General features: G+C 39.2%; 7 protein-coding genes across 10 annotated transcripts; 6 read left to right on the forward strand and 1 right to left on the reverse strand.

Moving 5' to 3' along the window:
• Positions 1–1,104: 1,104 nt before the first annotated feature.
• LOC113029295 (apolipoprotein D-like) lies at positions 1,105–12,339 on the forward strand. Its single transcript, XM_026180099.1, has 5 exons — positions 1,105–1,205; positions 10,437–10,678; positions 10,770–10,900; positions 11,097–11,182; positions 11,774–12,339. Exons 2-5 carry the CDS (start codon positions 10,568–10,570, stop codon positions 12,004–12,006), a joined length of 561 nt encoding a protein of 186 aa, XP_026035884.1. The 5' UTR covers positions 1,105–1,205; positions 10,437–10,567; the 3' UTR covers positions 12,007–12,339.
• Positions 12,340–19,967: 7,628 nt separating this feature from the next.
• Positions 19,968–30,962, forward strand: LOC113029296 (apolipoprotein D-like). Of its 3 annotated transcripts, XM_026180100.1 has the most exons (7): positions 20,066–20,089; positions 22,439–22,487; positions 26,738–26,798; positions 27,442–27,557; positions 27,662–27,798; positions 30,075–30,160; positions 30,285–30,962. In XM_026180100.1, the coding sequence occupies exons 4-7, from the start codon at positions 27,447–27,449 to the stop codon at positions 30,509–30,511; spliced, it is 561 nt and encodes a 186-aa protein (XP_026035885.1). In that variant the 5' UTR covers positions 20,066–20,089; positions 22,439–22,487; positions 26,738–26,798; positions 27,442–27,446; the 3' UTR covers positions 30,512–30,962. The 3 variants fall into 3 exon arrangements, with proteins under 3 accessions (XP_026035887.1, XP_026035885.1, XP_026035886.1); XM_026180102.1 differs by lacking the exon at positions 22,439–22,487 and having other exon boundaries at positions 19,968–20,089; XM_026180101.1 differs by lacking the exons at positions 20,066–20,089; positions 22,439–22,487 and adding an exon at positions 25,645–25,882.
• A 304-nt stretch (positions 30,963–31,266) lies between these two features.
• Positions 31,267–35,022, forward strand: LOC113029297 (apolipoprotein D-like). Its single transcript, XM_026180103.1, has 5 exons — positions 31,267–31,570; positions 31,772–31,887; positions 32,507–32,628; positions 33,807–33,892; positions 34,667–35,022. The coding sequence occupies exons 2-5, from the start codon at positions 31,777–31,779 to the stop codon at positions 34,894–34,896; spliced, it is 549 nt and encodes a 182-aa protein (XP_026035888.1). The 5' UTR covers positions 31,267–31,570; positions 31,772–31,776; the 3' UTR covers positions 34,897–35,022.
• A 1,717-nt stretch (positions 35,023–36,739) lies between these two features.
• Positions 36,740–43,584, forward strand: otos (otospiralin). Its single transcript, XM_026179977.1, has 4 exons — positions 36,740–38,221; positions 38,375–38,441; positions 38,892–38,915; positions 43,166–43,584. Exons 2-4 carry the CDS (start codon positions 38,384–38,386, stop codon positions 43,351–43,353), a joined length of 270 nt encoding a protein of 89 aa, XP_026035762.1. The 5' UTR covers positions 36,740–38,221; positions 38,375–38,383; the 3' UTR covers positions 43,354–43,584.
• Positions 43,585–43,993: 409 nt separating this feature from the next.
• Positions 43,994–51,209, forward strand: cops9 (COP9 signalosome subunit 9). The gene is made up of 3 exons (XM_026180823.1): positions 43,994–44,198; positions 45,445–45,517; positions 51,121–51,209. The coding sequence occupies exons 1-3, from the start codon at positions 44,136–44,138 to the stop codon at positions 51,156–51,158; spliced, it is 174 nt and encodes a 57-aa protein (XP_026036608.1). The 5' UTR covers positions 43,994–44,135; the 3' UTR covers positions 51,159–51,209.
• A 2,221-nt stretch (positions 51,210–53,430) lies between these two features.
• and1 (actinodin1) lies at positions 53,431–61,755 on the forward strand. 2 transcript variants are annotated; one of them, XM_026180814.1, is made up of 8 exons: positions 53,431–54,024; positions 54,103–54,248; positions 54,714–54,788; positions 57,359–57,403; positions 57,765–57,910; positions 59,235–59,624; positions 60,046–60,252; positions 60,331–61,755. In XM_026180814.1, exons 3-8 carry the CDS (start codon positions 54,716–54,718, stop codon positions 61,303–61,305), a joined length of 1,836 nt encoding a protein of 611 aa, XP_026036599.1. In that variant the 5' UTR covers positions 53,431–54,024; positions 54,103–54,248; positions 54,714–54,715; the 3' UTR covers positions 61,306–61,755. The 2 variants fall into 2 exon arrangements, with proteins under 2 accessions (XP_026036599.1, XP_026036598.1); XM_026180813.1 differs by lacking the exon at positions 53,431–54,024 and having other exon boundaries at positions 54,036–54,248; positions 54,708–54,788.
• A 38,873-nt stretch (positions 61,756–100,628) lies between these two features.
• tmtopsb (teleost multiple tissue opsin b) lies at positions 100,629–143,887 on the reverse strand. Its single transcript, XM_026180818.1, has 4 exons — positions 143,246–143,887; positions 129,550–129,878; positions 114,510–114,743; positions 100,629–101,731 (listed from the first exon to the last, which is right to left on the reverse strand). Exons 1-4 carry the CDS (start codon positions 143,625–143,627, stop codon positions 101,435–101,437), a joined length of 1,242 nt encoding a protein of 413 aa, XP_026036603.1. The 5' UTR covers positions 143,628–143,887; the 3' UTR covers positions 100,629–101,434.
• Positions 143,888–144,179: the final 292 nt, after the last annotated feature.

Genomic DNA, 144,179 nt, shown 5'->3' on the forward strand with positions numbered 1-144,179 from the left:
GAATATCAAGATTGCGAAAAGAACATCACCCCGTCTGGGTGTATATGCAGTTGAATTGTTTGCCATACTGCTGGCTCTAGAATGGGTGGAGGACAGCAGGGTCTCAAAAGTACTGATATGCAGTGATTCATTTTCCACATTATTAAGTATTGAACAGGGTTACACAACTACCCATCAGCAAATTCTGTATGACATTCTTTTTGCTCATCATAGACTGTCTGACCAAGATAAACATGTAGTAATAATGTGGACTCCGGCTCATGTGGGTATCTTGGGTAATGAAAGCGCAGATAGGTTGGCAAAAGCAGCTGTTAAGAGTCGACATAGATGTACAGTTACCATTGTCAAAATCTGAAGGGAAAAGTGTAGTTTGGGCAGAAAGTCGGAACTTATGGCAAATGGCATGGGATAATGAAACAAAAAGGAGACATTTATATAGGGTGCAAAACACAATAGAAGCTAAGAGGAGTAGCGGATTGCAGAGACGTGAGGAGGTTGTTATCAGTCGAATACGAACGGGCCACTGCTTTTTAAATGGTACTCTTTTTCAGATAGGGAAACATCCGACTGGGTTGTGTGATGGGTGCACTGATATGGAGACAGTTGAGCATGTACTCCTTAGTTGTAGGAAGTATGTAAGTCACAGGAGGGTGATGTGGGGTGAAATGAGTGGTGGAAGGGAACTTAACTTATTAACCACTTGTTCAAATGTAAGTCATGGTGAACGGAAAGTGGTGGCTTTTCGTTTTTTGAGAAGTACTGGTCTCATCAAGAGGATCTGAGGATTCAGGAGTGACGGACGGTTAACAGCCAGGAGATGGCAGTAATGCAACAGTTTTGGATGCAAGCTTCTTCTTCTACATTTTAATGGCGGTTGGCAAACAACTTTTAGGTGCATTTACCACCACCTTCTGGAAAGGAGTGTGGGTCAGAACGGTTTTGTAATCTACAGTCTCGGATAGGCTACGTTCACACTGTCATACCATGATCGGATATGGGTCGCATAGGGTCCAAAAAATCGGATTTGATGCGCTTTCGCCTGCAGTGTGAACGTAGCCATACACACCCGTCTTGGATGCAAGCTGCCGTTAAACTTGACTGAAGAAGTGCAGGGGTGTGGGGCATGTCTCATGGGTGTGGTAGATGATAAATGTGGTTGCACTCACCTGTTCACGGCACCTGATGTTGATGAGCAGAAAGGCAGGGTGAGCATGAAGCAAAACTTTCTGTTGCCCGCAGCTTGAATGATTTTGATGTATTTTCACTGGAACTTGATGGTTTATGTATATTTGTGCACTAATTGATGCCATAGGCCAAATTGTAAGTTGGCATTTTAATTGGTGCAGTTATTGGTGAGTTGCAGTTATTTGTTTGTGCAATCTGTGCATTTGTTTAATAGTTAATCCCATGTGCTGATTTATATATTGGACAGTTGCATGTGGAATAAAAGGAGCAAATGGTACAGAAGTGTATTTTATGCCTTTATTGTTGCGCGTCATCTGTGTCCTCATGTTTAGCCTGCCCCGGTTGGAGGAGCCGCAACAAATTGTCAACAGAAAGTGTTTTTAGGTTTTATTAGATTGTTTATATACCGGGCGATCGTGGCTCAAGAGTTGGGAGTTCGCCTTGTAATCGGAAGGTTGCCGGTTCGAGCCCCGGCTTGGACAGTCTCGGTCGTTGTGTCCTTGGGCAAGACACTTCACCCGTTGCCTACTGGTGGTGGTCAGAGGGCCCGGTGGCGCCAGTGTCCGACAGCCTCGCCTCTGTCAGTGTGCCCCAGGGTGGCTGTGACTACAATGTATATGTGTGAATGTGTGTGTGGATGACTGGATATGTAAAGCGCTTTGGGGTCCATAGGGACTAGTAAAGCGCTATATAAATACAGGCCATTTACCATATATAGATGAGTTTTATTGATGATAGTTTGCTGTTGCCTTTGTCCACGCAGCTTTTAGATTAAGCCTTTGGCTACACAAAATAGATTTCTGTCAGGAGTCATATTCCCCTGTTAGGTTTTAGCAGTACAGCTGCACAAGGCGTTGTACTGATTTGCTTTCTAGTTATTGTGCATCAGGCGGCTGAAGCCATTGGCTTGGGAGTACCGCCGCAGTTTGTGTTTAAGACAGTTTGTCTTCCTCACAGCTGACGGTATGGAGGTACATAAATACCCACCGCTAGTATGTACGGAAGACTAGGTTGAGTGAGTTAGGTTTAATAGGCAGAGGGGGATATTTCTCCTGTTAATTGTGTGTGTCCAAGGTTTATTGAAGGGAATGTCATCAAGTTGATGTGTTGGAATGAGGCTGTGTGGCATAGGTGCAGTTCAGCGTTTGGATTTTGTAATGTTGTGAAAAAAATGGAGACACACCAATTAATACAATGTGGTGATGTGGATGGAAAAAAAGATAGCCGAAACCGACTGCTAAGGCTTTGGAGAATCAGATTGAAAGACTTCAAACAGAACATCCCACTAAGATTAATAAAATTAAAAAGGTCATAAAGGTTATTAAAGAATTAAAGCAATCTGAAGATAATGTTTCCACTGTTCAGGCTCAGAGAATTTGTCTGTGTTGCTTAATGAGGCAACTCGTCTGCATGAAACCTTGCTTCCTTTGCTTCCTCAATAAGAGCAAGAAAAACAAACTGCTTGGTTTAGAAGTGTGCGAGCACATAATACTGAGTTTATGGAAGAGATAAAGAAATGGCTTCATGATGCAAAGGGAAACCTGCAGAGTAGAAATCAGGTGTCTGAGCTTGATTTGCCACATTTAAATCCACCTGGTGTTGAGTCTTCTGATGTATTACCTGCTGGAAATGGTTCTGGTGTTTCTAGGCACGCCGGGAATGTTGGTAAAGGTGCTGCGATAGATGATGTTAATCAAAGTGATAGCATCTCTAATGTTGCAAGCAGAAGTTGTAGGAAAAGTAAATCATCACTCAGTGGCTCAATGGTTTCATCTGCCTTGTCAGCACTCATAATGGCAGAAGCTGACATGGCTGCCCTTCTTGTTCGACAGAGGTTGTTGAAAGAAAAGCATGCTTTGGAAGAACAAATACAGCTTAAGAAAAGAAAGGAGCTGCTTGACTTAGAAACTGAAATAGCAGCCTCAGCAGCAAAGGTGAATGTTTTAAAAGCTTCTGAAATGTCCCGAGTCTCAAGTGCTGTTAATGGTAAATCTGATGGAATGAATTCGTATTTAGAACGAGAGCAGGGGCGTTTAGGCATTTTAAATCCTAATGCTCCGACGTTCAATACTGTGTTACCAGAGCGACCATATCAGGGTGTTGATGAAAGTGATCATAAAGCACATGTATTGGATGTGAGGCCCAAGGTTAAGAATATTTCTCAGCCTAAGGTCGTTTTGTTGGAACAGTCAGAGGCGAAGTTATATCAAGTATTTCCAGGTGCAGTTTCAACTACTCAGATGATGTCGCAGTCTCACGCACAATCAAAACCTCTTACACATACAATGCAAGTTGGTGAGGGTCATGATCATCTAGTCAGTTTTGAAGAAACAAAATGAAATTACAAGTTTATTGGCTGAGCAGCAGTCTCTGTTTTTGCTACCAAGGTGTGACATTCAGTTATTTGATGGTGATCCTTTGCAATATCAAACATTTATGAGAGCTTTTGAGCACATGGTGGAGAGTCAAGCTCACAGTGCTAAGGATTGTTTATATGTTCTCGAGCAATATACTAGAGGCCATCCAAGAGAAATGGTCAGAAGCTGTCAGTATATCCCTGCTGAGTATGGATATGCTAAAGCTAAATCTTTGCTCCAGGAGAACTTTGGCAATTTGCTGAAAATTGCTGCTGCCTACATTGAAAGGGTCAGTAAATGGCCACCTATAAAATCTGATGATGTGAAGGCTTTGCAGGAATATGGGTTTTTATTAAGGCAATGTTGTAATGCAATGGGAGACGTTGAGTCCTTGCATGAGTTGGATGTCTCTGCTAATATGCAAGCAGGTATAAAAAAAGTTACCTTATAAGCTCAGGGATAAGTGGAGGAATGTTGTCTGCGATCTGCAGGAGAGGTTTCAACGTAAAGTGTTTTTTTGCGATGTTGAGTTTGTCGAAAGGCAAGTTAAGATCACAAGTGACCCATTGTTTGGAGACAGGGCCGTTGCTAGCCATTTGGGTGCCCTAAGCACAAATGCTTTATGGTGCCCCCCCCCCCCCCCCCCCCCCCGCCACTGAAAAAAGAAAAAAAAAAATTAATACTTTTGAATTTCTCAGTGGAATTTGTTTAATTAAATAACAACAAACATGACAGTTAAACAAATAAATAAGGTTAAAGGAGGTTAAAAATACTGTTACAAATAAATACTGAAACAAAAATTGAACATTGGAACAAGAACAAAGAGCCTGGCAATAATGTGTAATTTTTTTATAAAAAAAATAATATATATAATATAATAGTATTATTATTAATATATTTACAAATAGTTTCACAATAGAATTTAAATAAGAAACTTAAATAAGAAAAATAAGAATTTGAACACAAAAGCCACATTCCTTAAGTAACTATGTTAAACATTTTTACAATTCGTTGTCAGAGTATGCCCTAGACTCTAGGGCATACTCTGACAACCAGAAAATGCAGGCGTGGTGTGCCTCTCTAGGGCCTAGAGAGGCACACGCCTGCATTTTCTGGTTGCAAAATCAGCTATAAGGTCATCATATGATAGCTTCTGAGCCACGTCACCATTGATGCTGATAACAGCCAGACCACTTAAACGTTCCTGCCCCATTGATGAACGCAGGTACATTTTAATGAGTTTGAGCTTTGAAAAGCTTCACTCAGCAGAGGCAACTGTGACAGGCAGGGTCAGTGCAATACGCAGAGCAATCCACAGATTGGGATATACCTCTTGAAGCTGATTGTCATGTAAAAATGACAGCATTTCCAAAGCAGACGTCTGTGGTGGCAGCTGAGGAAGGTTGATGATTTCCTGCATCATCTCAGGTCCATCAATGTCAGCTACTCCCTTATCTGTCAGTGTCTTCTGTACTTCAGTGCAGTGTTTTTTTTAAATCCTCCTTGGACATCCCATTCACTTTGCTGAAATCAAGCAGCACTCCATATTTCTCCTTCACTTGATTCATGGTCTCAAACCTCTCCTGTAGGGAGATTAAAGCAGAGTCCACAACACAATTGAAAAATGTGACCTCAAGCTTTTTAAGGGCATCATGGAGGGGCTCATCAACAGCTTCATATGCAAACTGCCTTTTTGTGCTCCTGAGCCTTTTCTCCTTCAACTGTGGTTCTATGTTCAGGGCCTCACAGAGTTCTTTGGCAGCTGACACAGCCTCATCAAACCCAGACTGTCTGTATTTAGAGAGGTTACTTTTGGCAGTGTCAATGAGCCTGACAGCAACATCGAGCTGCATGGAGCTGGACTGTAGTAACTTGTTCACCTGGTTTGTGATTGTAAGAAGTTCACACCACACGATGGAGCAAATCAAAAATCGAAATGAGGCTACTTCCTCAGCAAGCACTTGAGCCTCCACCTTTGCGACTGCATCACTTACAGCTTCTCTGGCCTCCAGGAGAGCATCCCTCACTACTTTTGTCTGACTCCGGACAGCAGTTACACTTTGAAGCCTGCTTTCCCATCTAACGTCACTCCAAGATTTAAGTGTCAATTTCACATGTTTTGTTAAAATGGCCCATCGCTGGGTGGCACTGGAAAAGAAATTGAACAACTTCTGCAAATACCCAAAGTAGCCAGTTGCATCTGGAGAGGACTTGGCAGCATCAGCTATGACCAGATTCATCGTGTGAGCTCCACAAGGCACAAACAATGCTCTCGGGTTTAATTGTAGCAGTCTGGCCTGAACACCTTGCTTCTTCCCCTTCATGTTGGCCCCATTGTCATAGGCCTGTCCTCGACAGTTTTCAAATGGAATGCCAAGCTCCTTCAACTTGTCAAGGACAACATTGGACAGGTTAAGGCCAGTTGTTTGCTCCACATTTATATAGCCAAGAAAGTATTCTTTAATATCTGGTTGTGCTTGGAAACAAACAATGCGTACTATGACTGACATCTGTTCAGTGTGACTCACATCTGGAGTACAGTCAAGAATGATGGAGAAGTATTTTGCCAACTGGATTTGCTTCACAATGGCGCGGAATGTTTCTGAAGAGATAATCTGAATTAGTTCGTTCTGTGTCTCAGGGCTGAGGTAATGTGTGTGGGAACCTTCATCTTTTATGTTGGCCAAGTGATTTGCCATTACAAGGTCATATGTTGCCATAAGCTCTACTTCCTTCAAGAAGTTGCCATTGTCCGGCTCATAAAGACAGTCAGAAGAGCCCCTAAAAGACAAATTTCTGGAAGCCAGTGAGAGAGTTATTGAGAGTAATCGTTTGAGAATCTCTCGCCACTTTTTCCTTTCTGCCTCTAGTAAGGTCAACTCCTGTTGATCTATTGCCATGCTTTTCTTTAGCCGTGTGTCCAGTTCTCTCCACTTAAGCATGCACTGTATGTGGTCTTGGCTACACTCATGACCCCTCAAACGGATGTTGATGTTCGACCAGTCACTGAAGCCCTCTGTACTCAGCTTTATATCCTTCACACTGAAAAGCTTACATGCAAAGCAGAACACAGCATTGTTCTGCGGTGAGTACACTAACCAGCTCCGGTGAACCTTTTCTCCATTGGGAAGAATTTTGAACTTAAGGCTAGTGTGAAATGCTCTTCCATCAGGCCCCTTTGGAAAATTAAAATCAGAGCTGACATTAAAAGGACCTCTCCGCACAATTTCAACACGATCAGCATCTACAATGTGAGCTGGCCAAAGAGCAGGATCGGTTGAAGGGGGCACACATGTCTCCACAGTGTCACTTTCTGATAGTCTCTCAGTGACAGGACTCTCAGTGGTACTTGTGTATGGAACTGTACCTGAACTGGTGGTTGATGGTTCTTGTTCTTCTTGGCTAGGGATTGTTGCAGGGTCTACAATGGCTGGTGGTTGATGTCCAGGGATGGCACTACTACTGGATGGTTCATCCTGTCCTTGAGATCCTCCTTGAACATATTTAAGCATTGACCCTGCATACAAGAGAAAATATTCAGGGATTTTACAGAAATACAATTTTGAATCTACAGTAGGCCTACGAAAGATTGCATTATAAGACTAATAAATTAAGTAAGTCACTGGTACATTTAAAAATTACTAACTATATTTTACATGTATAGATTTTCATAATGGCAAATGGCAATATAAACATGCTGTACATAATTTGATATAAATGCGCAAGTAGGAAATCTATATTACTGGAAGATATAGGTTTCATATTACAGTTTCACCAACAGATGTCGCCCTTGATCTATGAACCTAAAGAAAGACGAGAACTATTTATGTGTTCAGACGTCAATGGCATAAATAAGATATGCGTCTTTATAGATATCCTGAAATGCAGCAACATACAAAGTAATCTTGTCTAATCTGATAATAATACTTGACTGCATCACTGACCTATCCCAAAGTTAAGGTTAATCAGTAGCATGCATGACGTTAGCCAGCTAGCAACCTGAGGAGGGAAATGCTAGTCTCACGAATCACGATAACGTTAGCAATCGTGAGTCACGATTGCTAACGTTATCTGAAAACCGTCAATTGAGTGACCATGATGAGTTGCTTTTAGTAGTCCATTCTATATTCATATCCACAACGTAAACAAACTACCCAACATCAATCATTTGCAACATTTGTTAACACAGTATGAACACTGCTAACAGGAGCTATCACAGAGTTGACGGACATGAGCGTGCAAGCAAGGGCTACAATAATGAACTTTTTTTATTATTATTATTTAAACATTGCCTTACCGGCAAGCGACGCCTGAGTTTCATCACGCTTCCTCTTCTTCTTTCTTTTCTCCGCTCCTGACTCCTGTTGCCGTTTCGAGGCCATGTTCAAACAGGTGTTTACCAATTATAGAACAGACCACTGGGAGTGGGGGGGCACCAGGAGGAGACTGGAGACAGGGCACAAAGCAGATTCACCCCTTTTCTCGGGAAAATTGTTTTATGTTGCTTTTGTATTGTTTAACCATATTAATGCATATGATATTTATAGTATTAATATGGTTTACTTTTTTTTTTTTTTTTTTTTTTTACGACCCTGATTTTTTTGGTGCCCTACCGGCCATTTGGTGCCCTACGCAGTGTGCGTTATGTGCGTTTGCGGAGCTACGGCACTGTTTGGAGATATACAGGATCCTCTGACAGCCATCAGAAAAGAGGCTAGGAATGGTAAGTCTCAGTTTTACCCTAAGGCTAAGCGGAGTAGTTTTGCTACTACTGTGGCCAAGGTGGAAGATTGAGCCAGTATTGAGGCGAGAGAGTGGTTCAGTTGTGACCAAGGTTTGCTTGTTTTGTGGAGCAGGGCATATGTTGGATTTGTGTCCTTCATTTGAAAGAAAGTTACACTGTGAAAGATTATATTTTTTGAAAGAGAATGGTGTGTGTTTTAGTTGTCTGCGCATTGGGCACAGAAGCAGGGACTGCAGGAAACGTCTCTTGTGTGAAGTCTGTAATCAGAAACACCCCACACACTTACATATCCACTCCAAGCAGAGGGAAAGTGTTTCAGTGCAAACTAAAGGAGAGGGAGAACCACCAGATGAAGGACCTTCGTGTGCTGTGCAAAGCAGTGGTGTTACTGGGGCCAGTGAACAAAACGGTGCTCTCTCCATAATACCAGTTAGAGTGAAGTCCAAGAAAGGCAATCAGTCACTGATAACCTATGCTTTTCTAGATCCTGGGAGCTCAGCTTCATTTTGTACTGAAGGGCTCATGAATAGGCTGAAACTTTCAGGAAGGAAAACTGGCATTCTGTTGCAGACAATGAGTCAGGAGAAAATGGTCAGTAGTTACGTTGTTTCAGATTTGGAAGTAACTGGTTTGGATTTGGATCACTACTGTGACTTGCCTGACTTATTTACACAGAAAAACATGCCTGTTCATCAATGTAATATTCCCCGACAGAAAGATCTTGACAGATGGCCACATTTGCGCCATATTAAGATACTGGAGATAAATTCCGGGGTAGACCTGTTGATCGGGACCAATGTGCCCAAGGCTTTAGAGCCATGGGATGTTGTTAGAAGTCAGGATGGGGGTCCCTATGCAGTAAAAACTATGCTGGGTTGGACGGTGAATGGTCCTGTCAGAGAAGATTGTAAGACTGACATTTTTGATGAGAGTGTCAATAGGATTTCCGTGTCAAGACTGGATGAACTGTGGGAACGTCAAATGAAGGCTGATTTTCCAGAATGTATTCAGGATGAGCAGTTTGCTTTGTCTAGAGAAGATCAGCAGTTTATGAAGTCAGTGATGGATTCTGTTAAGTTGGTTGATGGTCATTACACCATTGGTTTACCTTTTAGGTGCAATCAGGTAAAAATGGATGATTCCTGGTTGTCAGGGCCAAAGTTTCTTGCTCAACCAGAAATTAATTGGCCAGTGAACCTTGATTTTTGGAAAGATCTCTTCAAATGATCCAGAGATTAAAATGGCCGTTTTAGTTAATGCTGTTGATGCAAATGAATACAAAGATGGTGCGATGAAGTTAATTATTTTTCTTCGTGGACTCGTCTGAAAAAGATGGTTGCATGGATTCTTAGATTCAAAGATTTGCTGCAGGAACTTAGTAAAAAGAGGAAACGGCTGAAAGAGAGCTTTGCGTCTAGCGTGACTAAAGAAAATCTTGAGGAAAATCTTAAAAGAGAGTTGCAAACTGTCAAGGACCATGCTGCTAAAGGATTTCTCTCGGTAAAAGAACTTAACAAGGCAGAGAATGCAGTTCTTTGTTTTTGTCAAAGGAGGAGATATTCAGATGAGATCAGTAGGTTGCAGAGGGGTGAAAAAGGTGAAGAAGAGTAGTGAGCTCTATAGGCTTAATCCTAAACTTGAGAATGGTGTGTTGAGAGTGGGAGGTAGGCTTAGTAGAGCAGCTACCAATTCAGTTTTTCTTTCCTTCTAACCTGAAATTCCGATTTAAATATTTTGAGCTTTGTTATTTACATAATGCTGAACATAAGGAGAACCTTGAAAGGTTTCGTGTGAAACCAGAAGAACAGGTGTAGCATTGTGTGATTTTTCTGCAAAGATTGAAAGCCCACACAGAGAGATGAAGAGATTCCTAACATTGCACATTACCTTCAAGTCATTACTTAAACAACTACAGGCATAAAAACATTATTCAGCAACTCGCATCATAAAATAAGTCTGAGAATAATGTGGGGTGTTTTGTAACCCTTACACTATACACAAGCAACAAGGGTTTGTCATTTCTCTTAAAAAAAAAAAAAAAAAAGTGATTCCCCTTATTTCATGTCAGAATCGAGGATGTTGTGTTTTGTCTGAAAACTTGTTGAGTGACTTTTTTTTTTTTTTTTTTTGTTTCATTGGTGTGCCACAAGGGTTGCCTAATCAGTACTGACGTGCACATGAGCCCCACCTTGTTAATAACAAAGTGGACACAAACGATGAGCTTTAGGCACACCCGTGCAGCATAACGTCAAGTAATCTTCCCCGATCTCCTGAAGGAAGCATGTCTCCTGTCTACTTTCTCCTCCTGCTGGTCCCTGTGATCTCGGCTCAGACTTTTCACTGGGGTCCCTGCCCTACTCCAAAGGTGCAATCTGACTTCATCCTTGAACCGGTGAGCACAAATAGCATAATATTTTTGGTTTACTGTCTATGTATACTCGGTATATAAAGAGTTTGAACTAATGGCTTGTCTTTGTTTACAGTACCTGGGAGAGTGGTACGAGATTGAGAAGCTGCCTGCTTACTTTGCAATAGGAGAGTGCATCCGGGCAAACTATTCTATGAGGGAAGATGGGACTGTGCGAGTACTGACCTCTCAGGTGTTAAACGTACGGTAAGTGATGAAGGATTGGGCCATATGCTGATTCAGCAGGGCAAAATTTATCTTTAACTTATTCTGTCTGTCTGCCGGTGTGGCAGATTAGATCAGGAGACTCGTACCACTGTGTTGTCTGTGTGGTAGACTTAAAATTCTGGGAAATAATTAGTCTTTTAATATATAATGTTGTGCACATGTTTGTATGTCTCAGGAATGGCGGTAGGTGGGTTGTAGAGGGGACAGCCAAAGTCATGGAACCAAAAGAACCAGCCAAGCTTGGAGTCCAGTTCACATCTTGTAAGTACCCATCTTATCAACTTCTTTTATAACAGTGTTTTTCTTTATCTGTTTTTGCTTTTCTTTTTTTCGCTTGCCTTTTATTCTCATAAGGATGATCAGGCTCTTAAAAGTTGTATGGCATGTCTGTATTGGCTTAATTTTTCTTTTGGAAATTGTTGCTTGGTTTAGGCTATAACAAGCTTACTTTTGCACTTTTTAGGACAAGGTGTTGAATAAATAATCTAACACTGCTCGTATGTTAGCATGCTAACAGTAGTATTTACGTTAAAAAACCGTGACACCAAACACGTGATCACTATTCTTACTGTAGCCTAATGAATGCCCAAATCATCATCATGTAGATTATACTGCCACTTATATAAGTAAAAATTTGACATGAAATCTTTCTGAAAATGTTGTCATGTAATCAAAGTATTATAGTCTATGCTGCCCAAAGAGAGGAGCAAATATGGCTACATAGAAATGTACAATATGTATTGAAGAAATCTCTCTCTTTACAGCCTGTCAACTTTAAATGGAAAATTGTATTGTTTTGTTCATTTTTGTCTGAGTATCTTTGATTTTTTTTTTTTTTTTTTTGGTTTCCAGTTCTTCCCTACTCTCCATACTGGGTTGTGTCGACTGACTACACCACCTATTCTGTAGTGTACTCCTGCACAGACATCTTTAAGAGATTCCATTTCAACTACGCCTGGATTTTCTCACGGTCGCCCACCTTGCCCTGCGTAATTGTGGCTTATGCTAAAAAGCTGCTGAATGAAGAAGGAATCAACACTTCCAAGATGACCTACACAGATCATAACTGTGAATTGTGTAACTGAGGTCTAATACAGATGTTCATTAGAGTTTTCCTTCCTGAATATTTTATATAAACTACTCAGTTTACCTGTATTACTCTGTGGCCTTTTAATCCTTTGAATTCTTTAGGGCCAGAGAATTTTGTCACAATTTTAGTACATTTTTCACTTAAATGATAAGTTACATCTAAAATATTCATTTGGTACTATATCAGCATGTTAAGGTATTCATTTAAGATATTATTTGATTAACAGAACAATGTTTATTTACTTACAATAATCAGTGAAACAAGCTACTTTTGGTAATTAAAAAACTATAAAGCTTCTGTATAAATTAAAGTTACATCCATTATTCAATTGTTTCATCTCTTTTCATTCTTCTGCTGAACATTTTTATAACTGATCGTTGTAATTGGTTGCTAGGGGTTCACTGACCGGTCTCTAGGCCGACAAAGACAAAAAAAAAACAACAAACTAAGAAAAAGCAAAAAATGCAAAAACAAAAGCCTGACGAATACTATCTGATTATTTGGAGGTGAAAAGCCAACAAGGTTAGATGGTATTTAATGTGGAAGATGACAGAAGTGTTAGACAAACTTATAGTCACTAATATTTAGAACACTCATTTGTTCCAAAGTTTGCAAATTTAAAATAATCAATTAAAATGTAGGTTTTCACTGAATGTCTCTGGTTCATAGAAGAAGAAAAATGTATGCTTGTTAGATAAGGAATGTATTTGTTTCATGTTGTTATGCATGTAGGACTGTGAGAAATAACAATTCAAAACTATAATGTGGAGCAAACTGAAAGGTTGTCATTGACTGACAGTGCAAGTTCTCTACCAGCAATAACACCAATGCATAACCAAAACATGCTGGTATTTACTGTTATGTTAAAGGTGTTAGAATCACAATATTATAAATATCACACCGTGTGTGTGTGTGTGTGTGTGTGTGTGTGTGTGTGTGTGTTTTTTTTCGCAATGCTCGTACTTTGTGATTACTCACCTGATCCACTGACTTTATCTTCTGATCATGTGAAGAGTTAGCAGTGGGAGACTTTGTACACAGTCTGTAGGCTGCTCACCCAATCAGAAAATGGGCATAGTAGAGCCTTATCTAGAGCCAGTCAACAGCCAGTCATCCTCGTGTTTTTCAAGATATTTATATGAATCTAATCAAACCAGATAATGATTAAGAAGCAGAAACACATGGGATCTGGATAAATTAAATATTTTATTGCTTGTCATAGTTAGTGTTTTCATAATTTGGGCACGTCAGCTGCTATGTAGGAGCTCATACACTCGGTGCCTACCAGCGTCAGACCACCATATGACATCGGTGAACAGTTTAGGCAAGAAAACTTTAATAGCGTCAAAGGGAAATACACCAAACTGCAATCTTAAAAGTTTGATGTTATTTATTTAAATATGTTATAAAACACGTACAAGTACTTTCGGAATATCAACAGGTGTTTCATGTAATTGAATGATTCCTAATTGTTCTTTTTTTTAGTTTTTTCTTTTTTTTTAAATTGTTACAGTATAGAATAGTGATTGTGAATCCACAAGATCTGGTGTGGCAACATGTGGTATGCAAAACACCCAAAAGGAAACAGACCTGAACAAAGGAAAGATTTCTGACATTTTTACTGGAATCTAAGTTCACGAAAACAAGACCCACATAACTACAATGTGTCATAACTATTACATCTTAATAGGGAACAAGTGAAGCAAAAATGTTGCAAATCAACATTCATAACTTTGTAATATAACTTCTGGTCCCTGTGATCTCAGCTCAGACACATTAATGGAGTCCCTTTCCTACTACTTCACAGTTGAATTAATAGTACTCTATTTGTGTTTCTCAGGAGTGATGATACGTGGTCCATAAAAGGTATAGCCAAAGTTGTGGATCCCAGCAAAACTTGAGTCAACTTCTCACCTTGTATGTAGTTTTCTTATCACCCCTCTTTACAGCTGTAAATATACTGCTTTTGGCACCTTTTCATTTCTTCTTGCTAATTGTCCTTTTTTTGGTCATTATTACTCTTTTTGTTTTTCTTCTTCGTTTCCTGAGGATAATTAGGCTCTTAAGATCATTACAAACTGATGAAAAGACAAAACAACGAAAACAATATTTTGCCTCACTTATAGGACCTTTGTTTACCTTGTAACCATTCAATAAGCTTTTCTGAACTCATCTTGATTGAAGGCACACACAACAATAACAACATCAGTTAACATGTAATGCAGTAGTTTGTAATGTTTGTAATGTCACTGATATTAAGGGGCTCTGTCACAACTAGTGTTGGGAAGGTTACTTTTAAAATGTATTCCATTACAGAATACAGAATACATGCCCCAAAATGTATTCTGTAACGTATTCCGTTACGTTACTCAATGACAGTAACGTATTCTGAATACTTTGGATTACTTAATATATTATCATGCTTTTTACAACTACGTGAATGTACTATTGCTGTGTGATTTATTACTATTACTGAAGGTCCGCGACTCCAAACTGTAGTAAAGGGACCTCTGACTAATACGGCGGGGTCCCTGTCGGCTTGTAGCCGAAAAATAGCTTTACTTTGTTGTGTGGGTCAACTTTTCTTGTGAGAGACAGAGAGAGGCGTTGAAAGGCTGCTCCAACGGAACTTAGTTTTTGGAGGAAAACACGAACACTGTGTACAGTCGAGTCTTAATAGCTTACTTACAACTGGGCTCGTCAGGCACTCTTCTTGGCTGAAGTGGTTATTATTATATTTACATGCTTCCAGCTCCCGTTTTTCCTCGATGACAACTCGTACCTTTCCACTCCCCTTTTTCTCGCTCCTCGCGCTCACAGACCCATAACGTGTATGGCAGTCCATTCTCCCTGCAACACGGACTACACTGCCCATGATGCTACATTCTTTAGAGATATGCTTGTAGCATTCTGCCTGTTAGCTTAGCACAACAACAACGAAAAGGCGCTCTCTCACCCAGGAAACACAGTCTCAGAGAGAGAGAGAGAGAGAGAGCGTCGCCCTGTAACCATGGCAACCGTAACGCTGCCGCCTGGAACAACAGAACGTAGCTGTCAAAGAAAACCCAAACAGTCCTGACAGTCCTGATCTAGAGATCAACAAAAGTCACACCCTTTGGCTGCACCTAGAAATTCTTTTTATGAAAAGTTTTAAACAGAATCAGTGAGAACTAGTTCTGTTGTTTAGGGCTGAACAGCCCAGTTAGTAGACATTTGAGGTTGTGCTGAAAAGAATTACACAAAGAATTACACCGTTTCTACTGTTGAACTGTAAAAACTGTGCCATGAACAAAACTTGTGGTTGTACAGTGACTGAATTTCCAATAACAAGGGGCCCGATAACCCAAACTTCCAAAACACGTTTCACAAAAACAAAAATTCTTTCTTTTAGTAGATTTCCATGCACCCTTGAGCATCCTCAAGAGGCTCAAGAGCTGGTTTAGTGTTCTGCAATCAAGACGAATCAGAATTTTTAAGGAATATGAGGAGAATTGGCCACAGAGATGGGCACATTTTAGTATATTAGCGTATAAGTATATGTTCATGACATTGTCCCTGCCTTTTTTTACACCTTAAATGAAATATGAGAAACTAATGATAGTGAAAGATGTCACCACAGTTTTCACTTATTTGATCAATATTTCAATAAATGATTAAGATACTTAAATTTTGGGAAGGAGCTGATAAACTATAAAATATATTGTTGTAAAACATCACCATATACTTTGAGTTCCATCAGCATCTAAAAATAAATCATCCTGACAGTGTTACTGTGCAGTGATGTAGATATGGAAAATTTCCAAGTTCCTTTTGGAAATTCTTTTAGACATTGTCGTTGTGTTAAAAGATATTGACAAAGGGAGAGCTGTTAAGGTGATAAATGATTGCTAGCAGGCTCTATTTGACTAGGTAAAGCTCTAATGTATTTACTACCTTACCATAAGTCAATCACTGGTATCCTGCTCTCTCATTTGTAGGCGACTAAATTGCTGATCTGAGGAAAGTTGCCTTGCCTCTGCTCACTTTGTGTTGTAAATAATATTTCCGTCTGTAATCACTACCGAATGTCACTGATTTCGACTCACTGGGAATCGTTTCCTTTGTGGATGAAGCTTTAGTTGTTTAGTCAATATAAAGATGAAGCAACCGACATTAGAAAAGTCTTCAGTTAAGACATGAACTATTTTCTGAACATGAAAATGTCTGCTGTAATAATTTATTTCATATTGTAATCTTATCTCCTGCTAAAAAAGGCTCAGGTGATGCAAGTTCTCTTATTCTAAGGTGAGGACAATATCTTAGGAAATTTTTCTAATAATTAAAAAAACCCGATAGAAAGGTTTTGTTTGTGTTCAGTTTATCATTTTTCTTTAAAAAAACAAAAAGGCGATCAATTTATTCTGCAGTAGATATTGCCTTTTTAATCCTCAGTTTTATTTTGTAAAGCTGGCTCATGATCAATCAAATTTGTACAGCATGCTTCTCTTGATTGATCAGTGTGTGTGATATCCAGTAAGTAAATATTGACTGTGTACCTAAACACAGATGTAAAAAAAAAAAGTGGGTATACTGAAGCTATAATAAGCTCTAGGTGCAGCTCTTACACAACATAACTTTTGTAATCGAACAAAGAAAGCATGCTGTGATCTCAGTTCAACTTTGAAGGTGCAGCCCGGATCAAAACCTGTATGAACACAAATTAAAAAAACAAATTAAACAAAGCTGTTGTAAAGGCTCACCTTTCAGCATATTCACTTCACCAGATGCACCTTGTTTTTTTTCCTCGCCTTTGATTGGGTGTGGTGCTTGGCCTTAATTGCACTCACCTGTCACTCGTTATAGAAGGACTGCACTCACCTACCTCTCACTCTTTTCTCACTCCCACATGGGGCGGCAGCTGAGGTTCATGTATTGTTTCGAGTTACTTAAATCATACTTTATGTCCTTTTTAGAGATAGCAGTCCGTGTGTGTCTTTCCTTCCTTTACCCATTATTCAATAAAACGACAAAACCTGTAAATGATTGACTGCTTATTCTCATTCTAATCGGATGAGCCCATGATGATGACTACTTAAACCCTGAACCTTCCTTCCTCCAAAACATGGTCCTCCGAGCCGGAGTAGCGTTAGCGTCATGTAGATTTGAGACGTTCCGGTCGTGAAAGGCGACCTCCTGCCCACCTGCAGCAGTATGACGTTCAGTATCCTGGAAGTAGAAGTGCTAGATGTGATACAGAGAGTCAAACAGAATGCCAGCATAGTGACACAGACACACATGGGCTACAGGATCCTGACGGGGAGTCAGGAAGTCTACCAGAGACATCCCCTGCTCCTTTACCCACCAATCAAGATGAGGTGATGAGGGAACTCCTGATGACAATGAGGGAGATTAGGCAATTCATGATTCAGTTATCTCCTCCCCATTCTCGCAGTTCCTCCAGATCTTCAATTCACACTGTCTCATCTGATGAAAGCAAATCCTCTGTATGCGGTTTATAAGCCATTCCCCAAACACATCAGCAACATGAGGAGTTCCCAGTGATTGATCCAGCAACATGTCAATCACACTCTCAGCCCCCACAGGTTAGCCGTCACTCTGGTGCAGTTCTGGCTGCTAGCCCTCCTGTCCCTAATTCAACAATATTAGATGCTGCAGTTCCTTCAAGTGGTTTGCCTAGACCAGTTTTTCCTACACCAGATGAGACTCCTTTTAATTTACTGGTCACACCACTGCAAGGTCCGCACCAGATTTCCTGTGTTCAACCTGCTGTTCATCTAGATGAAGACCCCGCTCAACCTCTTGTTTGAATTCCAGAACCAAGGCAGCACCCTCCTGTAAAGCAGCAACCAGCTACATCTGATGGTTTGCATGCACAAAAACCTTCGGTACCCATTACTGCTAGTTCTAGTCACCCTGTTAGCACTAGAACACATGTGTATAAGCTTGAGGGTCCGTCTTTCCCAGACCTTACCAGAGAAGATGAAATCCAGTATAGGCTGTTACGAATGGCCCTTACTAACCTGCTTGGCCCTCATGAGACGGAGCACTTTAAATATCATGTCCTTCTCGATCATCTGAAAGTAGACCAAGCTAAACGGTTAGCTATTTCCTTTTCCTATGCTCCTGACCCATACACTCAAGCCATCAAAGCTCTTGATGAGCGTTATGGGCAACCAAGACAGCTAGCATTGAAAGAGCTACGGAATATACTGGAGCTTCCTCCTATCACAGCAGGTGATGGTCGGACTCTGGATAACTTTGCTCTTCGTGTGCAAGCTTTAGTTGGTTTGCTTAGCACTATGGGTGATCATGGACAGACAGAACTAAATTGTGGCTCCCATGTCGATCGCCTACTTGAAAAGTTGCCCGCAGAGCATTCCAGTCGCCTCAAACGGCACATTTACAGGGAACAAGGAGATATGATGTATGACTTACCTTTGTTCTCATCCTGGTTGCAAATGGAATGCAAGTGTCAACCAAGAAAGGACAGTCCTGTTTCATCCTTTAACCAGCCACGACCTGCCCATAAGTACACCTCTCTACTCACAACAATGTTACATGGTTCAAATGCATCCGATCCTGTACACGCAGCACAACCCATCATAATGACTAAGGCAAGATGTGCATATTGCTGCTCACCTGAACACCACATTAGCAAGTGCCCTGAGTTCATTAACAAGACAAAGGAGGAGAAAATAAACTGGATAAAGAGAAACAAACAGTGTTGGCGTTGTGCTAGAACTCATCAGGCTGCGAAGTGTGATCTGAGGAAAGCATGTGCCACCTGCATGGAAAGACATTTACAGATCCTATGTGAGGGGAATCAGACCTAGAACTGAAGTTAATCCTGTAGTGAGGACACTGTACTTTGATAAACCTAGTGACTGTCCTAGTGTACTATTAAAAGTTGTGAAAGTGCTCCTGCGTAATGGCAAAAGAACCCTGGAAATATATGCAATACTTGATGATGGCTCCCAATGTACCATGCTTCTGACATCAGCAGCTCAGCATCTCCACCTAACTGGGAAAGCTGAAAAATTATCACTCAGAACTGTCCATCAAGAACTTGAAACTATTCAAGGTTCTTCTTTAAGTTTCCAGATTTCTCCCATCGCACATCCAGAGAAAACTTACACAATGCCTTCGCTACAAGTCACTTAACACTTTCAGACCACACCTACCCCGTATCATCTCTCCAACGGAGATACAAGCATCTCCAAGGTATTCCATTACCCTTTATTAACAAAACAGTTCCACTACTGCTCTGATCATACCCACCTTATTACGCCTATTGCAACAGTTAGACATGGACCATTTGGATCTCCTGCAGCAGTCAAAACCCGCTTAGGATGGACACTCCAAGGTCCAATCATAGACTTCCAACACCAGAGCAGTTCCACGCATGCCCAATGTTTGTTCACATCTTCCAGTTCAGGTTCAGGAGAACCGTTCCAGCACATCCTTGTGTCCGCTGATGACTCTGAATTCATTCAGCCACCTCATACCTACGTCGTCACCGGCAGTGCCAATATCACCAGTTCCACCGCCTGTGGCTGCCATTCCGCCAGTGGTCAGGGCGCTGCCTGCTCCTGCATCACCTGGTCCTGCCTCTGCCAATCCCCGTACATTGCCCCCAGCACCTGCAAAACTGCCTGAAGGTCTGCAGTTCTGGGCCTGCTGCTGCATCCCACGCGGTTGGCATTTAGACCTGCTTTGCTGCCACCGCTGGCTACATGGTCGGCCCCCTGAACTGTCTGGCCTGCATTGTCGACCTCTAGGTCGACCCCCTGAACCTATATTAGACCTGTAGCATGTCTGATTCCTCTGTCCCCGCTTTGTGAAAAAGAGCATCTCTAATCCTTTGAACATATTTCTCAGTAGAAATATGGGGGCGGCTGTTGTAAAGGCTCACCTTTCAGCATATTCACTTCACCACCAGATGCACCTTGTTTCTTTTCCTCACCTTTGATTGGGTGTGGTGCTTGGCCTTAATTGCACTCACCTGTCACTCGTTATATAAGGACTGCACTCACCTACCCCTCACTCTTTCCTCACTCCCACATGAGGTGGCAGCTGAGGTGAGTATCTCTTTGAGTCTCCTGAGTTCATGTATCATTTCGAGTTACTTAAATCATACTTTATGTCCTTTTTAGAGATAGCAGTCCATGTGTCTTTCCTTCATTTACCCATTATTCAATAAAACGACAAAACCTGTAAATGATTGATAGGGATGGGTATCGAAACCCGGTTCTTGTTGAGAACCGGTTCCCACTGTTTCAATTCCTTGGAATTGTTTGCCATTTTTGCAAACGATTCCCTTATCGATTCCAGTCGCCCCGAATGACGTCACCACGTTGAGGAGCGTCATTTACCTGGCAGGAAACATGGTACCTAAGCGGCTCAAACGCTCAAAAGTTTGGTTATACTTTACGAGAACGGATGACAACAGGGCAACTTGCAAAGTAGATATTTCATTTAAGGGAGGAAACACTACGGATATGCAAAAAACACACGATGACCTTGAATGAATGTCATGTTTTTAATTCTGCTCCGGACTCGTGAATCTCAACCCAGCAGCAGCGGTAACGTTTGCACGTCCTCTCCCGTTAATGCGGCAGGTAAATAACCAACAACAGTGCATATTATGTTAGCGCCATCTGCCTTATTACAAAACCTGCCATTACTGTGCATTTAGGTGACCATGATGAGAGAGACAGACAGAGTCTGGCTGGCTCAGATGCTGGCAGTTCTCGCTGCAGTCTACCGGTAGCGTCTCCTTTCAGGCCAGGATAGACGAATGTCACGAGCAGTGACTAAGTTTGTGGTAAAAGGCTTGAACCCATTTGCCACAGCAGATGCCCCCGATTTTTGGTAAGTGAATGTGTTTAATTGTAGGCAGGGACATTACTGGATCTTCTTGTGTAATTGCTGCTGAATAATTTATGTTACACTTTGTTATTGTTACAGAAGAATATTTATTTTATTATTTTACATTTACAATTTTTCTTTTCCTGGGGACCCTGTGACACCCCATTGAAGAGCCGTAGGCTCTGGATCTCTTAAGATCTCACTGTTGGGTTTGTAAGGCCATGTTACTCCTAAATTTCTATCTTGTTCAAAGAGAAGATATAAAACAAAGTTCTAAGCTAATCGAACTTAGTGTTCTCCTTTTTAAAAAAAAAAAGAATCGATAAAGAATCGAATCGTTAAACAGAATCGAAAATGGAATCAGAATCGTGAAAATCTTATCAATACCCATCCCTAATGATTGACTGCTTATTCTCATTCTAATCGGATGAGCCCATGATGATGACTACTTAAACCCTGAACCTTCCTTCCTCCAAAACAAAAGCTTTAAAAAAAACCCTCATAAATGAATTGTCGTTGTGTATAGTACCTGGGTAGGTTTGATGAGTGTGAAAAGGTGAATAGGTGGACGAAAGAGGGCTAAGGTTATGGACCACACAAGAACCAGGGAAACGTGGAGTCAGCTTCTCATATTGCAAACATTTTTTTAATCATCCCCATATGTTTGTCATCTTTTTCAACATACTTTTCATGTTATTGTTCTCCTTGGTTGCTATTTTGTTAAGCATAATTATGCACTTGAAATGATCATAAACTACCTACTACAGACACTTATGCCTGTAGAATAACAATAACATCATGTGATTAATGACACAGCAGCATCAGTTTGATGACATTCTGTCTGTCGCTGTCAAAATGCATTTTGGTCTTTTAGATTTTTAGCCTTAATACAGTTTAAATTAGATGAGACACATAAAAGTTCATAAAGCTATAATGAGGAGGAAACTGACTAAAGAGATTTTCTCTTTAGTCAGTTGATAATCTCTCCCACTGGAATAGCATCTTTATTTTTTCTTTTCAGTTTTCTTTTTTTTTTTCTAGTTCTTTCCTACTATCCATACTTGTCTACTGACTACAGCAGCAGTAGTAATACGATGGCACTATTCCAATATGGCGGCCAACCAAACCCGTTTGACAACCTGTTTGACCGGTCTCAGCTTGCAGTGATGGAAGCATTTTATTTTAAAAACGGCACAAAATGTCAATTTCTTCTGAATGGGCAATTTCAGCCTTTTCACAAGCGTTTCGTTTAATCATACCACTAGTTTTAGTTTAACTAGTTTTTTACGCATCTACTGGGGTTTCTTTCACGGGTTGATGCGACCATTTTATTTAAAAATCGGGATTTCGGGATGTTGAACTAGATGGAGACAGAGCCAGCTAGTTTTGTTTTGGTTTTTTTTAACACAAAATGTTTTTTGTTTTGTTTTTGTTTTTTTAAAATAAATGTTGATGTTGTAGCGATTTGGCACATAAGTAAAATTGAAGCACACAATCCCGTCGCACAACATCAACATTTATTTATATACAAAATAAAAATGCTTTTTTCTTTTTTACAGAAAAGAATTGTAACTTCACAATTCAACACCATTTACGTGGGTTCATAGGGTAAGTCCTCATCTTTAACCCATAGTGATTTGGGTAATTTCTCAGGGCCTTGGAAGGGTGGCCATATCAGGATACATGTTTGAAAAAGGATACATGCTTTTAAAAACGTGGTAAAATGCAGGTTACATGTTTTAAAAAAGAAAAATCTGGATGCATGTTTGAAAAAATAAGCAGGGTAGCTGTTTGAAAGATACGGTACAATACGTTTTTTGTTTTTTGGAAAGAATCAGTGTTTCAGAGAAAACATTAGCAGCCTCCTTTGTAACACTCTGTGACCAACCGTAGCTGCCCGATTTTCACCTCGTCCAACCCCACCAGATTGTGGTATGCCTCGGCGATGGCGTCAAAGACTTTCCTTACCGATGTCAGTTCGTGCAAGAGAGTCTCCTCACCCCTCGTTTCATTCCTTCCATTCAACGTCTGCTGATTGCCCACAACATCAAAATGGACGACGTCAAAGTCCGCACGGTGGCGTGACAACTTGTGTATTAGACACCCTCACTCCAAAAGCATATATCTATATAATTGGAATCTCCAAGAACATCATCCTAAAACGGCATTCGGGGGGTTGTTACAGTAAAATAATTTTTTTTTAAAAGCAGTAAAATTTTCATCTGAAAATGTTGAATTTTAGTAAAAACAATGCTTTGTAGCTTGATACTGTCATTACAGACAAAGTGGACGTTTAAAAGTCTTTTGTATTAAGCGTTTGAAATGCAATATGTCTCCTTATCAGCTGGAAATATTAAAGCCAGAACTTACAACACAATACTTTTTACTTCATGTACAGGGTTTCCAAAATAAGTTTTATTTCAAGTAAACAAACAAATACATTTGATTCAGCTAAAACAGATCATCACATTTATTCTTGTAAAGGGTTTTCTAAAAAGTTGACAGACATGAAGAAGAATATGTTTGTAAAACTAGCGGTAAAGTATGGGAACTATAAGACAGACTGTTTCTGCTATCAAAACAGTTTGTGTTGTTAATCCTGAATGATTCTTGGTCACAACATTTTATTCCACACACATTTGGAAAATCGCATAGTTTGACAATAAATATCCCAGTAAAGACGCTTCATTTCTTAAGAAATATGCAGAGGGAGTGGCCATGAAAACAATGTCACATTGTTTTCATGGCCACACCCTCACCCCAGGTGCAGAGGCCTATTTCTGTTCAGGAATGTTGTGAATACTTTGAGATTTATATTAATTGCAATTCCTACCTCTACATTTATTTTTTGAAATATATAATTAGCACAGCGTGGCCGTGCAATTTTTTTTAGTTTTTATTCCTATCAATGATATTTTCACTTGTTACCTCTGAATTATTGAATCAGACCTAGATGACATGAAATTTTCAGCAAAATTATAATTCAAATACTCCTTTAATTATTGATTATTCTCATTAATTTTCAATCATTTTATATATTTTTCCATAGTATTACATTTGAATTTAACAGATCATTCTCTCACATAACAGACAAATATTTGTGAAATTATGATACATTTCTGAATGTATTTTTACAATCTAAATATGTATATGTACAAAAAATATGTTTAAAAAACAAGTAAATTGTGTTTTACTATATTTACAGTGATGTTATGTTATTTTACCTTTGACATGTAAAATCACAGTCTACTTATGTAAATTGAAGATATTCTAGAAAGACAGTACAAAACTGTAAAATATACAGTAAGATACTTTGACATTACTATTTTTTTGGAACAGTGTACACTTCTTGTAAATAAAACAAAACAAAACAAAAAAGCTGATTGGAAATGCATAAAAAAACCCCACCCTGCCTTGACTTTCGTTCTGCGAGCACGCACGCTCTCTCTCTCTCACTCACACACACACACACACACACACACACACACACACACACACACACACACACACACACACACACACACACAGAAAGAGATCATTAATACAAAGGATTGCAGCAGCTTTTTGGATTTTCACTCTTTGATGGATTTAATATGAACAGCCACATAAAATTCATTCCAATTTTTTGCCTTTGCTTCAATTAAGATGTGCCTTTAAATCTGTGATACCTGCCTTGTTCAAAAAGTTTACTGACATAGTAAAGAAGTAGCTAGGGAACTCAGTGAGCAGCAATACCTTAGGGACACTTTCTCAAATAAAGAGGATTTCATCATCTGCAGTTTGTGGGAAAAAAAAAGTGCCACATTATAAAACAAATCAATTGATCCACAAATTATGGATGCAGACTCTTTTCAGCTATAGGTGTAAAGGTATACTTCATGCACTTAGCATTGGTGCACGCTTCATATAGGACCGGGTGCTTCCAAAAACAATAGATGAGATGTCGATGGGGGGCGATACACCTGCAGGGCACCTTGCTGTGCAAGTTTAAAACAATGAGGGTGGGGCAGGCTGTTGCTGAGCTCCGGTGTAACTGGCCAAGATAGGCCTAAGGGTCCGCTGTTGCTGGCTACTTCAGAAAATAGGCGAGACCCTGCTCGACTGGTACATCTGCAGGGCTTTTACCTTCTCGTAGAATTACAAAAAGAGCCAATACCGGTCACTAAAAACAACTAGCTGGCTCTGTCTCCATCTAGTTCAACATCCCGAAATCCCGATTTTTAAATAAAATGATCGCATCAACCCGTGAAAGAAACCCCAGTAGATGCGTAAAAAAACTAGTTAAACTAAAACTAGTGGTTTGATTAAACGGAACGCTTGTGAACAGGCTGAAATTGCCCATTCAGAAGAAATTGCCATTTTGTGCCGTTTTTAAAATAAAATGCTTCCATCACTGCAAGCTGAGACATTGTCAGAATCACAAAATGAGTGTGATTAAAACACTATTACCAACACTTTTGACTAGATGTAAATAAGAAGCATTCCTGCATGTTAATGCACACTGTGAACCAAAACGGCTTCCACCACTCCACGCTAAAACAAAGAATTGCTTTTAAGAACACATATGTCTGCATAACTAAATGTTGAGACACGCCAAAGCAATAAAAGTAGTTGAATTAAAAACCCATGGTTTGATTAAATTAAAACCCAGTTAAAAACACATGAACTCATATTACCTCTCTGAGCCCTGTGTGTTTCCACACATGAACTCGCATGCGCACACGCACGAAACCGATCAAACAGGTTGTCAAACGGGTTTGGTTGGCCGCTATATTGGACTAGTGCCATCATATTACTACTAGCAGCCATACTGTAAAGAATGTATTCCTGCAAAAGTGACTTTGACATATTCCATTTCTACTACCCAGGGATTTTTGTACAATTGCCCTAACAGCCAACAGAGATGGTCGATCATGCCAAACAATTCATGACTGACGAAGGAATTGACATTTCCAAGATGACACACAAATCAGAACTGCAGAAATAGGAAATAACTGATATAAGTAATTTTATCTTTTCAGATTTCAGATCTGTACCTGTTTTACTTTGTTGCTGTCTTTTAATGTTTTATGATATCCTGAGAATTTAATAGTGTTTCCACTTAAATTACCAAATTGCATCTTCATCATATCCTCCTTAGAACCAGCCTGCTCATTTACGTCCTTTGTATTGGACATTTGCTTTTGGTCTATTTCTTTTGAGTTATCTGAGCTACCATACTAAGTCCTAATGTACTAAATAGTGGACATCCTGGGCTTTCCATTGATATCTATGTTTTGTAGTTTAACTCAGGGTTAGCTTCTTACTGTCTCTGGATATTATAGATTGAACATGACATTGGTTTCATTGCCTAATAGTGTATTTATTATTATTGACAACAACTACAATAAGTCAAATGAGTTGTTCTTGAGATTGAAAAATTTTATTAAGGTTCAGTATAGATTAAAATTTCTTGCACATTAAACAGCAGCTTGGTTTATTTTTATGTTAACTATTATTAACCTTGCGAGTGACAGTGAACTATGATTTATGTAAAGAAGAGAAATGTCAGCTTCAAATAGTTAAAGCTGACAGTTTATCTATCATGTAATTTACCTAAAAAAAAAAGGTACATTTTTCAATAATAGCAAAAAACACATTGCATAATGACAAAGCAAATCTGAGATAAAGTGAGCATTAACATATGAGGCCTGAATGAAAAAATGTAATCAATAATATTTAACCCTTATCCCAGTGACATTTCACAACAAAAGAATATTCTTATGACTAGCGATAAGGAGCTGGTGAGTGCTGTTTGACGTGTTGTGGAGGCCAACCTCTGTTGTTCTGTGAACTGTATATAAAATGTTTGTTCCTAGAGCTCACACACTCAGTTTCTCCCAGCCTCGGACCTTCACCTGACATTCGCACACAGCTCAGGTAAGATCTTAAATTACTTTTTTTTTTTTTTTTTTAACAGAAAAAACACCAAACTCAATTGAAAATTTGTACTGTTTTAGCAATGTTGATATTTTTAAATACAGTTTTCTGTAATACTCACTCCAGCATTAATTTTCACTCATTTTTATCATTTTTTTGTGTTATCCTAAATCAGAATGTATTCTGATATCTTTGCAGATTGCATTTACCATATGCTTGTTGTCCGTATTAAAATATATATTTTTAATGATTATGACATGGTGCTGAACACATGCTTCGCAGTGTCTCACAGAAAGCATTTCTGAAACCAGGAAAACAGGTGTGACAATATTTGCTACAATAGTTAACCCTCACAGAATGCAAAACTTTGTTCTGTCGCTTTCTTCTGTCTAATTTAATAAATCTGTGACCTTCTAACCATTTCACAACTAAATGGGGAACTTGCTTCAAATCTTAAGAGTGAGGAAAAAATGTATTGTATTTAGTTTCCGTTAACCTTTCAGTATAAAAGGTGATGACATTTTTCAACTTTAGAAATAGAGTGAAACACACTCTCTACATGTATTAAAAAGGCTGGATGAACTGAGACAGGTATAAATGCCGCATAACATAACTTCTGCAATCCCCCCTTTATCTTCTAAAGGAACCATGTCTGCTACGTACCTTCTTCTCCTGCTGGTCCCCGTGATCTCAGCTCAGACTTTTCACTGGGGTGCCTGCCCTATTCCAGAGGTGCAATCTAACTTCACCCTTCAACCGGTGAGCAAAGAGATATATGCATCCAGAGTAAACATTTTTTAGTGCAGAACTCATAGCTGGGTGGTTTTTTTTTTTTTTTGTTTTTGTTTTTTTTTTTGTTACAGTACATGGGTAAGTGGTATGAGATTGAAAAGCTGCCCGATATTTTTGGAAGAGGACAGTGCATCAGGGAGGAAAACACCATGATGGAAGATGGGTCTGTTCAAGTGTCGTACTCACAGGTGTGGGACCCCCAGAACCAGTAAGTACTGAAGGATCAGGTCGATGGATTGATGACTGGAATATAGGTTAGATGGACTGATACTATTCATTTGTCCGTAGAGTTAGATAAGCTTATGTTAAGAAATCAGTTTTACCCCGGTTCTTTTTATTCCTCGAGCATCCAGAGATGGCACCGGACTCAGTAGTCATCAGTGTTGGTCAAGTTACTTGAAAAAAGTGATCAGTAACTAATTACTGATTACTTCCCCAAAAAAGTAATCCCGTTACTTTACTGATTACTTATTTTCAAAAGTAATTAATTACTTAGTTACTTAGTTACTTTTTAAAAACACGATTTACAACCTGAAGAGGTGATAAAGCGATAGATCTTTCAGCCCAATTCTACTTTTTCTACATAATCCATCATACAAAATGTAATCAAATGGAAAAGTCTCTTTTTTTTTTACTTGTTTTATCAGTTTTAATCTTTTAACTTTATGCATCAAGCAAAAATTTAATTATATGCAACATTCTCTAACTGGAAGAAATTTGTTTAACATTTAAACCTATTTTCTGCACATTCCAGCACATAAAATAAAACATTTTTTGTGTTTACACTCACTCTTTCAAATAGATGCAAGTAAAACACAGCAGAAAATAAATAAAGTCAAAGACTCAGCGGTCTTGTTGCTCTATTTTCACCTGTAAAGCAGGACTGCGGTAGGCGGAGGTTTACCCTGGTGCAGGTGTGCCGCGGTCAGTTGAAGAATCCGCGAGTTTCCCATTATGTCGTTGCGCACTCGGTGCTTGCTTGGAAGTTTAGGGGTTTTTTTTCGCTGTAAAAAGAAGTTTTCTTCCCACGCACGATGGACGCTAATGTTTTTGTCACTTTTTATGGAATCAAACTCAAAGTAAGGTCAGTACTTCCACGCTTTAAACGCTGCACGCTCATACTCTCTCCCACAATCGATATGTGATCCATTGTTGATCTGCACACAGCTGTTGTCACTAACGGCGCACTCGCTTACGTCACTGTCGTGAGACATTCTCGCAAAAAATCACGGTTTTAGTAACGCAGTAACGCAGCGTTCCTACGGGAAAGTAACGGTAATCTAATTACCGTTTTTGCAATAGTAATCCCTTACTTTACCCGTTACTTGAAAAAGTAATCAGATTACAGTAACGCGTTACAAGTAACGCGTTACCGGTGATGGGCAGTAACGATGGGCAGTAACGCGTTACAAGTAACGCGTTACTGCCCATCTCTGGTAGTCATTTTCACACAATCTTTATTCATCTTTTACTCATCTTCATTTATCTTCATTTAAGCATGCACTTCTAGAAGGGAAGACGAGGCCGGTGTCCCTCTCCAAAATCTTCACCCCTTTGTTAGTTACAGCCAGCTTTATAGAAGCGACCCCATCATAAAACCCCCACGGTGTGCTGCAAACTCTGTCTGTGTCTATGTGCACGAGCACATGAATGCCTACATGTGCGCGTTCCCACGTGTCTATGTGAGTGCTCGTGTGTGACTGTGTACGCATACCTGTGTGTATGTGTGTGTGCACATGAGTGAGTGTGCGTGTGGATGTGTGTGCGTGACAGTTAAAACACTGTGGGTGTAGGTAACTCCCTAGAGGTCATAAAACCCCTCTCCCTTCCAGACCACAGTTATCCAGTTACAAATGTTGAGACCCCCACCCTAAAACATCCTCTGGGGAATTTCCACTCAGTGGGGGAGGTCTCCTACACTCTACTCCTAAGTTCACGACACAGTCAGCCTTTATTACTTTAAGGGCAGAGTCTCTACAATAGTTCTACATTCTATGTTAACACATTTCTAAACTCTAAAATCAGCTAAACATTCTACATTTAGCATAAAGGAGAATAACGCAGGGAAAAGCTAGTATACTTCCGCCTGCAGATATCAAAAAATCCTTTTAACTATAACAACAAAGAAAAAAAGTCTAGTTTCTTGCAGTAGCATTAATGTTGTTGAAGCAATTGGCCGCTGGTAATAGATGGCTAATAATGGATGTGTTTGTCTGCAGGGTGAAACCTTGAACTTTACTTCTAGTGACTTTTCTTTGGATTTGTTCCGAGTGTTGATTTAATGTTTGCACAAGTATTTTTCTTCTGAAGAGCTGGGTTGAGTATGAAAAAATGCCATGTAATCTATATTGACAAAAGGCTTAGTGGTGACACACCTCAAGTGAAGTTTTGATTAGGAGCAAATGCACTAGAGACAGACCTTGGTATGATAAGAGATATGACACAATGAATAGATTGATGAAATCGCATATTTGTCTCTCTCAGTCAGGGTAAAAGGTGGTACCTGGAAGGGACAGCCAAAGTTATAGACCCACAAGAACCAGCCAAGCTTGGAGTCAACTTCTTGTCTTGTAGGTACTTCCTTTATCATATATATATATATATATATATATATATATATATATATATATATTGTTTTAACTGTTACAACACTCCTTTTAACATTTTATTTCTGTTTCTGATCTTTATTCCCAGTTCTTCCTTACACCCCATACTGGGTTCTGTCAACCGACTACACCAACTATAGCATTGCGTACTCCTGCAAAGATGTCTTTGGGATCTTCTACTTTGATTTCGCCTGGATTCTTGCGCGGTCACCTTCTTTGCCTCCACAGATGGTGGATCAGGCCAAGCGGATGCTGATCAGCGGGGGGATCGACATTTCCAATATGACTCCCACAGATCAGAGCTGTAGCGTTTAGCAAGAACTGGCAGAGATGTTCAGTTATTGTAGAGTGTGTTTTTCTCTCTGAGGGTTTTTTCCTTGATTACCTACGCCTGTAACTTTTTACATGAGCCTTTGTTTTTAAAAAGTACATTATTTTGGGGTTTTAATATGTTTTGCAGTTAAACGATCATCTCATCGAGCAAAAGTTATTTCCATCATGATCCATCTTCATGTCACAGTTCTTCAAATCAAAGTGCTGTCATACAGACATGAACACAGAAATGGTTTGAACTCTGTGTGAGCCGCCTGATAGTTGGAAACTATTCAGTAAAAGCTGTCCTATTTTTAAAGGTTTTAATGGATTTAATCAACTAAAGAGTGTTTGCATATCCTTGATTGCATGTAATAATCCATGAAACATGCTGTACTTGGTGTAGGAAAAACTTTGCTAAGATTCTGCTGGCATTAAAGATGAACCGATTAAACACTGGCTTGGCTTACATTCATTATAACTGTCATTAAATGAAGAAAATGCTATACGATCCTGACCCACAGTGAAATAATTGAGGGGCATTTTATTTTTAATAAAGAAAAAAGTATTTGCAATTTCACTGTAATAAAGTGGAAGAAATATCACACATAAATCATCTTTGTTCCTAGCCTCAAATCACAATAAAGCGGTACAACTGAAGAGCCAGCAGTACTGATTTTCAGCTAGTTATTTTATCTGTAAACCATTTAAAGGTGATGAAGAATAATATCATTTATATATTTTCCCTCATTCCAAGGTGGCATCTTCAGGTGTATGACAAACAATTCAAATGAAAATGATAAAGAAATAAATCAGCTTAATTCGGGGATGAACCCAGCATTAACACAGCGGTTCCTGAATGAATAACGACATTCATCCTTTCTCACAGTGACAGCACTTTCACCATACAGGAATGTGCGCATGATTACAATTAGTTAAACAGATGTCCTTATGCTGTCCGAGTGACGTAATGCGAAGGCTGACCTGTGTTTGTCTGGAGAGCTCAGACAGTGACCGAGAGCTCAGCCTCTAACTTCCACCTGACATCTGTACAGAGCTCAGGTAAGAACGCTTTAATAACTTTAATAAAATGGAAATACAACAAACATCTTGAGCATAAAGATTTGTTTTAATACCCATAGTGTATCTTTTTACTGAAATTCTAAGTATATTATTAATGCAGCTCTTGCATTATTGCTACTGAAAATATACACTCCTGCAATAGCGCTCGTCTAATGTAACTTCTACCCTAATCTCCTGAAGGAACAATGTCTGGTGTGTGCTTTCTCCTTCTGATGCTCCCTCTGCTATCAGCTCAGACTTATCACTGGGGTCCCTGTCCTACTCCGAAGGTGCAGCCCAACTTTAACCTTCAGCAGGTGAGTACAAACTAAGGCATACACTCCTATAATGGCTTTCCTTCTCCGCCTTTCAGTGAAATCCATTAAAAAAATTTTACATATAAAGACCTCCTAAATATAAAGGCTCCTAAATATATATATATATATATATATATATATATATATATATATATATATATATATATATATATATATATATATATATAGCTGAGCTACTGGGACCTTATAACTACAGTCGTCCTCTCTGATCATCTGATTGGGCTCTTTTACACCCTCTCACACACCCTCTTCTTTTAAATCTAGAGGCTATTGCAATTCTAAACATTGGGTCAGCCTTAGCCTTCTGAAAATTAATTTCTATAGGTTAGCATTTCCTCAAATTTATTCCCAATATTTTTGGCTTTTGTTCTTCTAATATGTATTTATGTGAGTGCGTATGCAAGAATGAGTGTAAGACCACATGTCTGACCGTGTTTTTTGTGTGCTTGAATATGTACACCTATCTTCAATGTGTGATTTTATGCAAACTGTGAAGCATTTTCTAACTGTGTTTTATTTAATGATATACAAATGAAATAATTATAATTATTAAACAAAGAGTTGCACAGATCTAATGACTTGCCTATGGTTGTTACAGTACCTGGGTAAATGGTATGAGATTGAGAAGCTGCCTGCTCCCTTTGCAAGAGGAAAGTGCATTGAGATAAACTACTCCATTAGGAGAGATGGGACCATCCAGCTGCTGACCTCGCAGATCTAGTAAGTACTATAGCAAAGGATTCTTATTGTTGGTTCGCTTGACACCACATTTCTCTGCAACTTCCATTTTTTTTTTAGCATATACTCTTTTGAAGGAATATTGATACCACTGAAAAGATATCACTCTCATTTGTATGGTTGATATGATGCTGGAGACAAAAATAATTCTACTGTTTCTGGCATAAAAACTGTTGTCTGTGTAAAGAATCAGAAAGAATGCTTTGTTTCAAAACTCATTGTACCAAAAATCATGTTCTTCTCTATGTATGAAATATGTCTGTATATAGTCCCAGATTCAAGAAAGTAAACAGCGTAAAAGTGCTTTAAATCTAAATCCTTTGTTATGGTCAGCAATGGGCAACTCCTCTTATTTGAAAAAAGATTCTTGTTTGAATTAACGTTGCACAGGACTTTTGCCGTTTTAGTTTGCCATGTTGCCACAGTGACAAACTTCTCCCAACTTTGATGCAAGTAATGAAAAAGACAACCAATAGGAGCACAGTATATTGGCGACTCACAGATGACAGAATACAATATAAATTTGAGGATTACTTTCAGAGATTACATCCAGAGCCTGGAATGACAAACAGTTAACCATCGGCTTTAAGTGACAAGTGATGAATAGGTAAGCCAACCCTGAAAAGGAATGCTATTTACATCAATGCACAAGTGAGTGTTAAACATAGGCAAAAGGCATGTGAAACATCAAACAAGTAAAACAAAGGTGATAAGGTCTAAGAGTCAAACATTCCAGGGGATAGGCAACTGCCATCTGGTTATAGGTATTATGACCAGGATGTTAAAAGCAAAAGATTCCACGAATAGTGAGTCTGTCTCAGTTTCTAGCGTGGTTAGGAAGATATATCTATGTTCAAATCAAAGGGCTTACAGCAGTAGCTCAAAGCACACCTTGGTCCAAGCCATGATGATGGGTGATTTGATTTTTTTGTGAGTTTTTTTAAACTCCTTCAGGGTGTGTATTGTATGATGAGCAAAAAGTAATAAAGCTGACACTGACCATGGACAACTGACCTAAAGCTGATTGCCGGCACACCCGAGGTGGAGTTTACCTACATGAGGGATTCTGTCTTTCTGTCTGCCACGCCTCCAGCAGCAGATTTTATAATTAGTTGAATTAATAGTTAGTCTGTTTGAAATCTTTGTTTTTTTCATTTCAGTAAAGATAAGAAGAGGCATGCAGAAGGGACAGGTGTAGTTTCAGACCCACGAGAACCGGCCAAACTGGGAGTCAGTTTCTCATATTGTAAGTACTTATTATCCTTATTTTATCAACTATTTGATGAAACGTTGCAGTATTCCTGCTTTACTGAGATCAAATTGTACGAAGTCTGGTGGTCCTTTGAAATTACATCTTGACATTTGTATTTTTTCACTCAAACACCTTCTGTTGGCTATAATTTGGAGCTGTCCAGTACTTTAGTTGATGACAATATAGTGTGAGATTGTGAGTATACTGACATGCTGATACAAGCATTTGCCTTAAAGCACTGTGATACTGTACAGTTTTAATGTCATGGCTGTAGCCGGTCTTATTTATTGAACCTGTTGTATCATCATGATGTTTTAATTTTGTAATTACCTTGACTAATTTATCAGTGGGCTGATTTTATCAACTCATATTACATATTTGCTGATCTATCAGTATTAGCATTTTAGCCAATAAAAGAAACACCCTTGGGACTTGCTATGAATGTTGATGTTGCTTGTTTCTTCCACCATGCTATGTCCCTGTTTGAAACAAACTCGAAAGCCACAAATAAATCAACCAGCAGATCAGAGCAGAGGCAAAGCATAAATAGTTCAATAAAAAAAAACTACACAAAATCTGTTTATGTTTCATTTGTCGGAGAAAAAGAAAACCAAAAGCAGATTTTTAAGTCACTAAAAATCATATATTTGTCAGGCTCCATAATATTACACATTTAAGTTGGATCAGTTTTATTCAGAAAATCAATATAGAGATTCTCCTTTGGAAAAATGTTTGTTTTTTATACATTTTTTTTCTCTTTGTTCTCAGTCACTCCATATGTGCCATACTGGGTTCTGACTACTGACTACACCAGCTTGTCTGTTGTGTACTCCTGCACAGACATCCTTCGCATATTTCATTTCAACTACAGCTGGATTCTTGCCCGGTCGCCCTATCTGCCTCCAGAGACTGTGCATTACGCCAAACAGCTGCTAATTGATGAAGGAATCGACATTTTCAGGATGACACACACAGATCAGAACTGCAAGGATAAATAATAACCAATAGACACGTTCAGTTATTCCTCTCTTATGAACTCATCCCACTTCAATATATCTGTTTTTAATTGTTGCTGCCTTTTGAAAAGACATGTAAATTCTAAATAAAATGATCACTAAGTTAAAGTGTTAAAATTGTACAAAGGAGTTAGGTAACCCATTATCTATTAATTATTCCAAGAAAAAAATTATTTATTTTATATATATATATATATATATATATATATATATATATATATATATATATATATACACACACACACACACACACACACACACACACCTCAAATATACAGGGAGTGCAGAATTATTAGGCAAGTTGTATTTTTGAGGAATAATTTTATTATTGAACAACAACCATGTTCTCAATGAACCCAAAAAACTCATTAATATCAAAGCTGAATGTTTTTGGAAGTAGTTTTTAGTTTGTTTTTAGTTTTAGCTATTTTAGGGGGATATCTGTGTGTGCAGGTGACTATTACTGTGCATAATTATTAGGCAACTTAACAAAAAACAAATATATACCCATTTCAATTATTTATTTTTACCAGTGACACCAATATAACATCTCCACATTCACAAATATGCATTTCTGACATTCAAAAACAAAACAAAAACAAATCAGCGACCAATATAGCCACCTTTCTTTGCAAGGACACTCAAAAGCCTGCCATCCATGGATTCTGTCAGTGTTTTGATCTGTTCACCATCAACATTGCGTGCAGCAGCAACCACAGCCTCCCAGACACTGTTCAGAGAGGTGTACTGTTTTCCCTCCTTGTAAATCTCACATTTGATGATGGACCACAGGTTCTCAATGGGGTTCAGATCAGGTGAACAAGGTGGCCATGTCATTAGTTTTTCTTCTTTTATACCCTTTCTTGCCAGCCACGCTGTGGAGTACTTGGACGCGTGTGATGGAGCATTGTCCTGCATGAAAATCATGTTTTTCTTGAAGGATGCAGACTTCTTCCTGTACCACTGCTTGAAGAAGGTGTCTTCCAGAAACTGGCAGTAGGACTGGGAGTTGAGCTTGACTCCATCCTCAACCCGAAAAGGCCCCACAAGCTCATCTTTGATGATACCAGCCCAAACCAGTACTCCACCTCCACCTTGCTGGCATCTGAGTCGGACTGGAGCTCTCTGCCCTTTACCAATCCAGCCACGGGCCCATCCATCTGGCCCATCAAGACTCACTCTCATTTCATCAGTCCATAAAACCTTAGAAAAATCAGTCTTGAGATATTTCTTGGCCCAGTCTTGATGTTTCAGCTTGTGTGTCTTGTTCAGTGGTGGTCGTCTTTCAGCCTTTCTCACCTTGGCCATGTCTCTGAGTATTGCACACCTTGTGCTTTTGGGCACTCCAGTGATGTTGCAGCTCTGAAATATGGCCAAACTGGTGGCAAGTGGCATCTTGGCAGCTGCACGCTTGACTTTTCTCAGTTCATGGGCAGTTATTTGGCGCCTTGGTTTTTCCACACGCTTCTTGCGACCCTATTGACTATTTTGAATGAAACGCTTGATTGTTCGATGATCACGCTTCAGAAGCTTTGCAATTTTGAGACTGCTGCATCCCTCTGCAAGATATCTCACTATTTTTGACTTTTCTGAGCCTGTCAAGTCCTTCTTTTGACCCATTTTGCCAAAGGAAAGGACGTTGCCTAATAATTATGCACACCTGATATAGGGTGTTGATGTCATTAGACCACACCCCTTCTCATTACAGAGATGCACATCACCTAATATGCTTAATTGGTAGTAGGCTTTCGAGCCTATACAGCTTGGAGTAAGACAACATGCATGAAGAGGATGATGTGGACAAAATACTCATTTGCCTAATAATTCTGCACTCCCTGTAGAGAAAGTTGAGGAACAGGTAAAACAAAGACAAGAACATGAAAAAGTGCCTAAAAGGCAAATAACTACAACACTGAGGAAAAAAAGATAGAGGAGATGATAGAAAGATGATATCATGATGTACATTACTCTCTGAACTTCATGTTTGCATATTGACACTAGAGTGGATCATTTTCCTTGGTGATGAAAAAAAGGTTCTGTGTATATTACAGTTACTCTTTACAACCATCATTAATATATTGAACATTCTATTCTGATTCACTCTGATTGGGGAAATGCAGTATTTTCAATAAATTTTTAGATTTTAAGGGTTACCGCTGACATGATTTATATAAAGGGGGCAAGTATCACTTTTATATAGTCGACAGATTATTCTTGCAGCACAGTGATGCAGGGGTTTCTTTGTGGCATGAAAACATCACAAAGATGTTGCTTTAAAGACATTATAAATGAATGTGCATGTGAATGCCTGCCTGTTTCTCTGTGTCAGTCCTGGGATTGAGTGGCAACCAGAACTAGCCAACTCTGAACTGGCAGCTGAGACATGGACTGAGAATTGTGTCTGGATTAGTGAAGAAGGCACCAGACGCGTAGCTTGTGGGGCTGTGAGGATGCCATTTAATTTTAATGGTGACAATTTTATTTGTCAGGTTTAAGAATGTGGATCCAGCAAATATTTGGCTTCATCCTTAAAAATGTGACTAAAATAAAAAAAAAAAATGTTTGCAGATTACCAGTTCATTGACTATTTATACAGGGAACTAAATATTTATTATGGGGAACCAAATGTTACTGCTCTACTAAAAGAGTCAGGAGAGATTTACACTTGTGGCCATTCATGCTGCCTTTTCTCTTTCCCAGTTTTTGTTTGGGTGTTTTAATCAGAATTTACACCTCAGTTTACATTACAGTTGCTGCAGTAGGTTTTGTTGGGGTAAAATGTTTATCTGTTTATCAAAAAATGCTTGTCTGTTTATTTCTATAAACAAAGAATAATCATTTAAAAATAATAAAAGCCATTCAGCTCAGCTCTACTTTATCAGAAGTAAAACTGTTTTACAGCATTAACTATTAGACTCGATCAGTAGCAGTGGTGGTCCAGAAGGACCAACTTGCTATTGTGTTCAATTTTTTACTTTCCTCCCAAATTAAACAGCTATAAATGAGCCTGAAATTCAAAACAAATCAAACTACTTCTTCTTTTTCTTTTTTTTAGTAGGTGCGATGTGTACACAGCTGAGAGAAATATTTGTGAAAATATGAGGACAGCTCCCCTCTGAGTATACAGGGTACAGTATAATCTGGGCAAGACCTGGCGGGGTTATGTGCTTGCATGTGTGTGTTTGCTTAAGTGTGTTTTTGGAGGTCGGCTGCCTCTTCCTTCACTGAGCCCCTCACACCACAGACCTCAGTGAACCAGCAGAAGATCAGCAGCATCTCATTGCACGGCTTCACAGACTATTCACAGGTAAACAGCTGCAGAGTTTGATTCTGGTTTCAGAAGATTTCTAGTATATATATCAAGATATTCACTTTATTTAATGTTTAAGAGATTTCACTTTTGCAACATAGACAAAAAAACAAACAAACTACAGCATTGGTGGGCATTTTCTTCATTTAGGAGGGCGACATGAAGCTGCTGGTGTTGCTCGGTATTGTCTTCTGCCTCTTTGCCTGTCATCTCAGTGGTGAGTTTTTCTTTTTTTAATCCACAGAAAATATGTTCCCTTGAATTCAAGAGTTGGTGTGTTGTAGCTAAAGTTGAGTTTATTCATGCAGTGCAAACATTAATAAGTTTTAACACTAAGTTTGATATATGTACATGTAGAAATGTCGGTGAAAATAGCTGGAAATCATGTGATGTAACAGTGCTGCTGGAGAGGATTTGTTTTGTGTACAAAGAGGACTCTGAGTCTCCATGATGAATTCCTTCTGGTTTAGTCTGTTTGTGCGTGTGTGTGCGAATAGTTAACAATAATATTTGAGGAGGCAGCAGGTATTTGTAGTCCCCTAGGAAAAAGCTCTCTTTTCCAGACCTGAATCCCATCTTTGTGCTCAAGGAATGCCTGAAATGTTAACTTTTCCCCCACTTCTCCCTCTCTCCCTTCCCCCCTTCCTTCTCCATCTCCTCATTGCAGAGGCCAGGATCATCCCAGAAGGAGGTAACTTTTCAAACTTCTTTTAGACGTCTTCAGACATATAAAAAAGCTCAATGAACTTTGCATACATGAGTAGCCAAATGCGGCCGGTGAATCAAACCCTGCATTCTCTTTGAAATATATGTCCTATCATTATTATTATTATTATTATTATTATTATTATTATATCTGCATCAAAAGTTTTCTATAACTTTTCACAACTCTTCTGTAGATAACATTACAAGTACATGGCATATAATGTTTACAAATAGGAAAATGAACTGCTACATTTTTTTTATTTCAAATAAATATTGGGAAGCATTGTCATCCATAAATTAGTCAATGTCTTTTGGTCAAATGAGTCATGTGGACTCAACACCAGGCTCATCATGAGGGTTATTTGAAGACATTCAGTTTTTTTTCCACAGCCTTTTATAGCACTGAGCTCGACTCAAAGCAACTATGTCAACAGGGAGCATTCGCACAAAGGAAAGCCATTCATGTATATTTGAATTTCCTCCCCACACACTGTTGTTGGAATACAAGAATACAAAGGAGAAAGGGCGCGTCAGCTATGCTTGTCCTTAAATACTGACTCACATGACAGATGCTAAGTCATTATTTTCTCACATGTAGGCTCCAACAGCGGTGAGTGACCTCTGAGACTCTTGTGACCCTACCAAGGAAAAGAATTTCTCCACAGTGATATAAGCCTTGCTTATAAATGGGTGGATGGGGTGGTAACAGTCTTCAAATGGAATCTTAAAGCAACTTTAATAAACTAGAACACTTTTAATGCTAAAAAAAATCAGGATGCATAGATCAGGTATTTATTTAGAGAGAAATACTAGAGACAAATCATATTAGTTAATAATTTGGTCTTTTTAGTCTTTAAAAGGAGCGTTGATATGACATGCACATTTTTTTGTTTATAATAATCTCTTCAACTCATGACTTGTAGGAATTTATTCTACAAACTAACATTCAATTTTCATTTTAAACAGGCTTCTACCTGGACACCTGAATTAACGTTTGCATTTAGCAGTAAGAGCAAATATATGATTTTAAATGCAATAAAGTTGTCTCTAATGAGCTAATGTTGGTTGTATCTCTCTGAGAGTGGTAAACACCAGTTCTCCCTTCCCACTATCACCTGTTATTTTTGCTCAGAGGGGGTCATCTGATTGTTGGGGGTTTTGCTCTATTGTTGCAGGGTTTTTTGTTGTTTTTTTTACTTTAAAATATGAGGCAACTATTGTTGTTATGATTTGCCAGTGTTTAGCTGTCAAAATAAAGCTTTTACACTTAGGATTACCTAATACAATACCATTGTTCTGTGATTGAGTTGGGACAGCAACAAAACCCTTTGCTGATCTAAATACCTGGTGGAAATGAAAGCATTGTAAGAACCACATTTTCCATAGAATATGTTAAATAAGTCAACAAAGGCAATGCCTGTGCAGCGCTGTGGTTCACTTTGTTCTAGAGATGGCACGATACCACTTTTTTATGTCCGATACCGATATCATAAATTTGGATATCTGCCGATACCGATATGAATCCGATATAGTGTGTTTCAACAAAACTGTTTGTTTTTAAATATCTTGCTGCATTTTGTATAAGTTCATACTCAAGTTTAAAACAACAACTACACTAAAGCTATTCTGTTATACCTGTATGCAAAAAAAAATATTTCATAGTTCAGCAATACTGATCAATCTAATAAACTTAAACCTACACCATCCTCCCTATTCTGGTATTTTAAAGAGTACTTAGCGTAAATATTAAGCAACCTAACTAATAGGGTTCCAACTCCTAGCAACAACAAAAATAAATAAATAAAAAATAGGGAACCACCCCTCACGCTCCACCTCATGATGCTTAATCGATGTAATCAACCTTAATTTGATGCAGTGTGAAAAAAAAATGCACAGAAATCAATTATTTCCTGAACTCTCTGCCTCCCTCTCACGGACAATAACCATATCCAACTTCTTAATAGCAATGAACTGGTCTGCATTGGTGCATCATATCTTTATTCTCTTCCCCCTCCTGCCCCCCCCCCCCCCCCTCTTTCTTAAATAGATAACTATCATATCTGATATCATATCTCACAGTACAATAATATTGAATGGGTTGCATTGTTGTATTTTGTCATGTTTCTCAGGTCTTTGTCTGAATTTCTACGAACATTATTGCTAAGGATTGTCTTATTGCATTGGAGTCACACTGGGTTAAATATGTACACTTGGGTTTTAAGGGGTATTTATTATTTTCTTCTTTTTTTGGGGTTGTATGGAAGCCCCAAACGCAATTTCATTGTTCTTGACAATGACAATAAATAAATAAATACTAAATACTAAATATTAAAATATTAAATAGATTCAACATCTTTCCTCAACAAAACTGCAGACTGCACAGATGGTACCTTCCCAAAGGAAAAAGTACTATAGCTTACTAAGATAAGATAAGATAAGATAAGATAAGATAAGATAGAACTTTATTAATCCCTCGGGTGGGTTCCTCTGGGAAATTCGATTTCCAAAAAGCACAGCAACGACCGAAGTTACAGTTACAGAATTGTTATATATATATATATATATATATATATATATACATACACACACACACATATATATATATACATACACACACACACATATATATATATACATACACACACACACACACATATATAAATACAGAGACAAATATAAATAAAATATACAAAGGGGATAAATAGAATAAATAGGAATAAAAAATAAAAATACAAGTGAATTGCACATTTCAAGTATTGAGTCTATTGCACCGTTGACTATTTACAAAAAGTATTGCACAAGGTATTGTACAGTGAGGTGAAGAGGCACTACAGCTTAGTTGTTCCCCCCTCCTTTGTCCTCCTGTTTCCCCTCCCCCAGAGAGGAGTTAAACAGTTTGATGGTGTGTGGGACAAAGGAGTTTTTAAGTCTGTTAGTTCTTGTCTTGGGGAGAAGCAACCTGTCACTGAACAGACTCTTCTGATTGTTTATGGCCGTGTGCAGAGGATGCCCAGCATTGTTCATAATGTCCAGCAGTTTCTTTAATGTCCTTTTCTCTGCCACTGACACCAGAGTGTCCAGCTTCATGCCGACCACAGAGCTAGCCTTCCTGATCAGTTTCTCCAGCCTGGATGAGTCCCTCTTTGCTGTGCTGCTCCCCTAGGGTATACTAGGGTATATATATTAGACTTAATAGTTACTATATACAGTAATTGACTTCTATTCATTTTGCATCAAATTAAAACTTTGGGTGTCAGATAATTATTTATCAAAAGCTCGACATTTTAAATGAGAATAAGAAAGAAAAGTATGTCTTTGTGCCCCCTTTTCCCTGTTAATGCCCTATCGGCCTCCCTGGCTAAACTTTGCTAGATCCGCCCCTGCACAGTTACCAGCGTCAGCTACATAGAAAAAGATCCTGGTGTAGAAAGTAATATTAAATACATTCTAACAACAGCTGATCAAGCTTAAACGTGCTGCTGTTGTTCAGCCGCTGGTTTCCTCTTTCTGGTGCAAAGTGGGCCAAAAACAAACAAGAGACACGGACTCGTGACAGAAAAGCCGATCAGCCGATAAGCAGTTTCATGATTGAAGTAGCAGCAGGAAGAGGCAGTCGCTCCATATATTGTTTGTTAAGCTTAACGCAGGAATGCTTTACAAACATTCAGAGATGGACTTACACACTTGCTTTACTTCTCTCGGGGATAACTTTGTCGGAGATGAAATGCCGGGTTGCTAGCGAAGCTCCACATGCTATCCAGACCACGACAGGTCCCGCATGCGGCAGCCGCTCTATCACGTGATGCATACTGCTCCGACGTGCTAACGTTCTGAGGCGAGTTACGGCGCGTTGCAAGTTTTGTGAGGTGCTTTCGTGATATTTAATGGATCGGATTACATTTTTTATTTTTCTCCGATATCCGATCCAGTAATTTAGGTCAGTATCGGACCGATACGTAATATCGGATCGGTCCATCTCTACTTTGTTCTCTGTGAAAAATAAATAGCCATTGCCTCTCTTTTCACTTTCATATGTGGGAAACGGTGCCTGTGATATATCAGGAGTTAAAAACACCTGGTGCTTTTCTGAATGTGTGAATATGAACTACTACCAAAAACTATATTTACTGCAAAATATCATCAGTAAATCCCTAACATGATACTTTATGGTCTGTAACAGCATCTGTTTGAGACTGTATGTACCCTGTCCTTTCTGACATGCCATGTGTCTTTCAGTGCCTTATGATGAACCACCAGCTGTTCCCTACTGGCCGTACACCACCTCTGACTTCTGGAACTACATTGAGTACTTCAGATCCATCGGTGCCTACAACTACATCAATGAGATGGCCCGGGCCTTCTTCGCCCACCATCCCATTGGAGACACTCTAGGATATGAGACCAATGCAGGCCATGAACACTAAGAGAGGTGCTAGACCCAAAAGAGAGAAAAAGTAATAAGAGCATGACATGAAAAAAAAATGTTATCATGAGGGTTTATTAAAGGGAAATAAGGAAATTATTATAAATATGAAACAAAAGGGGGATGTGAAAAGGAACACAGATTTTTTTTTAGTAGCTTAGTCACGTATATACAATAGAATTAGACATAAATAGCCCTCTTATTGTCATATAAAGTGCCACAAATAAATAAACAAACCATTCTTCAAATATGTAATGGAGTCTGAGAAATGATTTCTTTTAGTCTTTAGAGATCTAGTATTTTCTCTATACTATTGCTATTATTATTATTATTATTATTGTTATTGTTATTATTGTTGTTGTTGTTGTTATTATTATCTATTTATTTGTTATTATTGTTGTTGCCATTTTTGCTTTAACAAGAGGCTTACAAAAATACTCAAAATTTGCGATCACTATTTATAGTATATTTTGCAGGCTGTCAAAACAGGACTTAAATGGAGCAAACCGCACTTACCGTTTTAACTTTAAAGACTTGAACTTTAATTTGATCTATTAATTTATTAGAAATGATTTAACGTGCTTTGCGCGTGGTCATATTGAGGAATATTATAATCACCCATATTTTTCTGAGGGCGGACCGAAAGCGGCTAGTCAGCAGCGAAAACCGGGCATGAATTAGTGTTGCACACGGTTGTTCTGTTTACCACCACTTAAGCCTCGATAACTGCTAACGCAAACGCACCGTTTGACCTAATTGCGGCGGAACTGCTTTTAGAATAACATGAAGCCTGCAGTGGATGAAATGTTTCCTGAAGGAGCTGGTCCCTATGTGGACCTGGACGAGGTAGGTTCTCAGATTTAGAGCTTTAAATTAACCGGCGTCTAGATGTGCTAACGCTAACTAGCTCCATATGTTTAAAATGACATGAAACGGAAGCGATTAATATAATCGCCTAGCTTGTTTGTTTTTTGTTTTTGTTTTGGGGTTGTTGTTGTTGTTGTTTTTTTTACATTTAACTGCGTTAATACGTTACATTTTGGGTTATTCAGTATTCTTGATAGGAACACCTCAGCTCATCCCGTTAAATGCGTGCATGTCTATGCTGTTGCCTCAGCAAGAAGTCTGATTTTGAGTTCACCATCTTTCTGTGTGGAGTTTTCATGTTAACCCCGTGTTTGCGTGGGCTTTCCCGGGTACTCCGGCTTCCCCCACCGTCCACAGACATATAGTTAATGGGGTTAGGTTAACTGATGATTCTAAATTGCCCATTAGTGTCAGTAGGAAGTTATCTTTTTCTATGTGTTAGCCCTGCTATTGACTGTCAGCCTGCCCATGGTGTACCCCGTCTCTCACCCTACGATTGCTGGGATAGGCTCCAGCTTTCATATGTTTTGTTTTTTTAAATGGAGAGTTTCTCTCTTGTTATTCCAACTTCCTCCCACGTCCTAAAGACATGTGTGTTAGGTTAACTGGAGATTTTAAACTAACGTAAGAGTGAGACTGTCTGGTGATCTGTGCTGGGTATAAACCGCCTCTTGCCCTCTGACAGCTGAGACTTCAGTCCTAAAATATTGTTGTTGTTGTTTTTAATTAGTTTTAATTGCTATAACAAGGGTATTTTACAACTTTGGCATAGATAAGATTTGTCTTATCTCACTTTATATTGGGCCTGTTATCTTTAGTTTTAAATATAATTGAGTGTTTATTTTTTTGTTGTGTAACATTAAATCTTTGTGCTGGATATTAGTTAAAAGCTCTAAGTAAGCTCTGGCTAAATTGTTAATGTTAATTGCTTTTGTTTTCACTTGGAAGAAAAAAATCCCATCCATTTGCAACATTCAAATTTTCAGGTTATTATCTCAGAATTTCAACTTAATAACTGAAGTTTCAAGTTATTTTCTCAATTTTGAGTTTATTTCTCAGAAGTTTGAGTTGGTAAGTTGAAATTCTAAGACCTGAACTTTTAACCTGTGGATTTTGGAGGAAATTTCCATAGCATACACTGCTGTGATGCAGTAAGTGTAGCAGTTTGTGTACATGTAGATCTTTCTCATGTGGTATGACTGGTTGCACTGTTGTGTGTTTGCAGGCAGGAGGCAGCAGCGGTCTGCTCATGGACCTGGCAGCTAATGAAAAAGCTGTGCACTCCGATTTCTTTAATGGTAAGGGACAGGTTTCTGCATCTCTTCCCAAATTATTAAATTTGATGAGGATTAAATTTACTTCACTGATTCAATTTAATGAGGTTAGGGCTTACAGAGTCGAGCTGGAATTAAACATAAATCTTGTTTTCATATGGCACGGCTAAGCTACGATTCCTTAATTTGTCTCATGAGGCAAACAAATGTGATTAAAACACATGGTATAACATTCCAAAAATAAGCAACGGCATGCTCCTTTCTCTATTTATTGATCACATCTAATAGAAAAACGTGTGATGTTAACAAGTAAAAACCCATTTAAGAGTCCCCAGTTTGTAAATTTGCCTAGTTTAAGCAAGATTGTGTTTGCATGCAGAGAGGAAGGTTCTTTAATGTTCAAGGCAATAACAGAAAACTGGTAAACATCTAGATTTCTAATAGGACAAGCAGACGTTTTGCCTTTCCAAAACCTTCATTTAAAGTTTAAAATACATTAAAAGTGTAACTTAAGGTGTAAATATGAACAACTCAAACAAACATAAAAAGTCAGCAAATAAACTTTCAAAGACGTGAAATAAACCCTATATGTTCCAGTATATTATTTCAGTAATTTGAAAGGCTGTGGCTGAGAAAGCCTTAAACCTGTTACCCATTTTCTTCCTTTAACCACGTTATCTTCTCACATTAACCCTCAGCAATCCCATTGTTCCCCTGTAAACACCAGTTTATGTGCAAACACAGACGCAAAAGACACACTATAAAACACCGAGCAAATCTGTTTTGTGCTGGCTGCCGGTGGAACAATTTTTGGCTCAGCAGCACATGACCTAGATAGAAAAGAGCTGATTGTTAAAAAGAGAGCGTGAGGGAAATGAGAGAGAAAGAGGATGGTAAAATGAGTTTATAGCTGCTGTCAGACCGAAACTCAGCGGGACACCTCGCCAGTCAGCTGCACACACACATCGGCACTCATCACCTGGGTCGTTAACACTGCTAGAACTGGTTCCCCTCTACCTAATAAGCTCTGTACTTAAGAGTATTGTAAAACTATAGATATCATCATATTTTAAAGCTCTTTTTTTAAAGTTGTTAGTTTTTTCCTGTAATTAAAGAAGGGGTTGTGCTGACTTGAAGAAGGCAAAGGTCCCCAGATCACATTTAAACGTGACAGGGTGAGTGCAGTTATGTTACGTCTTATGCATATGTAATAGAGGCCTTAGTCGTTGTATTTTGAAGCCCATTGCAGCATTAACACCTTTAAGCTCCGCTATAACTTGCTGTTCACACTTTGACATAAAAGTTTGGTTTGGAGCCAGAACCTCTTTTCAGGTAGTTGTAGTTGACTCTTTTGCCTCTTTTTCACTATAACCTACTTTGTTTGGCTTGACTTGATTTGACTCTAGTCAGTTTCGGATGTTTTCCATTAAATTTGGGTACCATCTCAGTGTGGGTGAAGTCATTATAGCAATGTAGCTCAAAAGTCCTGTGATGTAATTTGTACGTGACACAAACACAACAACAACAACAACAACAACAGAGGATATCAAGTTAATGTTATCTCTGGTGCTAAACTGACTGTAAGTCTCTGCACCTCGTCACTGGGCCATGGTGTTGCTCTGTGTGTAACCGTTCCTTGTTGCCAGGGATATTGAATTTAATTTTTGTGAATGAGTCACTGACATGACTGAATCAGTGATATCACTCCCTGGCTAATCAGTAGCATGCAGTTTGTTGACGTCACATTTTTGGTTTAGCTCAGTCTGCTTGGAATCCCTGCCTACTGGGTATTAAAAAGTACCTGGTACTAGGACTGGGCCATATCATACCGTTCATGGTAATACCGGTATAATGTTGGGCAACAATAATATGGGTAAAACGCGCATGCACAGTGCCTTTGTTTTCATACGCACATTGCAGAAAAAGCAAGGCGGCAACGGAGAATGAGAAGGGCGAAAGCGGATCGTTGAATGAAACGGATGAACCAGAATTGGTTTGTAAAAATGCTGCAACTTCAGTGATGTGGAACTGGTTTAGCTTTTGTCCGTCAGATACACAACAAAGCACTATTTTTGGTAGAGCATGCTAGCGGGCCGTCGTTATTACCGTGTTTTTTGAAAATACAGCACACTTAAAATCAATCCTTTGATTTTTCTGAAAATCAACAGTGCCCCTTATAATCCTGTGTGCCTTATGTATGAACTCTGGTTGTGTTTACTGACCTCGAAATGATTTTATGTCGTACACGGCGCTCGAAAATCTGTCAAATGTTTTAGTACGACTTTGCTGGAGTTGTAAAGTATTTTGTTTAGTGTCAATTATACCGTCAGTTATATTGTTATCGCAAATTTTCAAATGTATATCGTGATAAATATTTTTGGTCCTATTGCCCTGCTCTACCTGGTACCAGGTATTGTCCCCAATATGGAAAACCCTAATATCCGAGTCAAATCGAGCCAAGTCACATCATGCTAATTAAAAATGAGGCCATTGTTCTGGAGATTTCACTTTACTCTTATGGTCAGTGAATACTGGCTCTATCTGTTTATAGAAGCTGGATGACCATGCAGAACTGCTGGTTTATTTCAGAGACAGGGCTCTGTAAGTGTGGTATAAGGTCAATGCAACAGTGTGAAACATGAGATTTTTTTTTTCTTTTGAAGACAGATTGTGAAAGTGAGGTGTGTCAAGGAAGCTTTGGCTTTTATGCCAGATTTTTACACCACTGAAAGTCATTACAGGTAGCCGAGGGCAAACTGTCCCTCATTACTGAAGACTGAAGAATGTTCACTTCGTCAAACAGTTTCTCAAGCCTGCTGTTGCGAATCATAGCCACCCTTTGGATATTTTGACAAATTAAATTTAGTCTGCAAACCTTCTTACATATGACCGGCATAAGTGGTTGCACAGTTGTATCAGTATTTTCTGTCTCACTATGTTGGTGCAGATTTCTTAAAAACTTGGAAGGTCAGAGTGCAGTTTAGACTAGAGATAACACGATACCACTTTTTTTTATGTCCGATGCCGATATCATAAATTTGGATATCTGCCAATACCGATATGAATCTGATATAGTGTATGTTTTATTCAACAAAACTGTTTTTTTAATATCTTGCTGCATTTTGTATAAGTTCATACTCAAGAAAAAAAAAACACTAAAGCTATTCTGTTAAACCTGTATGCAAAAAAAAATACGCTGCACCCAAAATATTTCATAGTTCATCAATACTGAGCTAATAAACTTGAACCCTACACCATCCTCCCTATTCTGGTATTTTAAAGAGTACTTAGAAGAAATATTAAACAACCTAACTAATAGGGTTGCCAACTCAAAGCAAAACAAAAATAGGGAACCACCCTCTGCCTCGTGATGCTTAAATTAAAGTTGATTGCATTGATTAATGCACGTGTAAAATAAATAAATAAATATGCACAGAAACAAATTATTTTTCTACAATAATTAAATAGTACACAGTACAAGTACATTTTACATCAGATTAAAGCTTTGGGTGTAAGATTCAGACAATTATTTATTAAAAGCTTGACATTTTAAATGAGAATAAGAAAGAAAAGTATGTCTTTGTGCCCCCCTTCCCTGTTAATGCCCCACCTGGCCCCCTGGCAAAACTTTGCTAGATCCGCCCCTGCACAGTTACCAGCCGTCAGATTCGTAGAAAAGGATTCTGGTGTAGAAAGTAATATTAAATAAGTTCTAACAACAGCTTATCAAGCTTAAACGTGCTGCTGTTGTTTAGCCGCTGGCTTTCTCTCTCTAGTGCAAAGTGGGCCAAAAACAAAGAAGAGAGACGGGAGTCGCAACAGAAAAGCCGATCAGCTGATCATTGATCAGTTTCATGATTGAAGTAGCAGCAGGAGAGGGAGGGAGGGAGAGAGAAGAGGCAGTCGCTCCATATATCGGTTGTTAAACTTAACGTGGTAATGCTTTACAAACATTCAGAGATGAACTTACACATTTGCTTTACTTCTCGCGGGAATAACTTTCTCAGAGATGAAATGCCGGTTTGGTAGCGAGGCTCCAAATGCTCAACCAGACCGCCGACAGGTGTCGCATGCCACAGCCGCTCTATCAAGTAACGCATACTGGTCCGACGTGCTAAGGTGATGAGCTGAGTTATGTGTGATATTTAATGGATCGGATTACATTTTTTATTTCTCTCCAATATCCGATCCAGTAATTTAGGTCAGTATCGGACCAATACGTAATATCGGATCGGTCCATCCCTAGTTTACACCAAACAAAACCTCACAGCTTTGCATCCAAGAGCAGTTAATATGCGGCAGTATGAGCACTGAGAGAGACGGATAATGGTCATAATTGTCATAACTGAAAATTCATCACTTAAGGAAGAAATGCTTGATTCATGCTTATGTAAGCAGGTTCAGATTTGTGCATTTGCATCTTAATGTATGTGTAAAATAGTGTCACATCTAAGGCAGTTTTAGGAAAGTTCCACCTTGATTAGAGGGAATGTAACTGATATTAATAGACAGTCCCCCATTCACTTGATAAGTTTCTGGTGACTTTCTCCTTCTGGCCAGTAGTAGTGGCACATGGCAACACTAGAGCGAACATACTGCCTCGTTTTGTTCCCTAAATGTCTCGTTAAAATTCCAGTTATTGACCCTGGATGAGAAATCACTTGTGTGCTATTTTAACCTTTTAATATCGAGCTGTCAGAGCCAGTTAGATCCTCTGGTGATGAGTAATTTTCACACCAGTCAGACTGTTAAGTTTGCTAACTGGCCTGTTAGAGTTTTGTCAAAGTGGGGGAAAAGTCTCAGAAGAACCTCATAATGTCTTCTAATGAAGTCATCTGTAGTGGTTTAGACACCATGCGTTCTCCAGATGTGAAAATACTGGCTTTTTAGTAGTATTGTTATTTATTTTTAACCTCTAGGGTTGCAACTAACAAATTTTGTCATTAACTTGTTTTTTTTGTTTTTTTCCATTATGTCATTAATTAATAAAACAATCCATTGGCCAATTATTTGTTCCTCTTCCTTCTGGGGTTCCAAGTATATTTAAGTGGTTTCCATCTACCCAACACTCATGTCCCAAGATAATAAAATAGAAATCACGAAAAATTAAATGTTTCCACCTGTGATGCTCAGACCAGTCATATAACTTTATTACCTCGTTGTGTGAACAGATATGTAAATAAGAGTTTTCCTTGTCTTTTTAAGGCCACAGTTACACAGACCTAGAGAGCAGTCAGTGAAATCGACTCTTTTCAGAAGACATAAATTTTGCTTTGAACTCAGACTTTTTGCTCACACTCACAGATCAATTACTGCTTAGTGGGTAATTGGCAAGTGTTTGCAGATATGTCAGCATCTTCTGTGGAACTGCTCATCAACTTGTTGGTGAATACCTATTTTTTTTTTTCTTAACAACCAGTGTTTGCCAGGCAGTCACCAACCAGTGTGTAGGTCTGCGTCACTGGGGTATAAGATAATTATTTATTTACGTATGTGTTGTGTTGGTGGTGCATTAAAAAAAAAATTCTTAAGTATCTACAGAGCAGCATGAATTGTGATCAATATATAAAGTAGATTTAAACTCTGTAATTCTTTCCTTGTCTTTGTTCTCCTGTTTTTTTTTGCAGATTTTGAGGATCTGTTTGATGACGATGACCTGCAGTGATGACACCTGTTTGAGCTGCTGAACATGTACATAAAAGGAATGAAGAAATTGCCCCATTCTCTCTACAAGTCTCTTATTTGTACAGTTTCCCTCGTGTAAATCACTCAGCCGAATATTGAAATAAAACCTTTTTGTTTTTACAAAAAAAGTGGTGGTGAACCAGGTGTCTGAATTCTGAGAATCTCTTACATTCCTGCTGAAGAGAAAATTATGAGTATGGTTTTGGTGTCGTCTTGTTTGAATCTGCTCCTGCCTGGATTGTAGGCTTGTTTCTCCTGAGAACCACCTGTTAGCAGACATAATTACATATGTGTTAACGTGATCACTCAATGATCAGCGGGAGCATGATGGGACAGGAATAGGGCAGGAAAAATGTGGAAATGCTAAAAAAAACCAAAAACTCCAGAACAAATAAACATGAAAGAAATAAAAAGCCAGTGTGCAATAATTAAGGTATGACTATGCAGGAACAGCAAAGTACTGTAAACAGAGAAAATGGAAAAAAGATGTTTCTCCTCGTCCACCCTCTTTTTAATGGCCGACTATACTAAAACCAACTTCTTCCAAGTACTTTGGTGACAATTTGTGAATTTTCCAGCATGATTGAGCAACATGTCTCAAGACAAAGCAATAACTTAATTGCACAAGATCAGAGTTTGGATTCATGGCCAGGAAAACTCCAAATCTTAATGAAACTGAAAATCTGTAGTGAGGCTTTAAAAACAGGTGGATGGAAAGATTTACATTCTGTACAGGATAAAGAAAATAATGAAGTTTGTATGTTATATTTTACAAGTAGCATGCTGTCAAGAGTATTTACCTAATGCTTCATAAAAAGTTTAATTTTACTTTACTAAAGGCAGATTTTGTATTTAGTATAGGCCTCGGATTATGGAAAGTTCCAAACTACAGCAGGTCATCAAGTGGAAAACTTGCTATGGGAAACATTTTACAATTTAACGCCAGATTAAAACCAATCAGGTCAAACACTAAGGTTACTAAAAGAAAGCTCTTCTGCATAGCAGATAAATGAGATATACAGTAAATGCATGTGTAAGATTTAGTGTTTTATTGTAAAAGGACAATTACACAGGTGATACTGTCAATAAAATAACATTTGTAATGAGTAGTTACATTACCAGTTGAAGCGCAGTGGTATTTTTGACACATACAGTCACGTGGGCTCTATGTAGGCCTGCGAAAAACTAGCTTGATCCTTACAGCTTTAAAAGTTAAGAGGGTACTAAGCATCCAAGTGCTGCTAATCAAATGCACTTTATAAATCACTTATCCCTTTACCACATCTTTAAATCAGAAATTTTGCATTCAGGTGTGTGTCAGTGTCACAATCTTCCCAGGAGTACACATTCCAGCAGACAATGCAATGCTCAGAGAAACCCAAGAGCTCCATCTCAGACTACGCAGGCCTCAGTTAGAATTTTAAATGTTAAACTTCATGACAGTGCAGTAAGATAAAGACTGAACAAGTATTGTTTATGGCAGCACAGCTTAGGTTTGCAAAAATTCAGTGGAACAAACCTTAAAGTCTGGAACAATGCCGTTTGCACAGGCAAAACTACATTGGAGATGTTATGCACTAACACCTCATACGAGCTGTTAAGCACTTTGGTTGGCTAATGATTTGGGTTTGTTTTGCAGGCAAAGGACCTGGACAACTTAAACCCATTAGGCTGATGGTGAAATTCTCTGTATATCAAAGAGTTCTAGAGTCAGAAGTAAGGCCACAAGTCTGACAACTAACATTTGGCCCAATTTAGGCCATGCAATGGGGCAATGATCCAAGCACAGAAGCAAATCTCCATCAGAATGTTTGGAAAAAAGAAAAAGTGTTGCAATGGTCCAGTCAAACTCCAGATCTCAAACCAAAATGAAGCAACGCTGTAAAGAAGAGCAGGCCTCTTCCTTTTGCTCTACAAGGACTTGCAGTTTTCTCTAATGGTGACCAAACTAAAACACCTCAAGCTATTCAAAATCCTCCAACTGTAGTTCAGTCTTTAGCTATTTCACAATCAGTCATTTAAGCACCGTGTTCAAAATCTTATACTTCCATAAATGTTAAACATATTCTCTCTCTGGAATAAGACAATGTTTAAAACTGATTTTCTCTTAAAAGTCATATTTGTTTTAAATTAAATTATATTTAGTGTCAAAAATATTTTCAGTAAAAGAACCAAAAACAATAAAAAAAACCCTGCAGCTATTCTGGACATAAACCTGATAACATTACTGAATGGCCTAAATGAATTATAGGCTTATATAGTCAGATGTGGTGATATTGCATCATATATCTCAGATACATCGTTTTTCTACTAAAATCATTGTGTGTGTGTGTGTGTGTGTGTGTGTGTTTGTGTACCTGTGTGTGTCTTACGTGGCTGGCATGCCTGAACACAGTTAAACTCAGGAGGAAACTGTAGATTATCAAATTCCTCATGTGTGGACCAGCTGTGCTTGCATGTTGTGTGTGTTCAGACAGAAGCTGTGGTTTGGCCCTCATTGAGGTCTCTGAGAAGTGCTTATGTGGCACCTCAACGCCCCTTTATTTTACAGCCCTGTGTCTTTCCTCTGCCTCCTCTGTGGTCTTTATTTTACTTTACATGAGTTATTGTTGCATCTCTGAAACAGATGTGATTTCTTACATTTAATATAATTAAACAATCAACCGTGAAGTATCTTAAATTAACAACTTGAGGTTTCTTCTTTTCACCCAATACTCCACGTCTTCATCTTTACTCAGAGCTCTCCCACCGTCTCTGCTTTTCTGTCTTTAATTACAGTGCCTCCAATTGGCTGAAAGTTTCAGCCAATCAGGCATCTTCTTGGGGTGGCCCTTGACCCCCCTCAGGTAATCATGCTGAGCCTTTTTTAGTGCGTGTCAGAGATGATGGGCTCACTTTAAAACGTTGCTGGATCCTTTTGTCAGATCAGTCTGTAAGAAGAGCTGCAGGGCAGGCAAGGAGTCCCTAACACACACACAAACACCTCCCACGTACACACCTGGTGGACTGAGCTTCATCCGAGTCCACTTTGGATCCTCTGGAAGGAAACTCTGAAGTCAAACAACCGCAGGTAAGAGACCAAACAGTGCAGTCTGTGTTTACTTTTGGTAGAATCAGGTATTTTCCGAGGCTTAAAATTCTGCTGAAATTCTGCTGAAAAACACCTGGTTCTGTTTTACTATGACAAACCAGTAGGTTGAACCCAGCCAGGAGCCGTTGTGGCAACATGTTTGTTTCAAAAGTTCAATTCCAAGCCACAGGCAGAGGTCACTTCTCCAACTGTTGAGGCTTTTGATAGAGCTTTAAAAGTTTTGTAAAGCTATTTTTGAGCTTTAAAATGCATCTTTGTGAGAAAAATAGTGACTCGTGGCTAAAATGTTACTACTATGGCTGGTTGGACCATATTTTTGGAGCCAGTGATCAAAGTATATGTGAAAAAAAGGATTTTGCATCATGTGAAGTGTCAAACAGGTACAGGCACAGAAAGGATCAAAGTGACAGTGGTTTTCAAGATTGTGTTTTTGTTGAGGTCCAGTCATGGCTGAAAGAAGACGGACCAGTTTCTCCGGTGTGTTGATCACCATTGTGCTGGCTGTGATGCTGCTGCCTGGTGAGTACCCAGCAGACATGGGACATTACAGACGGCGTCAGATAACAAGGCCAGATTGTCAGCTATACATTATATTATAGCGAATTATGGAAATGATGACAGGTAGCTAAATTATAATGTTGATTAGTAATCTCACAGTGTAAATATATTCATATTCTATAATACTGCAGATTGAAATCTCTATTGGAAGAAACAATCACAATAACACAATCAGAAGATGCACAATTAGGAGCCCAATAAATTAAAGAATTATTAAAAAATATTTGCAAGACAGCAAAGCTCCAAGATCTCCAAGAGTTTGGAGGTTAGTCTGCTTTATGGGTGCATTCCAAGCTCGGTGACAGTGTTAGGATCTCAAATGAAAATGTGTTAGTGGTGAAAAGATGGAGCTTTTTCTTTTATTTATATTATATACATTGCTTGGGTTTTTGGTAGGTCTGCAACAAATATTTTCTTAATCAAACTTGAGGGTTTTGTTTCTAAGTGCCTCCAACAAAGTCTGAGATAATGTCATCAGATATCTTAGATGCAACCCCAAACCTAAAGATAATCACTTTGAAATTGTATTAAAGGCACAAAAGCACTAAAACCTCACACTCCAAAACCAGCAACCCATCGTATCTTTCATCAGAACAAAATTTATTAATATCTTACACTCTTATCTAATACTTCAGTGTATACAAAGCTATAACTAATTAAAAATCTGTCTAAACTCATCTTATTCAAACAGGCTTCAGCAACTTTCAACTACTTTTCTAGCTCCACTTTAAAGCAAAGTTACCTGTAAAACACGGTGCCTCTATGACACGTGGATACTCTGAAAGATAAGCACACTCCCCAAAAGTCTTCAGTGCTGAGATGCTGCCATTTAAAGTGAAAAAACATCCCTGAAAGACTGCAGTTTCCGGTGAATGCTCACTTCTCGCACTGCAAGTCTGTTCTTAAATACAGTCCTTGAGCAAATAAGAGTCCATTCATGTCCCGACTGATGGGTAGAACAAAAGAACAATGATGACATAAAAGCATGTTTCCAGTTTTACGAGTTGAAAAACTGAATGATTGAAGAGTAAATCGTGAGGTGAAGGGTAGACTTTACTGTGGGTAAGAATGAGTCATTCAAGTCCACATTGATGATGAATGTCAGCCATTATTTCTTAATGTTAGCAGGGACACAGCAGTGATGAGTGACTTTCTTTCTTTGTCTGTTTTTAAAAAAATTAAATATTCATGAATCAGAGCTTTTACCTTTTGCATTTAGGTTGACATGCAGTTATTTTAAACCATTAAAAAACACACAGCTGGCTATAGATCAGTGTGATACTAATAAAGCTATTCAGAGCCAGAGGATCTAGCTTTTAGACTTACAACATTTTTGATTTTGTGGATCAGTTTAGCAGCTTATTTTTCCAACTTTCCTTTGATTGTTCGAGCCTCCTTAAAATGCATTTGCCTTGAGCTATTGCTTCATTTCAAGGTTCAGTTTGTTAAAGCTAAAGTTTAGTTGCAGTACATCTGATGAGTTCATGAGAACTGGGTTTCACATATATCATCACGCGGCTCTATAACATGCCTGTGATGCTCATATATCACCGGCGATGTTGCAACATGGAGACAGTTTGTTCCCCTACCACCTGTTTCCAGTTCTCTCTCTTCTTGATTGACATGCTTTCTTTTAAAATTGGTTTTCAAAGTTACGCTCCCTGATGGATAAAGGGGAAAAAATACAGTAACGAGGAAGAGGAGGAGTTACTTTGATCAGTAAAAAAATTATTACCTGTCAGCATCACCTCCTCTATGCCCTCTTAAAGTGCTGCTGTTTCCAGATGTGCCTGCCATTTTTTACAGGCTTGTTAAAAGAAAGAAAGAGAGAAATAGAGTGGATATACTGAGGCAGCATCATTCAGCCCACCCTCCTCCTCCTCCTCCTCCTCCTAAACATCACCATGGGTCACCTTCCCACCTTCTCCTTTAACTTTAGGATCCATACCTTTAGTTTAACCTCACAGGTGACAGTGCATATCCATTCTTCCAATCCCAACATTAAAAAAGAAGAAAAGAAGAAGAAAAATCAAGAGATTAATGTTTTTTTCCACTTAAAACACACGGCACGTAACCCTAATTTATCCCCTGTGGATCTTTTTAAGGCTGTCATCTGTTCCTCTCTTCTTCTTCCTCCTTCTCCTCTTCCTCCCCTTCTGTGAGGGACTAACACCTTCTCCCTGCGGAGATGAAAGGAACCCGGAGCAGAGCTGAATCTGAATCTGCTGTTCCTTCGACTTCAAACTGTGCACACGTGTGCATGTATGTGCATACAGATACACACGGCCCTTTGAAAGCACAGCGTGGGGCTTCGTGTTACAAGCACCCCTATAAAAATCTACAAAGAACTGCAGTAACCAGTGCTTCAGGCAGTGCCAATTACCCCAGCCCTATTTAATGAAAACTATCAGCCCGTAAGCATTTGAGGTTTAATGTCATGTTATCGCTTGGATATTACAGACAAATTAGATTAGAAAGAATCAGCAATTTTGACTTCAGCAACATCTGTTTTTGCTTTTCTCTGTTTGCAGCATTCTTGTCTGCTGGACCAATTGTGCAAAAGCCCAGAGGAGATGGTAAGTATGTGGTTTTTACCTTTAAAGATACTTCAACATGTGTGTTTGTTTCTAAAGAGTGCACGGTGACCGAGTTTTTGAAAAGTTTGTCCATGGAAGAGGTTTGTGATTGGAAAGTAAACACAGATTTATGACTTCCACCTCACCTGGCTTCTGTGTAGCTTCAACTCTTGACCCTGTGATTGAGAGCTAATGTGAGATGGAAGCCGTTTTCTAGCGAATACAAAAAAAAGGGGTTTGAGTCCTTGAATGTTTTGTTGGAAACTTTAAAAGTCACTAGAAAGTCCTTGAATATGATGTCAGCGTGGAAGCCTTTGGATCAGCCGTGTCTTTGCTTTTTCCCCTCATCTCCTGCCCTCAGCGGGGGAAAGCATCCAGGAGAAGGCGGCTGCTGCAGCAGCACACAGGAGGCTGATCCGCAACCGCAGGAACATCAGCTGGTACAAACAGCACTCTGACTTCTGGGCATGGTACAAGTACTTTACTGACAACGGCAACCAGGAGGCAGTGAGTGAACGCTTTGTTTTCGACATTAACGGTGTCATGAAATGAAAGTTTCCATGTAACACTTCAGCTGTTCAATATGAAACAAAACTCTTTAGTATTGACAAGTTGTTAATGAGATGATTGGTTCTCTTATATTTAAAGCTGCTCTAATTAATGCTTTTATATTAACCCTTTAAAGCCTGAACCATGAAATAATTAAAATGGATTTTTAATATATTAATGTACATGCCAACTTATTTGTATTGTATTTGCCAAATCTGGCATTTATTTTGCAATGTATTGCTTAAAAATGTGTTGTGCAGTTTATTTAGGTTTTTTGTGGGGGAAATAATCATGTTGATGATGTAGAAGTTGCCATAACTCACAAAAACTGTATGTATCAAATGTGAGGTATTATAGGTATTACTTGAGTCTTTTGCAGTGACCAAACCATAAATTAAATCTGATCTCTACTGTTTTAGCACCTTTTAGCACAGTTTTTGGTTCCTTTCAGCTTCACTGCTTTGATTTATTGTTGCTGCCCTTGTTTTTTAGACATGACAAGGGGGCAAGGAAGGACTCGGAATTTGGATTCAGGAAAAATGAGTGGAGTCACTAAGAAGTCGCAAATATTATTATCATCCTAAACCTGAATATATCACTAACAACTCTCACATATAAAGTTAATGAGCCAGTAAAATCAGGAGTAGTTTGAAAAGTTGCGTGAATTTCTGCTGGGAAAAGTTGACGGAGTGAGTTTTATCAAACAGGAATTAAACACACACAACCAAATGTCCTTTCAAAGGACTCTGCAGCAGGCACCAGATCTACAGAGGCCTGTCCAGCTTCTTTCACCAGAAGGTTCAGTTCACCTAAACAGCTAAACTAAAGATTCACACCTGCTACAAAACACAATAAAACAAAAGAAACAAACAAAAATTACATTTCTCTTACATGTCAACATTATAATCAATAAAACAGGGTTACCAACAAAAAGCTAGCGTTCTGCTAATGCATGCTGATTGGTCAGTTACTTCCTTGATAGCACCAGTTTTCAAAAACAGAGGCTAGGAGGACAATCGTGTTTATGAATAGGAAGAAGCCGGTTATTACTGCTGTTTTACAGTCTCATACTCTTATATTAAAAAACCATAATTAAAATTGCCAGAGTACAAATGTTGACCACACAGAGTTTATCATTTCGGCCAGAGATAGTTTCTTTCTGAGCGCCTCCCTGTAAAACTGGATGTTCAGAGAGTGGTGGTTCTCTGAGAAGCCTTTTACTTTTATTGATGTTACATGTCATCCGATCAGTGAAAAAACAATAAACCCTTACTCCCTTCAGATTCAGGAGATGGATCGCATCTTCCTCGCCTACCTCCAGAACAAGAACCGTGCTGAGGGGCGTCGCTCCTACAAGGCCTACTTGAGACACCTGGGAGATGTTTATAAATCCTGCTCCGATACTGAAGACCCCAACTGCGTGGCTTCCTACACCAGCAGGGCCAGTCCTAAAGCGGAACCCCCCAAACCTGCCCCAGTAAAAACCTGTGACCCCACCAAGGACCCCTACTGCATGTACATGGCTTTAGTCCAGGGAAAGAGCCCTTACAAGCCATTGGTGCTCCCGGCTGCCACCCCTGCTCCTCAGTACGTCCACTCTCCTGCTCCAGCCAAGGACCCTCAGTCAGGGTACTATTACTACTCGCCGTCCACGATGCCTTTCCTGACCATGGTATGCTATGTATTTTTTGTGCATAGTATACATGTATATTTACTGTATTTTAATTAATTAATTATTCATTGCACGTTTTGTATCATGGCATACAAAATATCACAATTTTTCAAACTGTTTACAACTGAAAAACTGATTATTGTTTAAATTTAAGGTAATTTAGAGAATTTTTAGAGTTCTTTATTTAGAATTTAGAGTTCTTGTTAAAACTTATGTTATTATTAGATAATAGAACCTTAGACTGCTGGGCAGTGGTGCATCTGAAAGCTCCCATGGGTAAGATTTGCAAACCTATATCTATAATTGTTGCCCAAGATGGATGCATTCAGCAGGAGCAATAATTTAATTGCTTACAAATGTTTTCGATGAGAAAAAATTTGCACCCATCTCATAATATGGATCCTTGTTTCTCGTGCTTCAGGAGCAGAAGGTAGAGTTGCTGCGGATCTGTGGCTCTGATGATGTGGAGTGTCTGCAGTACCATCTGAAAGCTGCTTATGGGTATTCTGGTGGGTCCCGTCCATCATATGCCCACCTTGGCTGTGACCCCAAGAAAGATCCTGCCTGCAAAATGTTACAGAAAGCTCCTGCTGGTCTCTACATGAATGCCTATTCTGCCTCCAGTACGGTAGGTCTTATTCGTCATACTAATTTCCTTCAACAGCTTTCTGCATTACTGTATTTTAATTTTACTCTATCCCTCCAGGCTCCCCAAGCTGCACCAGGATCCTGCAATCCTCTTTTTGAAGACGGTTGCAACCCTCTTACCGCCACCAGATTTTCCACTTCTCCAGAATCATACAAAAGTAACGAGAGAGATCAGGCCGCTGCCATCCGTGCTGCCCCTCCTGCTGAGCAGTATGACCCCTATTCCATGTATAGGGATTCTTATTCTAATGTTAACAGAGTCACTGATCCTTATGCTATGTATCGCCAGGCCAGTGCCCCAACTTCTCCTCCAGCTACTGATCTCTTTGCTGTACTGCGCCAATACATGGCCCAAGCTCACACTAATGACCCATATGCTCCACGTATGGGGGCTGCTTCTGAGTCAAACTCCAACGATCCTTACTCTACTATGCGTGATGCAGCAGGCGCTATGCACCTGCACACCCCTCCCTCCCCCAGGCAGCAGCACCCTTATTCCTATCCCAGTTATGAGGAACCTGCCCAGGAGGAACGCCACCCTCTGGGTCCCCCAGGCAAAACCAAGGAGGGCTACGACTGTTTCATTGGCTATGACCGTGAATGCTATCCCGTGAAGCCCAGCGCACCTCGCTCTGGAGTTCAACGTCGCATCCCTTACCCTGCTGAGGCCTATGAGCCCCACCTGAATTCTGACGGCACCCGCAACGGCGTCCTGGAGCCTGTAAACCCACACTGTGACCCCGAGTATGACCGTGACTGCCGCCTGCGTCGCTATGAGACCGAGCAGCCTCAAAGCCAGCCTGAACGTCATGCTGCAGAGGACCACAGCCAGACGGCAGCCGAGAGAGAGCAGGTTAATCAGGACCAGTATGAAGCAGAGCCCTACCAGAGCGGCCAGGAGGAATCTCACACACCCTACCAGCCTCTCTCACAAGGCATGCCCAGCCTCCAGGACATACTGAGGCGCTATGGAGACCAGTATCCCGGGCAGGAGGATCACAGAGCTTATGCAGACAACTACCACAAGAAGTAAACAGGCTAACACGCACAAAAGCATGCAGATGGACATGAATGCACAGTCCCAATGCGTTCCTGTAGTTCAGCCCTTGAACGCCTCATGCCCCGAGAAACCAGTTCTATCTGGACCAGAGGTGGGACACAGGTGAATTTGATGGACCCAGAGAGCAAGTACATGCATGTACATCCCAAACACAGCTTCTTGCTTTGGGAGCCTGCTAAAAACTTTCCTGGAACGCCTTCTTATAACTTTAGTTGCTTCAGGCCTGATGCTTTGATTTATTGCTTTTTACTTTCTACCTTAAACTCTCCTCTGTGCTTTCAAGTGTGTAATGACCTCGCAGCTCTCAGCTTTGCTTCTGTATCTGTGCATTATTTTTAAAATGAAATATTGTTTATTGCTTTTTGACACAGATGGATTGTCATTTTTTTCATTTTAATTGTTCTAATAAAAAATACAGAAATATGTTTGTTGGCTTTGATTTTTTTTTTTTTTTTTTGCATTTTACTGCACCATGACATACTGACTAGCTACTATAATCTGGAACAAATGGATCCACTCAGAAAGAAAAAAACATAATATGGGTATTTGGGGGTTACATCTATGATATAAAAGCTGAAGTAGAGTTTTAAGAAATATAAGCATCCACTGATTTTTGGTTTTTCATTTCTTTTGAATGAATGCAAAGGGGGGGGAAAAAAAATCCCGACTTGTATTATATGTCCAAAATAAATAAAAGCAAACTTTAATTAGAATCAAGCATTTCTTGGGTATTGCACGCTGTCTGCCAAAATCTTGAAGTCTTCTGAACAGAAATATATATTCTGGTCCAGGGTTACCATTTGAATAAACACTGGACAGATTAGCAGGCTTTACTCAAATGACAATTTGCACTCACATACCGTGTACAAAACTTTAAATATACTTCACTTACACAGACTATAGGGTTTATCATTTAGTGTAAAATTATTATTATTTCTACTGATGCCCTGAAGTAAATGCAAAAAGTGTAAATTTCTTTTGTCAATTATTCCCTTTCTCTGTCTCATTAACACACAGGGGTGGCTGTAGCTCAGGAGGTAGCGCACGTCATCCACTAATTGGAAGGTTGGTGGTTTAGTCCCTGGCTGTCCCAGTCTGCATGCCAAAGTAAAGTATCGTTAGCGTGCAACCCTCAGGTTTTTTTCTGAATTGTTTATTGGACTGTGAATGTGAAGCAGAAAGAAGAAAAACAAATGCTTGAATGAGGACTGTTGTATAAAGCAGTTTGAATGCCTCAGTCAAGTAGAAAATACTACGAACGAGTGTTTACCATTAACATAAATTCATGCATCTCATTGCTTTTTGAGAAACACTCACATGGGATTTTAATAGTCTTCCTTTAAAAACCAAAAAACCTTTGTGAGTACTGTATATTACACGGTGTACACCAAATGTTCGGGGCCCAACGCCTGCTGTGAAGGAGAAAAAAAGAGTTCAGCTGTTCCACGAAACAGAATTTCTTTTAGGAATGTGCTTGTTAGTTTTCTCAAAAATGTGGTTTTGCTATTGCTGTGGTGGTGGGGTGTGGTTTTGGCTCAGCTGTGGGGAGTAGAGGTGGAACAGGAGATTCAGAGCTCAGTGCCAATCAGAGACTGAGTGGCACAGCTGTGGCACATTGTTTAATCAGTCTCTCCTATTTATGCAGCAGCATGCTAGAACCCCCGGTAAGCACTCATGGTGGCCGGTGTGGTAGAAACCATCAGATGACTGAGCGACCTGACACTGAGTGCGTGCGGCCGTGCCAGAGTGCCTGAGCATATGAACACTCACGCTGGAGTGTGAACTGTTGTTGTAAATGAAGGCACAAGGAGACAGAGCTGTACTACACTTCCAGCAGTGTTACAGTCATGCAGGAAAGAACTGCATGATTCACACTAAACAATCGCAACTGTCATTCAACTTGCTGTAGTTTCCAGTGCTGTGCGTGCAGTGTCAAAACAACTGTAATCACTTTCCTAAATTTACTTATTCGTATGTCCTAACCTAGATTATTTTTATGTTGGTCGAGTCAGTCACTACTTGCGCTTCCTCTAAGTGAGGACTGATGCTTTCTTCTTTTTTTTGAATTTGAGGTTTCTTCTGCTCTACTCTTATCCAAACTGTGACTCCATTGTTTTCCATGCTGGATCTCTCAGTTAGCTCCAAAAGACACAGCAAGAGGAGGGTGAGAGGCCCGACTTTCATTGATCCAGGAGCCGTCAAACACATTAACGCCACATGCCTTCAGCAGATTGGAGTGAAGCTCTTGTAGGCCTCAAAGTTCAGCTGAAAACCATTCAGTTGCAAACAAAAGGACAAAGGGTATGCAGGATTTGTTTTGTTTTAATTAGGTAATAAAAATCAGGGGATACGGTGCAAGTTGTGATGAATATATGATGAGAATTTCTTTTATAAAAACAGAGATGAACTCCTTTGAGGCATCACATATTGGTGTTAATTAAAAGAGGGATGGTTGTAAAAGGGATCCAGCAGGGTAGCATTTATAGATTTGAAGAGGAGGAACATTGTCAAACAACATGCTCAAAAGCAAATATAGACCCGATTCACTGTAAAGGCTGGTTAAGTAATTTTCTAAGATTGGAATGAAGAATGAGGACCTAAATCTGGAAGCAACACATCATGGACTTGTAATATGTGTCGGATGATTCACTGTCAGGTATGAGTAGGAGAAAATGATGATACTTGCACTGATAAAGCTGGATCATCCTCTTTTTGGAATACTTATTTACTGTGGACACAGTTAAAAAAAATAAATTAAATGAAGTGGGACGTTTTAGTTGAAATGTGTATTTAGCCTGATGAATAAACCGAAAGAAAAGCAGTAGGAAGTAAAACAAGAAGCTGTCTTCTATCATCACAGTTACAAATATTGGCTCAGTTTTTTGAGTAACTGAAATAAAAATATAAAAAAAAAAAAAACTGACAGGAGAGCTTCTAAAAATTTGAAAATCCACTCAAAAGTTTTAAAAAGATTTTATCTAACAAAACAGAGGTGCTGTGGGAAGAAAAACACAATTTGCATCACTACAAATTAATTACGTTCTTTTCAGAGTAAAATTTTGACTCTATTTTGTGAAATATAAAAGAGTAGAAAAAAAATCCTGTCACATTGGCACATCTTCAGTCTTCTCCTGCTGAGTGGATTCACAGCTGTGCAGCGAGTAAAATGCTTCACCTAAAATAACATGACCTTTTATGTCTTAACTAAAGACATCCGAGAAAAATAACTGGACCAGAAATCCAGGTACTGATAACAAATCAAAGCTTCTCTTCTACTAAATATACCCAACGTGAACAAGACAACAAATGAGTTAAGGAGCAAAGAATCTCTTTTCAAAGTATGTTCACAAGTTATTGCATTCAGAAGATTTTTTTTTCAGAAAACTTGACCTCTAACCTTGAGGTCAAGGTCACTGAGATTTAAACTTTTTAGTAGATACACGGCATCAAGCTCCTACGTTGCTTCGTTCTCGAGTTATGCCATTCAGGTTTCTCAATTTTTGCTTTAGGTTTGATTAATAAAGGGTGGAAGACCACACCAACAAAGTCCCAGCAAAATATCTTAATATAATAACATAAATACAAGAGCTTCAGAAGATCATCCTCCTTGGCATTGCTCATTTACTGTGGAGGATTTTAAACATTAAGTGAGCTATTGCATGTTCAAAACAACCCTGTGTTCAAGGGATGGGCTTAGCACAGGGGTGGGCAACTCCAAGCCTCGAGGGCCGGTGTCCCTGCAGGTTTTAGATGTGTCCTTGAACCAACACAGCTGATTTAAATGGCTAAATTAGCTCCTGCAGTTCTCCAGAGGCCTGGTAACGAACTAATCATGTGATTCAGGTGTGTTGACCCAAGGTGAGATCTAAAACCTGCAGGACACCGGCCCTTGAGGCCTGGAATTGCCCACCCCTGGCTTAGCATCATGAGTGAACAGAGCAGAATTTAAGGATACATGAAAGTAAAGAGAGGAAGCAGCAGGAGGAGGAGAAGATGCATCATGTAGATAGTGAAACATGCAAAGCTACAACATGACTCAATGTCTCAGTGACCATCTTAGTAGACAAAAATCCTGTCCAATGCAACGCTGTACAGACTAAACCAGAGTCCTTTAATTATTCTGTCGTCATCAAGCTAATTCGTACTCCTCTTTGAACTATTTGTTAAATGTCTTCCAGTTAGAAATCATTCATTGCTCATTCAAAGCCAGCGTCGTAAATCTGCTCTAACTTTCTTCTGGAAGTGAGGTCATGTCTGTAACTGTTTATTCACAGGGCTGGTTATCGTCTCCGTGTCCTCTGCTTTATCTGATTTTTTTTCCACCCTAAGGATATTGTGCTTCTATGAAATTAACTATGTGATAATATCAAAATAGACACATGCACAGTTTATCTTGAAAATATTAGATGCAGCTTGGATGTTCTGAGAGGTCAACACTGAAAAAATAAACCTTTTTTCATATTTCTCTGTGGCTTCTATCACAACAACATTGATCTTTACTTACGGATTATTCCAAAGCAATTTAGATTTTTTGTGTCAGTGTCCAACGCACAAAAGTACTATTTTTCATGCAGGTGAAGAAATAAAAATGAGATGTGATATGAGTGATGTTGGGGTTGGCAGCATATAACAGACATGGACTGCTCTACTAATCCATGTAGGGCAATCAAATTATCCATCCATGCACCGATGTGTGAAGTCCAAGAAATCTTCTACAAGTGATTTTGCAATTTTATGAATAATTTATTAGCGATGATTTCAAATCTATTGATTTCTAATCTGGAACATAGCTAGCTCTGGAGCAAGTTAGGTTTGCAGCACAACTTACCATAGTTATGTACCCTAGTAAAAAAAGAACCACCTTCATAATACTCACCATCAAAGGTTGAACTTAAATGTATAAAACACTCTTCAAAACAAAGTTACAAAGTGTTGAATAGTAATGAAAGCAACAGCTATGAAAAGTTAAAGTTTAAATAACTACAATGAAATTGAAAAGAATTTTAAAAGAAAAAGAAAAACGAAGGAAAAACCAATACAGAGAGCTCTAAAAGAGGTTAGAGAGCTCTCTGAGATCCTCAGGCAGGGAATTCCAAAGTCATGGAACCCCAGTAGCAAAGGCTTGATCAACTTTTACTAGACAAACTTTAGTGCCCTCCACAAATCCATGCCAACAGATCTCACCTAACTTACTAAGCATTTAGTCCCTCCTACGCCGCCGGCATTGGACAGCTAACGATCTCCATCGATGCCGGTCAGCGGCGATTGCCTCGGCTTTGTCCCAGGCGATGTCGACGGTTTTCAGATCATCCATAAACGTTCGACACCATGTGAACTTTGGTCAGCCTTGCTTTCGCTGGCCAGGTCGGGTTACAAATAGGTTGGAGACGTCAGAGGACACCGGCCGCCTTCCCTACTCTGACGTTGACATCTCATATGGAGTCAGCATCTTGCTTATATAGAAATGGGCCAGACTGTGGAGGGCTTAAAAAACTGCAATGTAGTGCTAAAATCAGTCCTCAAACTAATACATAATCAGTGACAGGTCAGAAGGACTGGTGTGGTTAAACTTCTAGTTACCTTGATAACCCCAAATTCTGTTTTGTAATAGAGCCCTCTGATTGGCTGTCTACATGTGTGTGAGCGCCTGGTGTGCCATCTGAAAGCCACGGACATTCCTCTGTAATGGGTGAAATTACTTTCTGGATTTCAAAGTCAGGCTTTTCCCACATTACGGCACCAACAATGGTCCATAAACATCTGAGAGCACATAATGTAGTTTAAGAGTTGCTGCGGGCGCACACAGACCTGTCTCTGTGTGTGTGCTCATTTCAGCTCTTGTAACATTTCCTGTGTTTACTGTTTTGCTTCGTCTCTATGTTTGTGTCCATGTCCTCACCTCCACCTGGACTCCTGATTGCTCATTAGCCTTCACACCTGTCTTCCATTTACTCATCAGCAAAACATTGTAAAGGTGCTAATTCATTTCTGTTCTGCGCTTCAGCCAGTTAATTGTTACATAATCTGGCCAAAGTAGGCTCCACAAAAACAGGCTGCACCTTTAAAACTCAGTTTTTCTTTGGTTATTTTGCTCTGTTAAAAGATTTCCTATCATGCGCTCCAGGGCAGCTGTGGCTACAATGTAGCTTGCCATCACCAGTGTGTGAATGGGTGGATGACTGAATGTGTAAAGTGCTTTGGGGTCCTTAGGGACTAGTAAAGCACTATACAAATACAGGCCTTTTTTTTTTTTTTTTTTTTTACCATGCCATCTGCGTGGCAGCCAAAATAAGAGCTGGATGAATTCTGTAGGCATACGAGGGATTGGGTCACATTAGCAAAATAAAATAGTATTTTAAATTGTAGTTTAATCTTGAAAGTCTTAAATACAGTTAGGTCCTGCACTGGATCATATCTTCACAGAAGATAAAATATGAACAACAAATTAAAACTCATTTCACTTGATTTCCATTTTTCTTCTAAATTCCAGCCTTGGTTATGAAGTGAAATTCTTTACCAGCATGTTTCCATCTATGCAGCTTCAGGGTCGGCAACAGAGCACATGAACTGAACTGAATGGGGAACTAACTTTGACATTGGAGCATTCAGCTCAAGTCAATTTGCTATTCTACACTCACATAACATATTCAGAATTGCCACCATAGAAGAAGAAAGCCACACTTAGAAAAGTGCAAAAATACCTGTTTCAGATTTTAGGGTCAAAGCAGAAACAGTCAGTTGAGACGTTCTTTCCAGGTGCAGAAGTGGATTAATGAACTCACCACACACACAAGAACAGCTAACTGTGAGCGCACAATCTCCTCAACACATTTCCATTTGTTTTGAAATGTTTGAGTAGGGTAATGCTTCAAAACTAGCTGCACAAGATGACGTAGGATCTCTTTTTAGTTTCAAAGAAACATGAGGGGTGAACACTCAGTGTTGATCTGAGTCATGCTGGTTACCACGATTTCTGCAGAAGCACTAAACTACTCTGAACTGAATAATTAAACTGAGTTTGCACTGCAATAACTTATAGTCAAAATGGGTGTTTAATCAATTTGCATGAATTAGAGTCAAAGTGTATCAGTAGAATTCAGCTGAGAGGGCACAGTGACTTTATCGAGCAAGCCTGGACCCCCGAGGCTTGTCCATAATAACGATGCTGTGTAGCCTGCATGAAACAACATGCTAAGAATGCACTTTTTTTGTAGCTCATTTTAGGGTCATTGTAGTTTAAACATGATAGACGTCAGAGTATTAAGCAATATATTAGAGGTACAGTCAGGTTTTTGCTACAGTTCACCTCAGTGCTCCACGTCTCCCCTTACATCTTTTCTGGACCTCATGACGTTTTCCATCAAATCCAAGGAAAAGTGATTATAAAAACACATAGGAGGTAATTTTTTCAACTATTCGACTCCAGCCACAGTCTCAAAAAGCCATCTCTAGCCAAGGAATCCTCCTGGGTCGGCACAACCAGCTGCTCCGGAGTCTGGTGGAGTATGCCCAGACGCTGTTTGACAACATGTCTTGGATCACTAACTACATGTGCCTATAACTCAATCGTAGTCTGAACCCCTGCCAATCCAGACTTATTCCTCCTCCTTCTCACCCAGCACGCAGCACCATGTAGATGCTAAACCTTCTTACCCAGAGATTCTTTGTGTTTAATTAACTTCATTACTACTTATTGAAAGAGGACTTTTCCACACAGACTGTGATACAATTCTCACACCTGTAAAGTGGGGAAGAGTCTCTCAAGAAATTTATTTTTATCAAAGATCTCACTAACAGAGATCCTGCTGAGGAAGCTGAGATTAACAAGGGACAATTTCTGCACAGTAAGTTCCTCCTCTCCTGCAGACAGGACGACAACACCGGAAGAGCTAACAAAGGAGTTCGCATGTTAAATATATCAGTAAATATTTCCTTGCAGTACTGTGTTTGTATCCTTCATCTGGGTTCAAAGGGTTGATGCAACAAAACAATACAATGAAGCAAATCATGGGGTAGATGGTGTGAGACAAACTCCAGCTGAATGGAGAAGTAAATAGTGACACAGTTCTCATTTGCATGCAACAGAAAAAGCATCCTCAGCCTCCTGATGCTGAGAGTTTCATATTCCCTGCACACAAACACAACTGCAACAAAAGCCCAATTTTCATCACTTATGAAATCAGAGCGGTGCAAACTTGTGTTTTGTAATCACGCTTGTCTGTTAGTCAGAGCACACACACATGCTGAAGCTGGGACTCCCTCTTGTTTCTAGGAGGCGACTCCACTGATGCTGTCAACAAGTCCAAACTGATTAGTTGTTAAAGACTAACAATAGATCGCACTGTCAAATCAATTACAGACTATCGTCAACACCCTCCATCCTGTCAACAGCTGTTAATGGGAAATTTACATTAGAATAGGACAGAAAGCCTTTACTGTCATTGTATTCAGGATACAAGATTAGTGGAACCACATACTGACATCACAATATTAAAACATTTATATTTAAAGCCCCATAAAAGCATGCAAAAAATGTTACTAACAGGGACCACAGCTTACGTATGAATAGACAAGGTTAACTGAACTAGCAAGGCAGACAGAATGCACAAAGATCTGAGACTGCAGTTTGGAAGGACGTCCATGAGGATTGGTGATGTTTCCCAGGTCAGACAAAGAAAGGAATCCAAAGAAAATAAGCAGGAACCTTCAGGATCTAAGTGTGTGCCGCTGATTGGATCCATATTTTATCTGGAGTGTAACGAGAAAAGCAATTCCAAGGACAAACATCCATGGACAGCGTTTGGAGCGATGCTTTAAATCTGAAATATTGGAGCTGTGATCAGATATTTCAGATATATCAGATATTTTTTTAAAAGCAAAAGTGATAAAAAAAAAAAGTAATTTGTTTCATATTCTGAGATGTGGATATTGCCCTGGTCTTAATTGAAACTGCAAAAATGATACAGAAGAGGACAAGTCCACAACCTTGTTCTCCTAACCCTTGTTAAATTGGAATCAAAATTTTGAGTAAAATAAATAAAAGAAATGGGAATAATGTGTGAAAACATTACATTAAAATGTTAAAATGTTTAAGAAAATGAAAAGGCAGTGAGATAAACAGAGCCAACGTTGACAAGAGAAAAATTTATTTAATCAACCTTTAATTCGAACCTTCATTAAAAATAAAGAAGGTGACATGCTCTGAAATAAGATTAGGAGGGAGGGTAAAAAGGTCTTCCACCTGATGGACAGCTAGAAATGAGTAGATCTGTCAGCGTGCTGCATCACCTAAAAGAAAAAAAGAAAAAAGGTGTGATATCTCTCACCTTATGTACAGAGCTGGGAAGTAGTGCCAGGTAGAAAGAAACATTAGGGGGTCCAGCTTTCCAATTAGTGACCCAAAGCAAGAATGAGGGAGAAAAATAGGTGAAAGGTAGGTAAAAACAAAGAAAAGAGAGGAGAGAAGCAAGGTGATGACAAGGTGTGAAAAAAGAGGGAAACAGGTGTGTGGCTAAAAAGGCTGAATTCACAGTGCCTGGAAGTGCAAAAATATTCCAGCCCACGTTACTGATTACAATGCGGATGAGAGATGTTCCGTATTCCTACACTGAACTGTCACCTTCCCGCTTTTCTTCCTCTTGGCTGTAGAAATATAACTGTCGTGCAGGAACATCCTCTGAGTCGGCCAAACATAGCAATGGAGGTCGATAAAGGTCATACATGACTCATTGCCCTTTAAAATCATGGTTGAACAAAGAAAGCTTCTAATGAGTCTTTTCTGATAACTTTTATTAATTATTGTACTTTGTTCAGCAGTACAATACTTTAAATTACAAGGTGACGAGTCGTGCCACATAAAGTATGTGCGTAATTAGACTGATTCTTTTAAGCAGCAGGGGTAGTTTTAATGAAATGTGCTTACAAAATAAATATTTTTTTGTTGGAGCTAATAAGAGGGTGTCGTGTTGTCTACCGTCTAATTGTTTGCTTCAAAAACATAATCACGCACTTGCAGCTTGAGCAGCAGGGCAACTCTGTTTTATTCCTAAAGACCAATGCTTTAAAGAAAAATGGCGCAAAAACAACCCTATATTCACCTCAGGAAAGCAGAACATGAGATATATATATATAACTAAAACTAACACCCAGCACGCCCCTGCGGGCGGTTTATCCTTCAAGCTCGGGTCCTCTACCAGAGGCCTGGGAGCTTGAGGGTCCTGCGCAGTATCTTAGCTGTTCCCAGGACTGCGCTCTGCTGGACAGAGATCTCCGATGTTGTTCCTGGGATCTGCTGGAGCCACTCGCCTAGCTTGGGAGTCACCGCACCTAGTGCTCCGATTACCACGGGGACCACCGTTACCTTCACCCTCCACATCCTCTCGAGCTCTTCTCTGAGCCCTTGGTATTTCTCCAGCTTCTCGTGTTCCTTCTTCCTGATATTGCTGTCATTCGGAACCGCTACATCGATCACTACGGCCGTCTTCTTCTGTTTGTCTACCACCACTATGTCCGGTTGGTTAGCCACCACCATTTTGTCCGTCTGTATCTGGAAGTCCCACAGGATCTTAGCTCGGTCATTCTCCACCACCCTTGGGGGCATCTCCCATTTTGACCTCGGGACTTCCAGGTTATACTCGGCACAGATGTTCCTGTACACTATGCCGGCCACTTGGTTATGGCGTTCCATGTATGCCTTGCCTGCTAGCATCTTGCACCCTGCTGTTATGTGCTGGATTGTTTCTGGGGCATCTTTACACAGCCTGCACCTGGGGTCTTGCCTGGTGTGATAGACCCCAGCCTCTATGGATCTTGTACTCAGAGCTTGTTCCTGTGCTGCCATGATTAGTGCCTCTGTGCTGTCTTTCAGTCCAGCTTTGTCCAGCCACTGGTAGGATTTCTGGATATCAGCCACCTCCTCTATCTGCCGGTGGTACATACCGTGCAGGGGCCTGTCCTTCCATGATGGTTCCTCGTCTCCCTCCTCTTTCTTGGGTTTCTGCTGCCTGAGGTATTCACTGAGCACTCGGTCAGTTGGGGCGATCTTCCCAATGTATTCTTGGGAATATATATATTCCCAAGAATATATATATTCCGGAGTCTGGTGGAGTGTATATATATATATATATATATATATATATATATATATATATATATATATATATATATGTATATATATATATATATGTATATGTATATATATATATATATGTATATATATATATATACGTATATGTGTATATGTGTATATATATATATGTGTATATGTGTATATATATATGTGTATATGTGTATATATATATGTGTATATGTGTATATGTATATATGTGTATATGTGTATATGTATATATGTGTATATGTGTATATATATATATGTATATATATATGTGTGTGTGTATATATATATATATGTGTGTGTATATATATATGTGTGTGTGTGTATATATATATATATGTGTGTATATATATATATATATATATATATATATATATATATATGTGTGTGTGTGTATATATGTGATATGGGAGTCATATTTGTGACTTTAATCCAAATACACACTCAACAGTCAATTCATTTTCTACTCCTTCCCTGCAGGGGTTAAAGTGGGCTGGAAAGGTCTGGAACGGCATTCTGACTCCTTCAGTTAATGAGCAATTAACTCTGACACGCAGGTTAATGCATATTATACATGTGTTTTTTTTTTTTTAAGTGGCAGGACATTTCAAATGGAACTTTTCAAATATTTCAACAAATATCAGCAAACACACAAACGTTTCTGTGCAGTTTGTCACAAAGTGTGTCTGTGAGCTAAATGTACAGCTGCTGTGTTTTCCAGGGAGAGGGTAAAAAAAGTTACTGTGCACTGACAGATGAGGAAATTTTTAAGAAAGATGGAACGTGACAAGAACATGAGAAGTTGCTGAATTATTTTAAATGAAAAAATGTTGCGTTACTTAAACACGTTAACTTGGACTACTGCAGTGAAGTTTACATTGATGCCACTATGTTTGACTGGTGCAGAGCAGGCTGTGGTGTTCATGGTCAGTGATAGGTTACATCAAGGCTAAAATATATACTAAATATATACGGATGATTTTAAATTACATTTGCTCACTGAAATTTACCTCTTTACACTTGCTTTACAGTGATAAATAAAAAATAAAAATGTGCTTATATCTTGTTGATTAAATCCACAAAGATAGTTGAATATCAGGGCAGCAGCACGATCACAGCTTGTGCACAACAAAAACAAAAAGTCTATTTGTGCTGCCAAAAATGTTATGTGACCTATGTAGGAAAGAGCAGTGAGAATGAGCAGAACATCTTTCACATACAAAGTAGACAAATACATTTATTCATACTGGACTAAAATCCTATTTTAACCGGTTAAGCTTTTCTTTCACCGGTGGCCTGGGTTACATTTACATGAACATACAGACCCTCATCTCAAAGCTCAAGGTCAATCCCATACAGTATTATAGAAAGCAAGGGAGTCATACTGTATGTTTGCATCATCTCTGCACTTTACGACAAGATAAAGAGGTCAAAGCAAGACAGAGTCAGCGTTTTCCAGAGGCAGATTACACAGGCCCCTATAGCTGCAGGATTACACACGAGAAGGGGCCACAAGATTAATATTGAAGGGATTTAAAGGAAAACTTTGCCCTGTGTGTTATACAGTGTTTTCATTCATTCGTTGTCCTCAGGTTTTCAAGTTTTATGGCACTTTGAATTTGCTTCCGTCCTTGGTTAAGGTCATCAGAGAGCCTGGTTTTCCTGATTGCCAAAATTAAAGATAGTCAATGTCGGCAACCCCCCCAAAAAAAAAACAAAAACAAAAATCACTGTTTTCAAGGTGAGGAATGAACTTACTGTAAGCTGTTTAGACATTAATAAATGTTACACCATTAGCAGTTAATTTTGATTGTACTGTTTGTTTGCAGTGGAGGCACTGGATCACTTCTCTTTATAGTTCAGTCATTAAGGTTCCCCGTGTTCCCTAGGGAAACAGAAATGGTTCTAACAAGGACGAGGAAGAGAGACAGAAAGGGAAACGCAGTGTGGGGTTGTCTTATCATTGTGGAGCAGGGTCGCTCCGAGACTAAAAACCATGAACTAATTTCATACCAAATTTACATGAAAATTGCTATTAATTAGTTGGCGATATTAGGCATGTTGGAAACAATTATTCGATCCACATACAAACATTATTATGGAAATGTAATTTTGCTTGTGTTCCCTGTGCGAGGCTGTAAGCTGGCACTTAAAGAAAAAAGCCTAGTTTTTCAAGGCCGTGTGTGTGTGTGTGTGTGTGTGTGTGTGTGTGTGTGTGTGTGTGTGTGTGTGTGTGTGTGTGTGTGTGTGTGTGTGTGTGTCGGGGATCCACTCAAAAGTTTCCCCCTTTTGCTTTGATTTGTTGGATTCTGCGTCGTGTGATGCTCCAGGGCCACGACCCTTAGAAGCGAGCAGCATGAAGCGGTCGCATGGCGACAACCGGCGACAGGTTGCCACGACAACAACTGTTGTGATAGATCTCCCAGCCTTCTATTGTCTCTTGGCAATGCTGCGGTGTTTGTCTTACTATCCTTCGCCATGAGCGCTCATTCATCATCCTGCAGCTCAAAGCGGGCACATCCCTTGCTAACAGTGGACCTGATTAATATTTAATCGCTTTTTAAAACATTGCCAGATCTGTGTGTGTTCTTTTTTCGTTCCCCCCCAAACTTGGCTCTCTCTGAACAAAAGTAACATTTGCTCCACTTCCCACTGCGTGTCACCTCTGACACATTTTAAGTAATGAAACACTCCGGAAATTAAATCTGAAGGGCCACAAAAGTGGGGCAGCTCAGCGTGACAGTCCATTCTAATAAAATTTGTCTGAATATGTAAGCATGTGTGTCTCATTGCTGCCAGCCTGCCTCTTCCTGTGTACATCCTCCAAAGTTTCATGTTCGGCCATGAAGCACCACCATCTGGAGCGTTGATGCCTCAGGTTTGTGTGTGCGTGCACATCAGAAGTGGAGAGCAGCTGTTTGAAGCCACAGCAGATGGCTCCTCCTCCGCTCTCCTGAAGCTCATCACATCTAACCCTTTGAGAACATAGACCTTCACATCAGAGACAATAAGATCAGTGTTCATCTGTGCAGCATTTATATATTTACTGTGGGTTGTCTGAAAACAGCCTTGAGGCCTGCATTTAGTTACTGCTAATAACATGATTTGTTTTTACCTGCCTAATAAAACAGTTAACTACTTTCATCTTTATTGTATTTATCTATTACAGTATTTTTAGACTTTGTGGGATGTGGTGCAATGTTGGGAAAAATGGTACCCTTTAAACCCCTGAGTACAAAAAGTACATTTTGGTTTGGTGTAGACTGCAAAAGCAGTCATTTTCCCACATAAACATGCTGTTCATAACGCAAAAAACATTGAATATTATTGATTTATTTTATTTGAAGAAAAAACAGAGTGAAAAAACGGGAAGCTACAGGGCTGTGTCAATACATGATTTAATATTTAACAAAAATATAGTGTGTTAGACTTTTTCTTAATGAAACTGAATCATAAAGTAGGTTTTTAAATGAGTGATGAACTTTATTTTGTTTTTCTCTAAGCTACTACGGTCAGATGCCCCCTTTAACCTCTTGATGTCTCCCATTATCTTCCCATCTCCTCACTCGCTTCATCATCATGCTCAAATCCATGTCCCTTTTGGTTTTCTTTAGATTCCTACGTTGCTGAAAGTTTATCAACAAATCTCAATTAGGATTGCCACTCCAGTGACATAATTCTAGGATTCCTTCACCTTCTCTCTGTAGTTCAAATTCTATTTCAAGATAAACTCACTCCTATCCACTTGAGCCGCTAACACATTACCCTCAGTTCTGGAAATCCCAGCATGCTTCTCTTTAAACCTTGGTTGTTTGTTATTGCATGAAGCCACATATCGGTCCCAGACTGGATTCTTATACCCACTTCCATCAAGTTGCAGCAGATGGCAAGAGGTTTCTTCCTGTTGAAAAGGAGTTTTTCCTTACTATTGTCACCAAGAGCCTGCTCAAGGACAGTTGTTTAATTGTTAGGGTTTTCTCTATATTATTGTAGGTCTATTATTGTAGCACCTTGAGGCAATTGCAAATGTAATACTGAATAACAGCAACCTCCAAAATCTTTGTAAATCTCAATCAGTGCTGCTTTCTGCTCTCTGGGGATCTAACTGGCCTTGGAGCTGTTGCCAGTCCTCACTTAAATTTTCCCCTAAACTGCAGTTTCAAGCTCAAACATCTGCCGTTCTCTTTCAATAAATACTTTCTAATCATAATTGAGGTAGTGTCCCTGCTAGTGAATTTAACAGCTACGCTTTTAAATATGTTATCACTTCAGACCTTCTATAAAAATGCATTTCATTGCTGCAACAATGAAATAAAATTAGCCAGACAAGGCTACATCTTAAATCAATTAACATTTTTTTTAATCTTTCTTAATAAACTTCAACCTTGACTGAATTTATTTCCCTTCACTTAAAACAATATATACAAATTCTTATCCCAAACTGGCTCTGAGAAACTGCTCCATGCATTCATGTCAAACAGGATACTGTGACACTCTTTTTTGCAGAATTGTGATTTCATCTTATTCAGAATGCAACAACCAGAGTCAATACATGGAAATGTTTGAACATATTACATTAGTATTGAAATCATTTGCAAAGTTACTTTAAAATCCTTCTATTAGTTTATAAAGAACTCAGTTGTTTGGCACCCCAGAACATCTATGACTTGCTCAGTGTCTATACCAAGACACTAAACCTCTCAGATCATCAGGTACAGCTCTTCTAACTGTTCCCAGAATTAGATCTGGTGGTCATCTTCTTTGGAACACGCCTCTGATCTGAGGTCAGTTCCATCTGTGTCTACATTCAAAAACAGTAAATGTTTTTATTCTTGCAGGTTTATGTTTTTATGTTCTTATCTGTTATAGTAAGCACATTACGTTTACGTGCAATATGCTATATACATGAAATATGGTATGTAAATAAAACTGGCATTGACATTTAAAAACTAACCACTGTAACTTAAAGTTACAGTGGTTAGTTTTTTACCACTAGATGTCCATAAATTGCAGAATCCAGTCAAATCATAATATTAGCTTTGATCGCTGCCATAATCATGTTTTAGTCAGCCAGGATAGATTTAAAACTGTACGTCATAAAGGTCGTGGCTGCTCGGTGGCTTTCTACTACTTTTTGAACTGGATCCAGATGCACCTGTGGAAGGCTTTCAGTTTACTGTTTATCTCAGCTGCTAATGCTGGGTGAGAAATATCTACCCCTATTTGCTCTGGAAGAGGCATGGCTTTGTGAAAGGAGTCTGATATGGGTCAATGAGTCAGAGAAGCTCACTTCTGACCAATGACAGCCATACTGAGGTGAGTTGTTGAGGATATGTAGAACTGCTAGTAGGCCTGCTGTGTTTGCCACTGTCAGCTGCTGTTTGCTGTTGTTAGTGAAACTGTCTTTGAATTCAACTTTGCTGGACTCACAAGCTTAGTGAATAAACTAAGATAAGAGATAAGATAAGATAGAACTTTATTAATCCCTCGGGTGGGTTCCTCTGGGAAATTCGATTTCCAAAAAAGCACAGCACCGACAGAAGTTACAGAGTTATACACACACACATATATATAAATACAGAGACAATATAAATAAAATATACGAAGGGGATAAATAGAATAAATAGGAATAAAAAATAAAAATACAAGTGAATTGCACATTTCAAGTATTGAGTCTATTGCACTGTTGACTATTTACAAAAGTATTGCACAAGGTATTGTACAGTGAGGTGAAGAGGCACTACAGCTTAGTTGTTCCCCCCTCCTTTGTCCTCCTGTTTCCCCTCCCTCTCCCCTCCAGAGAGGAGTTAAACAGTCTGATGGCGTGTGGGACAAAGGAGTTTTTAAGTCTGTTAGTTCTTGTCTTTGGGAGAAGCAACCTGTCACTGAACAGACTCTTCTGGCTGTTAATGGCCGTGTGCAGAGGATGCCTGGCATTGTCCATAATGTCCATCAGTTTCATTAATGAAACTGATGGACATTATGGACATTATGGACATTTAAACTGTCATATGATGCAACACTTGAGCCTAACATTAGCTGACATAGTTCTTGTTGTTATTTAACAAGCTCTTGCTGGCTATCCAGATTTCTTTCAAATCATTAAGTGCACTTTGTTGCCCAATCAGACAAACATGAAGAAAACATTTAAAACAGATTTTTTGCTCTGTTTATGTCAGATTTTCAGCAAGACCTGGTTTGTCCCCCACTCAGTTTCAGTGTCACAATATTTTGAACATTTATCTAGGTGATGTTTTGTTTTGGTCTGAACCTCCGGTGCTCTATGTAATATTCAAAATCTGAATATCATATAAGGCAGCTGATAAATGCTGTCATCATCCTGCATGTCACATGCTGCCAGCAATAGAAACAACACTGTCCAGGAAACAAGTTAGACCTGGTTTTTGTCAGATATAGCTCTTGGCATACAATAAAGAAAGTTTAGCTTTTGTTGTATTTAAATGACAGATTTAGATGACGACATGCTTCTTGGAAAACCTCAGTAGAGGCTGTCATTATCATTTACCTAGAAGTGGCACAGAACTAGTTCTTCCATCTCTCCAGCAGAAATCTCAGTTTCAGTTCAGGCCTTCTGAGATAACCCCATATTTTGTGAACGTGAAGCAATTAAAAATCTATTGAAATATTGTCTAAAAAACACATGTAAAAGTCACACTAGGTTGTACAGTGCAACATGGCACAGAATTGAATATATTCACATCAAGTGATTGTGGTTGAAAAACAAGTTGATGCAAGGAGTTTTTTGTTGAAGTTAAACTCTGAAACCAAAGGATGAGGCGATTTCACTTGAAGCACTGGTTCTGACTGAAGGCAGAATTTGTGTTTGCTATAAAAAAATTAAATATCTGCAGTGAACCATCTAAGATTAATGGCAGATAAGCTGGTAGAAGAGGTTTGCTGTTTCATCTCTCAGCCCTCCTGTCCACATGCTGAAGTGTCCTTGGAGAAGACACTGGACCCCAGGTTTGCACCAGTGGCAGGCTAGTGCCTTTGTAATATGGGAGAGATAATCAACCAGCTTAACTCCCAACTACTCGCACTAACAAGGACGCATATGTCCGCTTTAAGACCGCTGACTTTGCCCTGGGAGATTGGAAAACAATCCTTCAGTGCAGCTATACAGACTGTGTTCCATAAAGCAGGATTTATGAGCTTTAACTTAAAATTAATGGGAAAAAAATGATCCAGTGAAGGCCCAGCTGCCAGAAATTAATTATCAATGTGGCCACGTTTTGGAATGCACATAGCCTACACATGACAAATAACAAAGTGTAAATAAAAGGGTAAAATAAGATAAACCCTAAAAAACACATGAGGCATGTAAAGTTTCACAGAAACTCTCAAAAGTTACTTTAAAAGCTCTTTCCATAACCTGCATAAAAGTTGTCCCCCACGTACTGTTAAGTTACATGGTAGGATTTTGCACTACTTAAATATGACGGGCTAACTCTTCAACTCCAATCGGATTTGCATCTAAAGTTTCTAAAGGCATAAGCCTGGATTTCCCAGTGTCACACATTGTAGCCAACCTTCAAATAGTAGGAATGGAAAGTAAACTTGTGGGCTTCAGAAAGACAACACATTGCAACTGCCTTGCATATGTGTATGACACCCAAATCAAAAACCCAAGAAGTAGAGGCCTTCATCAAAAACATCAACTCAATGGACAGAAACATCACCATCACTGTGAGGTAGCTTGCTGGAAAGCAGAAAGACTGGCAATCTGAAAAAATACAATAAAATCAAACACAGAGAGAAGAGTGGTTGGCACAGGGGAGCGGGAATTAAAAGCCACCTGGGTGTTTGCATGAGAAGGAGAGTGAGTGTCTTCTGAAGTAGGACAGAAGCACATTCTCACACACTCAGGCTTGATCACAACCTCTTCAGCAACACTTTTCAAAATACAGGCTAGTGCTCAGCTTTCGGGTTCAAGTACCACAGCGGTCTGACATTTTTTTTGTTTTCACTAGCTATTTAGTTTGATTTCAACATTGGGTTTATAGGGAAATAACCCATGATCTGTTGTAGTCTGAAGTGTTTGCTTATCCTTCCAGAAAGTGCACAGTAATGAGCCAAAACATTGTGGTTAATAACACAGGCATGCACTCGGTTACCTAACAGAAGCCTGTGGTATACTGGTGCGAACATGTTATTGGCCTCAAGTCCAGTTATCTGCAGACTGGAGCTGATGATGAGCTGAGCATGATTTATACTCCTTCTGAAGTCTCCACTTCAGATTGTTTCTTGTAGATGGATGAGCCAGTAAAGGCCGCCTTCTTCCTGAAAGAGAAGACACCATTTGGGATTTTAAGCCTGGGTTGGTAGCTAACAGCCCTGTAGCGGAGCCACCACTTCTATTCCTTCAGGAATACTGCTGCTTTGTGTTCCTTTTTGTGTTACTATGCTTTTTGCTATGTTTCTCTAAGAAGACAAAGAACAAGAGTTCTAAGAACTTAAAAAGAGAGTGGGGTCAGAAGAGCAGGTAACATGTAATAGACAGGCTGGTCCACTGTCCACAAATGCAGATGTGGGATTACTGCATGCAGAAGTTGCATAACCAGGAGGAGGAGATTTGAATGTTTTTTATTCACTACCGACTTCTTGCGTTAAAATGTATGAAGTGCTTTCCGGGGTGCTTAAATGCCAGATATGATTAAGCTAGTCAGCTAACATGTATATCTATGTAAATGTGTTAATAATACCTGTTTAAGCGATTTCCCATGATTATTTTCATGTTGGCTCAAAATAAATTATCTCTCCCTCCTGTTACTGCAACTTACTCCAACTTCTGCATGTGTGTCTGTCCTCTTCATATTTTGGAGAGGCAAAGCATGACACGGTGGACCGGCATGCCTATTACACATTTAGCCGTAATATTGGGTTGCATCACAATTATGGAGGTGAAGAATACTTAAATGACTTACAGTTTTCCCCCACAGGATCCATCACAGTCAAGCGGACCTTAGCTCGCCTCATCACCTCATTGTTTTCGTTTTTCCAAGCCGTTTATAGCATGCAAGCATTTAACTAACAATAAACTCATTATTATATGTAGTATTTCACATAAAATGAGAAATTGTGGCATTTTTTGTTGTCCTTAATAATGTGAAACTGTAAACGTGAAATGGAAATGTAACAGTGTGTGAATCATGTGACTTACAGGTCAGAGACAAAGGTTGGCCCTTTTTTTTCTACTTAAGCACTAAATGTGGCTAAATATGTCTTTCTTTTTGTATGAAAGTCACACAGTGTGGCAGTGTTACATCAACTTTCCCTCAAGGTGAACTGACAAGATGAAGAGTAGTGCAAAAGGTCACAGAGAGTTGGAACAGCTGCATTTAACCAGAGCCCACTGAGGTCAAGGATATCGGTGAGCATGTTTTTAGGGAGCTGAGGCTGAGCTGCAGCATTTGTCTTCATCGCCGTGATCAGCCGCAGGATGGAGAGAAAGAAAAAGGATGGAGATGATGAATGGTATTAAATGGCAAGATAACAAACAAGCATCACATGGCTGTGTGCTCATGTTGCATGTGTGCGTGCACCCAGGTGTAAATCAGACGACGTGCATGTGTGGGTGCATCTGTTTGAGAGTAATTTGCTGTGATGAATATCCTCATTACTCAACGTGTCCTTTGACATTTCCTTTGGCAACCCATTCACAGCTCCTAAGAAGAAAAGAAAAACGCAGTGATTGAATGGATGTGTTTAAAATATTTAAAATATCACATAAAAAGCACGTGGCTATAAAGAAGAAAAGACCCCCCCACCCCCCTTAAAATAATAGCTCTTTAATTATGATGCAAAATAACCACAAATAAATGAAAACTTGCAGGCAGGATGGGATTACAGTTTAGTTTTATTATGTTTTCATGAATGCTTGACTTTTCATGTGAAGATCTCTTAGTTTTGGAAATTTTCATTTGCACTGTTCTTCTAGTGTCTGTGACTTTAAAGTGTACAGACATTTTTATTAATAAGACCTCAAATTGCACATTTGTTCTACACAAAAATGGAGTAATTAAAAAGGCTTAACACCTTAGAATTATGTGACGAAGACAAAGGACAAGTTACCAGAGGAAGGGAAGCAGGAATAATTATTGCGAGAGAGACAGATGCACAGACAGGAGGGTATAGGGTTGAAAAGGAGAGAAGCATGCTGAGTGCAAATTATCACACTGGGAGGTCAGAAATGTATGGTGAGCTTATGAACTGACAAGATAGTACAGAACGTGTCTAATAAACTGGGCTTGGGTGGGACATTTGTTTTGATCTATGTCCTCCTAGATGTCTTCATGATAACAGTTTTAGATCTTACAGCTGCAGGTGAAAGGGCTCACTTGTTCCCACTATTCACTACATCCATTCCCCAGATATCAGTGTGGAGTGCCGTCAGGTATCTTCAATTAATTAATTCAATTTTAACCTTTTTTTTTTTTTTTTTTGGATGTTCTCCTTCTCAAGACCTGCCAACCTGACAGCTACCCTGGTGCCAACTTCTGCCACTTTCTGAGAAGGCTGGTGTAAGCTGTGAGAAATCACTCTGGGTTTAGAGGAGACTTGGAGGAAGTGGGGGAAGGGAGGGCAGGGGAGTCCTTGTCCTTCCCCTTGATTATTTTGAATCTGCCAAAGGAGTTTACTTCATTCTCGGTACAGGTGAGAAGGATCTTACTTTCGACCTTACTTTCGTTGAGCTTCGACCTTCGTAGGACCCCCATTTATACCACAGATAGATTAAAATCTTGGAATATATGGGGGTCAGTGAATTTAAAAAAAAACATGATTTATTGTCCTATCCAACTGGGAGCCAGACTGGGAAGCCTAAAGTAACCCTGTTAAAAGTTTATTTAAAGCAGACATCTGTGCATACAAGGACTTTAAACTGGATGAAGAAAGGCCTGAGCCTTAATTGATGCTGAGAAGCAGATGATTAAGGAAAAACATGGGTATTGTCATTAAATTGGTCAATAAAAGGCCACAAAAGAGTTCTCATGGATAAACAACAGTATAGGCTGTAAGCAAATAGACAGCTAGAAAATAAACAATACTTTAAGCAGATCCCCAACACAAATCATCATCTAGTCCAAGGAAATTAGAAGACAATACACTTTCCATATCATGCTAAGTCCATACTGTACCTGTAAAGCAGAGGAACCTCTTAAGGACTAAGGACCTGCTTAGTCTGTTGTATCTGCTGCCCAAGATCCATAAAGCAAGCGCTTTATGGATCTTGGGCAGGTAAAGGTAACGTCTCACCTGACCAACCAAGCTATGTGAAGGACACCAGGACTCCAAGAAGGATATCACTTCTTGGAGATTATCCACCTGGCAACCATGCCCCTAAGAAAACCCTCCTCTTGACAAGTGATGCTAATACTCAAATGGCTTTGAGGCCTGTTTTCAGACAATGTCCCAATGTCAAAAGACTGGATTAAGGAATCTGAAAAAAGCCATGAGGGGAGAAATGTTCACAATCATATGCGAGCATATATATGAGCGAGTTGGAGAGGGGTACACTGGCTTTGTGCTCTCAACACCAATCTTTTACTTTAGGTTCTGGGATAATATGTGCTCAAGGCTATGAGCGACTTTGAGGCTTTGCATACATACCCAGTGTGTATGCAAAGGCACTTTACTAGGCACTGTGGTGTAGTTTGAGCAGATTCAGGGAAGAAACCAAAACAGGATGTTGACAAAGGTCTGCTTCAAGTAGAATGATATGCATGCACTCTTGCATAGGTCCACCTAATATTCTTCACACACATTTGGGGGTATAGTGAAGTTTCAAATGATCCACTTCCACAGAATAAGAGTAATTTACATTGGGTGGCAGGAACCCTGTTTCAGAAATTCAGAGTCTCAAACGGAGGGGATTTCTGTTCAAGAAACAAATTTGCAGGGAAATTCTGACATTCTTCTCTTACACCTCTGACACAAACCCTCAGACACATGTCCTGTCTTCAAAGAATGGAGAAACTGTAGTTCATGTCCTTCAGAGGCCCCAGATATACAAGAAAACTATTTTTGCCCTTCTTGAGTACTTTCAACACTATATTGTTCCGGAGAGAACTTGAAAGAATTGGCTAAAATTATGGTTTTTGAAATGAAAAAAATTAAAAAATGGTTTGATGTAAATGAGTTATCACTGAATTTGGAAAAAACAAAGTTTATGATATTCGGAAACCGTGTAAAGGAGAAAGAGATAGTATTATCTATAGAGGGAGTATTAATTGAAAGAGTGACAGAATTCCGTATTCTGGGTGTAATAGTGGATGACAAGTTAACATGGAAATCACATATTGAACATGTTAAAAAAAAGTTGGCTAAAAGTATTTATATCCTGGGTAATGTTAGATATATATTAGATTACAAGACAATGAGAATATTATATTTTTCATTGTTTCTACCCTATCTGAGCTGTTGTATTGAAGTATGGGGAATACATACGTGACTAATATGAAACCATTATATTTATTACAGAAGAGAGCGCTTCAAATTATGCATAATGTTAAATATAGAGAACACACTAATAATTTGTTTATAAAATCGAAATTGTTAAAACTAGAAGACATAGTGAAATTACAGATTTTAACTATTATGTTTAGGGCGAAAAATAAAACACTACCTCTTAAGTTACAAAGTTTATTTGTATTGTGTTCAGAAAACGGGGACGGCAGAAGGAAGTTTTATTTTAAGCACCGGTTTGCTCGAACCACACAAAGGCAAATGTGTCCAACACTCATAGGCATAAGAAACTGGAATTCTCTCAGTGATCATCTTAATTCAATTCAATTCAATTTTATTTATATAGCGCCAAATCACAACAAAAGTCGCCTCAAGGCGCTTCATAGATACAGAGAAAAACCCAACAATCATATGACCCCCTATGAGCAAGCACTTTGGCGACAGTGGGAAGGAAAAACTCCCTTTTAACAGGAAGAAACCTCCGGCAGAACCAGGCTCAGGGAGGGGCGGCCATCTGCTGCGACCGGTTGGGGTGAGAGAAGGAAGACAGGATAAAGACATGCTGTGGAAGAGAGACAGAGGTTAATAACAGATATGATTCAATGCAGAGAGGTCTATTAATACATAGTGAGTGAGAAAGGTGACTGGAAAGGAAAAACTCAATGCATCATGGGAATCCCCCGGCAGCCTACATCTATTGCAGCATAACAAAGGGAGGATTCAGGGTCACCTGGTCCAGCCCTAACTATATGCTTTAGAAAAAAGGAAAGTTTTAAGCCTAATCTTAAAAGTAGAGATAGTGTCTGTCTCCCGAATCCAAACTGGAAGCTGGTTCCACAGAAGAGGGGCCTGAAAACTGAAGGCTCTCCCTCCCATTCTACTTTTAAATACTCTAGGAACAACAAGTAGGCCTGCAGAGCGAGAGCGAAGCGCTCTAATAGGGTGATATGGTACTACAAGGTCATTAAGATAAGATGGGGCCTGATTATTTAAGACCTTGTATGTGAGGAGCAGGATTTTGAATTCAATTCTGGATTTAACAGGAAGCCAATGAAGGGAAGCCAAAACAGGAGAAATATGCTCTCTCTTTCTAGTCCCTGTCAGGACTCTTGCTGCAGCATTTTGGATTAGCTGAAGGCTTTTCAGTGAGTTTTTTGGACATCCTGATAATAATGAATTACAGTCGTCCAGCCTGGAAGTAATAAATGCATGAACTAGTTTTTCAGCGTCACTCTGAGACAGGATATTTCTAATTTTAGAGATGTTGCGCAAATGGAAGAAAGCAGTCTTACATATTTGTTTAATATGTGCGTTGAAGGACATGTCCTGGTCAAAAATGACTCCAAGGTTCCTCACCGCGTTACTGGAGGCCAAGGTAATGCCATCCAGAGTAAGAATCTGATTAGATACCATATTTCTAAGATTTTCAGGGCCGAGTACAATAACCTCAGTTTTATCTGAATTAAGAAGCAGAAAGTTAGCGGCCATCCAGGTCTTTATGTCTTTAAGACATTCCTGCAGTTTAACTAATTGGTGTGTGTTATCTGGCTTCATGGACAGATAGAGCTGGGTGTCATCTGCATAGCAGTGAAAATGTATGCTATGTCTTCTAATGATACTGCCTAAGGGAAGCATGTATAATGTAAACAGAATTGGTCCTAGCACTGAACCCTGTGGAACTCCATAATTAACCTCAGTGTGTGAAGAGGACTCTCCATTTACATGCACGAATTGGAGTCTATTAGATAGATATGATACAAACCACTGCAGCGCAGTACTTGTAATACCTACAGCATGTTCTAATCGCTCTAATAGGATATTATGATCAACAGTATCGAACGCTGCACTGAGGTCTAGCAGGACAAGCACAGAGATGAGTCCACTGTCAGAGGCCATAAGAAGATCATTTGTAACCTTCACTAAAGCTGTTTCTGTGCTGTGCTGAGCTCTGAAACCTGACTGAAACTCTTCAAATAAACCATTCCTCTGCAGATGATCTGTTAGCTGTTTGACAACTACTCTTTCAAGGATTTTTGATATGAAAGGAAGGTTGGAGATTGGCCTATAATTAGCTAAGACTGCTGGGTCTAGAGATGGCTTTTTGAGTAAAGGTTTAACTACAGCCAGCTTGAAGGCCTGTGGTACATAGCCGATTATTAGAGATAGGTTGATCATATTTAAGATCGAAGAATTAATTAATGGCAGGACTTCTTTGAGCAGTTTTGTAGGAATGGGGTCTAAAAGACACGTTGATGGTTTGGAGGAAGTAATTATTGAAGTTAACTCAGAAAGATCAATTGGAGAAAAAGAGTCTAACTTAATATCAATGGTACTAAGAGTAACTGTAGATAATATTACATCTGTGGGATGATTATTGGTAATTTTTTCTCTAATGATAAAAATTTTATTTGTGAAGAAGTTCATGAAGTCATTACTAGTTAACGTTAAAGGGATGGTTGGCTCAAAAGAGCTCTGACTTTTTGTCAGCTTGGCTACAGTGCTGAAGAGAAACCTAGGGTTGTTCTTATTTTCTTCAATCAGTGATGAATAGTAAGATGTTCTGGCTTTGCGGAGGGCTTTCTTATAAAGCAGCAAACTATTTCTCCAGGCTAAATGATGATCCTCTAGATTTGTGACACGCCATTTCCTCTCCAGATTACGAGTCATCTGCTTTAGGGTACGTGTTTCAGAATTATACCACGGAGTCAGGTACTTCTGATTTGAGGCCTTAGTTTTCACAGGAGCTACAGTATCCAGAGTCGTACGTAGTGAGGAGGTGAAATTATTAACAAGATAATCGACCTCTGTTGGGGTAGCATTCAGATAGCTGCTTTGCTCTGTGTTGGTACAGGGCATTGGAGATGATAACGGTGGGTGGATTATATTCTTAAACTTAGTTACAGTGCTTTCAGAAAGACATCTACTTTGATAAAGTCTACTCTTCACCGCTGTGTAATCAATTATTGTAAAAGTAAATGTTATCAGGAAATGATCAGAAAGGAGAGGGTTTTCAGGAAACACTGTTAAATGTTCAGGTTCGATGCCATATGTTAAAACAAGATCTAGAGTGTGATTAAAGTGGTGGGTGGGTTCTTTTACGTTTTGAGAGAAACCAATTGAGTCTAATAACAGATTAAATGCCATGTTGAGGCTGTCATTTTTAGCATCTACATGGATGTTAAAATCACCCACAATAATTATTTTATCTGAGCTCAGAACTAAATTAGATATAAAGTCTGAGAAATCAGACAGAAACTCTGTGTAAGGCCCAGGTGGACGATAGATGATAACAAGTAAGACTGGTTTCTGAGTTTCACAGCTGGGGTGGACAATGTTAAGCATCAGGCTTTCAAATGAATTAAAAGTCTGTCTTGGTCTTTCATTAATTAATAGGCTGGTGTGAAAAATTGCTGCCACACCGCCCCCTCGGCCTGTGCTTCGAGATTTCTGGTAGTTAGAATGGCTCGGGGGTGTTGATTCATTTAAACTAACATAATCATCCTGCTGCAACCAGGTTTCTGTAAGGCAGAGTAAATCAATTTGTTGATCAATTATTAAGTCATGTACTAACAGAGACTTGGAGGAGAGAGACCTAATATTTAATAATCCACATTTCACTGTTTTACTCTTTGGTTCAGATGTGGATACTGTATTGTTCTTTCTTTGTAATTGTTTATGTTTAAGTTGTTTGTTGCTGGTTTTTAGTTTGTTTTTTGTCTTTTTGGAAGCTGACACAGTCTCTATGGAGATGGGTTTTTGGGGGGGTAGCAGGAGGAGAGAAGCTGCAGAGAAGCGTGTAAGACTGCAACTCTTAAGTGTTGTATAAATGTTTCTCAATTTAAAATCTGCTATAAGAATAAAATGATAAACCAATATGAAGAAGTTGAAAAGAATAGAATTTAATTGTAGAAAAATGATCCTTTTAGTTTGATATTTAGTGGTATTGCTCATTGTTGAGTATATTGTTCTGTTTGCTTTGTTTTGTTATGTGCAGAAAATTGTCATAGTGTCATTTTGGTTGCCTACTTGTATTATCACAGATAGGGGGCAGGTATCAATAAGAATTTATTCTTCTTCCTGCTCCTTTTCATGCATGGAAACAGTGTTACTTTAATTGAAAGGACGGTTGTGTATGGGAATGCATTACTGCTGTACCATGTGTGAAACAAAAAAATAAAATAAAATAAAAAATATTCCCTTTCAATAAATCCTAGAGACAAGCTTTGAAAACATTCAGGTGGAGTTATATGCCTCGTAGATGTAAGGGGTCATGAGGGCATAAAAAAACATAGACCGATAGAAGGGTGGTGGGGGTTGGGTTTTGCACTCTTTTGCTTAACTATTGTCAGCAACATCCTGTCACCGCCTGGAGTGGTTGACTGGTGGTTGTAGATTCAGAAAGTAGGTACTTATGTTGAACATTTTTCATTTTCAGTGTGTAAGTCACAACAGATGTAAAGTTCCCCTCTTTACACAGTGTTTTGTAGAATACACTTTCCCCTTCCTGTTCTCCTCTTTATTTCTTCTCACTCTGCCGCTGTCTAGTTATGTACTATAATGGATAATCCTTAATATCCCAGGGGTGGCTGTAGCTCAGGATGTAGAGCAGGTTATCTACTAGTTGGAAGGTCGGTGGTTAGATCCCTTGCTGCTCCATGTCAAATAACCTTGAGCAAGATACTAACCCAAGTTGCTCTCCAGTGCATTCATCAGAGTGTGAATGCTAGATAGAAAGCACTCAAGCTTAGAAAACAGTCCTTGTATGAATGGGTGAATGAGGCATGTTGTAAAAAAGTGTTTTAAGTGCTCAGGTAGAAAAACATTATATAAGAACAAGTCCATAACCTCTCCATCATTGGTGGATAGTCACAGGAGCACATTTCAGGAAAAAATCTCCATTGATGCAACACAGGAAGTCATCCCAACTAGCAGTCATCTAACATCACAGCTCCTCCCTAGTTACTTATTTACTTTTGCCATATTGGCTCTTGAATGGCCTTAGTTTTTATAGAGTTGCGTATGGTTTTGATATTTTTCCTGTCTTCATATTTTCTATCTTCAGTATTTACTTTTCAGTTGTCTGCAACCAGTTTCCTTTTGGATTAATACAATATTCTGATTGTAACAGAACTGTGTCATTTCATAACTCACATTAAAGTTACCCAACATTCTCGGGATGCACACATTTAGAGGCCATTTTCATTTATGACTATAGCTTTGTAAAGAAAGCACAAGTAGCTAGATGTCATGTTTTTTGCACTTTGAAGGGCTAAAAAACACAAGGATGGGCTACTCTTATTTTTTGGGCCCAAGCTGAGGACACAGTCAGTGTTGATTGTAACATGTCAAATTAATTAATCGGCTCTCTCAGAAGTCCCAGGTGGCCTACATCTGAGTTAAGTTTATTTATTTATTTATTTGAATGACTCAAAAATTCAGATGAGTGGGTTAACAAGTCCAAAAAGGAGTTGTTTTCTAATAAGGTCCTGCTTGTCGCATTTAATGCATCCCATCTCCAGTTGAACTGATTTGGCCATCACATGTAAGTCACCGGTTAACTGAACAGAGCAGCTCTGATCACACTGCAGACACATCTGACATCAGGTCTTTAGGATGGTGTCCTTTGTCATTTATACATAATTATGCCAATGTGGATCCAAAATCACACTTCATGGTGTTGGGAAATATAGACTTCTGAAAATAAACCCCAGCAGTTTGTGAAAACAGAATGTCAGGATTTTGTTGTCAGTGAACATGAAATTGTAAACAACATTGTCAGGAGAATGTTTGTTTGTTTTTTTATTTATGGAGAGAAAGCAGGGAGCATGTTTTGCCAGTTGCCATGTTACCATGGTAACTGGCAAAACATGTTTTGTTTTTTGTTTTTTGTTTTTTAAAAATCATGTTTATAAATAAGTGGCAACATTGTATCCAACACATGGTATTTTTCTAAACCTAACAAAGTAGTTTTCAATGCCTAATGTTGGCAAATTCACACTGAGGAAAACACACACACACACACGTGAAAAGTTGTGTCCATCTACATGAAACAAGATCAAAGGTTGTGACTGTATCATGACCTGCCATGAGACACGGTTGTTGACTTATTCCTCGTGCTCCATATTTGGTTTCTGTTTAAAAACAGGTGGCGTGATCAAATGCCAACTTTTAATACCACAGATTTCTGGAAATACTATACAAACAAGAACTATTAAAGTGTATGTTGTGCGGGTTTCATTAACTTGCCACTGCTAGTTTTGATTTGGGGATAAGAGGGGGCAAAAAGAATCAATATTCCAAATTTTGGAAGAATACTGAAGTTTGAAATGCTCTAGGTCACTGCTGATTGGTCAGATGTAATAACGTCGCTGCTACTTTCAGGTGCTCTTACTGTAACAGCATCTTTACAGGTCTACCTAAAAAAATCAGTCAGACAACTACAGCTCATTCAGAACTCTGCTGCTCGAGTCCTCACTAAGACCAAAAAAGTGGACCACATCAGTCCAGCTCTGAGGTCTTTATCCGTCAGAGGATAGACTTTAAAGTTCTGATGCTGGTCTATAAAGCTCTGAATGGTTTAGGACCAAAATACATCAGTGACCTCCTGACCCAGTATGAACCTTCCAGATCCCTCAGGTCATCTGGATCCAGTCTTTTATCAGTTCCCAGAGTCAGAACCAGACACGGAGAAGCTGCATTCAACTTTTATGCTGAATGTTCTCAGCTGCATTTGAATAAAGCACCAAATCCACACTTTTAAGCTTAAATTTCAAAACTAACATTTTAACTACTGATTTTATCTATTGTTCTGATTTTATCTGCTTTGATTTTACTGTTTTGTTTGTTTGTTTGTTAATTAGTTTGTTTGTTTGCTTGTTTTAATCAATTTTAAATCATGCTTTTTATTTGTTTTTGTTTCTAATGTCTCTGTAAAGCACGTTGAATTGTGCTATACAAATAAACTTGCCTTGCCTCCTTTGCAACGAATGGTCAGCACTGCAGGTCAGTGAGTTTTGCTCCAGATGTCCTTTCTGCAACAACTCCAAAGGTAATTTGTGTCTCTCCAACTGGAATCGAACCTTTCACTTGCCAACCAACAGTGTTCACCACTACACTTTTAGTCACATCTGCCAGACAAGTTTAGTATTCAGCTTGTGAGGACCCCCCCCCCCCCCCCCCAAAGCAATATTAAACTGAACTGAAAAAATCCAAATGTAAATTTCTCATGAACCATTGGGTGACATTTATCAGTACCACTATTTAGAACTTAAAACTGCATTTCTTTGTTGAAATTAAATGTGTCCTCTTTGCAGAAAATCTCAGAGAATTCAAATATAATTGATACATTTTTAGTCCACCATAGTCAGACTGATGTGTATTAATTTCCTTTTCCCCCCCCCAAATAATTTATTTGCCATAAATAGCCACATTTACCATTGCATTAATCAAAAACTAATATACACAGCCAGGAAAAATCAATTGTCTGCCTTGACGTATAAATCATCAAAATGTAACTGCAGCTCTGTTTGAGTGAGCTGCTGCTTTGTAATGGACTTTGCCTGATAAGAGATTTGTGTGCATTTTTGGTAGCCTTGGCTCAGGTGAAGTGACAGGACATCTCTCTATTGAGAGTTAATAGTACCGCTGCCCTGAAAGAGGCTCCTTTTGTCAGCTGAAGGTGAAAACTTTTTATGACATTTCTGGAATTTTTCTGCCAGCAAAATTTCTGTGGTGAGGAAAAAATGTTTGATTGAATTTTCAAAATTGTACACGAAACTACAGGTTAGCAGACTTTCTTTTAACATCTGGGTAAACTCGATCTACTGAGGAGGATCATGTGATAAGCTGAAAGCAGAGAAAAGGGTTTGCCAACTACAAAGCTTTGGTCTGTGAATAAAATATCAACAGCTCATTTCCAAGAACAACATGTAACGTTAAGATCTGTCCAATTTGGTTATAAAACAACTGTTTCCAAATCAGACCAAATAATAAGATGTAACATTATGTAATTACTTAGACCAATGTTTCAACTAAGCACCGCTTTCCAATTTACTTAGTAAAATCCACCAGTCTGCCACAATAAAGGAAGTGACTGCTATAATTCTAAAAGCAATCTTGACAGATGCTTATGACTTTATCGAACAGATGAGCTTGTCCCTCTCCCCACACCATCCCACAATTGATTGCCACTGGTGCACTTAAGTAGAACTACAGACAAAAGATTTAAAACTCTTCAAAATAGAGAAAGATGCATGCACAATCAGCATTGTATATGCTCTAGTTGGGCAAGGGTCAGACTGCTGCAGATGTTTAAGTTCCTAAATCAGAAAGAGGACAGGTAAAGCTAAAAAGGAAATTATCCAGAGTAAGAGCTGTAAAAAACAATCTGCAGAACATTCAATCTAAAGTTTCAATCTTTCAAACGTTACAAAGTATTTCACTCACCAAACTAACGTGAGCATTTATCCTGAAAGTGTAGTGAATATAAAATGAAATTATAAAGCCTCCGTCTCTCTTTATCAAGCTGCTAATGAGGATCCATGTAGTGATTTAGCTGAGACAGTAGAGATATTCACCCACTTTTTCAGTAGTACTCCCAGTGAGATTGGATTTGCTTCTGTTGCAAACAAGAGAGATATGATGAGTGGAAGTTTCTGTTCAATCCAATTAAAACTGCGTCAGAGGAAGGACAGACTGAGGACGTCAAACCATCGTTTGTTAGTAATGAAAGTGTTTTTCTAAAAAAAAAAAAAAAAAAAAAAAAAAAGGAAATTAGCTCATCTATCATTTCTGACTCTTTGTGTGTGTGTGTTTTGTGTTTAAACAGTTTTTGGCCACATTTGCCATAATCCCTGTGTTAACATTAATAGTCCAGAGAGTACTTTAGAGTGAAAGACCAGTTAATCTCATTTAAATCTGCTGATTATAAATACCAGCGTCACAGCTGTGCCTCTCTATCATTTGCATGCCACAGGGATTAGTGTAGGCTGAATGCCACTTCTGACCAAGCTACAGAATCAATCTACCAAACAAAAAAGGTTATTTCACTGTTCCTTTCAATGTGTCTTCTGGCTTCTGCAGAAAATGGTGAAGTCATGCCAGGTTTAGCATATTTGAAGATGTGGAGTCAAAATCTTGGACCTTACCCTTCAACTTGAATTTAATTTGGGGGGAAAAGGCGGATGAACTTTCAGGGAGCCAAATCAGGCTTGTAAGGCAGTAAGTAATGACGGTGTTTGTGTGGCCAAAAGTCATAATACACATGTAGTAGTGTAGCATGCTCCTGGTCACACGCTTGACCTGATATGGTGCTTGGGTTTGGATGCTATTGACTCACCCAAGGGAAATGGTTGTTAACTGACCCAGCTTTCATAAGTGAAGACTATGGGAGGGTTTCCAGCTATGAAAATTGGTTTGCTTTTCACTGTGTAGGAAGCAAACATCACTTATACTCCTGTATTTTCCCTTTTTTATTATCTCTGGTGGGTTTTCTCATAAAAACCAAAGAATCCCAACAAAATAACAGGGGTAAAACATTACAACATCGCTGCCTTAGCTGAGAGTGTTTGCTAGTGCTGCAAATTTCCTTCTAAAAAATTAAAAAGAAAAATACCTGGGATTCCCATGAGGGTATGGGGCTGTTTGGAGCTTTTTGTTTTTGTTTTGTTTGTTTGTTTGTTTGTTTTTGCCTCGTGCGATAATCCAACCCTGTATTCAGGCCAAACATTGTGTAAACCTCTGCCTGTCTTGAAGTGGCTGGGGTGCAAGCACACAGGGCTCCAGCAGACATCAAACAATCAAACCAAACCCACAGTCATGTGACAAGAGACTTAAACCTTTGTCCAGTTCTCCCACAGTTGAAACATGCAAGCTGTGACCTAAAGCATGAGATCATTCCCTCCTAAACATCACAACAAGCCACAGTACAGATATCAGGCTGCACTGTTTAGTATTCACGATAAAAACTTGCTAACAATTACATATTTCTACTGCTAGACTGCCACTTAGTAATAGATGGAACTCTTTTTTTTTCCTGTGTGGGAAGGAAGGTAGACTGATGTAAATCAACACAGCGTGCATGAAATATAATGAGCTGACAATAATAAGCAATAATAAAAGGGCATCCAGCTGTGAACTGTCTCTTCAGAATAATGAAACGGAGGCTACCTCTGTCACCGGCACGACTGTCACTGAAACCATGTTGATGATTATCCCATCATATCCTGTGGTACTTCATCAACTGGTTACCTCAAGCGAAAAAGTGAGTCAAAGGTGGCTGACAAAATTATTTTCAGGCGAAATTGAACATGTGCTTCAAAAGCACAAAGACGTGTAACCAATCACGTAGAGATGAACTGACAGTTCATACAGAAGAAGCGAGATTTGTCTTTGTCACGTAAAGAATATGGAGATGAACGGCACTTTTTTATTTGCTTACTTCCCAGACACTGTGCTTTACATTTTCTGGCAACCACCTCTTTAGCTTTCCTGTATTTGGTTCTTTAAAAAAAAAATAATAATTTAAAATATATATATATCTTTCAGTGCATTTTGCTCAGAAATATAAACAAAGAGCTCTTTTTTTAAAATAAAAATTATTAAGCGCTCAGTTTGACTTATTGCAATTGTCAAACATTTTCTGACTCACTAATTACTTAATTTGGCTCTTGTAATACAAAACATTATATAACCTACTGGTACTGTTATTTCAATTTGTAACATTCAGTGCCTGCAACTTCTCAGTATAATTTGATTAAAATACAAGCGCTGTGTTATGACACTCCATCACAACAGAGTAACTGTTTATGATCTAGTGTGATATAAAGGGCACTGCAGTTAGTTGGAGATGTCTGGATCTGATAATCTGCAACCATCTAATCTGTCTGATTATGTAATTGGTGTCTCTGCAAGTGATAAGGCCATGCTGCACAGTTTATGATTACATTCCAGACAGATAGATTCAACACAACCTTATATGTACATGCAGGAAGAAAACCTACTGTGAAATATTATATTCATGTTGAAAAAAGGCCAAAGCAACTTCATGTTTAAAAAAAAAATCTATTGAAAAAATTAATTCTACATGTTTTTCTGTAGTATTTATGCTGTTCCTTTTATAATATTTTAATAGAACTGGGTTGTCCTTGCAAATAAGCTTGAAATAACTTCAAGCAAGTGTGATTCTCAAATGCACACCAGAACCACTTCTTCAGGGGATTCAGTCATTTTGGTTTATAAGCCTTCATCCATTTCTAGCCTAGCACAGCATGGTGCTAATTCCAAAAGGAAGCATAGGTCTGTGCAGCAAAACATTTTTAATTGGCTAAACTATTTATGCAACATGGTGCAACATCATCACTCAAAAAACATCCTTAGATTACCTCACATGTGCAAGCGTGCATCCAGTGTAATATACTGAATAAGTTGCGATATTGAACACATAGTGTTCTATGTGTTAGTATTATAAATTGGTGACACTTGGACTTCCTGTAATACCATCTCACTGTACCTTCTATCTACCTGACACATCACTAGCATGTCAGAAAATGGGGCTCCCCTCTAACACAGCAGTAGCTGACACTCATGTACAAATAGTGACTTTGCTATACCTCTTGTACTAAACCTCTCTACTACCTCAAAGTTAGAAAATGATTTGCATTTCACTGAGATAAGTATTTGATCCCGAACCAAAACATGGCCTATAACACAGCAGTAAGATGCTTCTTGTAGTCTGTTACCAGTTGGTTACTCAGGATAGATTATGGCCCACTCCTCTTCACAGGAACTCTTTAAATCCTTTAGGTTTCTTGCCTGCTGTTTGTCAATGAAAAACTTCATCTCCCTCCATAGATTTTCTACAGGATTGAGGCCTAGAGATTGGCTACTACATGACCTTAATGTAGTAATGTCTTCTTTAACCACTCCTTTTTTGCCTTGGCAGTATACTTTGGGGCCAGACCTGGGGTGATTGATGGTTATTTTATATTTCTTCAGTTTCCATATATTAAGGTCAACAGCTGTCTTCTTACCAACTTTCTTGCTGATGGTTGTGTAGCCCATTCCACCTTTGTGTAGGCTCACAATCTTATCCCTGATGTCCCTTGACAGCTCTTTGGTCTTACCCATGGTAGTGGGCGGTGTGGAGTGGAAGAAATAGATTTTGCAGACAGGTGTTATGTGAGCTGAGATCAGTAGTACAGGGAATTGACTGATTATAATCTGTGTACCGCATTTCTCTCCCACTGTAACATCTTTTTATACCTTCTAATTTCACTCCTCAAAAATGGATCACAAACTTTTTGGACAAGTTATGCCATCACAGCAGACCATATTATTTTTTATTTTATTCAATTAAAATGCTTCAAATGATACCAGCAGTACAAATATAGTGGAAAGGTTCAGTTCAGTGACTTTAATTAGAGTAGGGGAGGGCTAGCAGATGATATATCCAAATGAATAAAAATTTCCAAAAGACTTCTAAATAGCCTTCAAGTCTGCTGGCTGTTTGATAATAAACATGATAAAGGTGTCACTTTTCATACTGGAGGAACTATTTCTTTACACTTTTTGGGGCCAACTTTAAGCGGCAGTTAAAACTGTTTTTTGGTACTTCTCCACTGATGAGGTAGTGACCTAGTGGTAACATGTATGAAACTAAAAATCCCTGATAAAAGTGTTTTCAGTGTTTTCAGTGTAATGTAACTGAAACTGTGTGGAGCCACACTTAATTCCTGCAGCATACCATCCTCCAAAAGATGAGATCAAGTAATCCACTATGAAACCTCTGCTACTGACTTGAGTGAGTGTGTTTGCAGCCGTCAGCTCATTACATATTCATGGCCGTCATTTTGTAATATTCCATTCGAATGCTCCAAATACTGTTTGCTTCTCAAAGAGGCCAAGACTGGTAATCTGTTTTTCTCTCTGTAATAATGCCTGTGTTAATAATTCATGGATTAATCACCACATGTGAATATGGAGAAAGTAAACTGACACAGTAACAGTGAGCTAAAGCTTCTCAGGAAAGAGACAAAAAAAACTTTCAATGAAGGAAAAATACTGAGACATCCCAATCTGTTTCGGATATTATTTCATTTATGTTGCATAAGCAAAGGAAAGTACATTAGGAGACAACACAAAACCACACTGCCACCAAACAGAGAGACGCAGCAGTTTTAGAAATATCAGCAACTCAAAACACTGAAATACCTTACATGTCCCATGTAACATGGTGGAAGGTCCCTTTAATGGCTTTTGTAACAGTCCCAGCTCTGGTGAAAGGAGACTTATATGCAGCAAAGTGTAAATAAAGATCTAATAAAAACCATCTCAGTACTAAATTGCATGAAATTACTCAAAAAATCCTTAATACTCTGTATCAAATCCTCTAATAGCCTACTGGTTTGGAAATTGGGTCAGGAAAAAATGCTTACCCTCCTTCTTCAACCAAATTGGAAAAAAAATCCTGCTACAGTATCTGCAAACATAGTTGACAAAACATCAAAAGCATCATCCAGGTAAGGAAATTCCAAAAAGTTGATTCTGCTTATCTGGACGTAGCGTTTTCATCTAAGTGACTTCTTCAGTCTCAGCTGACTGCAGGTTTCCGCAACCTTATAAACAGTGCATGTGCATTATGAATGAAACTAGCACAACTGACGAACAATGGGCCGTGATATCAGTTTCCTGATCACAAATGATCAACAACCACTGATCAAAGACCATTGATTAATGACAATTGACAAAGGGCCACGAGTAACAATTTACAGAGTTCAGGAATGGCTGCAATCACAGCATTGTAAGATGGGGAAAGATGTACCCTTAGGTCCCCTCCTCGATTCAGAGATGGCCTTTCCTTTTTCACATAAATGGCCTCCTCGACTCCCTGATCAAACCAGCGTTCCTCCCTGTCCAGGATGTGTACATCCTCGTCATTGAAAGAGTGTTCATGGCCTGTAGATAGGCTAAGGAGTCTTGGTCTGACGAGTTTGCTCTTCTGTGTTTTGCATTTCACTTATCCGCAGGTTGTCTGGTTTCCCCGATGTATAAATCATGGCACTCCTCCTGGCACTTGACAGCGTACACTATATTACTCTGTTTGTGTCGGGGAACAGGATCCTTGGAGTGGACCAATTTTTGGTGCAGCAGGTTTTGGGGTTTGAAAGCCATGGAGATGCTGTGTTTATAGGAAATGCATCTCAGCTGTTCTGATACTTCTGACACAACAGATCACTAAGGGCTTTTGCTTTAGCAGCAGTTGTCCTTATTCTCTCCTGGATTGACCTGGATTTCACAAATGTCCAACTAGGATAATCACATTTACTCAGGGCCTTCTTGATATGATGTTCTTCTGCTTCCCTGGCCGCTGTATCTGTGGGGCTGGCGTTGTAGTGTCCTGAGTATGCCCAGCATACTCCAGTGGATGATGAGAGTCATAGTAAAATGGACTGATTCTTATATAGCGTTTCTACTCTCCCAGAGTACTCAAAGCGCTGTATACAACATGCCACATTCACCCAATCACACCCATTCTCACAAGCACTGACTCTAAACCGAGTGCTTTTCTAACGACATTCACACACATTCACACTCCGATGGATGCATCGGAGGTAGTATCTTGCCCAAGGATACTTGGCATGCAGACTAGAGGAGCCAGAACCACCAACGTTCCGATCAGTAGGTGACCTGCTCCACCTCCTGAGCTACAGCCACCCCGGAACCTTAAATAATTAGTCAACCCCAAGGATCAGGTCCCCCAGCACAGAGTAATATAGTGTACGTTGTTAAGTGCCACAGGATTGCCATGATTTATACATCAGCGAACCTAAACAATCTCTGGCTAAGCAAATGGCACCACACGGTATAGCTAACTCGCCAGGCCGGCAGTGTATTCACACCTACAGACAAGTGGACACTCTTTCAGTGATGAGGATGTACACACCTGGACATTGAAGGCCATTTATGTGAAAAGGGAAAGACCATCTCTGAATCGAGGAGCGGGCCTAAGGATACATCTTTTCCCATCTTACAATGCTGTGATTGCAGACATTCCCCAACTCTCTGTGAATGGGTCAGTGGTTGCTGATCAATGGTCATGACACTTTGCATATTAATGATCAAGGAACTGACCTCACAGCCCATAATCCCTTTAGTGTGCTAGTCTCAGTTATTATGCAAATGTACTGTTTGTGAGGTTGGGGAAACCTGCAGTCAGCTGGGACTAAAGAAGTCACTTGGATGAGTGACAAAACGTTTGTCCCAATGTAAACACTACGTCCAGTTGAACAGAATGAACTTTTTGGGATTCCCCCTTTGCACAAACAAAACAAAATGAAAAAAAAAAAAACAGGGATAGTAATCATCACCAAACAATTCAGTGGTTCTGCAAAATGTTCCTGAATTGGTTCTGTTAGTTACATAAAAAAAACACACACATATCCATACAAGCAAAAAGCTTAGCTTTTTTAAGCACTCTGTGGTTTTTTTCATTTCTCTTTGTAATTGATTTACCGGCACATCTTCCTCTCCATTGGGACATCTGAATCATTAAAGTGCAGTCGTGCTTATTTCCATACTGACATACTAGCAGTGGCCTAATAAACATGCTAATTCCACACACACACACACACACACACACACACACACACACACACACACACACACACACACACACACACACACACAAATGTACACATCTGAATACACGCAAATAAAGGGTTTAATTTCAAACGCAATTAATTACATAAAGACACATACTTGCAAACACATTACAATGTGCTATAAACCATTTAGTAAATCTGTATATACAGCTAGTAACTGCTAAATAATGGGGGCTCAAATCAAAGTGTTGTCGATGTATCCGTTCAAAATGCACTGTTGTTAAAACCAAGCATGAGTCCGTCCACAAAAACAACCATTATGTAAGCAGAGCCCCCATCTCATCGTGATTAAACATTTAGTAAAAGCGAATATCCACTTTTTCTAAAACAGCAGGCTTCTTGTTTTGTAATCTTCCTCTCCACATTGGCACTGCGTGGGTCATGTTCTGACCATACATCCCTGACCATTTCTGCAGAATTAGGTAGAATTATCCGTCTTCCAGTGTGAAAGAAATACATGGTCCTTAATGGTAAACTTTAGGCAGAGGTAAGTGAGCTTTAATGCAACATTTGTGCTCTTGTGTACAATGGATGTGATTATGTCGGGTACATCCTAATGGCAGAAGTGTGTGGTTTTAACACATAGCACTCTGTGTAGCCCTAATCTTCAAATCTGTCTTCTGATTTGTACACAGAGCCTCTATCCCTGTTTGCCGACCTCACACAGCAATGATAACCTGTTCTGGGATTAAAGCATCCCAGCTTGTATTTAAAACTCCCACTGCGGTCCCACTGCAATCGTTCTTTCCAGCTATTAAGAGGATTTGTTTCTTAATTGGAGACCTGTTCTCCCGCTCGTTTGCGCCTTCTTGTTTCTCTGAGCAGTCACCTCCTGTTGTCTCTGTTTTTATTCCCTATAGTGAGCCACCAGAATCAGTTTAGGTTTGAGGCTGACAGCAGTAGGAGTTTGGGAAACCACACAGTCTCTTTTTGTTGGAGATTGAGCCACGTGATTGGCTTCCTGCGAGGACTCATGAATGGAGTGGGGTGTGGGCAAGGCTGTGGATGGAGCGGCGGCAAACACCTGGGGTTCCTTCTCATGGCGGTTGGAGCGGAATGTCTTAGTCACCCGAGAAAACGTCTTTAAGGTGGAGCTCTGCTCAGGGATGGAGCAGCTGAAGAATGCTGTGAAACACCTGTAAAACTACACAAAAACACACAGACACACACAGGATTAGCCGCAGAGTGGTAATGAGTTTGTTAATGGCTGAAATCTGTAGATTTGGGTGTTTGGTTAGGAGGTAAAAGAGGTGAACGTGACTGCAGGTGACTTTTGACTTGATGAATATTAAGATCTCTGATCACCTTTTCACCTCACCAGATAAAGCTTGTAACCTCTTACCAGAAAGAAGGCCAACTTTTTCTAAGCACATTTTGCAATATGTGTAATAACATGATTGAAACTATATGTGTAATATATTGAATAAATGTTTTAATCAAATGCCACTACTCAAAGCTTAATAAAAAGGATATCGAAGAATAAACATGATATAAAAATGATATAATTCCCACAAGAGACATAACAAGACTTGTTTCAGTAGTTTGCAGTAAAATTTAGGAATAACTTAAGCTGCTTTAGACTGAATAGAACTGTGGTACATCTACACACTGCTTTGCAACCCACCTCAATGCCAATTCACCCTTTCATGACTAAATAATTCAGTGTCACCTCTGTCACTGATGCTTGCTTTTTTGTGTTGAATACAGATTACTGAAGTTCAGAATAACCATCTTATTTTGACTTCCAGGGGTAAAATCCTAATGCATGCTGTAATGACATAGTACTATGAGTAGAAACAGGTTTGGGCTCCAAGAAGTGACTGACAGCGTTCCGTTACGTTTGCGTGTGTTTTATGCTGCTGCACATCAGATGCTTTCCGCATGGTTTTGCATGGTGGATGGTGCTTTTCTGCAATCATAATTGACTTGACTCTGGACAAGATGTTGATGAGGAATTGAACCACATATCAGACCAAATGCCACTGATCTCCAGTCCAGTTTGTGTGTAATTTGGCATACTTCAGCCTTTTCTCACTGTTTCCCTTCCTTAAGAATGCGTTTTTGACAGCCATCCTTCCACTGAGTCCATTTCTGATGAGGGTTGAGCAAACAACAGATGGATCGACTCAAAGGGCAGCTGTATCTCTCAGGCCCTGAGTCAGGTCTTTGCTGTATTTTTTCCCCTTTTTCTTAAGGACGTGCCTTTCGGATACTTTTATTTTGCTGTAAATAATGCTTTAGGATATCAGTACACACAGCACACCGTTCTGTGATATATCGTGTTTTCAGCTAAAGCTCTTTGGGAATCCCTTTGTTGGATCAAAAGTGCTGTTTCATGCCTGTCTGACGGTTACCTTTTGTAATTTTTAGACAGATCACTAATAACGATGTGATTGAAGATCCTGAACTGAAAATGAGTGAAAAATCAGACAACATCCAAAGAAAAACTAGGAAAAGAGATTCAAAAAGGATGGACAAGTTTTGCACAATACTGTAAATCCTGTACTTACTACTAGTAGTAATAGTATTTAACTGAGGTTTGCACTGAGTATAAAAAGTGAAACAGACAGCACAGCAGAAAGACTGGAAAACAATGGAGAAAAAAAGTAATAGTAATCATTCAGCAATAACAGCAAACACTGAAAATACTGATAAGAATAGATGTTTCTCTCCAGTGTTCATAACTTTGGTATATTTCAGATATTTGTTAACAGAAGTGTATTAATGTAAGGAATAAGAGACAGCAACGAAATGACCAAGAGATCAGAACTAACTGGATGTTGCACAGACAGAAATACCATTTAATGATAATCATAGTGAAGTCATTGAAAAATAAGAGGAGGTTTGCAATTACACACTTTCAAGTTTTCTGTCTTCTGCATGTTTTGAGTCCGGCAGGCATCCCCTGGATAAACGTAGTGTACTTAGTATACTCCCCAGTTCCACATGTATACTTAAAGTCTACTACATTTCCCCAGGGTGCTGCAGATCAAACAAGCGTGCTGCATGAAACACGACACCTCGGCATGCAGTTTCCTCCAGCATGTTAGCACCCTTTGAAAATGTAGACACCCACTTATTGATATGACAAATGAGACCAGTTTGTAGTGCTTTTTAACTAAGACACTTGAGCAATTGGCTGATAATTCCTCATATGAGCCAATTAATTTCTGTTACCCTGAGGAAATTATGCAGCTTTCAAAATTAGCTGTGTGCTTTAAATCTGCTCGTCTCAAATCCCAGTGTGTTAATCAACTAGAGAGATGTGCCTGGGGGAGAAAAAAAAGAAAATGTTGGTTTGAAAGTAAAACCGCAGAGAAAAAAGAAAAGGAGAGAAGTGGGAAGGAGAAATTGGGGAGGAAGGAGGGCGAGCTGACGTCAGGTGGGATTACAGCTGAGATCAGACACAGACTGGGATCTTATGATGAACTGATGAGTGACCAAATCCTCACCTGCCACTCCAAACCTGTGGGAGTGATTAACACAAATGAACATGTGATACCACCTTGATGTGAAGTGTGGTCTTTAATGCAAGAGACTGGGGTTGGTGGGTGGGAGCGATGATGTGAGGGTTTCACAGTTGGTGGTGTGTTTTTCATCTTCGATGGGCGTCTGCAGCTATTCTTTGCAGTGCAGTGTTGAAAACAAAAGCCAGGCTCATTCAAGGGATTTACTTTATTTTTCAGACGTATGAAATAACACCTGGCAGTGTTAATAAACATGCTCAATATCATCATTTCTATTGTGCAGAAGTTCTGGTGGTATACAGCAAATAGGAGTTTGCAAAAGGTAAATAAATAGACAGTCGTTTTATTATTTCAAGACAAACTGGAAAATCTATTAAACCTCTAGAGTTTGTGCTGTGCTGGAAAGGTGTTCACAAGAATAGAGCCCACATTTATGATTCCAAGAGGAACTTATTTATTAACTTATTTCAGTCATGTATACTGTTAAAACCTCTGATGCTCGTATTAATGTGGCCAGAGTTTCAAATAATGAAGTAAAAATGCAAACAAACCCTATAACTCCAAAACTTTAAATACTCCAAACACTATGCTACTTTTTCCTGAAGAGATATGTAGCCCTCACAGCACACCAGAAAACATTAGTAAAAACTGGCATTAGTAATACTAATCCATACATTGAAACACTTAAAAGGGACGATTTTCTGCTGAATAAGTACTTTTAATTATTTATGTACAGTTGGCCAGTCATACATTTTATCTGTAGGTGTTTTTACATTGTTTTATTGCTCAGTGAATAGTTCTACAAAAGAAAAAGAAAATACCTCCAACACACGACATTGGCAGCTAATGTTAAACATTTTGCAGCTCACTATATAGGAAATACTATTTTACAATTCCTCAGCCAGGAAGCAACGCTAAAAGATGAAGACGTCCATACAGAGTGCAGCAAGATACAGGCAGTGAGCACACAAAAAGAATAAAATACATGTTGTACAAAATCATGAAAAGGTCCAATTTACCTTGGTATACTGTGGAGGAAGGTTTTTTTTTTGTGTGATTGCCCTATTCACAAAATGTTGTTGTCTCCACTAAACTATGACATCATTGTGGATATTAAAAGCAATAAAAAAACAGACCTGCTTGTGTGGTAGCCTGCTTACATGCTGATGGTGGTTATATTGATTTCTTTATTTGATTTCTCTCAGCTTTGGTAACTCTGGTGAAATGGACTGCATCACAAAGAGAGACTGAAAACGTAGCTGTGTGGCCAGTCTTCTGGAAACAGACACAAGTGATCAGTGCTGCATGTGTCCAGTTGTTTCATATCTACATGATTTCACCTCTGCGCTGCGGTCGGCCCCCGTGAACTGTCTTTATGTGTAGTTTCTGTGTTCGTTCATCTCCTGTGTCTCCCCAATCAGTCGTGTCTCCTTGTCAAGTCCGCGTCTCCATGTCTGTCTCCTGTTTCCTGCTTTATTTTGATAGTCCCTGTCCTGTGTGTGGTGTATTCTGCTTTGCTTCCTTTGTCTCTTTATGTTTAATTAGTCCCAGCTGTGTTTCCCTCATCCTCGTTGCTCCCTGTGCTTTCCTTTGCTCTTTGTTGTGTCTCCTCCATATTCCTAGTTATCCTCACTCCTAGTTTAAAGTTCCTAGTTTCCCAGTGTCTTAGTTCCCTCGTGAACCTTGCAAATGGTTTCTGAAGTACAAACACAGATGGCCTATTAAAGTAAATTAAGTACATAATGTCAGATAAAAAATATGTAACAGCCTCCAGCCTGAATTTGTTAAAAAAAATCAAAGAGCTGTGTGCAAAGTTATATTCAGTTACATCATCGTTAGCTATAGAACAAAGGAAGCTCCCTGAAGATTGTTTCTAATGTAACTGAAATAAGACTGAAGTCCACTGTATTTTTGTCCATTATATGATAAGTTTAGAGTGTGGTAAGGTGGATAAATATTGAATTTTTGATGCGTTCGCCTGGAAAGACGATTATAAGAAGAGCGTGCCCATATGGAAAAGAAATAGTAAAACCTTATAAAAGACTTGCATAAGATGTGGCCTACTTCATATAGTGAATATAAGGCTTATATGATTTACTCATGAAAGTGGCCACTTTCTCATTACTTTCATATATTATTTTAGTAAAACATACAAGTTTCATTTATATAATTTTTCAGGGGATCTTATATCTGTTTTCACTCTTGTATGCTTTTCATATAAGTTTCACACAAGACAGATACAAACTTTATAAGATTTATATATATCTTTTCCATATGGGTGGGGCTGCTTTTGTTTTGGTGAGCCTACAACAGAAGACAGTAAAGCTCTTTGTTTGTAATGTAAGAAGTGGTTTTTTTTTCTTATTATAATTGTGGGATGAGTACTTTTATGCGCTTGACACAATTAACTAACCACAGTGTGGCAACTCTAAATCAGCAATATTAAGATTTCTTCTTAACTGAAAGCACATGTGCTTTTAGCATCAAATCAAGCCAAAATCATGTCTGTTAAGTTTTAAAAAAGAAATTGGTTAAATATACCGCTGCTTTAATGTGTAATCAACTGAATATTGTAGCTAATAAAGATGAGGCTTTTTTGGAAATGTTTGATTTCAGGGCATGAGAAGTAACCACAATGTAACAGCCAATAAAAAGAATTTCAAACACATAATGAAACATCACGTTACACATGGAATGTCTTAAGAGAAATCCTCGAGGCAGGTTTGTCTGTCTTGTGACTGATAAATAGCTAGTGACCATCGCTTGTGACTAATAGATTTTATCTCGCTCTGAATTGGAGATTGCTATACATGCATTTATTTCGTCACGCTTGGATTATTGTAATTCGCTGTTTATGTGTCTAAGCAAAGGTTCTCTGGATCGTCTGCAGGTTGTGCAAAACGCTGCAGCTAGACTTTTGACAAAATCCTCCAAGTACTCACATGTGACACCGTTGTTATCTCAGTTACACTGGCTTCCTGTTAAATTTAGAGTCAATTTTAAGATCCTGGTCTTGACCTACAGAGCTGTGCACGGACTGGCACCTGCCTACATCTTTGATCTGCTACAGCCCTATGTCCCTAGCAGGTCTTTGAGGTCATCTGATCAGGGCTTACTTGCTTTAAAAAATACTAAGAGGAGGACTAGAGGTGACAGAGCTTTTGCCACTGTGGCCCCGAGACTGTGGAACTCTCTCCCCCAAACATTAAGAACTGCGGACTCAGTAGCTGTTTTAAAAAAAACACAACTCAAAACTCACCTTTTTAAAACTACTTTTGGTTAATTTTTTGCCTGTTTTATTTTCTCTTTTTATGACTTGTAATGTGCAGCACTTTGTGATTCTGTCTTGAAAGGTGCTATATAAATAAAAATGTATTTATTTATTTATTTAAGGTGGTGAAGGCTGAAATATTGAGAGCTTCAAAATCAAGATGGTTGCCAATGACGATAGCTTAATACATCACTCTACGGATATAACAGATCTTTATAAAAAAAAAACCTGATGATGATTCATTCAACATTCTCAGTAATCCTGTAAGGTCAAATTGTTCATGAGTCACGAGCCACTCAGTCCACAGTGTTTTGCAGCACAAAATATCTTGGTGGAGAATTCAGGGGAGAGTCCAAACATACACCATCCTCTCCAAAATAAACAAGCTACCAAGCAGCTGGTCTCTTTGGGATGGAACTGGCTTTGGGCTCCACATTTGTAGTTCAACTAGGGGCGTCAATTACATTAAAACATCATAATTCCTCATTTTATGGCATTTGGCACTGGAGTAAAAAGCATTTTTCTTACACATGATGAATTTGAATTATAAGGAAGAATAGAATATAAGTATTCAAGTCTAAATTCCTATACATTGTACTTACTTTCAATATTTAGTTGAAATATTGAAAAAAAAACATACAGCGGGTAGGAAATATGCACTTGCTTAGATGAAATGTAACAGAAATATAAAAGATAGTGTTAAACAGCCAACATGTAAAAAGTAAATAAGATGCTCATTACATTGTCTGTATAAACTGGGCTGGAAAAAGTAGCAGCTGAGGTCCGGGTCGTGAATCTGCACAGCGCTTAAAGTCTTCAACTCGCCTCAACACATTGCTGCCATAGTTATGGGCTGGGAGGAACTGAAGACTGAAAGCGCCACACAGTGCGGCCTCCCACATGGCCTCCCGAGAGCTTATCCGAAGTCCTGAAAGTTCAGTTAGTTGCTTAATCGTCACATACAAACCCTAAAAACTTTACCGTCGTAATATGTCAGCCATCAAAGACGGTTTAAATGTCTCACGAGCTCAAAAGTGACAACTTCAGCACCTGAACGACAGGCAGAGGCAGCAGATAAAAACAGACAGAGGCAGATAAAAGACTGTTTGCGTGAACGTATGAGAGAGAGGAAAAAAGGAAAAGGTCACCACGGCACTGTGTCGCTCCCTGATAGTAACATGCTAATCAAAATCAAAGCCACGCTACCTTTGCAAGATTAAAAAGAACTTCATCCTTTACTCCTCCTGCCCATCACCTTTCTCTTTCCCACCTTTCCTTCATCTTAATGTCTTGTATACTTTTCCAACTTCTACTATATTTCTGACATTTCTTCTTCACTGCCAGTCTAACAAATTTTCATTTCATTCCTTCTTTCTTGAAAAAAGTTTCTTCATTTTCCTCCCCTCTTTTAACATCCATCCTCCAGCCTTTACGTCCAGCTTCCTCATTACAGTTATTTCTCCTGTCCTCCCTTCCTCACCTTGGATTTTTTTCTGTTTTCCCCTTTTCCTGTGTCATTTTCCATTTCCTTCTGTAATTTTTTTTACCTGCCTTCTTTTACTCTTTCATCCTTAATCTAACCTTGCATATTATTTCCTTTTTCCCGGTCAAGTTTAGCTTTTTCCTCCACCCAATCAACACGTTTGAATACCTCATATTCCCCTCATTTTTTCTTATGATTCATCGAGATGTCACAAGGTATTAAAAAGAAATAATTTTGTTGAGCTCTGGAGGTCACCGCTCATGAAAATGTAACACGGGGCATCTGAATCCTGTCAAAAACCATCCTGCCGTGACAGATTAACACATAAAAAAAAACCGCCTTGCGTCACTATACAAAGTACCATCGGAAAACATCAAACGATAGCTGAATTTAAAAATGCATATATCACAGATGACAGGATATGACGGAAAGAAAATTTTGCAAGAATACAAATGGATGAGATACGTTACGTTGATTTTGATGTAATTTGGCTGTTTTTCTGAGCTTGTTTTTTGAGTAAAAAAGGAGAAAAATATGTTTTAAAATTTAAATTACTGTGAGAAACTACTGAGTGGTTGTTAGGACTGTCATCACTCCTCCTGCTCAGCACTTTATTAGAAGGTTCCACTCTTGGAAAGAAATTGGCAAGAACAGCGTGAATCCAAAGACACAACTGGCTTTGTGTCAGCAGTTTGCACTCTTCCTGGTGTTGCTGTGAAGGTGTGAGGAAAGTTTTCTTGGCAGAATTTGTGCCCTTTAACACCAGTGATTTGAATACCACAATGTGAATGTCACTGCTGATTATACACAGCATTATTATGCTGGCTTGCTGCAGCATAATAATGCACCATATTACAAAGGAAAAATCCATCCATCCATTCCGTTTATCCTTTTCAGGGTCGTGGGGGTCGCTGGAGCCTATCCCAGCTGTCATAGGGCGAGAGGCAGGGTACACCCTGGACAGGTCGCCAGTCTGTCGCAGGGCTAACACACAGGGACAGACAACCATTCGCAGTCACATTCACTCCTGCATTCACACCTATGAGCAATTTGGATTAATCAATTAACCTATTCCCACTATGGAAAAATCCAGTTTGGCTAAAATAACAGGCTTCTCTAGTCACCCAGACAGTTCTCACTCCCAAGATGTATGCTGAGATTTTGTCAAAGCCACGGGCATAAAGATATATATAACATCAGGTGTTGTAAACGCTTGTATCCATTCTTCCTACTATATGCCATTTTTCTTGGGAAACAATCCAGGTAGTAAAAATGATTAAAATGGGGAAATGAGTGCACCTGAAAGGTGGGAACAGCCAATGTTTCAGTTAAGTCTCTCTCCATTTGTTTGTACATCCATTTGTTTTGTTTTGTCATTCTCACACCCCACTGTATTTTGGTTTAAACAGAACTGAATAAATAAACTTTTTTTCTTTTTTTTGAGTTACAGGGAGGCTGGAGCCTATCCAGGCTGTCTGTCGCTGCCTCTTAAGTTCCAAAACAGAAAAATAGTCCACGAAAAGGCCGTGGGTGGCAACAGGTGGTTTGTTTCAGAACACACTTCTGACTTCTTTGAAAATATATGGCGTTTATTTCATGGTAAAATACAAAGAAAAAAATCAACCCAATAATGTCTTACAACTTAAACATAAACGAAAGTTAATTTGATTATATTTCAAAAAGTGGTCAACAAATCATTTTAAACCCTCGTCCCAACTGACATTTGTTAAACAAACAAAAAAAAAACATTTCCACCACACCCCCTAGTGTGCTCTTAATCCCTTAATTAATGGGAGGGTCCAAAAGTTACCAAACTAACCACTTTTCCAAAACTTTCCCAAAAGTAAAATTAATTACAGACTGACAAAGCAAACTATGATATTCTTATTGTATTAAAGAAAAATCAAAAATGGATACAAATTATGTTTCATAAAAATTCAACAAAAATGGCCACAACACTGTCCTAGGGTAAGAGACCAGGTGCATACTTACAAGTCACTAGTGGCTGGGCTAATGCAGAGTGATGGACAGCCACTTACACCCACATGTACACGTACAGCCAAATTAGACCAGAGCCATACTGATATATCAGTCATATGTGTCAATATTTATACCAGCTGATGAATGAAACTTCAATAAGTAAAGCGGAGGGAGCAGAAACACCTTTCACGCATGTTTTGAGTTTTAACACTGCATAGTTTGTCCACTAAAGGACACTCTGCTCAGATGGGCTGGTTGTTGCAGGGCGTAAAAGACTAATTCATAACTTGCTCTGAGAATTATAAACAAGATTATTTTTAAGCTTCATTGTCATCAGTTTTGTGAGGATGAGTAAATAACTATACATAACAAATGTTTGGGAAATATGTTTTGTGTGTCTGAAAGCAAATAAATATAAAAAAAATACTCGATATTGTCTAGTATCAGTCTAAAAACTCCCACATTGGTCGGGCTCTAATTTAGAATCCCCATAAACCTAACAAGCATGTCGTAGTACTCTAGGAGAAGGCTGGAGCGCTTGGGGAAACTTCTACAGGAAACTCTACACAGAAAGACACCCCTCCCACCCCCCGACAAGTTCGCAGATCTGAACCAAGTGCTGAGGCAAGAGTACTGATCACCGCATCACTTATGTTTTTCCCTTACTCAGTAAGGCAGGAAGATGAGTCCCAGGTGGACTCTTGCTTTAGATGTCAAATGCCCAGCATCCACCTGACATGACCTCCTCAGGAGAGGTTGTCAGGAGAGAAGTCTGACTGGAATGGTACACCTGTCAATCTACAATTCAGGTGTCCTAAGATGAACTCAGAAAGGACACGAACCTCCCCTGAAGAACAAGAAGGGCAAAAACCTGCTTGCTCTTGATTTCCAGTATGAATATGAATGAATGAATATGAATGCAGTGGATAAATCTGCAGAAATTATGCGATGCAATCATGTCTACATGGGGCAGAAGCTCAAAGGAATCTTTCTAATGACTTGTAGAGGTAAAAAAGAAAAAAGAAAGTAGATTTTACCCAGTATCATTGTTTAGATGAACTTTTGACAACTGTGATAAGGTTTTAAGGTTTACTGACATAACAGGAGAAACCATAGAAACCATCGTTTTTTTTCTCACTGTAATAAAAATAATTGCGTAAAGCCATCCTCTGTGTGCTGATCTGATTTGTTTGCAGTCATTAAATTAATCTGCTAATGACTGCTTTAAAGATTTATCTACAGTGAAATTGCTAAAAAGCACCTTGAAGTTTGATCTGCTGTCATTTAGGAACAGCAGTAACATCAACTAGATTTTCCATCGTCCGTAAATGTCACTGATGTGTATCACAACTGAACAGCGGGGCGAGGTGGGGGTGTTTTATGACTTTGACCCCGTTAGAGTAATGTCAGCTCTGTCTTTGTCTGCGCTGCGTCTTCATGTGTGTTCTAGCTGAATATGTAAAGAAAGAGACAGCAGAGGGTGAGAGGACGTCTGCTTGCTTTCTCCACAAGTGTAAATCCTATATTTCTTTAGTCACTGGATTTTTGCATAGAAACCTTTTGATACTCTGACAATTGAATGTTCTCTTTTTTTTTTCCAAGCAGCATATTAATGGACAGAGCATCAGTCCTTACTGTTTGCAAGCATACATCACTGTAAATCACTGCATTTCACCTGCTTTGGTACTAACGAAAGTGAAAACGGGTGCACTGGAGAGGCAACAAACAGGCGACTCCCAAAAAGTGATTTTTCAAAAAGAACAGCACAACAGAGAGGCCTCCCAGTGGCGTCCGCTCTGTTCACAAATAAGAGCAAAAATGAGGTGTAAGAACATTTTGTCCAATTTAAATACAGCACTGTTTTGTTCTCTAACAGATCATTATGAGCCTTTGGTAGGGACAGTGGCTGATATTCAGATTATTAACAAGAAAATATTTAACTTTTATTGTTGCCTCTGGTCGAGAAGTTTATGGATTTAATTGGAGTCAGAGCTGATACAAATGGCTTCTGGCAACGCTCGGTTAAATCAGCAAATCCACTGAACAATCAGCTGCTATGTAATATTTTTGTTTAGCTAAAAAAAAAATATCAAGGAGAGATAAAAAGATAATAGATTATTTTGCCTTGAAGATGGAGCGAGTGATGTTTTGCTCATATAAAGCCACAATTCTAAAGCCTGCATATGGCAGTTCAAAGATGAGTTTCTTTGAATGTCAGTGGAAGATGCAAACAAAGATGACACTGCCTTGATGGTCGGCATGTAGAACGCAAAACTGAGAAAATGAATGTCCTTGAGAACTGTGCAACAAAAAAACCAAAATGACAATTGACTGCACTCCTAGAAAAGTTGCAAAGAAGCATTAACAGTGCAGTAAACCTTAAACAACCAGCAGTGAGCAACTGCAATATGAAGTTGAACCAGTCTTAATAACTACACCCAGTCAGCCATCAAGACAAGCTGAACTCTCTGTTTTAAGCATTCTTTAAGCTATCTCAATAAAAAACATCCACCCTCCAATTGTCATCCATATTTTATGAAAACCCATAAATTTACCAATAGCCTCAGAATAACAACGGTATGATCTTTGGAGAAGGTCAGAAGGATGTAGTGTCCTTTACATGCCTTTTATTATGTTTGCACTGTGTGTTTCTTTCTAAGATATCATTGATTTTTAAAGTTGTCCCTGTCAAACAAAGCACCTCTCTGTTCTTGTTCTCATGCCGCGTAGTGCTCATGCATTGAAAATGTCTGCAAATCCTCAGATTGTGGTAGTATATGTGCATTGTCAAGTGAATGCAAGTCAGCTGGTTGGAGTTTGAGGGTGCAGCTGTCTCTGGAACCGGCTGGCCATTAGTGATAATGTTTTCCCCTACTACTCACCAACGTTGCTTCTGGAATGACCTAAGGGAAGCTCCTCAGGGACATTGTGAGTGGAGTTAATTACATCATCAAGTATTATATCAGACTAAACTTGCAAACCATGTGACAGACTAGAAGAAAACTCAATCTCACTGTTTAAAAAGGTTCTTACTCAATTTATTACCCTCTAAATGTTAAATGTATACATCTCTTTTACTCTGTGTAAATGACATTAAGCCAGTGCTGTGAGAAAATTTTTTGCCCCTTTCTTGGTTTTGAAAACACCTAAATTTTATGGTTCCAGCTTTTAAATGTAATGTAATGTAAACGATCTCGTCTGCCTTTCAGTAATTTTGATAAATCTAGAAATTTGCGCTGTTGGTTGAACCAAGCAAACATTGAAAAGGTGTCATTTTGAGCTTAGAGTAGACTCAGTTAAACCATTTGTGCCATCAATCAGAGCTGTGAAATCACAATTTAGTTTAGATATAGCTTCCAGGTGTGAAAAGAGTCTCTGTAAAAGGGTCAAATGTTTAATTTTTCATTTTGTCACAGAAAAACTGCTTTCGGTTTGGTTTAATTATAGGTAGGAAGGAAGGGCCACACAACATCCATTTGGGTAGTTACCCGCGTTTATGTCTGCATAAATTAGGTACCATAAACTGTATGCTTATATCTCCAACACTAACTAATCCAAACAAGATGTAGACAACCTTAAATGAATTATGATGGATCTACAGTTATAAAAGAGATGCTGCCTTTTCTACTGTAAGCATGTTTTAGAATAAAACTGAAGAGATGTTGAGAGAGAGTGATGTTTGCAAAAAAGTCATTAAGACAAATAAAGAGCACTAACCCACCTGTTTGTTCATGAATATGTAGATAAAGGGATTGATGACAGTGGACAATTTGGCCAGCAGTGACGGCATGATGGTCGCCTCTGGTGTCAAAAGATCATGCGGGCCGAAGGTTGCAAGCAGAGCTGCCACACCATAGGGCAGCCAGCAGACCAGGTAGCATACCACCATTGTGACAACCATCACCAGCACCCGCTGTTCTCTGCGACGGGTCACCACTGAACTCACGCTGCGGACCTGACAAAGAGGAAAAGACACTTTACTGATCTACTGTCATGATGCCAAAAAAAAAAAAAAAACCAGACAAAAAAACAGTGGTGCTGCAATTTCAGCAGCTTGTAGACTTTTCTCCCCCAACAGTGGCATTAATCTCTGCTTTATTATTCCCTATGTCTGTGCCCCCCTGACCAGTTATAAAGCTGCCATACCTCCCCTCCAAAAGCACAACTCAGAGCTGACTTGTGTAAAAACACACCTTAAACCAGAATGCAAACATTAGTTTTCAAAAACCAAAACACCTGATGCACAATAACCTAAGACCATAAATGCAGACAGCAGCACGATGAACATCAAATAATTCAATCAATTGGCGGGACCCACAGAGGCCTAGAGCAGTAAAAGCAATATTCTTTTAGCAACAACAGAGACTAATCTGTATGATTTAATACGCTGGAAATCATAAATAAATAATTTCTATCATACATAAAAGAAGATGCGATTTTACTCAGGTAAGAAAAGAAAAAGGAGAAAACATCATAAAAAGTTACTTTTGTCTTTTTTCCCCATTTAATTTTCATCAAACTGAATTTTCAAGGTGGGTTTACAAACTCACAAGAAAAGAAAGAAGACGTCCTCAGACTGAGAGTGCTTGGAGATCAGTAAGAATTTTATTTAATCTAATGAATAATTAAGTGTTCATATTCTTCTCAGTATCTAGATTTATACTTATTTTGTTGATGAAACCTTTAAAAAAAAAAACACAGGTATGGCTTTCTTGTGTTAGTGAGTTTATGACGTTATCAGTTAATGCCGGTGAACGCTTTAGTCACTGGGATTAAATCAGAACTGAAGCATTGTCTGTGCTGTTAAATGTTAAATGGACAAACATTAAATACTGGTCTCTTGTGGCATGTAATTAATTTAAACATGGACGTCATCCAACATGTCAACTACTTCCAGGTTTAAACATGCACTTGGCACGCACTGGTTTGTATTACAGACAACAAACATGCACTTGTGTTTAGGCACTTGTGCTTGTTTCCATTATGTGTCAACTGTTGAAATTTCAAGTAAAAAAATGAACATTTGGAGAACAAAATCACATCTTCCACATTACTCTCAGCAAACTGTAGCCTCTCAATCCATGTGACAGCTGCTGTGTCAGCTGGACGTGGAGGATGTTTGAAGATTATTTCAAGCCTTTACCCCCTGAAGCACATTTTTAAGGCAGAGTGTGCTAGAAAAACTAAGATATGTTTGGACATGTGACAGCATCAGGTCAGACATAGCGCACAAAGTGTCACACGATCAAGGACATGTTCCATCACATTGCTGGGTTGACAGTTGGAGTTTGCATACAAGCAGAATATGTGAGCATCTCTAGCTTTTCTTTGGAAATGATGAATCTGAACTAAGTTATAGATGTTAAGTAGAATGATAAGTAAAACATGGGCGTCAAAGGCTCCTGTACACAGCAGTGGACAGAAGCTCAAGACTTTCCCTGATGAGTTTCTGCAGGAATCAAAATCTCATCAGTACTAAGCTGAACAAACATTTGCCATATTTCATGCCTGAGAGATTTAAAGCATGTCCTACAGACCTCATCTGGTTGAAAGAAGAGTACATCTGGATCTTCTCTGTAAATAAATATTGTCTAATGTTATGAATATAAATGATTTTTAGTTAGTTAGTTTGAACTAGTCTCAAAGTAAAAAGTGTTTGTACTGTGGCACAAAGGGCAAAATTGCAATTCAGCCCTTCTGGTCATTTGTCCCAGGCAAAAGCAATTCAACAAGCAGTCTATGCATCCGTAATTCCTGAATGGAAGGAAAGTCCAGACCTTACTGTCCAATATACTGAAGGAGCTGAAGGATGAATGAGATTAAATGTGTACAGTTGTATGCAGAGCAGAAGGTTCAGTCTGCATCCTGAATCTTAAGTCTGCAACTCTTCACAAGGAGGAGATGAAAAGTTCTTGCCAGCCCATAAAACTGCAACTCTAGGCAGCACAATGTTCTCATCATTTCCTAATCAAATAGATCAGTTTTTATGGACATCAACTTCATTTTTATAAAATCACCTAAGAGATGACAGCACGGGGATAGAAAAAAGTATTATTAAGCAAGCTTTGCGTAAACCAGAGGGACAGATGCAGAAAGGAGTGGAGTAGTCAGATTACCAGATAAATAAAACTGTCTAGAGGCAAAATGTACAACTCTGTGAAAAAGCATTCTTCTTAGTTTTTATATTTCAGATAATCAAGCAAAATTTAATATTAGACAAAGATAACCTGGGTAAATCTAAAATAAAGTTTTAAAATGATGATTTCATTTATTAAGGGGGAAAAAAGCCATCCAAACCTACCTGGTGCTGTGTGGAAAAGTAATTGCCCCTTAACCCTAATGACTGGCTCTGCTACCCTTGGCAACAAGAACTGCAATCAAGGAATTTGAATTAACTGACAATGAGTTTTTTGACTAATGTACCCCAAAACTTTCATTTTGTTTTTTTGTCCTGCTGCCGAACCCAAGCACCATCGAGCCTCAGGACATAAACCAGACATTATCCAGCCCCAGACTATCACACTACCACCACCATGTTTGGTATGATTTTCTTTTTATGAAATGCTGTTAGTTAGATTTTTTTGGAAGGCTTAATTTCTGTAACAGATTAGACTTTTTCTCATCAGTCCACAGGATATTTTCTGTGAGTCTTTCTGTTCATCTTGGTTAACGGTGGCTTTCACCTTGGATCTCTTTCTTATTGTTGAATCATGAACTCTGACCTTAACCAAGGCAGCTAATGCCTGCAGTTCTGTAGATGTTATTCTGTTGCTCATTTAACTGCATTTTGCATTTACTCGGGTCACCATTGTCTAACATCAAACTTTGTTTGATGATGTGAAACATTTAAAAGCGAGAAATACTCAGTGCTATTGAATATTCTGACCTCACATTTAGTCCTATTTTGGTAATATAAATTATTACAAAAATTCCAACTTAAAGGGGTCAACTTCAAGGGGAGGTATTAGATTTAAATTATTTGCTCTAATTGCATTGGTGGATGCTTAAATTAAACATAGATTAAAGATGGTTTAAACAGGTTTAAGCAGAGATGGATAAACTCGCAAAAAATAAGGTCAGCCAAAAGCTTAGGCTTTGTGTTCTGACCTAAATGCTTTAATTTAATAGTTTAATTCTTAAAACATTAGCTCAATTTTTTGCTAAAGAATTGGAGACAAATAAATGAATTGAATTGAAATAGTGTGCAGACTTGTTCCCCCTTTTAGAAAGACAAAAATATATTAAATGGTGCAGCCACCATTTAAAGTGTATGACTATTAAATTTTATCAAAATTATTTCGCATCACATCAAACTTTGGCAACTGTTTAATACATCTCATAAGCTGAGGGTTACATTAAGAAAGCTCCTTTTAAAGTCCTAATGGTAGTTATACAGAATCTCCTCGAAAAGACAACCCACGGTGAAATTTCCTGTCTGTTTCACCAGTTCCAAAGTATTAAATTTAACCATATTAGTAAGACTGTTACACATAAAGCAAGCCAATGGTTTGAACTTCCTTTCATTTTCAGTCTAAGAGTGGTGAGGTTACTCGAGGCTGTCACTCTGTTTAAAGTCATCAAGGTTGCAAAGAAGGTCTAAAAGGTCAGGGACAAGGGCACAGAGTTCCACAGGAGGCAACAGTAATGTTGCTTTTTCCACTCACTGGGGAGAAAGCTGTCGCATCCCATGTCAATTACAGTTTTGCAGACTGAGTCTGAGTTGCTCACCTTAACAGTGAATGACTTGCAAAACAGCTCTACCTGCTCTATCTGCAAAGCTTCTGCTGAGGTGTTTTTCAATGCTGCTACCAAACCACTCCTATAACCTGCTATTACTGGAGGGATCTTCTCTTTTGGTCATTTGTTTACATTCAGTGCCAGTACGTACACTCTACTCTTTCATCGCTATGTTTGTCATTTTAGCTTATTTTAAAGCCTCCTTTCTACTTTCTTTTTCAGTCCTGACTGGTAATCATGGGTACCTACTACTCTTTTTCTTGTCTCTTCATTCTGAATAAGAGAAAAAACTGGAATCCAATAGCTTTATTTGCACTCAATAGCCAATTCTTGCCTTCTGCTGGAGGCCTCTCTATCGGTTGTGTTAAATGAAGAGAAACAAACATATCTTTCATTTCGTTTTCTCCTTTCTTTCTCAGCTACTCCCATCTCTCTCACTGACACAGCCACATAGACATCTCCAGCTAGTCTGTGGAGATGCATTTCATCGCCTTCCTCTCGTCAGTCATGTGTCACATTGTGCTTTTTGTTTTTGTTTGATTTGAGGTGCAATATAACTTTATTCTCATAGGATGTCAATCAAAATTTGATCCAAGATGATCGTCATGGGGTTTTTTTTCAAGCTAAAATAATTGTGCTTGCCTTTGCATGTTTGCAGACTGAGATTCGGAGTCATTTTTAGTAGTAGCACCTGTAGTATCAGTTTATAAACCTGTGCATCAGCAATCAACCAAAAGTAACCTAATAATAGAATAAAATCTATATAGGCAGAAAACAACAAGTACATTTAAAACAATATATTGATATATATCATTATGATAATTAATGCATAAAGATTTGATGAAAAGTCTTTGTGGTACTTCACACACAAAAGCTCCGTCAGCTGAAAATTATACACCAGGTTCTTGCAGTACACGTATTCTTAAAGAAGCTTTAAGGCTAAGAAACAGAAACATTTTAATAAATATGTTTGAAATCTCTGACGGGCCCCATCAATAAAACAGATACTTTGCTGACTTTGTTTTTCTGCCAGTGAATGGGAGTAGTGCATTTCAGTAGATTCCCATTTTTTTTCAAGGTTTAACATATCAGCTGTCAGTGTTGTGTGCTGCAATAGAAAAGAGCGAAGTGTTTACAGAGCCAGGATGCTGTGTTTGTTAAACCAAGAGCGGTTTAGTTATGAGATTGTTTTAGAATGGGGAACACTTTCTGATTAATTTCACTTAATTTAGCTACTTGGGGATTAAACTATTTTTATTACATATTATCAGGCACATTAAGACTATGAAGGGAGAATGATGGTTTTTGTTCTTTAATTAGTGGCAAAATTAACCAGCTTTAAACCGCATCTTTAGCCACTTTGTTAGCAGTTTGTCTTTATGGTTTGTCATGGGTAGCGCAGTTTGTCACACCTGTCAAACTGCGCTGTCTATGAAGGGGTATGTTGTTCGTGTGAACTGACCATGTGAGATCCTCCGCCAGATGTACAGCTAGGAAACGGAAGCTGTTCAATCTTTCCACAGCAGCGCTGTTGATGGTGATCGGGTATGTGCTTTACTACACCTCTAGAAGGTCATGGGTGACTGTGGCTCATGGGGTTGAGAAGCGCATCTGTAACTGGAAGGTCGCCGGTTCGATCCCCGGGCTCTCTGTCCTGGTCGTTGTGTCCTTGGGCAAGACACTTTACCCTACCGCCTACTGGTGCTGGCCAGAGGGGCCGATGGCGAGATATGGCAGCCTCGCTTCTGTCAGTCTGCCCCAGGGCAGCTGTGGCTACAACTGTAGCTGCCTCCACCAGTGAGTGAATATTCATTCGCTCACTGTAAAGTGCTTTGGGTGCCTTGAAAAGCGCTACATATAAATCCAATCCATTATTATCATTAGAAGTCCACTATCATCTCTTCTGTTTTTGTGACATTGAGGGTGAGATGGTTCTCTTAGCAATAAAGTTTAAAGGCACTGAGATCCTCCTTCACAATAAAATAAGAGATACTAGTGGCCGTGCAGTCGTAGGTGTAGAGTGAGGACAGGAGAGAGCTCAGTATACACCCCTCACGTAACAACGCGCTGCCATCTGCAAAGGCTGCGTAACATCACACCAGTGACATCGGTTACACAGGTCACACCTCGCTGCGGTCATACCCGTCACATAATGCTAATGCTAATGCTAAATTGTTTTAAATTACGGGCTCCGAGGTTTCAATAAAACTGTAAAGGATTACAAATGTGGAGTAAAGCAAGCAAAACTCACATTGCTAGCAAAGATGCAGAAGCCTGAAGGAACTCTTCTCCCTCTTCAGTTTCAGTTTCTTCTGCTTGGTATGTGGCTTGAACAAACACACTCAAGAGATTCAATCGCAAAACTAAGGGGATGGCTTTATTTGTTTGTCCTGCAAGTGTGAAAAATACATGCTGTGTAAGCAAGGGATTATCTTAACCCCAGGTAACCTTACGCCTACGCCGCTGTGAGACGACAAACATCAGCACACATACAAGGCAGCAAAGCAAAGCTAAACGCATTCCCCAGCTGATGCCAATCTTCCTCACCGTGAGCATTTTCTCTTGTCTGTCTCCACGGGAAGCTGCATTTTGCTGCGGTTAATTAGAAAACTTGCCAGCGATCCTCACGCAACATTCGATTATAAAATCACCACATCACAACAAAGCTGAGAAAATGATTAGGATCCTTATCAGCTCATTAACCAGAGGGACTATCAGTTCAACTCTTGTTTTAAGATTCTGGCAACAAGTTTGTTTTAATAAATCACTTATCAACTTGGTAATTAGAATGATCGCCACCAGCCGTGAATGAAAGATTTCTAAGTCGCAGAACTAATACATGAAACAAAGAGCTATCTTCCTGCCTTAAGGGCTTACTCTGTAGAAACATGGCTTAATTTAGTGGACAGAAAGAAACAATCTTTCTCAAACTTTCCTCAGTATCTTTCTGTGAAAACAAACTGCATATTGTTCTTTTATTGACCAGCAAAACCAGCAGATCTGATGTGGTTAAGCGAAATGAAAATGTCACTGACTGTTCAGTATAAAAGAAAATTCCCACTGATTGCATCCATTTAGCTTTTTATTACAGAGTGACAGGAAGGATTTATTAGCACACTTTCTCTACCACTGCAGTGATTGTTTGGCTGTATAATATAGCTGACATATTTATCAAGTTACCTAACAATTCTCAACCTACATGTGTCTCCAGTGAATAAAAGTCCAGTATTTACACTCCTCGTTTGCTCTGCACCAAGTCCTGAGACACCAACTTCTGGGTCATTTTAGGCGCTCTCCCTTAAAGCCAACATTTTTCTGATTGGATGCCGGTGGCCTAGCAGGTGACTTTGACTGAGATGATTGAATAAAGGATATCTGCTCTCAACGACAACATATAGAGCCAAGAATAAAAACTCCCTGAATGCTAGTGTCTGGATCACTCTTACATGTACACATGTACATATACTGACTTAATTATATAAAACTTTGGCTACTTATGCTTAATCTGAACCATGTTAGGAGTGCACATTTGTAGACCAATTCTGCTTTACAATAATGATCTGAGATCATGAATGAAGATGATCTGTTGTAATCTTACAAGAAATCCAACTCTACAGATGAGCCTTTAATGGCAGATGCAAATAGGAAAAATATGGAGTGCAAAAATGTAAAGAAAGTGGAAATCAAAGCACAAGGAAGCATCCCTGAAGAAATTAACAAAGAAACATTACCAGACGACTTGACAAGGACAGAGAGGAAACACGGGTCTTTATACACACAGAGACTAACTGGTAATGAGAAACAGGAAGGAGAGGGTCACAGATGAATATAATTAACAAACAGGTAAACACACTTCATAGTAAAACAGGAAGTAAACAAGGGAAACATGGTCACAAACAAGAAGTATGAGACAAGGAAACAAAAAGGACCAATGCATAAACACAGAGTGAGTCAGGCACAGATATAACAGGAATGCTGGGAAACCTACTTTGACCATATAATAATAATAAAAATAGATTAAAATGAAAAGACAAGAAAACAAAACCTCAACAGAATATATGTCAAATAGACACAATAATAAAATATTTTGCAATGTAAAATTCTGTCCAGAGACCAGTTGGCAACCTTCTGGCAACCACTGATCACAGGGGAAACGTGTATTTGGGGCTAGGTGAAGTTGGTTGTGGAGAGGTGTGTAGTGCTACACCACAAGCATCCTTGCAATTGCTTTGGCAGTGGATAAAGATGAAACCATGAAGTGCAACAGATACCAGAACTGGAGACAAACCAACATGTTTCAAAAAGCCCAACTTTTACTTTGAAGGGTAAAGTTTCCAGTTAGCATCACACTTTCCTCACGTGTTTTCAGTGCAGCAGCCTTTTTCCAGCTGATTTTACCTGGAAATAGTCAGCAGACATTCACCAACTTGCTGCTGAATCTACATTTTATATCTCTAGACCTGTGTGACTGAAGACTAAAGCTACGTCCACACATACCCGGGTATTTTTGAAAACGCAGATTTTTCTCTGCGTTTGCATCTTTCGTCCACACGTAAACGACGTTTTCGGTCACTGAAAATGGAGATTTCTAAAAACGCCTGCCAGGGTGGAGACTTTCAAAAACTCAGTTTTTGCATTTACGTGTGGACGAGAAAAATGGTGAAAACGCAGCGTCAAAGGTGTGCGCCACGTTATTGTTTCAGTGAAATGAATTTCTACAATACTGTTACTGTTAATTGTACTCTCTGCAGTGTTTAAATGCTTACATATACACACACAGTTACTGTCCCTCCACACATATGACTCGGTTCTGCTTCTATGCCCCATCTTTGTTTACTTTTTCCCACCGAGGCTTCTAGACTTCTGATTGGCCAACATTTCTGCACGGTTAGGAATATATCTCCACCTGTTGCTTTGGCATGTTCCTAGCAGCGTTTTTCTTCATTTCTGCGTTTACGTGTGGACGGGATTCTTTTTTAAAACGAAAATGAAAAATCTCAGTTTTCAAGAATACCCGTGTACGTGTGGACGTAGCCTAAGAACCATAGATGTAGAAAGTAAGCACCAGCACAACAACACAGAGAACATTAACTGAGACTCAGAAATCATCAGAAACAAGAATGAAGACAGAAGAAACCATCTGTCTATGACTATATCTTTTTTTGTTTGTTTGCTTGTTTGTTTAACACACTTGTTTAATATGAATAAAACCAGACACAGTTTTCTAAAAAATCTTAATCATTACCAAAAAAAAACTGTTTATGTAAGATGATCCAGGTTTGACTTGGTGTCGACCACAGGAAACTGTGAAGGGCATTAAAAAAACAGAGTGTATACAGTAACTGCCAAAACGACATTAAAAAAATATCGCAGCTGTCAATCTCAATAGTCATCTTCCTGCTCAGCTATACTCTCTGCTTGTTTTTTTTTTTTTGGGGGGGGGGGGTCCTTGTTCTCTACACCTACATCCATCAATGTACCTGCCATCACTGACAGGATGCAGTATGCTAAGAGACTTCTCACTACATCTGGCCCGTTTTCCTCTGCTTAATTAATTCAGATGGTGTCACTGATAAAGTAACCGAGTCTGCAGCATCACTTTCTTTATCTGTACCAACTGCTCCACTCCTTGTCTCCATATCTTAAGGAATTTAATCACAGTTTACGATAGAATGTGAATTTAAATGATGCTTTGAAATCTGATATGGTTAATGTAATAAGGTTTAATCCTCTTTGGACAACAAACATGCACATTTGCAACATATTTTTGGGACAATCCATCTGATGGGTTGAAATATCTCAGTATGGATAAAAGGAAGCCAACTGATGGTGACCTCCAGAGATTACCAGCCTCCACGTTAGCGATGCAGAAGAAGACTGACTTTGAAAAGTTACAATGTGACGTGTTTGCATTTAGTATGGGGTCATGCTTTTAATGTTAATACAACCAAAACAGTTGCATTATTGAGACTTCAGTGAAGGTGTGTAACTATTTTCTTCTTCGCTTACTCACAGGTAACACTGCAATACAGAGAATATTTGAACTAGTGATTATTGCATACAGTTACACTTAAATTGAGTCTCTGCTCCAAACAACTAGTAAAAAAAAGTTCCTTATGCTTGCAGGCATGGAAAAGACCCAGAGAAGCACGGTACATGAACCAGCAAATGGTGTGGCAAATTAAATTCTTGTGCAAACAACATCAACACAGACAACACCCACAGGGCTAATAGAAACGAACAGTTCCCACAGTTAATGTGAAGACATATGATGCACAGCCGAAGACTGAGGCAACCCTAATTCTTAGACTCACTGTGCATGTAGCTGTCACAGATTAACATGAAGGACATACATCACAACGAAGGCAATGACAAACAGGCATCCATGCAGAAAGAGAACAAGGAGAATTAAGGGAGCCATTGTTTGTGTATAAACAGACAAGCAGAATATTTACAGCAGTGATTTGGAAATAGTTTTATCAATTAATTTATATTATTTTTTCATCCATCCATTCGCTTCCGCTTATCCTTTTCAGGGTTGCAGGGGGCGCTGGAGCCTATCCCAGCTGTCATAGGGCGAGAGGCAGGGTACACCCTGGACAGATCGCCAGTCTGTCGCAGGGCCAACACACAAGGACAGACAACCATTCACACCTAGTGGCAATTTGTATTATCCAATTAACCTATCCCCACAAGCTGCATGTCTTTGGACGGTGGGAGGAAGCCGGAGTACCCGGAGAGAACCCACGCAAACACGGGGAGAATATGCAAACTCCACACAGAAAGACCCGTCCTGATGGTGGAATTGAACTCAGGACCTTCCTGCTGTGAGGCAACAGTGCTAACCACCGTGCCACCGTGCTGCTTTTTTCAAATGAATTTATTTCAACTATTTGACGGGTTAGGCTCAATCACTCAACATGATCTTCACTTAGTTTTATATTTGTGAAAGACATTTTCAGATGATTATTGTAAATATTTCCCATTTTTCCTTCAATCATCACAGATTATGACCCTAAACCCAACACTAATGCTATACAGAAGACACAAAAATGCCCATTCTGACATGCTTCAAAAGTGTTTTGTACTCCTACTGCCCATTCAACCACTGTAAAATCAGATTATTTCTATATGTGGCATGGTGAGCAGGAATGGAGGAATGGAGACAGCACAACCCCCTGTGCAGCTCTGCGCAGTCTGACATGCTGCAGCTTGTTTGTCGGGTAGTCAATAATCAATTTTTGCAGCATGTCATAAAGATGACACAACAGTAGGACAGTGGGAGCACTGTTTGTTCACAATAGGAGGGCCCTGTGTTCAAATTCACCAGCCAGCTGTGTGGACTTGTGCCTGCATGGGTTCTGCAGCCTCGTCTCACAGTCCAAAGACAGGCATGCTGGGTTAAATATCCCTAGATGTGAATGTGAATGGGCATCTATGTCTCTGTGTTTGCCCTGCAACAGTGGTGAGCTGTTCAGGGTGTACCTCACATTTTGCCCAGTTTGATTGCCCAGTGAGATTGCTATTAAACATGAAGGAGGAGGTGGGACCTCAATATCACATCTCCACCCCCATCTGCTTTACAGAATATCCTTACAAATGAGCAGGGAGCCCACTGGCTCCACTTCTGTTAAGTTTTATCCAAAGATTCTATGTTATGCACCCACCATCATATGGTCCATATGGTTTAGTAACTCATCTCTGACCTTGAGTATGTAACTCATCCCATCTCTCCACCTAAAGAACAACTTACTTTGGAGCTGCTTCTGTGTAAATTGTTAAAATCATAATATTATAATGTTTAACCTAATTAATGACCCTAATAGAACGACATATTACAGACAGGCACCATCAGCCTGAAAAGAAGAATGTATTTATATTCATGAATAAAAAGAAGTTAACATGTGTCACCATCAGAGATTGGCAGTAACGCGTTACTTGTAACGCGTTACTGTAATCCGATTACTTTTTTCAAGTAACGAGTAAAGTAAGGGATTACTATTCCAAAAACGGTAATTAGATTACCGTTACTTTCCCGTAGGAACGCTGCGTTACTGCGTTACTAAAACCGTGATTTTTTGCGAGAATGTCTCATGACAGTGACGTAAGCAAGTGCAACGTTCGTGACTACAGCTGTGTGCAGATCAACAACGGACAATATATCGAGTGCAGGAGAGAGTATGAGCATGCAGCATTTAAAGCGTGGAAGTACTGACCTTACTTTGAGTTTGATTCCATAAAAAGTGACAAAAACATTAGTGTCCGTTGTGCGTGGGAAGAAAACTTCTTTTTACAGCGAAAAAAACCCCTAAACTTCCAAGCAAGCACCAAGTGCGCTACAACGTAATGGGAAATTCACAGAGAAACTCGCGGAGTCTTCCACTGACCGCTGCGGCACACCTGCACCAGGGTAAACCTCCGCCTACCCAACTCCTGCTTTACAGGTGAAAATAGAGCAAAAGGACCGCTAGTCTTTGACTTTATTTATTTTCTGCTGTGTTTTACTTGCATCTATTTGAAAGAGTGAGTGTAAACACACAAAAAAAATTATTTTATGTGCTGGAGTGTGCAGAAAATAGGTTTAAATATTAAACAAATTTCTTCCAGTCAGAGAATGTTGCATATAATTAAATTTTTGCTTGATGCATAAAGTTAAAAGATTAAAACGAATAAAATAAGTTTTAAAAAGGGACTTTTCCATTTGATTACATTTTGTATGATGGATTGTGCAGAAAAAGTAGAATTGGGCTATATCACCTTTTCAGGTTGTAAATTGTGTTTTTAAAAAGTAACTAAGTAACTAAGTAATTAATTACTTTTAAAAATAAGTAATCAGTAAAGTAACAGGATTACGTTTTGGGGGAAGTAATCAGTAATTAGTTACTGATTACTTTTTTCAAGTAACTTGACCAACACTGGTCACCATATTACATGCAATGAAATAAAAGTAAAAGAAACATTGGCAAATCAGCGTTCCTTCTCTTGTACATTTTTCATAACATTCACATGTTTTTTGTTTGTTTTTTATTTGGGCTTTTCCATAAAGAGTTTTCGGCGCTACAGTTAGCCGGCGCTGAGCGTGAAAGCCTGTATCCTCGAGGTTTAATGAAGTGCCTCAGCAGTGTGTAATGGAGACAGTTGCCTATAATCTTGTCATTAACACCACGCTGCAGACTGAAGCTCTGTGCTGCTCTTCATTTTTCTTACCAAACTACCATTTTCAGCTTTCTAATGTGAAAATCAGTCAAAGTCAGGCTTTAAAATATTGAATGTTACTGTTACTAGTTATTGATATTCACTGACCAATCACAATATTTACCTGATTGTTGTTGTTTTTTTATTACATGAAGATCTTGAATGACCATTTGTCATCTGTTTCTGTGCTAAGTATAGTACGATTGTATGTGGCAGGTAATGGAGTATTTTGCTTTACAGTCCACTGATTCGTGCTCTTACGTTTTAAAGTTATATGGATTTTACATATGAGTAATAATGTCACACTGATGATGTAGCTAATGCTACTAGCTGGTAAAAACACTGTGCAAGGCAGACTTAATCTCATTATTGTTGGAATGATTGAGGCATTTTTTATCTTTGCATATATATCTTGCCCTTATGTCTGATTAAAATGATGTATTTTCATAAATACAGCAGTATGTGGTAAGCAAGATAATGCAGAAGTTATATTTAAGTTTAAATTAGCAGAAATTCCATTATTTTAAATAATGGAAATCCCTATGGCCCAGAAGCTTACTTTTCTCCACTCTTAGATCCTTATGGTGTCAAAAAGCCAAGAACTATTTAATATGGGCATAAGGCAGAATGCTAAAAAAGAATGAAGCTGGAAATAAGCAACAAAATCCTAGTTTAATCCATAGAGCAAAGCACTTTAAACCAGGAGAGGAGGGAAATAGAAAGATTACACCTGAAGGGAATAATAATATTCTAAATCCTAAAGTGTGAAATTTATCTTCAGCTTTTTCCTCCAAGTTATAGTCCTGTGGTTTGTGTTTGTATTATGTGAAGTTAAACTCATTTTGAAAATAAATAAATAAACTACATCAAAATAAATTATTAGAAAATGTTTAAACAACAAACCAGAAGCACTCTGAGAGCATAAACCTCCTCCAAAGTTCACTCTCTAGGTAGTATTTAATTTTAAGGAAAAATTATTAGAATTTGACCTCCTTCAAGGTCATAAATACAGAAGTCAAATGTGAGATGATATCTTAAATATCTATGCTGTACTTTCTATATGTTGACAATACACAACACACAAAATGCTTGAACTAGAGGAACTCCAAACCTCTGATTGGTAGTGTAAATAAAACCATTAATATTTAAAACAGAACTGAGCACACAACCTAGTTTCAGACATAACCGGAGCCGTTACAACAGTTCACCGGCTCAGCAGCAATATGAAGACACAATTTATGACTGTCATCCAGAATTCAGGTCATGATTTCCCATTTTTCTCTGTCTGCTCTTTCTTGCTTCGAGGTATCAATTATGCTCTGGCACATATGATGTGGCTTCAGAGGCTTTTAAAAGAAAACTCACAGCTGCAGTTTGACCCGAGCCTCCCCGACCGGCAGCGAAGGCGTAAAGTTAAAGACAAGAGAAGAAAACGATGTTGGCAGCTTTAATGGACGGTTGTTGAAAAGTCAAACCTGATCGGTGGTTCAAATTTCTCAGCTTTCAAGCTCAAGTCTTTGAAATGTTTGTACTCATGTTACCCGCTCTCTTGTCGGCTTTGCAGCCCCGGGCTATACAGTAAAGAGAGGCTTATGATACACTCGTGATTCGATTGAAGTCGTAGATAAGGGGCCGCTCTTGTGCTCTACATATAAATCACATAATGTATAGATGACCTTGTGGTGTCTCATCTCAAATCTGGGTCATTTCCACACAACTGTCTTGACAGTCACATCTCATGACAGAATTAGTGTTCTGTTTTTCCCGAAAGGCTCATTTTCTCACTTTGGAACAAACGCTCTCATAACATTTATATTGCAGATTCGCACCTGTCTGATGGCGTGCAGCAGCTTGCCGTAGGAGTAGAGGATGACGCCGAACGGCAGAACGAGGCAGAAGGTGAACAGGCAGATGATGTAGGAGATATTGTTTGGCGTACGTGTCCTCCAGTCAACCGAGCAGGTGGTGCCGGGACCCTCGGGACCATATCTGCTCCAGCCCAGCAGCGGAGGCACGGTCCAGGCCACGGAGTAAAGCCAGGAGAAGCAGATCCCTGCCAGGGTTGGGCGGAAGTCTCTACCGTCTGCAATAGTCTGCGCCATCATGGTGCAGTAGCGCTCGTAGGACAAAACAGCCAATGAGATGAGGGAAACAATACCTGAGGAGGGAGAAGTTCAGAACAAGTGGTCAGACCCAGATATCAAGCAAATTTTGGGCTTTTGGGAGTCAGTGAGCAGAGGAGAATGAAAAAGCTTTCTTCAGAACTGGAGCAACTGCGTTCTGTTTCCCTCAGAGTTATTGATTGATACATTTAGATACGAAGTCATGTCAATTTTCCGCTCGCTTTGATCATCTTAATAGCGTTTAACTTTGCATTGCTGGGGCACAAACAGAGGAGAATGAACTTCATTAGCTGGCATTTGCTTTGAAAGCTTTACAGTAACTGTGATGGCAAAGGCCTGCTAGATTAATTTCAATTTGTACATCTTGGAGCGCACTAAGGTTTGAGCTTTTTGTTCATCCACACGTGTTTACTTCAGGCATTATCATATGTCAACCGAATCAGAATGTTTTTGTCTCTTTGCTTATGTACTTCTTTCCACTACAGGGCCTTCAGCCTGCTCCACTCTGGGTGTAGTGGGAGGATCACACATACAACGCATTCACTGTTATTTGACTTTCTACATTCATTCATATTTATGAATTCCCATGCCTCGTAATCCCAGGTTTAACCCTCAAACAAGTCTTTGAAATGGTATGAAAGGTAAAGATAGGTGGCCATGTTTAAATTAAACTGATTGTTTCTGCCTTTGTTTTCCTGTGAGAAAATCTTGTTTCAATGACTGCTTCTTGATAAAGCGGCAACCTATAATCTATCCATTCTGCACAGCCATGTTTTGAGCAGGTGCAATCAGACATACCCCCGTTCAGTGAGTGCTTCTGTATCACTTTTAGCATTTGGCAATCATTTGTACCTACAAAAACACGGGTTACAAAGAATCCAAATAGCAGTATTCAACACATGCTCACATTTCTTTTGGTTAACTAGAGTTTGCATACTGTTTTTTTCCCTCTTTTTCAGTTCAATGTTTTGATTTTGTGCTACTGGCAGTAAGTAAAAAACTACTGAACACTGACTATTCGAACTGCAGGTAGTCATTTCCATTCAAGCTCAATCTGAAGATTGGTTTCATGATAACCAGAAAACACTAAAAAACTAAAAGGACTTTTGAAGAACTTTTTCTTCACAGAGGAGAATGTCTTAGTTAATTGACAAACAACACTGGAAACACGCATTGCATCACAATTTAACGAAACCTCAAAAGATCTTTAAATGCTTCTTTTTTCTGACCAACACAATAAAATCAAATCATAGTCAATATATTCTTTGGTTAAGAAAAGAAAGCAAATTAGCCTAAACAACTGATAGATTATTTATTGACAGTTTTAATCATTGTCAACCGAGTAGCTCTAATTCATTTGGGAAACTTTCAGTTAACTGAAAATGGAGTTTATTCAACAGCAGAAGTTGTGTCGTGGACTGATACAAACCCTGAGTCGTTGTATCCTCTAGTAGTTTAAAATATCATCACAACCTGTTCACACCAAAAAATGAAAAAAAGAAACACCACTTACAGAAACACTGATTTGCAGACAGCACAGCCATGTGCTGTCTTTCCTCTGTGTTAACTGCAGATTGATGAAAGAAAATTGTTGCTGAAGTGAGTTAAGTCTTAAATCAGAGCTAATCAACACATACAGGCGAAAGTACTGGTGCAGAGGCACTTTACCTCCATTATGCTGAGTCTGCTTGGGAAAGAGACTTTGATTACAGGCAATCAGAGTGCCTTAATGCATAATGAAGCCTTCTGATTGGCTGAAACCATGCCATGTTGGCGTGGACAGCACACCGGGGCTGGGCGCATGATGTGTTGAGAGGAATAGCAAAGGGTGAGTGTCTTGAAAATAATGGAAATGATTTGGTGCTGGCATGTCTTGTGAAAGATGTGTGTGTGTGTGTGCGTGCGTGTGTGTGTGTGTGTGTGTGTGTGTGTGTGTGTGTGTGTTTTCAGGTGGCTGAAGAGGGAGTGAGAGCTCTCACTTTTCATTACTGGCTAGATAAAGCATGGACACTTCAGATGTGTAGTTTTCCAGGTCAGACAGAGACTTCATTACACTCTGTACTAAGACAAAAACAAAAAAATATCAGTTTAAAGTTCTTGATAAAAGCCAACACACTAAAAAAAAAATGAAAACAAATATTTTAATTGCCATATATTTAAAGTCGCCACTAGGGGTCTCCAAAGTCAGTTCTTTGGCCAGGTTGGCTTTGCATTTCTTTAATGTTTTTACCCTAAAAATGTATTTTTTCAGAGTGCAGCAGTAGTGTTTTATAAAAATGATCTAAACAGCTTGTGTGAGTTTGTGGTACTGTGTACCACGTTCAGGGAAGCAATCTGCTGATACATTGCAAAGAATGGTTAATGTTACACTTTGTCAGTCTGCCCCAGAGCAGCTGTAGCTACAACTGTAGTTTGCCTCCACCAGTGTGTGAATGTGAGAGTGAATGAATAGTGGAATTGTAAAGCGCTTTGAGGGCCCCGAAAAGTGCTATATAAATGCAATCCATTATTATTAATATTATTATTTGTGGATTTTGTGCTCACTCCTCATTTTAAAAGGATCGCCTCCAACAGTGTGCAGCTACTGATTGTGAACACAGCTGCAGCTGCTTCACCCAGCAGCTGATGTGGTGGCATCCACGGACACATCCAGCTGTTACTGTCTGAACCTGTGTGCTTCATTATGTTGCCGACATACAGTAGCTTCAACACAATAAACCATCTCTGCATACATACAGAGTCAGACTCATTAAAAAAAATAATCAGAGCAAGAATCATAACTAATAAATCTTAGTCATGGTTAAAGTCATAGTGACAGCCGTATCATCACAGCAGCAGTCTGTCTCTGTTTAGAGAGAACACTTCCCCCAATCCACTCATCCATTTTCCACCAGAGGAAGTCTCAGAAGACTTTTCCCACTCTGTCCCCACCATTCTAGCCTAGAGACAAACCCTCCATGGCATGTTCTGCATCTGCCCTGGGGTTTCATCCCAGTTGGAAAATTCCTACATAACTGACCTAGAAGCTCTTCCACTTTTCCTTCTCAAGGCAATGGCTGAGACTCCTACACACAAAATAAGAGAAAGGCACACCATAGAAAAGACACAAATTGGCGAACAAAGTGTTGGAAGCAGTGCAAAGAACCTGGTCTGAGTATAGAGTCTGTATGTGTGTGGCCTGAGTGATGAGGGGTGCTCACACCGTGGCTCAGATTGGTGAGGTGAGTAGGGAGGAGAGGGGGGTGGGGGATAGTGTTTGTTGGCACTCTGAATGGCTCAGGGGAAGAAGCTGTTTGTGAGATAATAATATTGTATTGCTGATTACGTTTAACCATTAGTGTCAACATTAACCTGCACTAAAGGAGCCATACAGATAAAGATTATTTTTGAATAACAATAAAATTGGACAAGGAAAAATAATAATAATTTTTTCTTTACCTCCCTCTGTGTTTTTTTTTTCTTAATGAAAAAGACTTCCATCCATCAGTTTTCTTAACTGCTTATCCAGTTCACAGTCGCAGGGAGAAAAGGCTTACATCCTTTAATACAACAGCCCCCAAAGGACAAAGTACAAACAAGGCTGATAGCAAAACATTTAAGAGTGAAATTCTGCAGTTCGGTAAACTCAACATCCACAAATTAAAACAACAACAACAACAACAACAAAAACCCAGCATCTCATTAGGCATAAGGTTGACTCCTGAGCCAGGCCTATTCTCATCTCTTTGAGTTCTTAGGTAATTTACAATTGACTCCAGTGTCCAACATCTGATTAAAAAATGTAATTAAATGAAATTAATAAATGAAGCTTGTAATATTCTTAAATGTACAGTTATGTGAACTCTAGCCCATATTTTCTTTCTGTATGACTTTTTTCACATTTCTCTTAAGGTCCCACCACAGCATTTCACTATGATTGAGGAGTAGACTTTGACTGTTTCATTGCAACACCTTCTTTTCTTTTTAAGTCATTCTGTTGTAGATTTGTTGCTGTGCTCAGGATCATTGTTCTGATGCATGGGCCAGGCTTTAGCTGTCAGGCAGATGGCCTCTAGAACACTTTGGCATACAGAGGACTTAATGGTCAACTCAGTGACTGCAAATTGCCCAGGTTCTATGGCTGCAAAGCGACCCCAACATCCCTCCACCACCACACTATATTTGTGCTGACATGCTGAGTTTGGCTTACTCCAAAAGTGAGGCTGTGCATGATGGACAAGCATCTCCACTTTGGGCTTGTCTTTCCAAAGGAGATACAGAAGATACAGAAATCTTTGTTTGGATGCAACTTTGAAAACCTAAGCTGTGCTTTCAACCTCTTCTAAGAGAGAAGAGGCTTTCTGCTGGCAACACTGTCCACGTGTCATTTGCCAAAGAAACAAGGGGGACAAGCTGAAAGAACCACTGACATCTATCCATCCAAAAGGGTCACCTGTTAAATCTAATACTTGCGCCACACTCATCTTATTGGTTACTTCCCTCCCCCCCACCCCTAAAACACTTCTAAATACTCTCTGTAGTGTGATTTCTTTCATATTTTATATAATTATTCAATCTATTTGCACAGTAAAAGTATAGCATTGATCTTACTGTTGTTTTAGGAAGCAATATAAAAGCTCATGAAAAGGACAAGAAAACCAAATGAGTATTGTGGAAAGAAATTAATTGCATAATCTCCGGTAAACAATACACTCTGGTAAATATATAGTGGATTCTCTTCATATGAATGGTCTGCCACCTCAGCAACTGGGCAACTTCTAAAGGCAACAAATCTTCCATTCATTTCCTATATTGACTGCACAGTCTGCATTTGGAGCCTGGTTAGGATATCAACCCCTAAAAGTTGGCTTTGATTCAAACTTGGCCCACTCTGATTCTGCAACATGCATTTTAATGGGATTTTCACCTGAGGCCCGATTCTTCCCCATCCAACTCCATACTAGTGTGGAATAGATTTATGGTAAAATGAATGACCCCACGTTCCAAGCCTGAGTCAGCACAGGAGCTAATCATCTTTCATTGTCTTTTTTCTTCTCATTCTTTTCCTTTGTCTCACTCTCTCTTTCTCCTTCTTCATCTCACTCCTGCTGTCTCTTTCCATCCATCTTCCTCGTACACTCCAGCTGACATAATTTTTTTTCTTCATTTCTCTGCATTACCCATCACTGCCACCTCAGCACAACATGCAGCACTATGTTTACTGTATGCAATTCCTTCAGTATTATGTAAATACCTAACCTGGTTTCTCTGATCAGGTTAGGAGATTCTATGAGTCTGATTTCTGCCACCACATTTCTGAGAGCAAATGTCATGTCATCTGCAAACTTTAAACAGGGGACGTATTGTAAAATTGTAATATAAGCACTATTAGATTAAAAGAATAGGGAAAAGAAAAGAAGAGAAAAGTTTCCACAGATATAACAAATCCATTAGACCACTAAATGTTTTACCTCTGAAGTGGAGACTTTTCTATATGTGAGAGTAATCTAAAAACTCAGGCTTCAAACTCAGTTTCAGACTGTTTTTTCTATTCTTGGCTCTGTGATGATATTAAGAGTGGATTTAGCTGGAAATGATTGTAACAGGTCCACTAAGTATGACTCAAGCTGGCAACTACAATATTAATTGCTAATGACTCCTGTAAGTTCAGCTTTTGTGGGTCGGGCTTATTCCAGTGCATTCGTGAAATCTTTGGTGTGCCGTTGCCTTGAGCACCTCCAGGTGGTCCTGAGCAGTTTTTGTGTTGTTGTAGTTTGTCCCACTGAACAGTTGGGGGCAGCCACTGCTGTCTACAGCCCAACTGATTCATCCGCATATTGATTTAGCTGATATTAGCTATTTGGCATCAGCATTTATAAACGCTAATAAGAGAAAATTGAAAAAGTAAATTAGAGAAACACCCTTCAACCCCTTCAATGATGTTGCATCATTTGTCCACCAGAGGGCAGTCTCTGTTGCATACACAAATAGCTTTCCCTCAAATTTGTGTATGTTTTGTGTCAAAGACAAAAAATTGAACATATATCTAAATATCTGATTTTGAAATCACCAAATATCTGTATCTGTCTTAAAGACTGTATAACATTGAGGCTCTCTCAATGAGTGATAAGTGGCAAAGTCACATCCATATGAATTCTAAAACCACAGGAGTTGTTATAACAAAGTGATCAATGTCATTCACTTCATCTGTCAAATATGTTTAATCTGCAACAGAAAAAATGTTCAGTGCCAAAGTTGACACAGACTGGTGGAATATAAGTGACATTAGCACTACTTCCACATTTCTTTCAGAAAATGATTCATTCCCCCAACACAGTTAATCTGATCTGAGTATAATTTCTTGAATAACATGCACACGTTTGTGCATTAAAGCAGGTTCACAAGAGCACAAACATCCAATAAACTTACAATTAAAGCCATAGAAAGTCTTTCCCATGTCTGTTACCCAATTATACACTTCCAATAGCTTGCCCATTAATCAGTGTTGGCTTGTTCACAGAGAAACAAAACAACAACAAAAGACAGAGAAAAAGAGAAAATGGTTGTCAGTGACTTCATGAGAATGACCTTATTCCAGCAAAAGTGACCTGATGAGGCTTGATGACAAGCCTGCTAACCATCACCACTGTAGCTCTGCTGTGCGTGCATCAGAACAGACAATGTCTCATTAGCGAATTAAAAAACAGACAGAATTTCACCTCAGCTCACCCAGACAGGGGATGAAATTAGGTCTCAGCTCTGTTTTCACATCAGTCTCGACAAACTGAGTAGCTTATTTCTAGACCTATAAATTTTGCTGTATCCAGTTTAATACATATTTCTAGTAACACTCGGATAAATAAAGGTAGTTCTTATTTATTTCTTCAATTCAGTTATTTAGTTTTTTTTAGTTGGAGCTGCTTCTAATGCAGGCTGGTAAGATTTGTAGCAATTGAAGTGCACAACAGAACTCTGCCATCACTTTGTGCCACTGCATTTCAACAGTATGAAGCTTCTTACATGCAAACAAATTGCTGAAATTTGTTAAGCTGTTGCAAATATTTAATCCACTGAATACAAATAGATTTTCACCAGCAGAAACTCATTGAAAAGATTGATATGTAGTTGAAAAGTGAAAGGGAATGTATGGGCTCAAATTGTGGTCATAAATATTTTGTACTTGTAAATCAGGATTTGTATGTGTAAAAAGAATTTGTGTGTGTGTAAAAAAGATTTGTGTGTGGACTTAGCCAAAAAATACGTGCGAAACTCTGCAAGTTACAAGTACGAATTTTGACCCGACTTTTCTTCCTTTGATCTGATTGGCCAATGTCATGTCAATCACAAATTTAACTATCCAATCAGAGAACAGATGGGTTTGGCTATTGGAGGGGTGCTTTATGGTAGGGGTGCAACGATACACAAAATTCACGGTTCGGTTCGGTTCGATACTTTGGTGTCACGGTTCGATATTTTTTCGATACAAAAAATGTTCATGCATTTTTAATTTGTCATTTATTAAAATTATAAATATATATTTTAACTCAAAAGTACAGTTTTTAAATTTAACCCTAACCCTTGTGCGTGTTTTTTATTTTGACAGCGAATGCACACCTGCGGACCACTTATGTGCAGCCCTGGTTATTTAGCTCATCATATTGCAGCCACAGAAATTCTTTTGTCCATGAAACCATAAAGCTGCACTTTCTTTTTGCCTTATAGTCTGATTTGTCATAACTTCTCCGTTTTGTGGTAAGCTTTTCTTTGGCTGTCACTTCTTCACCCTGACCTGTCTTATTTGGCTCAGCAGAACTGAAATGCTTTTACACACTCACTCACATAAGCTCAGCGATTCTCTGCGCGATCAACCTCTCACATGTTTAAGCTTGCTGCTTCATGTTTGCATAGTAAGCTAACGATTAATAAGACGATGTCAGAGGAATTGGTGCACAAATTATCATCACTCACAGATCAGTGCTGTCGCTCTCTATACACAGTTCGCACGATTGCAAAGTGAAAGCAAAAAAACAAGCGCAAATTCAAACGCGACTTCAATATGTCACATATTGACAGTGGCTCACCGATGCCAATGACATAATTACCCAGCTACATTTCTGAAAGAATGCAAAAGCATTGACATATATTTTTCCTACAATAGCCCGACGGGCAGGGAAGAGATAGATTTTGGTAGCCCGACTGAAAAAATCGCTAGCTCTGGGATGTCGGGCTAGCGATATTGCAAGCCCTGTGTCTGATTGAGGAATCACTCATCTTTGGAAAAGAGAGTTTATTACAGAGAAATGTCTCTTTCCAAAATAAAAGCTATACTATCCGCTTCTTCTGGGCTATATTCTCAGCAGCATAAGGAGAATCATGTGCTAACAGCTGTCTAAATGACTCGGCTAAAGTTAGTAGCATGCTTGCTTTTTTTTGTCTGCTTCCACTTGTCTTTGCACTAGGATGATGTCGGCGTAAATGTGCAGTCATATTCGTTGTGTTCCCACTAGTGCTTTCAGGTTAATCTCGTTGAAATGACCTTAACGCCACAACACGGCAAATCTCCGTTAACGAGCTACCGCTGATAGCTCCGTGCATGGGGCTAGACGGCCAACACGTTAACGAGCTAACTGCGCTAACACACTAGCTCCCACCCATGTAATTGAGCATTGCATGGCACATCCAACATACTGTTTTACTTTAGTCCATGACTCGCTTACCTTCAGGGTCATACGTCACATGAAAACCAAAATAATTCCAAACGCCAGATCTGAATGAGGGTGGGGGAGGTGCCCTGCCCTCTTCCTTCTGACGATGCTGTCTGTGTTGAGCGCTCAGTGGATCTGCGCTGGACAGTGCAGCCTAGGCGGAGTAGTCTAACGCAGATTCACTGAGCGCTCAACACAGACAGCATCGTCAGAAGGAAAATTGATAAAATAAATTACAAATGTTGTATTGTTCGATACATATGCGTACCGAACCGAAAGCACTGTATCGAACGGTTCAATATCGATACCAATATCGTTGCACCCCTACTTTATGGAGCTTCAGGTCCTTGAAGGGAATAAATGCCCTTTTACATGCCAGCCCAGCGTTTTCCTTCATCACCACGAAGGAAAACAGTCTGTGGTGGTTTGGTGATTTTTGTGTCGCAGGTTTATGTGCTTAATACAGGGACTTCCACAGCCTTTTCAACAGCGCTGCGAACCGCGGGGGAGGGGGGGCAGTGTTTTGGAAATGAGAGTCTTCACTAGTGGGGATAGTTACAAAGCTTTCTTCGTTATGAATTAGCATACATGTTTTTATTGAACATTTGAAGAACTGGAAAAAAAAAAAAAAAAAAACTCTTATAGAGAACATAAAGTCAGAGATAGAAACGACAAGGAGCAGGTGCATCTAGTACAGGTAGAGCTGCTGCAAAAACCCACAGAGCTCAGCAGCCAGCGCCTTTGCTTTTAGTTAGCATTAGCAGCACATCCTGCATCCGATGTGAAAGGACCTTTATGCTGCGCACTGTGACTCACAGCCATGGTCCTGGGTCTGACTTTGTGTTAAACTAATCCTAAAGTAATAATGGTATTTCTAACCACTGATATACCACAACTTTACCCTTTCAACAGCTGCTGAAAGTTATGGGACCTCGCTTCTATCGGATATTTATATAGAGATCCTCCAGCTTCAAACTGTATTACCCTTCAAGGACCTGCAGTTCAAAAAAGCGCCCCTCCGACAGCCAAACCAATCTGTTCTCTGATTGGATAGTAAAATTTGTGATTGACATGACATTGACCAATCAGATGAAAGGAGGAAAAATAGGGTCAAAATTCGTTTTTGTAACTTACAGAGTTTCACACGTATTTATTTTGGCTAAGTCCACACACAAATTCTTTTTTTTCACATATAAATCCTGATTTACAAGTACAAAACCGATTTACAAGTACAAAACCGATTTACAAGTACAAAATATTTATGACCACAATTTGAGCCTATAGGAATGCTCTGATCTTTGCAAACTCCTCAAAAAACAGAAAGTTGGAACCCACTACTGCAACACCATGACATCACAGCATGCAGACAATAAGCTCTGATCTTCAAGTTGCAGGTATAAATAAATTCACAGTGCATATGGAGCTATGAGTCTGTGTACCCAAGTAGGTGCTCTGTAAATGTGATTACTATCAAATCATAACCAAATCAAATGTCATGTTAAAGCATCCACTAATCTTTTTTTTAGATAATAATAACAAATTTATGTATATAGATTTTTTTTAACATTATTACTTTATATTTGGGATAAAACCACACATTAAAGATTAAAGATAAGTATACATGTCCACACAGTCAAACATACAATCCTACATTCATTCTTGCATGCACACTTTCACACATACAAGAACAAGAGCTAAAAGTAAAGAGCAGAACGATTAAGAAAATGAGTCAAAATGAGTTTTCAGCAGATGTTTAAAATTAAATTAAGCCAGCCTGTTCCAAAGTGAAGGAGCTCCAACTTCAAAAGCGTGGTCACCTCTTAAAATAAAAGCATGAAACAGATGATCAGATGATTGGAGAGGCCAAATGTTGGAATAAAATCTCAGCAGGCCTGGTATACATGCCTGTCGTTTAGGTCTTTACATGTTATTAATGAAACTTTAAAATTCTGAATTTCCCAGGCTTGTTAGGAGCCTAGCTGCTGAGTTTGGGCCTGTTTGACACAGGCTAGTTGATCATTGAGGTTTGTTTTTTGTGATGTTTCTTAAATGAAGGCAACAAGACTGGATTAGATATGAGATTCAAAATGCAAATACTGATGAAACATGATACCAAGGCTCTTAGCAGATGATATGATATTGCTGGAGTGGGAGCCGGTGTAATGACTGACCTCCTTAGAAAAATTGTCAGGGTCAAACACAAGTACCTCAGTTTTGCCAGAAATAAGGTCTTTCCAAGCATCTGAAAAGATTACTTTTCTGTGAAATGCAGGCAGTGATGTTTGTTGGGTTATATCTAACTATTTATTCTAAAGAGACAACACAATTCAAGTTGAAGCTCCTCCTCGAGTTCCCTTTTATTCCACCAGAAAACAGTCTAGCTTGAGCTCTGACTCCTCTTCGAGATGAAAGAAACAAATCCCACAGCATTTTATAAATAAATACCACAAGCCTCACTCAGTATGATGTGAGGTTACCGTCTGTCCATACTGGGCTGCACATTTCCTTGTTTTTCCACTTGTCTGATCAATTCAAACCAAAAAGTCATCAATCACTCCCAACTCAATTCTTTGATGTCAGGGTGCCCATCTCTGAAACATCTCTGAAGCATCTCACTCAAGGGTTTTTTTTTTGTGTGTGTAATTTTTCAGACAACCCTTTGATCCCATTACGTACAGTTTTGATCCTCTTGGTTATTGCTTGTTTATTCCACAGTTGTTCCTGAACGTGCACCAGTGGAAAAAATTATAGTCCAAACTTAAGTGCTCAGTTTTCTGGTTATAGATATATAACCAGAAAACTGGTTATATATCTATAACCTATATAGGTTACCTGCTCTGATTACCTATATAGGTATAGGTTATAGATTATAGAAGACGATGCTTGTAGCATCCAGGGCTTTATTGAGCAGCTGCTGACCAGGCCAGTAACTGTGAAGTTGAGCTGGGTCAGTGGGGAAAAGATGAGAAAACACAGGCCAGATTGAAAGTGGTTTGAGGGGGGAGAAACTATGCTGCAGGTCAGGACTCCAAAGAGAAAACGGCAGATTTAAGAGTGACAGACTCCATAAAAAAGTAATTTAATTTAAGAGATTTGACAACTGACTTCACTAAACCGTCCTGACTCCAAAGAGAAAACAATACCACCGTAGAGCACCTTATATCACACTAGACTACTCATAAAATGGCTGAGTCAAGTGCAATATTGTACTGCACCTTCCTCCAAGTGCAGACTCAGAAGGTAAAACAATATATTTAGAGGTGACAGCAACATCCTGCTGCACCTTACACTGCTTGAATTCCAAACTTCTAAGTGAGAAGAGATTTAAGAGCAACATCATCTCAACATCAACAACAACATCTCAGTGCACCTCCCTGAAAGTCCAGGCTCCACCATGAAAACAGCTAAATAAAGAGCAACAGCAGCGTACTTAACTTTACAGCAAGTTCAGACTCCACAGATGAAACGGCAACAGCTTACTACATCTATGTTCAAGTCAAGGTGTAAAGAGAAAACTGCCAAAATCTTCCCAAACTTCACTCCAAACTCCACAGACAAACCACATAAATTAAGGGGAACAGCACATTCTTGCAAATTCAGACTTCACAAATGAAACATCACATTTAATAGCACTCAAACTTTGCTGTCAAGACTCCTTAGAGAAAACAACTGGTTTTATAGTGACATTTTTGTTCTCTCTCTTTACAGGTGAAGACAGGTCTGTATTCAAGTCTATGGGCAGGCTGATTGTTCACTTAAAACTTGAAAGTCCCTTTAGTGCAAAAGAAGAACATCTGCATTCAGGGGAGAGAAAAAAGTCTGGCACAGCAGGATCACCTCCCAATCATCCTGGTGTTCTTCCCTGGTTTTCATCGCTCCAGTGGGTAGAAAATCAGGATTCTTTGGTTTGTGAACATGGGGCTGACATCAATCAATCAATCCCAGACAGTAATTACAGTGATTGCCCCGAAACCGAAAGGTCACTGGTTTGATCCCAGCTCTGTCAACAGTCCTGTGCGCACAAATCTGAGACAAGACCTCTGAGGATCCAGATAAGAGCCTTACAAGAGCAGATTTATTGCGTAATGCGATCAGAAATGCTTTTTCCATGTTTTATGTTTATTTTAGCGTTCATCTTTTCAACGCCAATCATCTTCTCCCTGCAAAAAAATGAAAAAAAAAATCTAGCTACAGAGTCCTCTTCACCAGATCGCATTATTTATGTCCCTGTAAGGGAAGTTTGGAAGCACACCACCATCAGATGATGCCTTCATAACAAAACTCGAATTACCTTTAATTAATATTAATCGTTTTATGAAATTACCTGGAAAATTAAGCTGTTAATCATGCCGAATTTCTATTGCCCATTGCTGCAGTCGAGGAATGCATTGCAAGCTGCCATTTAATTTTGCCTGTGAAACAGCTTTGGATAAAAATGATGATGACATGAGATTTTCACACAGGCTAAATTTGTTGGGAAAAGACGAAAATTGTATGAAATTATAAACAGACCCGGTCTGACAGGCAACAGAATACGATGCAATAAGTATTTCGATTTTTGTTGAGGGGAAATAAAAGGAAAGCGAAGATTAGACATTAAAAGAAATTAAAAGAAATACTTCTGTTGTTTTGGCCATTCATTCTCCAATGAAACATATTAATTAAAATAATTATAAAAATAATAAATTATTAATAATGATAATAATAAATATTCTTACCCAAACATGAGTTAACGAACCCATACCAAACGCACCCAGCGCGTCCGATCAACCACCGCCCCTGGGTGCTGGCTGCGAAGCTGAACGGAGTCCCCAGCACACTAACCAGCAGGTCGCTCGCGGAGATGCTCACCAGCATGAGATTCATGGGCGTGCGCAGAGCCCGGTACCGGCAGAACAGCGTGAGCACCAGGAAGTTACTGAGAAACCCGAAAGTGCCGATGAAGCCCAGGCACACCGCCACCACAAGGTGCCCAGTCGGGCTCAGGGACGGAGGGGGCAGGGAACCGGATACCTCCTCGTACGCGTCCGTCGCCTCAGTGCTGCAGGCTACTCCCTCGGGACAGTGCGCGCAGCTCAGGCTCAAGTTGGAAATTATCATACCGGGATGAGCCGCGAAGTTTGCACCAGTCGGAAGTTTGTACCTCGGGAGGGAACCATCCGGTCTCGGTGCTTTTCACTCATCTGGAGAGGCGAAGGCGTACGGATGTCTCCACAGTCTGCGCGCATGAAGGTAAGGCAAGGGGGTAATTTCTGTAAGTAATCTACTTTCTAGTCTGAGAGAGACACTTTGCGAATGAATGAGGAGAAGAGATGCTCTGTCCCGTTAGACCCGCCCCTCCACCGTGCGCTCCGGAGAGGTGCGCTCCTTTTCAGGCGCGGCCACTTAAGTGCGCCTGAGCTTTTATCACCCACAGCGCCCTTTAACGGGCTGGGAGACAAACACCTCAAACAAGAAGCGGTGGGTGGTGTTTGTATGTGTGGATGTGTAGTGGATGTGTGTAACAGGCTCGAGCCACGGTCACACCTGCACCATCAATCAACACGTTACACAACAACATGTAGGGAAACAAACTTAAAAGCTGCGTGACGGGTGAAGGGATTCAGATTTGTCCTGATTTTTCTAACATATACGTGTAATTAAAAGGAATCA

Source organism: Astatotilapia calliptera, chromosome 9, assembly GCF_900246225.1.
Source record: "Astatotilapia calliptera chromosome 9, fAstCal1.2, whole genome shotgun sequence".
NCBI lineage: Eukaryota > Metazoa > Chordata > Actinopteri > Cichliformes > Cichlidae > Astatotilapia > Astatotilapia calliptera.

Bases quoted from the DNA above. Each gene is read 5' to 3' on its own strand.
- cops9 (XM_026180823.1), top strand. From the start codon at position 44,136: ATGAAGCCTGCAGTGGATGAAATGTTTCCTGAAGGAGCTGGTCCCTAT. The intron at 44,199-45,444 runs GTAGGTTCTCAG...GTGTGTTTGCAG, and splicing joins CCTATGTGGACCTGGACGAG to GCAGGAGGCAGCAGCGGTCT. The intron at 45,518-51,120 runs GTAAGGGACAGG...TTTTTTTTGCAG, and splicing joins GCACTCCGATTTCTTTAATG to ATTTTGAGGATCTGTTTGAT.
- otos (XM_026179977.1), top strand. From the start codon at position 38,384: ATGAAGCTGCTGGTGTTGCTCGGTATTGTCTTCTGCCTCTTTGCCTGT. The intron at 38,442-38,891 runs GTGAGTTTTTCT...TCCTCATTGCAG, and splicing joins CTTTGCCTGTCATCTCAGTG to AGGCCAGGATCATCCCAGAA. The intron at 38,916-43,165 runs GTAACTTTTCAA...TGTGTCTTTCAG, and splicing joins CAGGATCATCCCAGAAGGAG to TGCCTTATGATGAACCACCA.
- tmtopsb (XM_026180818.1), bottom strand. From the start codon at position 143,627: ATGATAATTTCCAACTTGAGCCTGAGCTGCGCGCACTGTCCCGAGGGA. The intron at 129,879-143,245 runs GTAAGAATATTT...CTCCCTCCTCAG, and splicing joins GTTCGTTAACTCATGTTTGG to GTATTGTTTCCCTCATCTCA. The intron at 101,732-114,509 runs GTGGGTTAGTGC...GTTTTTGTGTAG, and splicing joins ACATATTCATGAACAAACAG to TTTTACAGGTGTTTCACAGC.
- LOC113029296 (XM_026180102.1), top strand. From the start codon at position 27,447: ATGTCTGCTACGTACCTTCTTCTCCTGCTGGTCCCCGTGATCTCAGCT. The intron at 27,558-27,661 runs GTGAGCAAAGAG...TTTTTGTTACAG, and splicing joins CTAACTTCACCCTTCAACCG to TACATGGGTAAGTGGTATGA. The intron at 27,799-30,074 runs GTAAGTACTGAA...TGTCTCTCTCAG, and splicing joins GTGTGGGACCCCCAGAACCA to TCAGGGTAAAAGGTGGTACC.
- LOC113029297 (XM_026180103.1), top strand. From the start codon at position 31,777: ATGTCTGGTGTGTGCTTTCTCCTTCTGATGCTCCCTCTGCTATCAGCT. The intron at 31,888-32,506 runs GTGAGTACAAAC...TGGTTGTTACAG, and splicing joins CCAACTTTAACCTTCAGCAG to TACCTGGGTAAATGGTATGA. The intron at 32,629-33,806 runs GTAAGTACTATA...TTTTCATTTCAG, and splicing joins CTGCTGACCTCGCAGATCTA to TAAAGATAAGAAGAGGCATG.
- LOC113029295 (XM_026180099.1), top strand. From the start codon at position 10,568: ATGTCTCCTGTCTACTTTCTCCTCCTGCTGGTCCCTGTGATCTCGGCT. The intron at 10,679-10,769 runs GTGAGCACAAAT...CTTTGTTTACAG, and splicing joins CTGACTTCATCCTTGAACCG to TACCTGGGAGAGTGGTACGA. The intron at 10,901-11,096 runs GTAAGTGATGAA...TGTATGTCTCAG, and splicing joins TCTCAGGTGTTAAACGTACG to GAATGGCGGTAGGTGGGTTG.
- and1 (XM_026180814.1), top strand. From the start codon at position 54,716: ATGGCTGAAAGAAGACGGACCAGTTTCTCCGGTGTGTTGATCACCATT. The intron at 57,404-57,764 runs GTAAGTATGTGG...TCCTGCCCTCAG, and splicing joins GCAAAAGCCCAGAGGAGATG to CGGGGGAAAGCATCCAGGAG. The intron at 59,625-60,045 runs GTATGCTATGTA...CTCGTGCTTCAG, and splicing joins CGATGCCTTTCCTGACCATG to GAGCAGAAGGTAGAGTTGCT.